Source organism: Ammospiza nelsoni, chromosome 15 (genome assembly GCF_027579445.1).
Source record: "Ammospiza nelsoni isolate bAmmNel1 chromosome 15, bAmmNel1.pri, whole genome shotgun sequence".
In the NCBI taxonomy this organism is placed as follows: domain Eukaryota; kingdom Metazoa; phylum Chordata; class Aves; order Passeriformes; family Passerellidae; genus Ammospiza; species Ammospiza nelsoni.
This window is the reverse complement of record NC_080647.1, coordinates 2662838-2807016: the sequence shown is the minus strand read 5'-3', so window position 1 is coordinate 2807016 and position 144179 is coordinate 2662838. Positions and strand designations below refer to the sequence as shown.

General features: G+C 40.6%; 1 protein-coding gene across 2 annotated transcripts; it reads left to right on the top strand.

The window, feature by feature from the left end:
* Window positions 1-60442: 60442 nt before the first annotated feature.
* On the top strand, window positions 60443-138841 carry PCDH11X (protocadherin 11 X-linked). Of its 2 annotated transcripts, XM_059483168.1 has the most exons (6): window positions 88503-88524; window positions 88762-88792; window positions 105328-105911; window positions 125122-125169; window positions 128275-130761; window positions 137075-138841. In XM_059483168.1, the coding sequence occupies exons 3-6, from the start codon at window positions 105372-105374 to the stop codon at window positions 137078-137080; spliced, it is 3081 nt and encodes a 1026-aa protein (XP_059339151.1). In that variant the 5' UTR covers window positions 88503-88524; window positions 88762-88792; window positions 105328-105371; the 3' UTR covers window positions 137081-138841. The 2 variants fall into 2 exon arrangements, with proteins under 2 accessions (XP_059339150.1, XP_059339151.1); XM_059483167.1 differs by lacking the exons at window positions 88503-88524; window positions 88762-88792 and adding an exon at window positions 60443-60767.
* Window positions 138842-144179: the final 5338 nt, after the last annotated feature.

Genomic DNA, 144179 nt, shown 5'->3' with positions numbered 1-144179 from the left:
GGGTTGAAATCTAGAAATTAGGAGGGGAAATTAGTGAATCAGGGCTCCTTCCTCCTCCTCCCTTAGAAATGTCTGAGGGGACATCCCAGTGAACATCCATCCTGTCAGAGCATCCCTTCACATCCACAGGGCCCAGCTCCTCCTACAGTGATCTGCCAGCACAAAATGTCCCCAACTATGGAATATGAAGAAAACCAGAGGTGGGGAAAACACAAACTTTCCTTAAACTTGATCAGGAATTTCAGCATGGAGACAAAAAGAACAGTGCTCACTCAGGATGACAATTTGCTGCTTTGCCCAAGCCCCCAAACAGGCTTTGATCCTGCTTTGTCCATCTGAGGACATGAAATCAGAGCTGAGGTTACACAGCACTGCTCACTCTGCTCTCAAGGCCACACACAGATGGAGGAAGAGCAGCCAAGATGAACTTGTTACAGATGGGAGGAAAAACAATGGGTTTGGAGACTGAGATTGTGTCCAAGCTTGGAGCAGCTCACAGCAGCTGCGCCAAGGACGTGCCCCCAGGAGATCCTGGTACCTGCAGCCCAGGCAGGTGCAGCTCCAGGAGCCACACTGGGAGCAGGGACAGGAACAGGAATCCTCAGCAGGGACAGCCAGCAGCCCCCAAAGGCACTGCCAGGGCAGGGATGTGTCACAGCACCCTCCAGCCGCTCCCCTGCTCTGTCACAGGTCACAGGCATCTTTGATGGAAAACCCTTTCCTTAGGATTTCTCCTCCTGAGAAGCTGGGAGGCCTCAGGAACAAAATGCAAACAATGGTTATCTGCTGCTGTGGGATGCAACAGGTGCATCTGGGATTGGTCTCATGTGCTTGTTTCTGATTAATGGCCAATCACAGTCAGCTGGCTCAGACTCTCTGTCCGAGCCACCAACCTTTGTTATCATTCCTTCTTTTTCTATTCTTAGCTACCCTACTGATTAAATCCTTTCTTCTATTCTTTTAGTATAGTTTTAATGTAAAATATATAATAAAATAATAAATCAGCCTTCTGTAACATGGATTCAGATCCTCATCTCTTCCCTCATGCTCAGACCCCTGTGAACACGGACACAGGCACACTGCTGCCACCACTGACTGACAGGGCAACAGGGAGTTTGGGCTGGAGATTTTGCTCCTGATGATCTCCAGGCAGAAATCTGTGCACTGGTACCTGCCCCTGGTGAGGAGGAATTATCCACACACAGATTCACTGAGCTATGGAAGCTGCTGAGGCTCAGGAGCAGCCAGGATTCATTTGTCTGCTGGGAAAAGCAGCAGCACCTTTGACACCTCTATAACAGTCTGTGTTCAGAAGATCACAGAGGAATTCACATTTATGTGCTGTGTAACAACAATCCTGCAAAATGCTGTGTTCTTCCATATGCTCTGGAAGAGATAACAATTACAAATGTTATTTTCCCTTGTGAGGCTAATATAGTTTTTAAAATAGTGTTTATGTGTAACTACAAGATATGTTTTCCTGCAAGTGCTCAGATAGCAACTGGAGACAAAAATTGTTTCTGCTTACTCCAAGAACACCATTAAAATAACAAAAAAGTCACCAGCAGACCATGATGCTGTGCAAAAGAACCACTCTCTATTTCTGCCTAGCCTTAAGAAAGTTGTAACAGCTTTGTTAGAGTTCAGCAGCACCACAGAGTTTGTAAAACTGGAGTCTCTCCTACAGCTATGAAGCCTAAAAGAGACACAAATTCCAGCAGTACATCCTCTCACCACAGAACACTCATCTCTAACAAAATACCTTTTCCTTCTAGTCTCACCTTTGATAGATATTGCTGGTACATCTAAAATCAGCTGACAATGCATGTAAAACCTGACATTTCCTTAATTAATTACTTGCTAAATGACTTCATAACTTCCATATGAAGTGTTGGAAGGGGAAAAAAAAGAAAAGTCTGAATTCTCTCATGGGATTAATGTCAGCAGGCAGGAGGATCTTGCAGGGACTGTAAAAACCTTCAGAGCCTGGTGAGAAAAGTGGTTTAAGTCTTAAACCACTGATTAGAATAGTGTGATAATTCTACAACTAGTACTGTAGGCATTCTAAACATTACTAACCAATATCACTCTCTCTCCTGAATTATTAAACCAGAATATTCTTGGTTTTATTCACTCAATTCTAGTTGTCCTACTGAAGCTAGCTGCTCTCCTGGTGCTTTCTGCCATAACTCAGACAGGACTTACAGACACAAAGTGCTGACAGTGAGAGTAAATCAGTTTGAGACTTGACACAGGTAAAGGCTGACTGCATCCTGTTTGTGCAGAAAATAATAACCCAATTTTCTCTTACAGACAGCACTAAAATCTGATTAAACTGCTGAAGTTGAAGCACAGCAACAAGTGACCAGCCCAGAGCAGAGCTGAGTGTGAGCTGTGCAAAGCTCAGTGACCTGGGGATGCTCCTGGGATCCTTCAGGGAGGCAGAGCACTGAGAACTGCCCTGACACTCTGTCATAGGAAAAAACAAAACCACAACTCCTCTGGCACAGGGAAGGGGTCCCTGCTGCTGGTGAACATTCTGGCTCCATCCTTGAAAGGAGGCAGAGGCCACCACTTGATTTGGGTTGATGCCTGCAGGCTCAAACTTGTTTTGCACCTGGCCAAGGTTTTAGTGCACCCAGCTTAGAGGTGCAAGGGTTAAACCAGGAGCTTTTCAAAGGGCAACTATGGAAAGGAAAAAAGGATTATCACAAAGTCACCATTAAAGTATGGCCACAGAATACACAGTATTTAAAAGCCTTCCTTAGTGCAGCTGCACAATTTCCTCATGAGAAAGTTCAGTGCCCCTCACATTTCAGTTTTGTTTCCATCTCTGTTCTCCCCTTGGAATGTACCAAATAGAACAATATGATTTAGGACTTTTTAGTTTGATTGTTGTTAGACAAAAAAGACCAATCAGATTCCACATCAGACACCCATTAAAGATTACAGCAGGCCAAGGGTAAAAAACACAACCTGTTCTTTCATGATATGGTGGCCTGAGAGCCCATAATAAATTTATGATTACTTCTGCAGACTGTATAGAGTTTTAAGTATTTATCAACATATTAACTCTACATTTGGCATTGATGCCACACCTTTCATCTTTGTGATGGAGAGCTTGGCAACCCTGACTAGGAGGAAGCACAACATCCAACTTTGCAGCACTAAATATCTTTCCTTTGGGGCTCTCTAGTCATTAAAAACAGAACCAGCCGGGCAGAGAGCAAAACTACCTGGGGAAAACTGTGTTGGAGTGGGCAAAGGGGCCAAAGGCCATAAGGGCTGTGTTTTATCTGACCTCAGGAGCTCCCAGCACTGTCCTGGAGCAGAGCACAGCTCCCAACTCCCTGCCCAAAGCACACAGCAATGCAGGCAAGCCAAGCCTGCCCTCCACCTGAAGCAGCTCCTGAAAGTAGGTTAAAAACCCCATGAAATGTTCATGGACTAAGGGAAAACTATTTCTCAGCGTGAAATGGATTAGTTAAGCACGGAGATGAAAATTTCTATCATGATTCTGACTGCTTTATTGTATTTGGCCACAACTTCACAGTGCCATTCATTCAGTGGTTTTTACTGACACATGAGAAAGGCATGAAAAGAGGCAGCATTTTTGTAACATTTACTCATGGAGGGCCCATAAGGTACCAGAACTGTGCAGATGAAAAAAGGGAAAAAATATTAACCTAAAAATTAAAAATATATCTATTTATTTTTCTGATGTAGCACATTACACAGGTACAGCACAATACCAGTCACAGCACTGTGTGAAAAGCCTGTAAAGGCTTGATATCAAACTTAGAGGGAGAAAGGGATGTTTTCAAGTGTCCACTTTTTACTCCTTCAAAACCCCACAGGAACTAGCACAGGGAACAGAACCAGGGCCCTTGCAAACTTACATCCTGATATATGTCTGTTTTAAAAATTTTTCTTTCTTGTTTGTCATTCTTGCCAGGCACTTCTGAAATCTATTATTTCACATTATGCTGGGTCTTCTTTCAACAAAATTACCAGCACCTCCTCGTGCAAATGTTATTTGCACCTTCACATGCAAATGTTTTCAATTTCCTTTTATTGCAGTAAAAGTGGCCAGCACCTACAAGCATTAGCATGCTACCTTTTTTTTTAAATAACTCTAGACACATACAGAACTGCTGCCACCTTAGTGAGCAGCTCCAACACCACAGTGCTGCTCTCTGAGATGAAGACACAGGATTGCTGCTGAGGAGCAAAACCTCAGCACTACAGCACATCAGATTCTGTGCAGATGGGTTGCATCATTCAGTACAAGGAGTTTTCTGAGATAATGAGACAAGAGAGTGCCTGAAATGTCTTGTTTGGCAGAGGGAGATGCAGAGAAAGCAGGGCTGTGGTTTCAGCTCCATGCTCGCTGGCAGCAGCCCTGAGCCAGAGCGATGCTGAAGTTCCTGCTGGGAGCTGGAGGTGCTGAGAGCTCAGCCCTGCCAATCCCTCCCCACACAGGCTGGAACCTGAGCAGATGAGCAGCCCACGCTGAGCTCACAGAATCTGCTCCTCACCTGCGCGTCAGGCAGGGGCATGGCACAGACACACTTTATGAAAAATCCTTTCCTTCGGATTTTTTCCTCCTGAGAAGCTGGGAGGCCTCAGGAACAAAATGCAAACAGTGGTTATCTGCTGCTGTGGGATGCAACAGGTGCATCTGGGATTGGTCTCATGTGCTTGTTTCTGATTAATGGCCAATCACAGTCAGTGGCTCAGACAGAGCCTGGGACAGCTGCCTTTGTTATCATTCTTTCTGATTCTATTCTTAGCTTAGCTAGCCTTCTGAGATGAAATCATTTTCTTCTATTGTTTTAGTAGTTTTAATGTAAAATATGTAATAAAATAATAAATCAGCCTTCTGAAACATGGAGTCAGATCCTCATCTCTTCCCTCATCCTAAGACCCCTGTGGGTGCTGTCACAGGGGGAACTGGGGTGAGTGGGATCCAGGAACCCCTGACAGCACCAGGAGCTCAGTGCTGGGAGATCCAGGTAACCCAATCAGCGACTCCAGCTGTCCTCAGGAACTGCAGAGCAGACCACAGAGCTGTGCCCACTGCACATGATGGGCTCAAACTTAATTTCTGACACTGCTAGGCAGTTAAGGAACTGCCTATTACTTACTGCAGCCTTGTCTGTTTGGTGTGTAACACAGAGGAGTGCACTCAGAAACAGCCAGAGAAGGAAAATGAAGCACCAGCAGAACGCCTGGTCAGTGATGGGGAGCTTCCTGCTCATACTGGTCAGGATGCAGCCTGCCCATGAAACCACTGAGTTCCCAGGGCTGAGAGAGCCCTGCAGCAACAGAGAAAAGTCCTTTTTTTCAAGTGAAATCAGGATTCTGCCTCTAAGGAAATAGGGACCCAGCAAAGGATAAAAGAGACCGTCATGTTCTGTGTATTTCCAGGAAAACTTTGGGGTCATCTGTGAATTAGGAAGGAAATAAATGAATAGAACAATGAAGTCTCAAAATGACATTTTTCTAGATAATTTTCATGCTTTTGATAGTGTTGTAGAACGTTACAGATTTTTACAGAAAGACTCCTACAATTGGTGCAAAAAATTTTCATAGTCTGACACAGGAGTAGGGATTTTTATTTGAACTAAACAAAATAACACACAACCCCACACAAAACTAGGTTAGAGGAAAACTTAAATTAAACCTTACGTTAGAAAAAAACCCATCCCTCCCACATTTTTGATGCTTCCTCTATCAACCACGATGGCCTACTGAGATAAAGGGAACTTCTTTCCACGCTGACTGGCACAGGGCTGTGTTTGGATTTGCGCTGGATGCGGTGCTGATAACACAGGGATGTTTTTGTTATCAGTGAGCAGCACTTGCACGGGGCCAAGGCCTTTTCTGCTCCTCAAGGTGCACGAGGGGCTGGGAGTGACCCAAGGGTGTCACAGACAGCACAGAGAGATGGGGCAGCAGGAAGGGGAGGACAGGGATGGAATTTCTGCTCCCAATTCCCAGCTGAGTGTGATGCTGCTCTGCTGGGGATGCTGAGCACTTGGTGCCAGTGGGATGGAGGCAATGATGCCTTTGTTTCTTTTGCTTTTCTTAGTAAACTGCCTTCATGTCAGCCCACGAGTTCCCAGTTTTACCCTTGAGATGCTCTCCCCATCCCACCAGAGATCAGCTGGGATAAAACCACAGCACATCAGCAGTGCCTCCCCTCCGGGCCATGTTTCCTCATCACCACCTCATCTCGGCTGATAACACAGGGGAGAATTGGACTCTGGTTTGGAGTAAACTCCTGAAGCCTTAGCCAGGGCGTGACTCAGTCCCTGTGCTTTGCTCTGCACTGCTCTAAACTACCAACAGCCGTTCCTCACCTCTCAGTGAAAAAATGCAGGCCATAATGATGGAAAAAAGCCACAAAAAACAATCAACAAAAACAAGCACCCCACAACCAAAACCTCTTGAAGTACTAAAAAACGAATATCAGTAACAACCAGAATTAAAGGATGTCCAAGAACAAAACCCAAGTGTCATGTGTGTTAATCACTCACAGGGAAACCAGATATACAATCCTTGCCTGCCTATGAAGGAGGGAGTAAGATGTTGCAGCTTTTTCTTTTTGCATACAGTACACAAGCTAGAAAATAAAACACTTTGTAAATAAGTGTGTTCTGGGTGATTTAAGGACTTCTTTTCTTCCACACACATTCAGCTGTCAAACGTGACAGACTTAATGAAAACTTTAAAAAAACAAATCAGTCAACATGGGGTGAACATTTAGAAAGCTACAAACAGTAGAACAGATCTATATGAAGTCCCTCAAAATACCTTGAAAACAGGACAAAAATATAAAGAATTTTCTGAAAGATTTTCAGAGCTAGGGAGGGGAAAACCAGAAGGAATTCAGTTGGAAAAATGGCAACTATAATTCCCAAATTTCACAAAGGTTTCTTGGGCTAAAAGATAAGACCAGCAAACAAGGCTGCTGGAGGTCTGCAAGGACCCCCATGGGTCACTTTCTAACTATTTCTCTCTCATGTCAGTTTTTCCTTAGAACATCCCTAAAACAAAATAGCTCCTGTTATTAGGCATCTTCTATACTTGGATCAATTATAAAAGAAAATGATGCTTATGACACCAAAGACGTTGATAACACCTGGCAAATTAATACCCATCAAATAAAGGTTACAGGTTCCAGCTCTAGTCTGGCAAGGTCCTGTTACACTTTAATCATGCTCTAATAAGCTTTCACACTTTGAGAGTCAGTTCAAATGCGAATTTGCACTGGTTTTCTGAGCATATTTAGAATTAGCGATAAAATGCATTCCTGTCAGACTGCTGTGCCTTGATTCCCAGCAATACAAAGATGTTGAAGTCTTCAGAAGACCAAGGCAATTTTGAAAATCAGAGCTACTGGAAACTGGACAGTAAAGGCTCTTGCAAATGGACTTCACCTCCTGCATTCAGGCCCAGCTGTAAACCATGCAGAGAGGAATAAGCAGAGTCACCTGAAATTGTCCTGCTTTCACTACTGGATTGACTGTAAAATGAATTTTCACACATTTTTCTGACTAGAAGTACCTGCACTGCTTGGCCAGCACTAGCAGTTACCATTGGTAGCCATGGGAACCCTGTCACAGATCTTTGTTATTCCAATGGCAGTTCACCTAATCTGCAAGCTTTCTTTTATATGGTGCTGCTACAATTAAGAGATTATTCCATGGGGTTTTGCCATTCCACAAAATCTTGACCATTTTTGGGAGGGCGGGAGAGAGATTTTTTGGAACGTGTTTTGGAGGTTAATATTGGGCTGGGTTTTTTTTTTTTTGTTTCTTTGTTTTTTGGTTTAGGGGTTTTCTTAGGTTATTTAAAGGGAACTGGAAAGATTAGTTCCTATTTCGAGATGTGATTCAGCAGCATTGTGCGAAGCTCCCTCACAAGCGAGCTCGGATTCTTCCATCCCTTTTTAGCAGAAGAAAGGGGCCGTGTGGGAAGGCATGTGGAAAGTGTGGGAGTTGAGATAAGGTTCATTATGTAACTCAGCAGGAGCAGGAGCTCCAGGGGCACGGAGGAGCCAGCAGAGTGAGCAGCGGGTACCACACAGCTCCTGCATCTTCAGAGCCTCCGAGTCCCGTGTCCTCCCTCACAAGGCTGCCACTGCCTCACATTCAAAGCCAAGAGGGATCCTTACAAATCACTGAAAAGGTCACGCTGGCCAAACATGAGAAGTACAAAACCATCCTGAATATATTGCATTAATCTTTGAAAACACTCGCTGCTTCTCCAGGCTGGCTGCTCAGCTTGAGCCTATTTTAGCTGGGTATGCATTTGCTGTGGTTCCAGGAAATCTAAAAGTCTGGATACCATTTCAATATGGATCCCAGTTTTATAATCAGAGCTGCCTTAATTATAGCAATGTACAGTAAAACTGGGATGTGTAAGGAATCCTCATCAAGGCAGACACTGTGCCAAGTGCAAATTGAAATGTTACCTAACTTCACATAGAGCAGAAGGAAATTTCTTCCTACAGGAGCATTTCTAGTGAGTCCAGCAAGATTCCTGAATTAACAGGAAAAGCATTAGCAATTGATCTGGCTGAATCCAGTATCCTATGGCTGCTCAGCCATGGAGTATTCTAGGCTTGTGCACATCAAAGTCTATTGTGATAAAAAGAATGAACCAAATGAAACATAATTGTCTCTTGAACCACGATGTGCAGTGGGAGCACAATGCATTTTTACAGCTGGAGTAATATATTTGGTCAAAATTAAATATTCTTGATTGCCTACAGAAGAAATTAACTCCCAGAAAAAGAGGCAGAATAGATCACAGGAAAAAAAATGAAAAAAGAAAACTCTCACTAATTACAGGTTGGAGGCCTGGAGGATTCCCACCCACTAAAGCATTTCTGTAATCACAGATATGTTTGCATGTCAATTCTGTGACTTGAATGGGGTGGGGGTTGGAAAAAAAAAAAAAGATTTTTCTCCATTTTGAAAATGAAAACCACATATGCAAAGAACCAGGCTAAAACGTAAGAGCACAGCCTCAGAGCCTGTTTTCTGGAGCATTATGAATGTTTAGTCCACACCTGAGAAATCCGCATGGAAATATCCCAGAGCTCTCTACCCACCTTCATAAGTAACAGCTCCCTGTAAACTTCAGTACCCTGCTGTGGGAACGCACCAAAATCTTTTGCATAGACAGAAAATTGCTGAAACCAAACTTTTGTGTTCGGGCTGCTGGAAGAGGACACAAGGAGGTGTTTTTAAGGTACTGCAAATATGTCACCACCAACATGGCACAAGGGGAGGTTTCAAGACTGGGAGCACAAACTCAGGTGAGACATTTCCCATTCAAGGGGAATATTTGCTATTTTAGATAAAACACTGGAATCCACCTGTCCATGCTTTCAGCTTAAAACATCAAGATGGACTCTTAGCGAATAACTACCATGACATACTACTTATTTTCTTTGTACTTTTTTTTCAGTTTTTACTTTTACCCATCTTGGATAAGTTTTGAGCTGCTATTCATTGACATTCCAGCCCTCAATCCACTCCCACATACCCCTTCGCCTCTGTTCTTCCTTCCACCTTTCTGTGGGATCTCCTCTCACCAACATTCACACTCATTTTCTCATTTATCATCCCCCCACATACACTGGGTTGCACACAACAGCATTTGGCTGAAGCAGATTAACGTGCTGCATCATTCATGGGCTTTTTGACAGCTTCCAGAGAGTCACAAAACACATTACAGGGATAATCATCATTTGGTATTTCAGCCACAGAGTTTCTCAGTCTCTGCTGTTCTTACAGCTCTTAACAGATGTACATTAGCGCCAGGACTGCTGATTTGCCCTCGGGCAAATCGCAAAGACTCAGCTTTGCAGACCATGATGGATTTTGGAGCGATGCTGCTCTGTGGCTGAAGACACTCAAGTGTTAGCTGAGCTCCTCCCAACAGGGTTCCTGCCCTCCCTAGATGTTTGTACAGAAATCATTCCATCAGCAGGGCAAACAGCACCTCCCTGGACAACACTTCCAGTAAAGGCCACTGCACAAAAATAACAACAATGATCCAACATGAAACTCCTAAGGAAGCTGCTCACAATTATTTCATTAACTGTAGAAATTACTGGTAAAATCTAACTCTAAAGAGAAGTTTTATTCAAGTTTAGAAAACACTGAAACACTGTTATACAATCTAGTTATAAAATAACTGTCCTTAAAAGAACAGGCAATAAAACTAAAACCCAACACACCCCAAAATGCGCACACAGTCAATGCTAACAGCATGAAAATAAAACAACTTCCAATAACCAGATACCTGGAATTTTCCTTTATCCCCCTCCTGGCACCATGCAAAGTCAGAATCTTAAGGCATTCCCTTTTCAATTGAGAAAAAATTGCATTCAACAACTGATTTTCTATTTGAGTTGCAGGCAGTGTACAGAAATCAAAACATTTAACAGAAAATTCAGTCTGCCTCACTTTGCTAAAACAAACCATAGTTATGAGAAGCAAAATAAAGTGGAACAATTCACTTCCAGCATTTAAAAGCAGAGAAAGTGTGGGAGAAGGGGTGGAACAACTCTGCTTCCTTGCAGGAGACCAAGCTCCAGAGTCAGAACATTCTTAGCAACTGTGAGCTAAATCTGGCCTTTCTTCCTTTGCCTGCTTAATTGCAAAAATTTCAATCAACATTTCTCAGCCAGGCAATCAGGTTCTGGAATGTGCTGAACTGACCTCAGTGCCAGCCTCTGGGGTGTGCTGATGGCAGGCTCCTGTGTGCAACAGCAAACTGCTGCTCCACTTTGCAATAAAACAGGTACAAATTGGTGCAATAAAACACCAGGTGTCATTTTCTCATGATTTGGACAGTCACCTATCAATCAGTGGACTGAGGTTGTCCATAAAGTGTTTGTTTATGCCAGACAGAAAAGAAATTAAAGTGAAAGAATAAAAGAAAGATAATCCAGCATGGAGGTCACCAAAGTGTCATAAACAGAAAAGATTAGCAGCTCAAAATTGTTCAGGCAGCAAGAAACATCAAGTGCAGTTCTTGTGTTTGAAAGGATTGCCCCAGCCCATGAGTAAAGAGAAATCCCCACAGCCCAACACCAGTTCTGGCTGTTTCCCTGGGGAAGAGCTGAGTTCCCACACTGCACTGAGAGGAAAACTGGACAGTGAGGAGCAGGGACAGAGTCCTACAGGCTGTGACCCACTGAATATCCCTGTTTCTGCAGCCCACTGGCTCACCAGAGACACCTCAGTGACTCAGGGACACAGTTATGGAGCAGGTTTTGTACCTTGAATACAGAAATCCACAAGGGTTACACAGTTCACCCACTTACAGGTGTGACAGCACATCCACAGCTCTGTGCTGCTGCAGCACTTCCCACCTTTTGGGAAAGGGCTGGGAATGGAAAGCAGCCTGGAAGTGTCACTAGTTCTGCTGGAGATGGGTTTGTGCCATCTGTAGCACCACCCTGGGAAGAGGAATTCCCATCTTTTTCCTCCAGCCTATGATCTGACCTGAAAACCTAATAAATGGCAAGGGAAAAACTTCTCCTGGAGGCTGCTACTGAAAGAACACATTTCAGTTTGAGAGTAGAACTTAACACACATCATTCTGGGAAACATATCCATATATAAACGAAAAAGTACGAAAGTGCACACATCTAAGATGGAGGCAAAAACTTTTATTGACAGAAACATAACATGCATAATTCCCCTCGACATCAGAGTGAAATGTCAGATGTTGGAGTGCTATTAACCACAGCAGCCAAACTCAGATCTCAAACACCAGAAAGAATTCTCTGTACATTTCTGTGTACAATTTTTGGGTTCAGATTGTTCAAATAAAACTCTCTCCAGAAAAAAAAAAAATTTCTGTTGCACCTCAGTATCACAAAGCTCTTCAGATAAGTAAATCTCCACTTTCCCCAAAGAGCAATACAGATAATTGCCTTCTGCTGTTATTAATACAGAAGCATTTGTTTGCAAGTATTTTGGTTTGTAGATACATTTTGTGGCTTGCCACTGAATTGCTACAATGGGAGTGAAATTCCAAAACCAGCTTGCCTAGTCAAATGTTGGGCAGGAATGGATTTCCAGCAAAATAATGACTGCTTCTACTTCTGCTTGCAACTATTTACACTTGATGCTATTTTTCTCAAAATACATTTTAGAGTGCTTGATCACTAACTCTATTGCATTCAGAGAGATTCTTCTGCTGAATTCAACACAAAAACATCTGCCCAGTGAAAGATTATCCTCCTGAACTGCTTGGATGATGCACAAATAAAATATCTTCACTGCAGCAGAATTAGACTTCAGCACAAAGAAGGTTCAGCCCATGAGGTAACTTTAGCATGCATAGTTTATTTATGAATGATCAAAACTATCTGGTGAAATCAGAAGTAGTTTTTAATTTCCCAGATTTTTTTAATTTCTAGACAATATCACCACTTTGCCCACCCCTAACAACTTTTGCAATATTTTTCCAGCTACATAACCTAGAAATTCTTTAGGACTAGGAATCAGCCACAAAAAGCTTATTTTGAAGGGTGCAACTCCTTAGCAGTAATTCAGTGTTGTATAAAAGTTTTCCTAAGAACAGCATCCTCCCGTGAAAGGCGGGACAGGTTTCCTGTTACTTTTTTCTTTTGGTGATAAAGCTGGAAAATATTAATTATTTTGGGCCATTTGCATATACCCAGAATTAGCAGAAACATGACTGCTTAGTGGCAGTAGAACAAAAAAGAAAGCCACAATCACAAAAACCGGAGAGTGAAGTACACAATGCATGAAGGGGGTAAGGACAGCAAAAAGTTGAGAGCAGGGAAATGTGGCTGGACTCAGGCTGCCTGAACAGAGAGGAACTGGAAGGGCAGCCACACAGAATAAAGTGGTTATCAGGCAGTAAATGGGAAAAAAACCCCAAAAATCATTGGATAAAGCACTCAGAGAAACATATCTGAGCTTCTGCCAGTAAATTAATTTTCTAGACGACAGTTGTTACAACTTTGCTATCAAAGCCCAAATGTTTATCTAACCAAAGGCATCGGGATCCTTTGATTCAAGCACAGAGAACCTTTCCACCCCCCAGGTCAGTCTGCAGGGCCACTGCTCAGGGAGATTTCACCTTCAGCTCTGAGCAGCTCCAGGTCCCCCTCAAACAGGGAGTTTAACATCTCTGCACAGATATTGCAATCCAGCCACGCTCTCTGAGATCTCAAACTGAGAAGCCTTTGTGCATTAAAATGTAAAGTTAGTGAGCGTGCAAGAGTGTGTGTCCAAACATTGGCAGGCAGCAATTAAAGTAAAACTTCAACACCTCTAAGTTTTTGCTCTCTGTATCATGGCTTTAATTACACTCCTGATTCTTCTCACCTTCTTTAAGATGAAGGGGAAACAAGTTCAAAGGAAGAAAAGCTACAAATAATTTTTTTGAGCCAGGATTCAGCAAAGGCTCAAAAACCTGTAACTCGCAATTTAGTTTATCAACATTACAGAGTTTCTTTTGTTTCACCTTCTAGAAGAGACCAAGCACCTGTATTCTTATCCTATATCAATATACCTGATCAGTTACCAAATTAACAGCTCTTCTGCAAGACAATAATTAGAAATACAGAATATAATGAACAGAGGAAAGAGAACAGGAGAAAAGTACATAATATAATGAGAGTGATATGCCTCAAACAGCAATTTTTCATCAATATCTATTTTTCATGCAGTAATTATAATGCTAATCCATTCTTCTGTGACAAAAAGGCACCTCCACATTATTAATGACAACTAATATCTGTAATATTAATTTTAAATAAATAATTCATGCAATAATTTATATACTAATAATGTAATTAGACCAAGGTTATGATCTCTGAATAGTAGATCAGTGCTCAGTTCATGTTGGCATCTACTCTCCTCTGACACAATGTTTCTCGAGGCTTAATTAAAGCCTACAATATGTTTCAGCCTTTTTTCATTACATAAATATTCTACTCCCTCTCTGGACTATTCCTCCTCCTCGTATTTAAGTTTTTGGCTGAGCCCAGCAGAGGTGCAGGCGCACATCAGGAGGTCAATACCCACGGTGCCCTCTGAACAGCAGGCTGCTGGTGTTCCATCCTGGGTAACAGCTCGGCCTTAGAGGAGCTTGTCCCTGACCACATCAAGCCCCCTGCAAAGTCACCCTGGGCTCGGAGGAGCTGTCTGACAGCAGAAAGCATCCACAGGTGCTGTGGGAACAAGTGACACTTCCAGCTGTCCCTGAAAGTGTCACTTGTTGGACACGTCCAACACAGTGGAAGTGTCCAACACAGACTTGACCTGCACCAGGGGCCACTCTGCCCTCAAAGCCCTGCTGGGATGGAGCAGAGCTCAGAGCAGAGCTCTGCTGTCCTTCTCTCTGCCTTCCCCCATTCTCTCTCTGCCTTCTCCCCTTTCTCTGAACTCAGGGTGGTTCCCCACAGTCACAGACCCCCACAAAAACCTCCCCAGCTCCCAGCTGGCCAAGTCATCTCCACTTGTTAAACAAGTTGGGGGAAAAAACCAATTTGTTTTCCTGCTTTGGAAATACTTCTCGGTTTAAAATGTGGGGGTGGAGAGTAAAAGACATGAGAAAAAACAAAAAGAAAACCCCTGAGCCTCTAATTACCTTTTCTTAGAAAGGCTCTTCAGACCTTCTCCTACTCAATGCCATTAACTAATTCCTTTTCCCATAGACAAGCCCCATAATCCGTTTAATTAGTTCTGATGAAGTTCGGGCAGGAGCAGCACTGCACAGCAATGTTTTCTCAGTGGCCCACAATGGCTGTGGTGCTGCTCCCTCCCCAGACTCGTGTCCATATCCCATAGCCCCACAATCCATCAGGACCCATCTGGGCAGCTCAGACTGCACAGGGCACAGACAGGGGGGCCAGCAGAGCAGTGTTTGCCCTCCTTATCTGTGCATCTTCCATTTGCTTCCTGGATAACTCCTGGCTGACAATTCTCCTCCTGCTTCCCAGCAACAGGAGCCAGATAATGCATCTGCTTCCCAGCCCCTGGACTGACTGTGCAAAAAAGTATTCTTGATTGTCTGAGAGCATCCCATCGTGCTGAAATAATGCAGCCACTTAGGCTGCTCTGGGAACATGCCTCTGCTGCAGCTCCCATTTCTTAGGAGAAATGCCTTAAGTGCCTTGGTGTGCGGTGTTCAAGACTGCTTGGCACCGATTTTCTTCTTTTTACAAACCTATTGTAGTAATTTATGGTGGGTATTTGGAAGATATTTCATATTTACAAACTATTCTAAAGAAGAAAACTGGAAAAATATTCAAGGTTGCCGCATCTCATCTGGTGCTAAAGGACAATTTTACAGCAGTGGCTGAACAAACTCTTGGAGAAAACTTGTTCAGGTTGGACCCCTGTGGGAAGGGGACTACGGAATGCAAACTCCACGCATTTCCCAAGACATACCACACGATTCCTCAGGACCAGCAGCACCCTGTGAGCACTCCTGCACACAGGAACAGCTGCTATGTCCCCTCTTCTCACCAGCACCACCTCAGTCCTGAAGCCATGCACCAGAACCACTGACAAGTAACACACTTGCAGCTACACCTAGAAAACCCAACACTCAACAACTGCAGAGTGTACACTATGTTTTATTGGCTATTTCCTAGATCTGAGGGTTATTGATGCGTTAAAGCCCAGCAGAGATCACTGCCTTTCTTTACTGAGGTGATTATGTCATTTGCTAATGACTTGCTAACACAGCCCTATCTCTGAGGCTCTCACAGAAGCAGCGAGCAGAAAACAGCCAGTGCAATCACAAATTACTTGTTTTTATAAAGCACAGCATAGTTAAAGACCCAAACAAGGAATTATGTTGACTAATGCATTAAAAATGGAACATGCTCTCACAGAAAGGTTGCAGAAGCCACCGCATAGTAGGTCTGGTAAGATTTCACTTGAGAAAACACGAGGAACGAGAAGAAAGAGAAAGAGGCAACTGAAGTTACATAATTACTTATTGAGAGTGACAAGTGCAACATTAAGGGTAAAATATTACATGTTTAAACAAAATGAGTAATTGCTGTACACATCCATTTAGCAAGCATTCAACAACAAGGTGAACGAGAGGTCTCTTCATTCCAGCTAAAAAGTCTATTAGCCTAATTTACAATTACCCACACGCTAGAAAAAAGCTGTCAGGGCACAGAAATGTCACTGGTGACAGTTTACATTACACCAGCGCTCAGATCACAATGGAACTGTTAGCAGCAAATTACCATCAACTCAAACACACAAGTGCAAGAGATGGAACAATGTAAATCAATCTTCCAGCAATTCCATTTTTTCCCAGATGTTTGTTGAAAGCTCAAATAAAGTCACATAATGGCAACCCATTCTGGTTTTAAAAAGGTATCTGAGAAAATTTAAACATTCTCTTGGTTTTTCAGTGTAAATGCACAGGGCACATTTATATAGGGCATTCTTGCACAGGGAATTGCATACAAAAGTCACTTTATAATTAGAGTTCCCTAGGAAATATTTTAAGAACTAATGTTACTGACTTAGCCTGTAAAACCTATTGCAATTCTGCCTTTATAGAAATGCCTTAATCAATCTAAATTAAATATCTATCTAAATGTACAGTAATCCTGTTTTCCTGTTCCCCACCTTTCATCATTTTCTTCTTCTGGTTAAAACCAAAAAATCACCTTTCCTTCTTGAAAGCAGTGATGATTTCCTACTGCCTGTGGCAAATTGTGCTTTTTCCTTTTATATGGTACTACTGTAAGATAACATTATCAGTATGCTTATACTATATATTAGTAGATTCTCAAGAGGGGAAAAAAAAAGAAAAAAGCTTGCATCCACTCAAACTCTTTAATGGAATATTTTGTCAAAACTATGACGGAATTACCCAGGATCTACTTGCAAAGCTCAAATCACACAATATTCAAAGCTGGCAGTCAATAAACAAACAATATATTCCATTTCCACCCTCAGACCACTGTGTAGTTCATGAGAGCTGCTCTGAACACTGATAACAGAGTGAGCACAAGGTGAAAAACTGAATAGTTCCAGTAAGTTTGCTAACATCCATAGTAAGTTCCATTTTAAGAGTTTCTGAACATTTAAGGTCAAAGTCAACAGCCCAAGTCAACCTCCCAGTGGAAAACTTCCACCCAGGACTATTTTTCCAAGTTAAAGCAACTTCTGAGTGCCAGCAATGGAATTGTACAGTCAGTAACCACTCCAGCCAGTAAAGAACTCAATTAAGACATTTTAAATGGGAGTGGTTAAAGAGATGCTGCTACTGCAGTGACAAGCAGTCAAAGGGAAGCTCTGCTATGTGAGAACTGGGTTTGTGGTGTGGGGGTGCTGCACTTGCTCTAAGTTACAAAAGAGAAGTAGAACTTGAAATATTTTGAGAAAAATTAACCTCATTACAAGAGCAAAGAGCTTGGTGCACAGGATATGGAACAAGGGTAGGGATGGAAGTGAAAAGCCTTATTAATTCCCAGCAAGAAAAAAAATCCTTCTTTTTGGCTGAGTAAATGAGAGAAACTCCTCTCCTTCACTCAGCCAAAGCAACTGTCCCTTCACCTTTCCAAAACTCAATAAATGCTTCAAGTACTTGCTCTCATCTCTGCTCAGCTCAGGGGCAGTCTGCCACTCTCATAACCCTTAACAGCTTCATTGATCCTGAAAAACTTATCATTTTGGGAAATCGTTAGCATAAAAAGACATTTCTAAAACACCTGCTACCAGCCTTGCAATTGCTGGCTCAGCATGGCAGGAACCAACCCCGCCTCAGCAACTCTTCACAGTGACCCAGCCCAAACCATGGAGAAGTTTCAGAGTTCTCAAACAAGGACGTTGCATTGGAAGTCACAAAGAAAAATCTTTTGTAAATAATTATGGATAGCCCTTGGCAGGAGGAAGAATTCCAGATGTTATACAGAGACGAACTCTGACAAATTTGGGCAGGTCATACCACAGCTGTAACAGCATCCAGCACCTTTGAACATTACCTGTAGCTGTATTATATTTAAAAACAAACAATCTGTATTTCTTAGCTGTGAAAACATGCTTGTGCTTAGACAACATCTCAATTTTTAATGATCATGGGTAAAATCAGCATCCCCCAAATCTCAGTTTAAGGCAGCCCAGCATGAAGGTATTTGCAGCCAGGGCATGCAGCCCACAGCACCAGAACAGAACCTCAGGAACAAGCACGGCAATAAAGGGAATTAAAGAACTTGGGTTTTAAAATAGAAAACTGCAATAAAAGCAAATGGATTGAAAGTCTAATGGTGGAATGAGAATTATGTATTACAGCCCTGGGCATGCAGATCAAGACAGTAACAGCTCACTAAGCTTCTTTATCTAGAAACAATCAGTGCAAAAGCATGTCTAAAGTGGGGTATTTGTGAGTCAGGCTGCTCACAAGCCCTCTGTAGCACCACCACCTTTCTCTCAGGCTGTTCTGACCACTGCTGACAATCTATATGCTGCTATTTTCCCTTCAGCTACTCCCATCTCATTTCTTTACACTTATGGTTCATAAGTCTAAATTAAATGTGCATTAAATAATTTGCAATCATCACCTGCTCCATGTTGTCTATAAAACACTGCTGCTCCACACCTGCCCAAACTGGAGCCAAAGCCTAAGCAAACTGCACAAAAGCCTAAGTTTGCACACACTAAATGCTCCAGGAGACCTCATAAAATTACAGCTCTGGTGACTTTCACCATTTCCCTCATCCTATGAATTGCACTGGCTGCTGGCTGAAAACAGAATTTCCAGCATGCACCTGCTGAGAAAGGTATTCAAAAATTTGACTCAAAGTTTCTACATAAGCTTCCATGAACTGAACCTTCATTTTTGACTGATTCAAAAAGACCTTTCAGGTGCTTACCTTTGCATAGTTGAAATATATGTGCTTTTCAAAATAAGCACATGGGGATACACTGAACTACCATAGTTCCAAAAGCTGCGCAGGCATTCAGGTCTCAAACACCCCACGTGTAACAGAACCAGGAACATTAGTGCAGAACGAGAAATAGAGGCTGAGAAAAGATGCACTGCTCCAGCAGTGATGGCTTTTGCCAAACCATTACAATTCACACACACAGGGGCAGGAGAAAGGCCAGACCTTGACTTGGTTATTTTAGTCCCCTTGTGCTCCACAATTAAGCTTTAATAGCCATGTGATATTTTTAGCAGTTTTCAATGGACTGCTGTTGCTATTTTTACAAGTAGCACCATTAGCCTGCTCAAAGTGCTGGTATGTAAAATGCATTTTTGCTTCTGCTACTTAGGGTAGACTCTTTAGATTACTTCAGGAAAATTAAGCATTAGAGACAAACATCTTCTGCTGTTTTGGGATTTCTTTCCTCACATTTGATAATTTATGGATGTAAAACTAAACACAAACAAAAGGAACATAACGCCACTGCTAAACTCCTGCTGGGAAAAGAGGGGCAATACAGAAGTGATTATTAAATCTGGGGGGGAAAACTCTCTTAGCCTCAAGAACTTATTCAACCTTGAGATACCCACAAGAAATAAATTTTTGTTGGAATTGTGGCTTAGTTAAATATTAACACAAAATACTGCCAGCTTGGAAGAAAAGATGACAGAAAAATCCCAAATATTGCATCTGTGATAATCTTGGTTTGCTGGGGTTTTTTAATATCGGTTTTAGCGTGTTTATGGTTACATTTTTCTTTGTGCTGAGCAGAGGAAATCTCTGGTCTGCCCTACAATCTGTCCAACTTCTACAAGTCTAGGGGGATGCATACTCCACTTCCTCCTGCACCTCTCTATTCTCCTGCTTTATTTCCAGAATTTGACACTCATATTTCCTAAACAACTTATTTTGCTTTTTATTTACCATTACAGCTCAAAATCTCTCATTTCTCTTACCCTGTCTATGGGCAAATTACTGCAACACCAGCACAGCGCAGATCTCCTCTGCCCAATTACCAATCCTGACAAGTTTTGTTTCAAGCTACCATGACAATTGTAATTTGTAGTTTCACACCAAGGCAGTGACCAGCCAGAGGCCTGGATTCCCATTAAAGTGATCTTTTACACAAAGGCTGCAGTCTGAGGTTGAGCAGGACAAAAACCTGACCCTGTCTATAGTCACACCTGCGCAATTACTCACCTCTCTCAACAGAGCCTTTTGCAAGCCACAGCACACTGCTAGACCAAAATATTCCTTATTCCCTTGGAAAATTCCTCTCTGTGTATTTCCTTCTCCTTAACAAGGTTATTAGAACCCAGAATTTCTCACTGCTGTCTCCAGAATCATCCATCACAGCACAGTGTTGGTTTGTTGCTTCACCTGGCTGCTCTACTTAAGGGTGTTCTTCACAGCCTACAATAATAATTTTCTCCTTTTATGCACACTGACAAAGTAACTTCCCTTGGCCTGTTCTGAACTCAGAATTGCACCAGGAATCACTGCTTTTATTTCTACTGATAGCACTTGAAGAGGTTTTTGACCCTCTAAACACACACAAAGCAAGTTCCTGGACTCCACACATTAAATGAAGCACAGCTTTGTCTTTCCCTTGATGCACTGTGAGTGTTTCCATGAACTGAACCTTCCTCTTTGACTGATTCAAAACAACACTTCAGGCGCTCACCTTTGTATAGTTTAAATATGTGCTTTTCAAAACAACCATCAGTGACATAACCCCAGGAGCAGAGATCTGCTCCTGCTGACACTATCCAGAATTTTGGGTTGATGCCATTATCAAAGACTCTCCTAGAAGCAAAATTTCACACCTAGTACAGAAATTCCTAATTACCCAAATACTTTTAGGGAAAATGTTTATGTACTTTGGGTTTGAGCTCCGTGAGAACAATGCTTACTGTTCTAAAATACAAACTGTACAGTGATCCAGCAAAAAGGCATCTCATTCTCCCCTTCTGAATAATACCTAATATTGAGACAAAGTGAAAGGAAAAGACTGCTGCTGAGTTTCCTAAGATCACTCTCTCAGTACAGGATGTCAGGAGTCCTCCAGAGGACAGGTGAGATTTCCAAATAAATTATACATCTCACACATTTTCTTTAGTATAAAAGCAAAACAATTGAAAAACTCCCATTAGACAAACTACCAGCAAAGTGGAACAAAACCTTCAGGGTTTGTTTTGTTCCAAAGCTGTTCTGTTATCAAGTTTCTGTACTCCACAAAAGCCTGCAGTGTTATGTAAGAGAAGCTGCTCTGCAAAGAGGCACCAGGTTGTCATCCGTGCAGTTGGCAGAGAGGTGTGACAGACTGGGTCCCCTCCTTGCAGCTCTATTAATCATGCATTCTGTATCACACAATTGCCTGTTTCAGGGCCCAAGTGTGTTCACAGCCCCGCTGACTTTCTAACACTTCACTTACTGGCAAGAATATTCAACCCAGTCTTGAATTACCAGCAAATGTTCCTGAAAAGAAATTGGGGAATTTGCACCTGCACCACGATTCTGAGAGTGGGAGTTACACTCAGCCCGGGAAGAGCATCAGAGCGCCAGCCTGTCACCAGAACCTCTGATCAAAAAAGCCATTGTTAGCTGCTGACAAGAATATCAAATCAGCACCCAGAAAGGCAGCAGCAAGGATTGCTTAACATGCAACAATTAATATGTTTCCAATGACAGTTTACAAATTAAAAAGCAAGCTAGCCAGAAGTTACCTAAAACAATTTGCAACTTGTTTCAATCATTTATTCAGCTCTGACAAAGTTTAAGACTTTGTTAATTAACAGTGATACATTCCATATATGCCATGGCTGTCATTTTCCAAGTGTTCTTTCTGCTAAGAAAACAATAAATAAACACACCAAGCCCAAGCAAAAGCTTGTAAGTGTAATAATTGTAGAAACAAAAGTCCTCTACAATCATTGTCCTAAAATACTGTGATAATGTGTCATATACAATCATCTCCTTCCAGTAGGACAGCATCTACTAGATAGAGTTTATCTGGGAGCAGATTCCTTGTGCAATGGAAGCAATAATCCATGACTGCAGTTCTTGCCTGGTCCATGTGTAAATTTAAGTTGGAGATGTCAATGTGAGCTTCAGATTCCTTTTTTCCCCCCCTAGAGCTTTCTCAGATGCAAAGCTGCCTATTACCAGTTCATTGGACAATCTTTCAGAATAACTCTAAAAGCAGATCCTCTGAAGCTTAACTAAAGCTGGAAATGAAAGGTGACGAAAAGAAAATTATCTCAATTTCCATTTCCAGGAAGAAAATAATACAAATTTTCTATTTCCCTCCCATCCCAAATGAAATATTTCAGCCAACATCTTCTGGACTGCCCAAGATCCTGGAGCAACCTGCCCCCGCAGCACAGAGAGCGCTCTCCCTCCTGTCCCTGGACACCCCTGGCAAAGGGAAGGCACAGACCCGCTCACCCTGCCCGGCTCAGGAGGGCAGGACGGGGTGGCTGCCCCAGCCCAGGAACCAGGGGCTCCCTGCACGTCCCTGCTGGGATTGATTTGTCACCCTGCAGATGGGGGATGTTGGAATCAGCTACGGCAGGCAGAGCAGAAAGGGCACACAGAGCTCAGGGCAAGGCAAACTTCTGGGGAAAAAAAAGATTAAAAACCAGGGGGAAGCAAGAGCCCACCCAGGGAGACCTCCCAAAGCACCCAGCTGATGCTGGAATGCAAATCCATTTTATGTCCCACTAAAACGGATGGAAATAACATCTCTGTTCCCTAACTTCTACAACAATAAAACTGGCTTTTATGAAGATAAGCTCAAAGAACTCTCATTTAAAAAAAAAAACTTGCCATAAATTATTTCCCCCTCATTAAAGTCCAGAAAACTGAAAAAAGTTATTTCAAATGGACGCAACACAAGAAAACTTCTTTCACAGAAACACAGACATGTTCAGGGAAGCTGGAAAGATGGCAGCAAGACCAAGCACTATTATTGCTTTTCTTTATGCTCTTTTTTCCTGTTTAAGAACACCTGCATTTTTAGGTGAAAAAAAAACCAAAAAAAACCCCAAGAATCACACACCATTTACTTTTATATCTCTGTAGAATGAAGTGCAAAAACAATGCAAGAAATTAAAGTAGAAGGTTAAAAGATGAGTGGAATTCAAATATAAGCGAAAAATTTAATAATTTTGCATTAATATTAGCAATGCTTATAATACTTTCTGCTAGAGTTTGACACTGGAACAACTTCACCCCATCTGTACATTTGTCTGCCATTAAGATCCATTCAAAGGATTTCTAGAAGTCAGTAAATAGTCACGAGATACTTTAATTTTATGTATACTTGATAACATTGTAAGCATGCTACTATTACAACATCCAACTGAATATACAGCAGGATGTAGGTGAACCTTGTTCATTTTCAGATGAAGTCTATAAGTCAACACCAGCTCATTCAATTTTCTGGATATTCTGTTTTGCCACACAAAAATAGTTGTTTATTTTCATTTATATGAAATACATCTCTGAAATAAGGAGAAAATACAAGACAAACTCCTAAACAAGGGAGTCTCAGGTGGTGTTTCTATCTGGGTACTTTTTTTTTTACATAACCTAAACATCACCAGTCCAGTTTATCCAATTAGTGTCAAAAATGAATTAACTAAAGTCTGTCACCTTTCAAAGCAGTTGCCCAGCTTAAAGCTTCTGAGGAGGGTTACCTTCAGTTCTTCTGAGAACAATTGTGCTTCTCGATACAAAATACATAAACACTCATTTCAGAGAGACTGGGAAATTGGTTTAGGATTTCTTGTTAGAATGTTTGCCCAGTCCCTTTCAATCTTTTCTGCTAATGAATAACCAAACAATTAGTGCTCAGGTACACCGACATGGGGAATAACAACCAGAGTGAGGGCAAAACACCCCACTCTGCCAGCCCTGCAAGGATATTTTATGTTTCCCTGACAGCAGCAAACAGGTTTTCTGTCATTAGGGCAAAGCAGCAGCAATCCAATTAAGGTTTCAGAACCACATTTGATGCAAATCTGTTTACCCAAAGCTATCTTTTGGCTGGACTAATTACTGTTCCTTTACATGTCCAGTTGTTAGAGATGGCTCTAAACTGATCCTGAGGCCGTTCCTGAAGTGACATCTCATTGTGGAGAAGGCAGAGGTGAAATGCATCAGACAATACCAGCTCCAAGACATACAGCAGTAATATTAAATATTAATTCCCCTTCTGCTCTCAAACTTCTTTAAGAGGGATTCACTTTCATAACTTTCAATGAGAAAAATCACTATTATTTATTTATTTTTTAATCACCAGGATAAAAGTACTTTTACTTTGTAAATAATGGCTGGGTTTCCAGAAACAGAGATCATGTTCACCCTGACCCTAACTCCACTAGGAATAGCCTAGCATTTCTTTCTGGATACTTGGAAAAAGAGAAGCAATAAACCCCTCTAAACGCCGATTCATTTGTAGAAATAGCCTCACACGGCTCCCATGGGAGCACAGGGAGACAGCACAGTTTAAGTAAATAATCTCTCTCAACCCAGCTGAACCATTTGCTGCCCATTGTCCTTTTACCACAAATGTCTGCAGATCCACTCCATTTGTGTCAAGCTGACACCAGCTCTGGCTCTCTGTACTATTTCCAGCCTTTTCCTCCCCCCTCCTTGCCTCAGTCTTATCTGCTATGTGTTATCTTCTAAGTGTTATTTTTCAGGTTTTCAGTGTTTAACTATAGCAAGTTTTTTCTACCATCTTCAATTTTTACAAAAACAATATCATGACAATAGTAAATCAGCAATAAATTTCAACAAGTAACTCAAGTCCTTTCCCCCCCCACATTTCTTTTGTTTTTCAGCTAGATAAGACACTCCAGCAGTTACAATAATAAAATAAGTATATAAATACATAGATAAAACAAAGTTGATTATGAAATAATGCTGTGTCTAAAATGACTTATCCTAATTCCTGTTTACAAAGGTGTTTTGTATAAAAGCAGTCTGAGTGATGCTAAAAGCCATTAAGATTATGGTTCCTCACATTATATCTGCTCTAAGAGCAGCTTATCAGCATAGCAATCACTGCTGCCCAAGCTGTCACCTACCAGTGCATTTCCCACTCACACACAAGCACCTCCCTGAAACAGCCCTGCTGACATTTGTAGTATTTAAAAGAGCACCAAAAGTCATGGGTTTGATTAATTGGGGCCAATCATCATGGGCTTGATTAATTGGTGCCAAATTTCTTCCAGATCTCTCACCATTTGGATTGGAAACCCTTGCCCATTGCCATAGAAATTCACCAGCTACTCAAAGTTACCTGTAGCAGCGTATTTTTACCTTCAAAATACCTGAGTGTCTGTTAATTAGTCATATAATTTAAGCTTTCAAGTAATCTTGCATTTAATTTCATCTGAGTCCCTGTCCTACTGTCAAATAATGGTTCTAACACACACTTTTATTACTCTGGGAACACCAGGATTCAGGTGGGGTGGAGAGCAGCAGTGAGTAGGCACAGACTCCCTAATGTCTCTGCTTGTCATTTTTCCTTGCTTCAGACACACTGCTACAACTGTGACACATTATCAAAAAATTAAATCAAAAATTAAAACTTCAGGGAGCCTGAATGTCTGGTTCTAGTGACACAACACCCAGTCAATATCTATCTCTCCAATTTGCCAGCAGAGTTTGCATTTTACCTCAGCACATTTAAAGGCCTCAGTTTTAAATTACAGCCGGGTAAAAAAGGCCAGAACGACAAGGCTGCTTTGTAAAGTAGAATTTGCACCCCTGGATCCACACACAGGTCAGCCAGACCATCAGTAAATCACACGAATGATGCACTAATATTTCTTTCTTCATTAAGATGCTTCTTGGTTTTGAGGAGAAGAATTTCAGGTGGCATTAAATAGCATCATGGTACCACAAAAAGGTCAACACAAATGCAGATATAAAATGGATACTTGATTGCCTGAGGTAAATTTAATCCCAGTAAAACCATTCAGAGCTACATTCACATTTCAGCTGTGCAGAGCTGCTCCTCTAAAGTGCTGAAAGCCAGGGCAAGACACCCAGCTCACTGCTCCTCCTGCTCCCAGGGGAGCTGCAGCTCCATGTGCACACACACTGCACAGTGGGGGAAATTCTCACGTAAAGTAAACTTGAAAAGGCTAAGCAATACAAAGATAAAATGACTAAGCCAAGTTTAAATGTTAGTAATTGGTAACTTTCCCAGAGAGACAGGCTGGTTTGCTAACCGTGTGTTCAGTTCTTTCCATGGCAAAGAAACTCAACAGGAGCCTTTTATACCGAAGCCAGGGGAAGTTTAAAATCAGTAAATCAATAAAAATGGCTCTAATAGGCCACCTTCCTCTATGATCTTTTTAACTTCTATTTTCAATCAATTCATGCTTTCTGTGATATGTGTAATTACCTAACACGCTATTTTACCATAAAAAACTATGATTTAGTTACACTGCAGAGTTCTGCTCTCTGACAACAAGCTTTGTGTGACCCCTAAGCCACTCCCAGGAGCTCAGCAACCCCAACACAGAGATTGAATGGCACACACACACAGACTGCCCTGTTCTGAGCAGGCTGAACCAGTCAAGAGTTCATTCAGTCTGGTCACACAGATTTTGTCAAACTTGCTTTCTGTGTAGGCTTGGAGGAGTTTGTTTTGCTGCATGTCACATATGACAGACTGAAGGACAACGAAAACAATCAGTATCCATCCGAGTGACACGCTAATATCTAGGGATGAGAACATGACACAAGAACAAGGTCTTCCTGTCCTCCTGACTGAGCTCTTTCCTGGCCACTGTGATAAACTGTTATGGAAGAAGGAAGATGAGAGACAGAGGCAGAAAAGCAAAGTGCTCCACTCAGTTTAGGCTGATTTATAGCTGTCAAATGACTCAAATCACAGTGAATCACCTCAAAGAGACCAAGAAAAAAACCTCAAACCAAAATCTCAAAACTCCACTAAACATTAGTGCTGTGCCACAGAACAAACTGTGGTTGTTTCCCCCCCACCCCATATAACTTCATTTTGCACTTTTGATCATTGCTAAAGGGCAGACAGCTTTATTATCATAAATTGAGAAGTCTTGTAAATTTCAAAGCAGTATTTCAACTAAAATTTCTCAATCAATATTTAAATGCTCAGACACTTTTACCTTCAAATATCCTGAGCATCTGAAGTACACAAATACATTTTTTTCTATAGTGATGTCACACCACTAAAAATTAAGTTTGAAATGCAGTACAGTGACCTCACACACCTTTAAATGTGCAATTTTATATCTAAAGTGTAGAAGTTCTAAGGCTGTGCTTAAGTGTCAAATGCAAAAAAAAACCACTTTTCCTTCAACTCATGCAAAAAATGGAGCATTTCCCACAATTACACGAAATTAGGAATCACATGGCATTTGTACAGCCAACACACCTTACACATTCAATTCAGCATTTGTTCAACATTGAAAACACAGCCAGGTAAATAAATACACTTTATTTCTGTGGCATTTTATCACAGATCCTTACTGAGCGTCGATCTGACTCTGCAGAAATGCCCCACCTGGCACAAAAGCAGGAGATGAAACCCAGACAAGCTTTTCATGATGCTGGATCACTCCTGTTCCCTGGATTACCCACTCAGTTGGGGAATAATGGAATTAGGCTAATGGAACACAGTGTTTTCTGTAATTGTATATTGTGCAAGCACTTTGCACATTTCAAACACAGACCAGCTCTTCTTGTATCTGCAAAAACATCATTAAGGAGCTGCCCTCTTTGCTGTTCATCACTCCAAAGAACGCAGCATAATGTCTGAGAGAGGCAGACAAGCCTTTCACTTACTCTCCTCAAATCAGATCTCACCCACTCTTGGTAAAAACCTTACAGCTTAAGTTACCTGGGCCACTTAAGTATTGAAAACCAGGCTGGCTGTCTCTCTCCTCTGAGATTTCCAGGGTAAAATCCCACTACTTTGGGGTTTCCAGCACTCACAGAAGAAAAATAACATTTGTATGTAATATCAAGCACTGCAAGACCTGCTATAATTACTATGCATTTTGTTGTAATTTAGAGAAGACATTTCTGGAAAGGTTGGACAAGAACAATGAGAAAAAAATCCAGCACCAAACGCCATTAGAAACCAGATCCATAACCAACAGGTAATTTATCTTGGTTTTCCCTAATAAGACCATTTCATCATTAAATTTGGCAATACCTTACACTGCATGAGCTGTCCCTGTAATCAGCTCAGTGACATTTGCAGCGAGGGGAATGGAGCCACATTCTGGGGGCAAGTGAGGGCTGACAAGGGGTTTCAGGAAATTCAGCACTGAGGTACACTCTTTTTTGTCTGCCCTACTCTCCCACCACCTCAAGATCATGGCTGCCTCTCATTAGAGTGTCTGGAAGTTATGAGCACCCACACTGATATTAGAAAATGCCCCTAACGAATTCTTCAAGTGATGAACTAGAACATGAAAGGAGACAAAAGGAAAAGGTAAAATCTAGCAGGGACCGGACAAAAGTTTGCCTAGAGTAGCAACCCCTGCTTAGCAAACTCTCTGCCAAGCAATTTCTGCCCACAAGAGCTACATTCCATTCCCTCCTGTGTCTCTTCCAGCCACAGCTCCTGCCTTGCTGCAGTTTATGGCACATTTTTACTGGGTGTACTTAGGCAGCAAGCAAGGCCAGCTAAACAGATTTCCTCCATGACCTTTCCTACCATCAGCTGAAAACAATTTAGTCCATTTTAAGTCATTTGAGAGCACTGTAAACATTATCCAAGGGGCTTAGGACTGACTGCCTAAAACATGACCTTTCAAGCTGACAGCTGACAAAAATCCTCCACTTTAAACCATTTTAAAAGATATGATAAAGGTTCTTATCCTGCTGAAACAGAAAGGAATTTTCCTTTTGCCACTAGAGAATATAGATGCCTTTCATTCCATTTAAGACATCTCGGGGTTTTGTTTGGCTTTTTTCTTTCATGGAAAAATGAAGGAAATAGCCTAGAGTACTCAGATACTTTCTCTCTTGAATAAAAGTTCAATCCACCCAATTAATATAAACCAAAAAGTGAAACAAAGAGGGTAAGTAAGCAATGAAAGAGAGACCATGCAGAAGCAGAAAACCTTACATAGGAAATAGTTCAGCTGGAAATTAAAAGAGAAATAAATAAATTATGCAGTCCAGTTTTATTAACTTTTGGTGTATATGCACACCCGTTTAAATTCATTTGTACACAAAGGAAGATGCACATAACTTTCCACACAGCCAAATTGATGTGGGAAAAACTCCATTTTAATACTTCAGAGCACAGGATCACTTTGCTCATCAACCTAGGCCAGTGCAAAGGCAGCCTGACTTAACCAGAAGTACCCAGAGAAAGCAACACATATGATGGATTCCATGTGGCAACATATATGATCCCATCTAAATAAAATTTCATGGATTTCAGGCTATGTAATACAATGAAAAGTATTCCACATTTATTTGGCCTTGTCATATAGCGAGACTAAAAGGGAAAAATTCTTATGAAGAAAGTATTCCATTATCAGTTTTTAGAAAGCGTATAAACGTCATGACTACCAGTTTAGAATCACCCTGCCTTCCTCTTAAAACTAAAATAAAACCAACTGCCAACAGGCTGGAAATTCACAATGACATAGCACTTACTTCCTGTATAATTGCAAAATAATTCTGAAAACAGCCAAAAATATTTTGAGATTCACTAGACATTCTGCTATACAGATTTACTTGGCACTCCGAGGTACCAAGTAGTTTTACATAAAAATTCCTGACAGTGAATTAAAAAAATATAATCCCTACTTAAATCATCTTGTTCCTTTTAAAGTGATTTAGTTTGGTACTGCACCAGTCTTTGTAGCAGCACCCTGTTGTGTGTGCTGTCTAAAACACTCTGCTGCAGCCTAATCAGCTGCACACCCTTTGTTTAAATCCTAATCTTCCCCAACTTTTCCCTACCTGCTGAACACCCACTGAGAGCTCCCACAGTTATCCTGGTGGCAGGGAAACAGAAAGGAAGAGACACAGTGCGTGTGACAGGAGGGATGCACACATGACTGAAACCTCAAAGGATGGCCACCCTGCCCATCTGCACCCACCCATCTTCTGTGAAAAGAACCTCAGAAATAGCACTGAATTCTTTTATTGGAGTTTGAGTGAATGAAAACTTATCTCCATTACTGAAATAACAAGCATCACTTAGCAGGAAAGGAATACCAACCTGCATCTCCCTGTCTTTCACTCATTACATACTGAATTTCCAGCGGGGCCCATTTTTTCAGGTTTTAATTCCATTCCCACTCTCATACTGGGCACTGTTTTTCCCTATGCAGACATCCATCCTCTCAAATAGAAGGATTCTGCCCTAAAAGCAGAATGCAAGCTCTTGTGGAGAAAAGCTTTATCAGCTGGCACATCCTCCACAGAACAGTGGGATTTATCCAACCACCTTGCTGTTACAAAACATTCAGTCGCTTCAGGGCTTTCAAAAGCTTGTTCTTGTCTCCTGTCATAGCATTTTAAGCTGCTTTGTTCCTCAGAAACAGCACAAGAAACATTCTTTTCCCCCATTGCTCTGGCACAGCAGCACTGCTGGACTGACACTCTGCTTCCCTGGCCCTGCAGGATGAGCAAGGTGCCCTGAGCTGCTCCAGGCAGCCACAGGAGTGCACAGGACACAAACAACCTGCAAATACACAAAAATGCTGCAAACACACAAAAATGCTGCAAACAGCTCAGGCACCGAACAGCTCTGTGGGTCATCTGGTACCAAATTACTCCCATTTCTCAGAAAGCTAAAGATTGGTTTGATTTCATGTTCAGGAACCAAACCAAGTAAAAAAAACTCCTTCAGTAAAAAATAGAGTCAGATTTCTCAGCTTTGTATTTATTTGCATTCAATTCTTTCTTAAATTCTTATTGGCTTGAAAAATAACAATTGTCACTCATCACACTAATTTATTCAAAAAGCAAATTCATTATCCTAAACACAGTCCAAAAGGGATGGAGAGAAGATTCTCAGCCCATGGTAGAATTTTTCACCAGGTCTTAGTGGTATTGCATGCAGAACTACCATTATGATAGATTTTCTTCCCTTCTCCTTTCTTGCCTTTTTGTCTAGGCATTTCATGTCTCTAAACACATTATGTGAACCACAGAGATTTTCTCTTCATTCAAAATTCACAGGTTTTGAGAAATCAAATGAAATCTAGAGAAGTTCCAGATTACAGATGGCAACTGTCAATTTTGCTTATGTTTGTAAGATTACCTTTAAGGGAAACATTCCTTAATCAGATTTCATGTGCTTTGCCCATCACATCTCTGCAGTATTGCTGATGTGGGAACTCCACTGGCAGGAAAACCTTCTCCTTCAAGTACAAACTGATTGGTTTTTTCAGGTTTTTGGAGTATTTTTTGTTTCTTTTTACACAAAGTTCCTTTGTGTAAGCTGTACAACACAAGCTTTTGAATGATGGCAGAACCTTCACAATATTTCTGAAAAAAACATTTCAAGAGGTTGCAGACACAATGCTACAAATAGTTTGCCAGGGAATCAGAGAACAGCCTGGGGTGGAAAGGAGCTTTAAGACCATCTGATTCCAGCCCCCTACCATGGGCAGGGAAACTTTCCACTCTCCAGGTTGCTTCAAGTCCCATCCAACCCGGCCTTGGGCACTGCCAGGGATCCAGGGCAGCCACAGCAGCTCTGGGAACTTGTGCCAGGGTCTCCTCACCCTCACAGGGGAGGATTTATTTACAATATCTAACTCAAATCTACTCTCTTTCAGCTTGAAACGCAAGAAGATGGGTTTCTCCAGCTGCAGAGATAAACCAGGTGAGTGCAGCCTCACCAAACAGGGGACACAGTCCCACAGGATGGAGCAGGACACAGCTGGGAGAGGAGGAGAGGGGAAACCTTCCCCAGAGCCCAGACAAGGCAGGGTCCGAGACAGGACTGGGCTCAGGCCGGTCCCAAATTATCCTGCTGGAGCAGAGATAGACCTGGAGACAAAGAACCCACAACATCTGAGTTCTTCCAGGAGAAGCCGTCCCTGAGCCAGGAGAGCAGGAGATGTGCTGGGTCCGGGTGTTTCTGTGGCACAGCCAAGAGCCCCACAGCAACAAGCCCCCGGTTATTCTGGTCAGGGCAATTAAAGCTCATTTGACACAAAGCAGCCATGCTGCAGCCCCCAGGGCACTACTGAAGGAAAAGTGAACATGGAGCAGGGGCTGTTCCCCATTCCCCTGGCCCTCACACCAACATCTGTTTCAGGTTAAGGCTGTATCAGTTTCCATTACCAGCTCTTTAACTCCGAGCTCTTTGGTCGGGTTCAAAAGGAGCATAAGGAAACTCTTAGCATACTTTTAAGAGCAGACACTTGATCAATCAGAAAACTAATATAAATTACATAACTGGACAGGAAAACAAATTCCAAGCATTACAATTTATCCTGCAAAGGATCTTTAACGCACTCGTCATCACCAGCCAGGGGAAAGAGGAAAGCATGACTCACTCACCACTGATAATACCTCAAATTAGGGTTGAGCCCAAGTCATCACTGAGGATGCAGAGCAGTCTGTAATTTTTAATAGAAATGCTATTTTCAAATTATAGAGTAACTGCAGCTGACCAGCCATCTTACTGCTTACACATACTTTCAGTATCAGCTTTTCTACAGTATTTTCTGTTAAATAACTTTGTGCAAGAAGGAATGAGAATTACACCAAGTAGCACAGGTGTGTATCCTGCTAAAATATCATAAGATATGCATATCAATTAACTCATTAGGCAAAAAAAGTGTGTTACTCTATGATGACCATTTCAAAGCACAGCTGTTGTGGTAAAACAAGAAAAAAACGGTTGCAAGAGTTTGTTGAGGATATCTGGGTACCCAAGGAGTTTATAAAGGAAAGCACAAAGCATCCATTATGGAATGTGCTCATTTTTCTGTCTTATCAGTACAGAAGTGGTGATTATCAAAGTCCAAGTATCAAAACAAGCAACAGAAGAGCATTTAAATTCTGTGGCTCGCAGACAGATTGCCTTCCTGCAGACACTTGTTCAGTTAACAGGTAATCCCTGTCTTCACACAAACCAACCTCTGAGCAGGAGAGCTGGCCCAGCTCCCCAAACCAAGCCTGCCCCAGGCCTCCCTGTGGTTTCCCTGCCTTTACAGGGTCTGTGAGGTGGTTAGAACACAATAAACGCTCCTCTCAAATCCTTCTGCTCCCTCAGTCATTCATAAAGGATATTAACAATGACATTTCAGAAACTTAAGGAAAAAGGAACAGTTTACAAGAAAGATGCTGTGGAAGTAATACAGTTTATCTACTCTTTTGCAGAGCTTTAGAGGCAGCCCATCATAAAGAGCAAATCTACAAAGTTACCTTAAAATATCTGAGTTACTGCAGTAGATTAATAAAAGCACATTTCAAATCAAAGGAGACTTGCAAGTGGGAATAGTTTCCAAGGAGTGCAGCAAGTACAGGAGCACCACAAGAATCAATATTAATATTATTCCTTTTACTATCTCTTAAGATTTACACAATGCCACACAGACTGTGGTGACAATATTCACACAAAGTACAAAGCAGGGGCATTCAGCACCAAGCAAGGTTTACAATTCTCATGCAGAGAGGGTTCACTCTGCTACAAAGGGGACAGTGATGGAAAACAAAAAGGAACACAACATTTTAATGAGTTATATCCTACAGAGATGTGCAGCAGAAAGAGCTGTTCCAAAAAAAACAACTGTATTATTCTTCTAATTTGATTATTTAGTTACCAAATTCTCACCAAAGGGAAAGAACATTTTGTGACACATTTGTGAAGCTCAATTTATATAACTGGTTTCTTTGAAATAAACAGATTTCAGAAGTTGGGAGAGCATAACACACAAATAACAATTAGTACATCAATTTTGTAGGAGAAAGAAATGACAAAGAATTAGTACTTATAGTGAGAATACAATTTATTGAGGAATCATGCTTGATATACCCTGCCTGAAATGCTATTCCTTAGACTTAAGGTGAGTTTGATGACCATTGACATCTAGACAGGATTGTGGTTCATATCCACACCTTCTGGAAACAATGAACTCATGGGCAATGAAGGGTCCATATAAAAACTTCTGAATTACATATCCAATGTACACTTTGATGTGCACACAGAGCATACAGAGGGATTAAATGGAACCCTCATGTAGCAGTTACCAGAACTCTCCCACCACTACATACACTTCATTTTCACCATCACCCTCAATAGCCATTGCTCATTTCTGTTCAGCATACAGAAATAATATCTAATAGCAACATCAAAAAGCAGCAACCAAAGCCACACATTTGTAAAATTCACCAGTAACATGAAAACCCTCAACTTTAAAACTTGTTTTGTAGTCAAGTAAACAAAACAACAAAAAAAAAACCAAAAAAAACATCTTTTTTTAGCTTCTCTTCCTTCTGACTGAGATTTCAATGGCGAAAAGCTTCAGCTTCACCATTAACATTGGCCAAAAGCCACAGCTCATAAGGCCAGAACAAAATGACCTCCTGGACAAAGAAAGGCACACAGCTAGGGCAGCAGCCAAGAATCACACATTTGTAAAATTCACCTGTAGCATGAAAAACCTCAACTTTAAGCATTGTTTTCTTTAGTAAACACTTTTTTAACATCTCTTCCTTCAAACTGAGACTCCAGCAGCCAAAATCTTCATCTTCACCATGAATATTGACAAAAAACCACAGCTCAACAGACCATAATCAAATGGCCTCCTGGACAAAGAAAAGCACACATCTCAGGCAGCAGCCAAGAATCACATATTTGTAAAACTTACAAGGTTTTAACTGCCACTTACACTTAATACCTGCTGCAGCAAGAAAACCCTAAACTTTAAACATTGTTTTCTTTAGTAAACCATTTTTGAACATCTCTTCCTTCAGACTGAGATTCCAGCAGCCAAAGTCTTCAGCTTCACCATGAATATTGGCCAAAAACCACAGCTCAACAGACCATAACAAAATGACCTCCTGGACAAAAAAAGGCACACATCTCAGGTAGCAGCCAAGAACCACATATTTGTAAAGTTCACCTGAAAATCCTCAACTTTAAGCATTATTTTCTTTAGTAAACACTTTTTCAACATCTCTTCCTTCAGACTGAGACTCCAGCAGCCAAAATCTTCAGCTTACCCATTAATATTGACAAAAAAATCACAGACTGAACCAAAAAGACCTCCCAGACAAAGAAAGGCACATGTCTCAGGCAGCAGCCAAGAATCCCACACTTGCAAAATTCACCTGTAGCAGGAAAACCCTCAACTTCATGCACTGTTTTCTTTAGTAAAGAAATTTTTAGCATCTCTTCTTCAGACTGAGATTCCAGCAACCAAAATCTTCAGCTTTACCATTAACATTGACAAAAAACCAGACCAGACCAAAAAAAATACCTCCGAGACAAAAAAAGGCACCCGGGCAGCGAGACTAGAGCTCTGCACACCCCTTACCTTTGCTGGAGCCTCCAGGGTCACCTCCTGAACATTGCAGCTGCTCCTCTGGGGAGCAGCCAAGCACCGAGCAGCTTCCGTGGTTCCCCAGCCATGCATGCACACCACAAACCACAGCAGGGTGGGCGTGGGAGGGCCCTTTTGTCCCCTCCCAGCAGCTCCCACAGGTGTTCCCAGTTCCCCACAGGTGTTCCCAGTTCCCCACAGGTGTTCCCAGTTCTGCACAGGTGTTCCCAGTTCCCCACAGGTGTTCCCAGTTCCCCACAGGTGTTCCCAGTTCTGCACAGGTGTTCCCAGTTCCTCACAGGTGTTCCCAGTTCCCCACAGGTGTTTCCAGTTCCCCACAGGTGTTCCCAGTTCCTCACAGGTGTTCCCAGTTCCCCACAGGTGTTTCCAGTTCCCCACAGGTGTTCGCAGTTCCTCACAGGTGTTCCCAGTTCCGCACAGATGGCCCTGGCAGGTGTGAGTCATTTTTCCCAATGATCCCACAGGTGTGTGCAGCATCTCGTCACTGCTCATCACCAGCCCTGAGCTCTGCTGCAGCCGTCCATCCACAGCATCCCAACCATCACCTGTTTGATTTAGCCTGCAAGTGCTGCCTTTGCTTTTGGACCTAAAAGTACAGGTTTTCCTCTTTTTTGACCTGGCTGTATTGGAATATGTGGTGTTTTTCTGAATTCATCGCATCTCCCTGGATCAGTGACCTGGCCTCTTCATTGGCTGTCTTGGTGTAATCCGCAGTAATTATCTTGGATGGTTTCATGTTTTCTTCAAGCTCATTGATAATGTGTCAAGCAGTGAAGGACAAAGAACCAATTAGATTAGGATCCTATCAGAAAGTTTTCAGTTGGATGACAATTTCCCTCTGACTTCCCAGTTATTAATCCCTTAAATGCATTGTTTTAATTCTTTCGTACATCACTGCCTAGAATATCATGATTCCTCATTAGAATATTTTTTCTCTAAATTAAAGACTCTTGAATTTTACTCATGAACTGCTAGAAAAACAATTTTAAGAATTATTTTTTAAGAATCTGATTTTTAAACTAATCCCATAACACCGGCAAGTAAAAAACTCTGTTACAATATCACTTATATTTTCTGTTTTATAGCTTGTTGCAATTGATCAGGAATTTTTTATTAATTATGAGAAGCTTGTGATTTGTAACACACAGCTGAATATTACTGTCTCCTACTTAGCATAATACTCATTTTTTTATTATAACTATATGGAAGGCTGGATCAATTATTGTTTTAACAGAAGACAGACTATGCAAGCTAATGAAAGAAATTTCCAACGCTCCATGTAAAGACTAAAATAAAAACATTATTTACGAAGTAATAACAATCTGTTTAAACGGGGACTGATTTTTTCCTGAGGTTATGTGATTCATAGAATGAGGGAGTTTTCCAAAGAATGAGGGAATACTCAATATTTTAAATAAAGTCAGGCAACAAGGTGGACCAAAATGTGGCCTAGGAGGTGCACTTGTCCAGATGCTTGAATGAAATGGTGAACCAGATGAACCAGACGGTTGAATAAAAATGCCCTCAAATTAATTGTTTAAGGGTTGTTTCCAAATTAGCAGTTTTATATTTCCCTTTCAAGTGTGTAACTCATTATATAAAAACCCAGGACTTTGCAGGACTCCTTGATGGACTGATGTAATTATTCAGTGCCTTCCACAAGGATGGAATCCTGTGTAAGTGTTTGAACAAGCAGGAACAAAAATAATAGTAATTATTATCAGAAGTTTAAAAGTTACATCCACACACACATAGTTCCTTGATCAAATTCCAGTTCCTGCAACACAATAGACTGGCACTAACAAGATAAGTGCAATAATAAATATATTAAATTTTGTTTTCTTTTAGAATTAATCACATTTTAAGTATTTTGTGTGACTTCTTGTTATGTGTAATTTAAAAAGAAAGCAGAAGAAAATGGTTTAAATTGATAACAAAAACATCCACACCAAATATTGTAGCTTTCAGTTTTTGACTGCTAATTTTTTCCTACCTTGTGTACAAATGTTGAGCGCAGCATCTGCAAGTGCCCCACAGGCTGTTTTCTCAACCACTTCCCCACAGAAACCACTTTGCAGATTTTCATTGACATGAGTAGGTTTTTCTTCAGACCCAAAAAGCCTGAAGGACCAGACCTGTCATCTGCTCACAAATACCATTTGGTTTTTCCTTTCCAGGGACAAAGTGTGACATGAAATTACTGGGAGACAAATCCATACCTCTGTGGCAGCCCTGCAGTCGCTCACTGCAGGCTCAGAGGATGGAGCAGAGGTTGGGCAGCTCCTGTCTTTTCCACATTTCTCGGGCACAGAGCAGAGATGTGAGGATTTTGTTTTCTGCACAAACGTGTCAGCCAACAGAGAAGGGAATGAATACAGATTTAATATGCTTCTGGTCTAAGCTCAGCGCAGACCCTTCTCCTCCTCTGCTCCTTAACACAACTGATCTTAGGTTCTCATCTCTAAAGACAGAGAGAAAGAAAATGAAAGTACAAAGTCATGGTACCTGCAATAATATTTAAATTGATTTCAGTGTCTTACAGCATCATGTTTTAATTTGTTTCTGCACTTACTTGGAATTAAGTGTTAACCAAATTATTTGTAAAGAAACAGTGAATTTTGACAGAACATTCCCTTCAAAATCCATTGTAATTCAATTTGTTCTTCATGAAGACCATAAATTAATATTTACTTCATTTTTTGGGGGGAACAAGGAGCAATGCTTTTAATAATCTACGTGCTTTCCTTCACATTTTGAAGTTCAGAAATACACATAGTAACAGCCACAGAGCAGCAGGAGCTTTATTCAGTGGTGGTGGTGAACCAACTTACATTTGTTTCTTACAGTTACCAGCAATGCAGATTGCAGGTGTTTGCTCTGACATTTGCTTGATATGAAAATACACTTCCAAGCAAATATGCGCTATCAGGCATCTTCAGCAGTCACTCTCACCATTTTCCTTCACATTTAAACACATGGGTGCAGGGAGAGAAAGCATAATTGAGCCATATTAGCAATCATTTTGAAAATGGCTTGGGATGATGAGGATGTTCTTTGGCATTTTGCAGAAGAGCTCGTTCAGCAGCAGAAGCGAGCGGCGCTGCTCACAGCTGGCTTCTCTGCTTCCTCCTCCTCGCACACCTTCAGCTCAGCCCCTCACAGGGATCTTCTCACCAGCCCAGCCAGAATTCTCTCTTTGTTTTCCTTTGTTTTCCTTTGTTTTCCTGTCTGCCACCTCTGCCACAGGCTCAGGTGAGATGCAGGTCCCAGGTGACACCAAGCACTGAAGTGTTCCTGTCCCAGCTCCGTGCACAGCGCTCTGCCTCTGACGCACTGGCACGCAGAAAGCCAAAGAGAAGTTAGCAGTTTATGGGAAAATTTTACTGTTATTTCAAAGCAGTAACGAGTTGTGAGTTTTCACCCAGTTTTCATTACATATCATCATTAAAATGCTGCAGTATTTAGTGTAGTGATGTGTTTTTTTAAGTATTAGCCCATGCAGCCTTACAATGTGAGCAAAGCTGATCACACAACTACCTGTGTGACCAGAATTTTAAGTACAATTCTTTGCAAAACATGTCCCTGGGCAGAGAAACCCTAGATTTTTCTTTACTGGAAGATACTATGATCAAATTATTACTTTTTGCTCCTTGCTATACTTGCTGTACCTTGCCATCTGTCTTGTCTCCCACACCTGTCCTGTATCCTCGTTCCCACTCCACTCATTTACTATCTGTCCTACTGGTCCCATTTGCCCTTACTCTACATTTTCATTCTCTTCATGCTGCTTGCATGCTTTTGCTTAAATTCCAGCACCACCTCCTCCTCTTACTAAGATGATCTCAAGTGTGTTTAAATCATTCTTGAGCACATCCCTCCCCTTTTCTCTGAAATTTGGCTTGTTTATTTAGAAAAGACTTTTTGCTGTCCTGTCATTTACAATATTTTATTCATTACAATGTTTAACATAGAGCACATATCAAGGAATGAAATAGAAATCCAGCTTTTGATGCAATGGCAGGTTTTGTTTTTAATTTGTACCTACAGACACACATGTGTAAACCTCTCCTTCACAAAACCAACTGGCAGAAGCAAACAGCTCTCCTTAGTGCCATTGCTTTTAAGATATCCATATTTTCCATAATGGAGTTGTAGCAGATTTTTTTCACAGAGAGTGAGAGAGACAGCAGCGTTTTTGCTACAAAGAGATCTTTATTAGATTGGGGGGAAGAGAAACTTTGGCTGGTACATGATTTGGAGATCTCAGTGTTCTTTCACAGGAATGGAAGATGATAACTGATGAAGGGACCTTTGAGGGACTCCAGAACTGTGTACATCTCTTATTTTACGTTAGTCTAATAAAAGTGCAGCTGCCGAGTTCAGCTGACAAGAACTACATTTTCCAATAAACCATTCCCTAACCTCTTTTGATATCAATTCCCTTGTGTCAATGATAGGTTTCTGAAAAAGCAAAAGCAGAGAACTGTCCTGGGCAGTTTTTCAGTGGCAAGTACCAGACACGATGGATCCCAAACGCTGCTGGGCACTTACAACTGCCTGTAACTGTGTAGTATCCTCACAGTAACAAACCTCCCAGTACTGTGCTGGCTAAGAACATGAGAAGTGAGATTTCTTTAATTTGTAATAGCATTTGCTTGGTTTGTGTGCTTTTATCATGGCTCATACATGGGGGTATCACCCAAGTTTATGCAGAGAAACTTTTTCAAGGGAATGGAGTGCCAGGACAAGGGGGAATGGCTTCAAACTGACAGACAGAGGGTTTAGATTGGATATGAGGAAAACAATTATTCACAGTCAGGTGATGGGGCCCTGGCACAGGGTACCCAGAGAAGCTGCAGCTGCCCCATCCCTGTAAGTGTCCAAGGTCACATTGGATGGAGCTCTGAGCACCCTGGGACACTGGAAGGTGTCCCTGCCATGGCAGAGGGCTGGAATCAGATGATCTTTGAGGTTCCCTCCAACCCAAACCATTCTGTGGTTCTGTGATTCTCTAAGGATCTTCTAGGGAGCCCTTGATCAGGTCACTTCAACCTTCCTCATCCACCTTTATATAAAATATCACATTAGGCCTCATCCAAGAGTATTGCAAGCCTTAGCATATCGCAAACTTTAAATAAAAAATATCTGCAATTGTCATTATTACTAATTACTTTACTTAATCTTGTAATATCACTCATGCAGTTCATTCATGGCACGTCCATTTAGTTGACTGAAATACAAGGCTGTTTAAAGAATGACTTTCTAAAAAAAGCCTGTAAATAAAAGTATATAGTGTTTTATATTTAGAACAATATAAAGCTGCTGTCATCTCACCAGTCATCTCAGTATAAATATGCTTTTCATGTCAGGTTTAATGTTTGGCATTGTGCTGCCTCCCTTGCTGACCAAGGAGTACTTTTACATGCATTACGTGCCGCATTCATTGCAAGCTAATGGCATTATACAAAAATAATTTTTTTAAAAAAATTAAATATTTACATTCCTTTGAAGGTTTAATACCAGATATCCCTAATGGCTGCATTTTCTCATTCCTGCATTTTATAGTAATTGCTTCCCTAACCATGTACTCTTTGGTGATTTTCCAATTAATTGCCAACCCGTCTGACCACCTTTACTCTGTGTTTTATTTCTGGCTTATAAAAGAAATTTAACAGCTGTTAAGAACATCATGGTAATGTTTTTGACTGCTTATGAATCTGAAAATGCTAGGCAGACATTAATTAAGTCACATAATGGTATTTAACAGACACCACTATGATTGATGGGATTACTTTGTGCTCTGTATATGTGTAGGCAATTCAAAGCACATTTTCATAGAGATTCCCAAGCCTGGGTTTCACTGCTAAAGTCCACTTAGGGATTAATAGGAAATTTAACTCATAACATCAACAATATGAGATAGTACCCAAAGCCTGTAGCAGAAAATAAATGGCAGCCTAACAAATGTTAAATGGTACAAAAAGCTGCAAACATTAAATGGTACAAAAAGCTGCAAACATTAAATGGTACAAAAAGCTTTCCACTGAGTCTTCATATGCTTTGTATGTACAGACTTCACTGTTGAGAGGGCTTAAAGCTATTTTTCTCTTCAAAAACCAGGATTTAAGATAAGGAAGGGCGTCATGCTGCAATACCTTCCTGAAGCAAAAAGAAAGGAAAAAAAAGAACACTGAAAAGAAGAGAAAATGTTACCAAAAAAAAAAAAAGAAAGGAAAAAAAACCTCATCTGTATTGGCTCTGTTTGGTAGGGTTTCATTTGAGGCCCTAATCGCAGGAACAAGATTTGTTCTAAATTGTTTGCATTTGCTTCTGAATATCTGGAAATTTGCTTGTTAAGTGTTCAGGTGGAGGAAAAAGCCTTCTCAGGTGCAGAAAGAAGTAATGCTGTGCAGTCAGTGGAAAGAAACATTCAAACAATTATACACCCTAGTGCTCCAAGTCATATTAAAACAATCTATAAGCTAATTCAATGCTAACACAATGTCTCATAAATGGTAAACGGGCTGGATGAACATCCTGGCTGAGCAGGCTGGATGAGCAACCTTCCAAGTCGAGAAACGCAGCATCATTGCAGTGTTCAACAAGGTTTTAACTGCCACTTGCACTTTATATCTGCTGCATTTAATCGGGGCTGCCAGCACAGATCTGTTTCCAGAGTGGGTGAAGGTAAGCCAATAACTAGCAAGCAGGATTCTGAAGTTTGGTGATCTTTTACTTTTCTTATTTCATTCCCATTTTTCTTCATACAAGTAGAAGATACTCAAAGAGATTAAAATGGAGGTTTAAGACAGTTCCAGGATCAGTCTAACTCCTGCTCCCCAACTCTACAAGCTCTTCCCACGATTTATGTCTGATTCTTCAAGGTGAATAAGGGTGAACAGGTAGTTTTGAATTTCCTAACTCTATTTTTGTTGTTTTTTACCTCTTTCCTGTGAGGCAAAATTGTTGTATCTAATAATCAGAAGCACATTATCCACTTTTGGAATAAACACGGGAATTTTACTGCAATTCTAAGAACTGATGGGAAACTCAAATTTGAAGATGATGCTTAATGCCACCTTGCAGGCTTAGTAATGAGCACTCACAGATCTTCTGATTGAAAATTCAGCTGGCTGCCTAGTCCCTGAGATAACTTTAAATTAATAAAACTTCCAAATACTTTTTTCTTCTTAATTTTTCATGATGTTTCTACTTGATGAAAAAGTAAAGCAAAGCAAACTGTGAAGATAAAGGTAAACATGAGAGTCCTGAATGCTGTAAATCCAAGGATCTCCAAAGGTTCTCCAGTTGGCAGATGAGATGACAGTTTCATACCCTGGAGTATCAGTAGGGTCAGCTGCAGGATTCATCAGCTGGGATATTTGAAGAGAAGTAGTTGCAATAATGCTCCTGGTGATTGTTAAATCACATTCATAGCCTTATTGTCTTTAAAAATAAAGGTTACTCTAGAACTGACAACCTACAGATATGATAAATATTTTAAAATATAAAAATAAATAAAATTAAAGATGGAAGAATGTTTGAACATTAGAAGAAACTTCCAACTTTTTCATATTGCTGTCTGCAAACCAAAGTAAGTTTATTTAGCTCATTTCCCAGCCCTCCCCACACCCCAAAAAAATTATTTTAGGTCTGGAATATGTCTTGAAAAGCCAAGACAAGAAAAGACTGCCCAAAAAGACAAGGTGGCACATACCATCTGTCATGCATCCCCAAATGTTAATTACTTCTGAGTAAGATTTGAGATCAAAATGGAAATGAAAATGATCTTCAAAGTGTAACTGAAGAGCCATGGCTGTAATTCAGCTCTCTGTACATCTTGATCCTCTTTTTCTCACACTTCAATTGAAGCATGATACTTGGACTTTTCATAGACTCTATATTGCAGCACACATTACTAATCTGGTACAAATTTCTGCAGCACTAAAGAGCAAAATCTATTCAGAATGGCTGTTGCAGGAAGTTTTGTATTTATAGAAAACTCAGATTGTAATTAGAGATCCTTAAATAGGCTTTTTCCCCCCACTTTTGGTACTATGCAAAAAGAAATAACAGTGAATTTCTTCATATTCCATTGATATTATTAAACCTACAGAATGGCGGGGGTAGAGGGAAGGAAGACAAAACTATTGATCTAATTTTGAACCTCTAGATGTGAAATGTTGGATACAAAGCAGCTCAGTAATTTTGATTCCAACCTACATCCAAAACCGAACAAAGTCTATTCTTTTACCCTTAAGATATAAAATAATTTTTTTGTAATAACTTCTGTTCACTGAAGATTTTGCCCTGAGAGGAACAAAAGCATCACAAAAATACCTAATCTTCAGGGGTTTCTATACCTTACAAGGGAAAATTCCTGCGCAGAGAATAATCACTTGAAAAGAACTTATTTACTTAGCCCTCAGGTAGAAAAGAGTTTATGCACACACAGAAAACCCAGATAGGGTCTTAAATAGAGTCTTGGATATCTCACACACAACCTCTATTCATCGCTTTAGAACTGAGTAACAGCTTCAAAATCGCTGTTTGCCAGCACCTCTGGGGGAGGAGCTGAAGTTAAGCACAGCTATAAAACGCTTCCCAAAAAGACTAATAACCTTTTGCAATGTAAGAATGGAAATCCTAATGTTCGGCTTTTCTTCCAAGAACAGTTTCTTTGTGTCCTTCGCCCAGAGAAGGCGAAAGTGGCTGTTCAAAGCCCCTTGTTTTGCCGAGGAATGTTTTTGTTGTTGTTACTGCCCCGCAGCGGCTCATTGGAATATGTATGCAGGGTGGTTGTTTTTTTCTGCCTGAGCAGGCTTTTGGAGACGGGGAGGGTTGCCAGGGAATCTTTTATTTTCACTCAGCCTGCCTTGCAAATGATCTACAGTTATAGGCAAATACAGCTATAATCCAAGAGCACGTTTTCTTTCACATCCTTATTACAGAGCTAATGTATTCCTTGCCTCGATGTATAGATTATATTTTCTGCTTACTGATGGTGCTTTAGATTGGATGAAATGGAAAGATTTAGTAGATAAATGGGGGACTGATTCGGAGAACAGGCGTTTCATTGAGTGCTCCCGGTGACAGTGAATCCTGCAGTATGCCATGAATGGTAAAAACCCCAATGAGTGTAAATACACATCCCTCTGTGTAAATACTCCTTTCTCACGCACTGATCCTCTGCACACACTTTCATTCAACATGACTCATTCTGAGAACAAAACCAAAACTAACCTACAATGCCAAAAAAAGTTGTTCTGTATATTTAAGACGTGAATTTAGCAGCCAGGAGCTCCTTTTTAGGTTAGTGGTCTGAGTGCTTCACCGCTGTTATGATCTGGCACGGTGAGCACATTGCACAGTGACCCAGATTCTCCCTGTGCTCTGTGGCTCCGGGCTGCTCTGCCAGCGCCATCCATCTCCCGGAGCAAAGGGGAGCCCCAGCCACGCATTCTCAGCCCAGGGCCACTCTTTGCTGGGACTGGAATCAGAACAGGGAAAGGGTTACACACCAGGGAATTCCAGTGCCAGCTCAGCCTCCTGGCCCCCTCAGCCATGGACATGGTAGCTCAGTTCTGACACTGCCCTTTGTGCACAGCAGCAGCAGCAGCAGCACTGTGATAGAGTAGGAATAAAACTACTTTTCTTAGGATAATTTTTCTAACAGTTCCTGCCTGTGTGAGTTTAGATGCATTTAGTTCTGTAGTCAAATACATTTTCAAATTACTATCAGATTAAAAGAGCAAAAAGCATTCTGGAACTCACGATTGGTTTCAGTCAGTGAAGCAGGGAGAATGTTACAGAATACAAAGTCACCCTTCAGTCTGACCTTGATTTGCAATCTACAATTTAGTGAATCTCACATCACATCAGATGTTCACTGGGTTAAAAAGATCAGTGAGCTTACCTGCCAGTACATATGTAGCTTATCTCTTTGTTTGGAGTTCAGCTTGTCAGCACACTAGTGATCTGTGCTCCATCTGCACATGGAAGCAGAAATATTCTGGTCTCATAATATACACGCTAGCACTGCCCTGTAGTTCTTATTTCAGCTGAGGAATGTTTATGGGGCTGAGCATACTGGTGCTGTCATCCTAATTTTTCTACGTTGTTATTGTACCAGCACCAAGTTCTTGCAGTGTGTGGTTTAAAATGCTGGCTGCTCAGCAAATGAGCTAGTGCATGCAGCATTGTAATAACACAGAAATCTGCATGTTGAATTTCAATTATGCTTTAAAGCTTTTGAAACTGAATGCTTACACTTTCTTTTCAACATGCAATGAAATGTTAGTTGGTTGTTTGTTTTTTTTTTTCCTATTCTCTACAAGCATCAGCACGGCAGGGCACTAGAGAGTTTCCTTCCATGTAAGTGATTGTTTACTTCAGCTCCTGTGCCCTGTGGAAAGCCTGCCTAGTGAGTGACCATGTTAGAAAAGAGGCTCACTCTGTTTTCAAATCACTTAATGCATTATATCCCTCTGATGAAACAGAGGAAATTAATTCTGTGAAATGCTTTTTACCTTCCTGTGTTTAAATAGCCACTGCAATAAGCATTTTGGGGTTGGTGCAAAGTAGAAGGGTGCCCAGTGATGAGACTTATTTGCAGGAATTTGTCACTGGTGCCTGCAATCAGCACATCTAAGGGACCAGCTGCTTAGGAAATAAGAATCATTATTTCTTGAAACTGAGGTTTGTAACTCTCTAGCAATCATCTTTTTCATTCTGGGAAGCGTTTGGACTCACCCCTCTCTGGCAGACTAGATTTCATGGTCACTCTCATAGTGCCAAAAGAACATCTTTAATGACTTTAAGAAAACATAAAGTGGAAATAGTGCAAGACTGGATTCAGCCATGATGGCAGAGAAGAACTGGGAAGGGTTTCTACTGTAGCAGAGCATTGTCATTGTCACAAAACATGGTCATTGTGTTAAAAAAAATTTAACCCTGGAAAGTTGCAAAGGAGTTCTCACAGCCTAAGAATAAAACCTAAAAGCAATAGAATCATGTTAGAGCGGCTGATTCCAATCATATCAGCCCAGTTTGAAAGGCAGAGCTAAACTGCCCAGCTGCAAATATTTTTGATGAAGCCACACTGCTTGATGGAAATCTGCACTCTGCTGCTCTGCTCTGTAGAGACAAGTTTGCCAGGTCCAAGTAAGTTTGGTTTAGGTAATGGCATCTCCCTCACCATGAGCAAAATTACAGGCTGGAACAGGAAAGTGTTTTTAAAGTTAGAGATAATTGAAAAGAACAATTCCAGGTTTGAAGAAGGTGTAAAATAAGAAATATAAGATGCTCGTTTCTCTTCTGTAAGAGTATAATACTTTATGGTTCTTCAAGGTAATGGACAAAGAAACAATGAGAACCAAAGTTCTCATTAACAATAATCAAAGAGAAGAATGAAGCTGTAAACTCTGAATAACTACTTCATAAACCTCATTTATAGAGGGGTGCAATTTAAAGCCACTATGGTTTACAGAACAACATAGGCTCAAAATGAAGCTCCAGAAAATAAAAATCTTGTTGCACATAGTGTTAAGAAAATAGAAAGGAAAATATACAACCCATGGTAGTTGTATATTGGTCATGGTACCCATAATTGTCTCCATGGTGATAGTGAAACAAGAGGTGGAGGAAAAAGCAAAGGTTTTAACTTTCTTCTTGTGCAACATGAATTAAAAATGTGAGTACTACGCTTTGAGAAAGGTTCTAAGTACATTTCAGGGCCCCTGGTGACAGAACCAACCACTCTAGCTCTGTTTTTCAGTTTAGTACAATGTCACTGGAGTCCCTTGAGGTGAACAGCTTCATGACCCACAGAAACTTCCAACACTAATTCTCGATTTACGCATGCACGCACTCTGCTTTTAGAAAGCAAGAAAAGCAAGAGTAAAAATTTGGATTTTTCGTAGCTAATGAATCCAACAGTAGTCTTGAAACACCACAACAGATAAGGTCTGTATTTGTTACGTTTTAATATTTAATCCATTGACAGAGCTATGATAATGACAAGGGGAAAGGAACTGCTCCCCATTTTCACAAGACAGTACCCCCAAAATTAACACTGAATTGTGATAAAGCCTCTTCTCACAGCCAAGAAGACAATCACAGTGCAGAGATCATAACCACAATGAATATTTGAATTATTATCCCATATTTTCAAGTAGAACTTGGCTTCCCAATCAACATGGGTGTTAAAACAAATGACAGAAGGAGCTGTATTGGTAGCAGCCAGATTTGAAGTGACAATGGAGAAGACTCCAAAGGAAAAATACCAGTCTACCCAGTAGCAAGAGGGGAAGAACAGGATCTGATCCTCTGTGAGTACCCTGTGACAACAGAGCTGCTTACATCAAAGGGCACCAGGACATCACTGCTCCTTTCTTGTGCAGGCTTCTCACTTCTCAAACTGCATTTCCAGAGAGACTCCTTTGCTGTAAATGCCAAAACAAGGGAAAATAAGCCACAACTAGGAACAGATATTAAAGATACAGCATTGTGTTTTGTGATTCTTCACTCATATGCTGATTTTTTGTTGATCTCAGTCAAGTATAACTTCCAGCAACAGACTGTGCAACACTCCAGTGAGAAACTTTACCCTTTACCTTTTTTTTCTGTCAGAGATAAAATTGACTCTAGTAGTACTTTTTTTGTGTCCTTGCTACTCTAGCAACATGAAGCTTCTTGAAATTTGCTCCCTGCTAAGGCAAATGTAGCTCTGTAGAACAAGAGCAAGCAGACAGAGCTGGTGATTCTGAAGTGGTCTTCTGAGGCACAGCTCTGGTTCTGCACATGTGTCAGTAATAGGGACAAGCGTCTTCCAATCCAGTATTTAAAACGATTAAGGCTAAAATAATTGTCTGTGAAGACCCAGTATTTGTATGGCTAGTTCTCAGATGTCCCACCAGCAAGAGATGTGTTAAAATGAATGGGGAGTGCCTGAACAAGACTAATTCAGGCTCATTATTTTTTTATTTTTTGTCGTTCATACATGTACGTGTCAGTGGTTAGTGATTCATTTGTGAGGAAATGACTGGTAAATATCAGTCCAAATGACTGGAGGAAATAGTAGATAGAGAGGAAGACAGCAATTTCTCATCTATTACAGGGTTTTAATGTTAGGGGGATTTTGAGTGTTGGAACAGAGAATATCATAAATGGGGTAATACTTGGTTTTGTCTTATTAGGAGGCAAATACTGAAAATGTTCTAGAAATCTATCAAATAACTGCAGAGGAAACTTAAAACTAGTCTGAAAAACACTCAGCTTTGCTTTCATTTCCTATTAGTCATTGTGAGGACTGTCTTCCGAGATACTGAAGGTATTATCATGGTTGACTACGTTACACTTAAAACCCTCAGGGCAGCACTACACTTACCTGTGCATAACCTGCAATCAAGTATGAAAAATAAATATTAAGGCACATTTTGGAATCCCTGAGGCCTTGTTTGAGTGGCTTATGCTGTCAACTTTGGTTTATATCATGTTTTAAATTTGGCAGACACATCAACAGCAACGGATACTTTATTTTCAGTTCAGACAAACCATTTTGTTTAACTATGGCTGGAAAAAGCTCTGAACTGCATGGCAGTACAGATTACAGGCTGAGCTTTTTTTCCTTCATAGAGCAATGTGAAACATTTTTATTTCAGGTCTAGCATAGACCACAGACTCTGCTCTTCATTTGCAACATGGTACAAGCAAGTTATTAGAAGCAGAAGTGTAGAAAGACCACAGTAAATTGCTTTTGCCTTTTTATATAGTGACCCATGGCTGTGGTCAGGAGAAAACAATATTCTCTAAAGAGATCTACAGTCTATTTCTCTGTTTTACATACTGAAACAGTGCAGAGCACTGTGGGAATTGTAAAACAAGGCAATGTGCAGTTCAAATAAAGTCGGACAGTGCCATAATGTATATGCTCAGGTGGTAATCATCAATCTGGCATTTACTGCTGCCATGCCTGCGTGGTTTTTCATTAGGACACAACTGCCCACAGGGTAGCTGGAAACCTGGGCAGCTCTGCTTTGTATTAAAGGATACCTCCCTGAGAACCTGGGCAGCTCTGCTTTGTATTAAAGGATACCTCCCTGAGAACCTGAGGGAGGTTTTATCAAGATCAGCTTCTGGCCTCGCTCTCCTCTTACGCCCAGTAAGTCTGACACATAACAGACATTCTCATTATCAGTGTAGGATAAGATTTAGGCTTGATCTCATTTAAATTTTATCAGCATGGCTGTTGATCAGCTGTTGTTATTCACACATCTCTCCCAGTCCTAGAGTTATCTCTTTAACTGCTGCTGTACTGATGCCAGGGAATGCCAGTAGAAACATTTTATACCTGTGTAATTGGAGCCACACTAAAGTGATGGAAATAACGATAAAGCCAAAAGCTGGTCCTGTCTGTGTGGGGAATTTTATGACAGAAATCTGTCTCTGTAGGCAGGGGTTCAGGCTACAAGGGGCTACCAGAGCCATGCATGGAGGCACAGCATCAGCAGCTCCTGCCCCGTGCCCAGCCCTTGGGGACACAGGACAGGAGAAGGTGATGGAGTCTCCAGGCCCTTGCCACGGGCAGAGGGCTCTGACTTGGCCACCTGCTCGGGTCAGATGATGGATTAACTTGTTAAGCTTCAATAACTTGTGAGTGACTCTGAGTCCCCTCTTTATGTTTCCTGCAGTTCTGGTCACCGTGTGGAAATGCTGTGAAGGAAGAGCAGCTTTTTTTCAAGTTGGCCTCGCCCTGACTTTTCATTTATTTGAGGCACACAGAGAAAACTTATCAAAACCATGGCAGCGACTTTTGTTTGGTAGCTCCCTTCTCTACAAAATTAATGTAAAGAACACAAACATAAAAATTTATTACTGACAAAGAATCCAAAACGTGTTCAAGATAGCAGAAGTTCAGTAACTGAAATAATGGTGCTCAGAACAAATACAGTAATAAAGATCTCAGCTACCTTGAGGAGACAGGCACCCCTAATCCCTAACCCTCAGTTCTTTATTTGATACTCTTGATAATGATAATGATGATAACAATGAAGATGAGGATAAATATCTCTGGATTATTTTAAAATTTTATTAATGCAGATTAACTTTAGAACTGAAGCAGAGGCAGTTTTTCAGGGTTGTGCCCAAGATTCCTTCTTGGTCTGGACACAAAACCTGGCTTCTACCTTATCATACAATAAAATTATTCTTCCTCTCAATGATATGATAAATATTATTGGGTGTATATTATTTGTTACCATTGGATCAAATTATGTTCCTTCAACAATATAAAACTAGTGTAATACATAAAAATAAACAAAATTATAAATATTCTGGTGTACTTAATCAATATAATCTGGTGTAGATTAATCAATATAACGCAATAAAACACAAAAGGTTATTTTGGTTCATGACTTTACATGCTATAGAAAAATGAAAATATCTTTAAAAATGTTAATGACCTATTTTGTGATCATGCCCTGAAAGGTGTGGTCTTGAAAACTCACTTTAAAATGTTTCCAGAGAACACAAGTAAGAATATTAGCAAAAAACTGAGCAGCATGTAATAGAAAATATTTGCAGAAGTATATTCTCCAGGATTGTATGCTTTAAATGCATAAAGATGTATTTGACTTGGACCATGTATGAGATGAATACATTTTTGCCAGTGCCTTGATTTCTAATTTCTTTGCTAAACAAGTTTGAACAATGGTGATGATTTATTCTGGCCCTCTGTAGTTCTGTTTTCATTTTTTAGTTCAGTTTCAGAGGAAGTTCATGAAGTTTAGGGTGCTTTCGTGCCCAAGCTTTGCAATTTATACTGATACAGTTAAAATGTGAAAACATAATGTTAATTGATTATTATTATTTTAAAAACAGTTATAAGACTTCAGGAGGGTGAAATCTTACTCCCATAAATTCTCCTTGCACCAGGTCAACTACAGCTTTTATTACCACAACCAAAGCCGTAAGTGCCATAGTAGTGCAACCAATTACATCTATTTTTAAAATGAATATTTAAGACACTTCAGAAAATGTCACCTGTATATTTTGGGTCTCGTGTTTTTGTCAAATAATGGGCATAAGTAATCATCTTTTGCAGCAAGCTCTGCCTCACCACTAAGTACAACAAGTACAAAGTTGGTTGCTTTTTTAAATTATATTTATTATGACCCTCTGGAATGGAGTATACACTAATTTCACTGGATAAATGAAAATTTGAGCCCTCTAGGCTATATCCATAGCTACTACTTATTAAAAATAATAACCATGTGTTGCAAAAACCAACAAAATATTTTGTTGTCAATTGTCTTACTATACACATCAAATGCATTATCTGCAAGCTGTCATGGTCCAGTTCTGTGTATTATTTCATTGTATTTCAGTATTATTAGGAACAAACATAAGAAAAATATTTAATCTGTTTTGGTTTTCCCTTCAAATTCTTCAGTCTGAGAAATTATGTGAGCTGACAACTTGGTTTCAGCATGGAAAAGGTTTAGGACAGCAAATATATTTTTTTTGCCCCAACAGGGATTTTCTTTCTTTAGCAACAAGAAAAATGCTATATAAGACTTGAATGAGTTATCTTTAACTGCACTGAAATCCAGATTTTAAACTCAAAAGCAAAGGAGACCTAGGTTAAGTTTAATTAGACACAGGTGCGTTAAGTCTTGACAAAACTGACCGATCAATGTATTTTAAACTGTTTACTTTTTTCTTTTGCTGTTTGCTCTAAAACTCCTGTGAGTATATAAGCAGCATGGCCTTTTTTTCCTTTTTGATACTAATTGAGAGATATCTTAATTTGAAGCCTTCTGAGGGATGTTTCCTGGATGCTTCGTTGAGGCCGTTACGCGAGCTCACGACTTGCGTCAGGCGGCTTGCAAGGTTAAAGCAACCTCCTAGATAATCAGTAACTAGGCAGCGAAATTAAGCTGTAGCGATGAAAAATACCGCGTGTTTTTGGTTTTTTCCCCCTGTTTGACGCTAAAAAGGACCTTTTTTCGGTAATTTTTGAGTTGCGAAGCTGTTGGAGGCCGTGAGGGAGTAGCGCTGCCTGGGGCGCCCTCTAGCGGCGCCGCCGTGGGAAATGCAGCCAGCGCCGGGAGCAGGCCCAGCTCCTCACGGCCGAAACGCGGCGCGGCCAAAATAAAGGATTTATAACGCGGCACCGCCAAAATAAAGGATTTATAACGCCTGTGGGATTGTTAACGCCTTAAACACTGAGCAGTGGGGTGAGATACTGTACAACAAACACCGTTCTGAGAAATAGGTAAAGCATCTTCTGATGCGAGGAGCCTTCCTCCCTTCAGTTTCATTGATAATCCTGACTAGCCATGGTCATGAGCGTTAGCAACAGGTGTAATTTTGATAAAAACAAACAAACAACAAATCTACATGCAATTCTAGGCTTTGACTGGTAAAACATCTTTTTCAGGAAGTAGGATTAAGAGTCCACACATAATAGCCAAAGCTGAACGGAGTGAACGCAATGCCCTACAATGCCAACCCAAAGCCCAGGCAGGACTGACACGTCTGTGTTGATTCCTCAGTGTTCTTGTCAACAAACCATTCCCTGACCCTGCTGTGGAAGGAAGGGCTGGAATGTTACATAATCCTGTGAAAACTTTGATGCTGCACGTTTTGTTCTCTAAATTGAAGGAAAGGAATCCACATCCCGGTGGCACGCATTTCTGCATAACTCTTTCTGTTCAAAACAATCCCAAGCATTTTTAAATGATCAGCTTCACTGACTGCTGAGATACAGCAATCCCTGGAATGGGAATTACTAAACCCTTGGCAACATGACATAGCTGGAAGCATCTCTGCTATTATTTTGCCCCTGCAGCAGAAGTTTGTTCAGCAAGTCCTGCCTTGTACTTGCATTGAATGAATAAAATTCTTGATGGGGTCCAGGTGAGTGTTCTGTCTCAGAAATCCTGTCTTGAAAAGCAATTCTTTCATTCTCTAGCCCATGAGGGAGTAAATTCTTCAAAGTTGGGGTCAGAGAATTGTGAGACCATGGACATGAGTTCCTCTGTTTCTCTGGTGAACAGTTTTGGTACTCGTATTAGAGGGCATGGGAAGCCAGGGAATAGAATTACCTGCAAATCACACATCAGACTGATCTCTCTTTGGTATTGTACCACCAATGCCACTGGTATTAAGGTGATGTCAAAAGGGATCCTAAAATAAATATATCCTGTTACTAAAGAGTAATGTTCTTCACTTTTGCAGAACACAACATACTCAATATGTTAAGAAATCCAAGCCTGATGATGATTTAAAAGCCCTTTATTTCAACAGGTCTTTGCAAGACAATACAAGGAGATCTAGGCGTGCAACATACTCATGAAATCGATTCCATTTCTGAATGTAAAAATTTTGAGCTATATCAAACAATATCTGCATATGTTTTTATTCAAACATAATTTGAGCAATATTTAAAATATTTCTATTACTGACATACTAATGTTCACATTAAATAAGAACCTGTCAGGCATGAGAATTAAAAGACTTGTCAAAATCCAGATTGAAGAGAGAAGCCTGGTAGAAAAGGAAGATGGGTCTTCCAACATCCAGATCAGTACCTGACTTACTGCACCCCTGTTGTTCTATAGGTATGGTCAGAATAAATACCTACCTGCTTTGTTATTGGCCTGCACAGTCACAAGGAGAAAACTTCTGTGCCTTGGCATGGTCACTTCTGTCATTTCTCCAGAGGAAACAGCTCTTTTTTACCTCAGTGGTCATAAATTCAAAATCTCAGCCATGACTCTAGCTGATTATTCTTTAATTGCACACGCAATTCAGCTGGAAGAGAATGAAAAAAACCATATTTATTTAAGACCAACCAGTATTTGGAGCCCTATAATGAATATTAAATTGTATTTAATAATATTTATATGTTAAAATAGGTTAAACAAGCCACTAAAATAAGGAGGGGGAGAAAAACAAAAGGATGTGACTTTTCTTGCTAGTAAGTAAAATATCCTGCAAAATATCCTGAAGGTTTATTTTTTCTTTTACAGGAAATCACTTGTAATTGCATTAAGTTGGAAGGAAATTTATTTTTATTGTGGCAAGTAACAGAATAGCCTTTTAGTATCTTTTGTTTGGAATATTTGAATAGATATGCAATCCTGTTAGTGTGCATCATTCTGAAATTTATAGCTTTCCAGTAGAAGCTAATTTAAAATAATGAAAAAAAATATTGTTTATTCTAGCATTTTTACATGTCTAGACTGCTTCTTAAACACAAGCTGTGCTGTAAAGTACAGCTAAAGACACAATATATTTCAGTTTTCTTAGTTTGTTTCTATTTTGCAAGACATAAATCCCCAGACACTCTTAAAGATGCAAAGAACAGCACAGTGCAACTTGTTACGTTTACAAAATGTATTTAAATGAACAGTTTCTGCAGATTCCTATTACTCAGTTTGCTGTTACCAAGGACAGGTATTTCATTAATTCCTAGCTGGAAGACTGGGTCTGGTTTTGATCTTATTTGAGTCATTTTAAGCTGCCACCTGTATTGTCATGGATATCATTGCTGCTGGCTGCAGCAGGGAGCTGGGAGCACGGGTTCCCCCTGCCCTGCCAGGCACAGCCCCTGCCCTTTGGGTGTGAGTACAGCAACTCCCAAAGCAGAGCATAAAAATTAATGTATTTTATACATAATTCATGGCATTTAAAAAACATTGTCACTTGACAGCTGAGTTGATAATAAAATTAGTTTGTTCTACCTCCCGCTGTTAAGTACGAGACTTGCAGAGCTCTGTGTTTTAATGGTTCTGGCAACACCTCTGTGAGATGATAACCACCACTGGTGCCTGGCTCTCCCTCAAAAATCTGTGTATTTAGAATTGGAGATCCTTCTAGAAATAATGCAGTCCAAACTTCCTCCCTATCAGCAATAGGTGTATAATGTCTCCAGTCCTGGAATGGAAGGAGTAGGGTGTCACATAGACATGTGACAATTGTTCATCTCGATTTGTGGCTCCAGGGTTTCTTTTTTTATACATTTGTGTCATTTCTAGTTATTGTTGTGTTTGACATAAATTGATTTGACCTGATGTTATGCCAGTTTCTTGGCCAAAAAATAATATTTCCACAAATAGTTTAGAAAAAAAGATCAGCCACTGCAATTATAGAGCACTGCAAAGGGTTGGAGTCTAAGAGACCCAAAGCCACTGTTTGTGTCATTAGCAAATCCAAATACAGGATCAACTGGCATTGATGGAGCACGGGGAAAAGGAGTTTTACCATTTCTCCCAGAAAAGGTAAAACTTGGCAATTTCCATTATTGAGAAGTGGGCTCAATAATGGAAAAATCTGGTCTAGTGCTCAAAAACCTGACTGGATTCATCTTACATTTCCACTAAATGGGGATGTGGAAAAAGGAGACAAAGAAATTGTTGTTCACACAAGTACATGGAGAATAAGAGTCATATTTGGGACTGAGGCAAAATCCTAGCAGAAGACGTGGTATGATGTGGTTGCAATTTGTTCTCTGAGTTTCTCTGTTGTTCTGACAGCAAAGAAGAAACAAAGCAGAACTCTGTGAGGCCTTCAGCAGAGAAAGACCTCCAACCTTATCTGTCAGCCTGGTGAAAGCAGCTCCTTTTTGTTCCCTGCACCAGTCTCCACACAGCCTGCATCCCCAGCACCGAAGGGAAGGCTTGTGCCTCTTATTTTCTTGCATAGAGACATAAAAGTGAATTACAATCTTTCTTTGCAGCTGTCATCATGTGGCCTCTCAATGACTTATCTGGCGACCAAAGTAAGGCTACTCAAGCAATATATTTTACGTGACCTTTGCAAAAATGCTGAGAACTCGTCCTACAGGCAGTGCATTTTTATTAACAGGTTTTTCCATGACTGTAAAGCCAGGAGTTGTATAATATCTGGGAGACTTACATTTTGAGAAGTTAATAAAAAAACCTGGCAACTGCGGGAAGAAGGAGCACAATAATTGCAATCAGGGGAAGGCAGGGGCAGTCCCTGCTCTGCAAGGCAGCTGGCCCCAAAGTCTCAGGGACCTGCTAGGACACAAATTGCTCTTAATCAGCCACGGTGCTCACAGCATCCTGAGGAACGAGCTCAAGGTGCTCTATGGAAACCATAGTTCTGAGAGTTTGTCTGTTAAGTGCAAGTTTCAGAAAGAAAGCAAGCTTGACCTTCACAGTATGCAAAACTTTGGCTCTGGTCCTAGCTCTTTTCACATGTGAATAGTTCCTGTGGGGCCTCTTCATGTGCTCAGAGTAACAAACAATTTCAGGATTTAGACCTTGATCTGAATCAAGGGTAGCAGCAATACCTTCTGATGAACAGAAGTATTTTGTTCACAGCATTTTCTTCATGGACAGAATTAGCTTGACTCAAACTCTTCAGTTTTGTGATGTAGCTGCTCTAGTTTGGAAAGGGTTCTTGCCTTTTTCCAGGGTTTCTCCCCAATATCTGTTAAAAAAGCCACCTACTCCTTACTCTTTTTCTTCTTTTTATTAATGAAATTTTTTTTTTTTTTACTCAATTTGACTTCTGGCTGTGCATTTCAAACACAGTTGAGGCAGAATGCTGGATCCATTGTAGCTTAGACACCCCTTGGAAATCTGGACAGGTCATCCCCCCCAAGACATGCCCCTCACTTTGCGTTCTGGACTGGCTGATGCTATCGCAGCTGATTGCTCTTGCACAGGACAAACCATCCTCAAGGTCACTTGTGTCCAAGCAATCCACAGAAATTCCTTCCCCAATTGCCTCTTCTTAGGAGTAAAATACAACTGGCCATTATGGACTTTGCTATTTTAGAAATCTTCGGTAACAGCAGCTCTGTGAAATGGGTGTTAACAGGATTGATAGCCGGTCCTCATCTGTATGCCACCATCGTGATGTAAACCAAACACCCAGAGCTGCACTCTGCTTTTCATTTTTTAGCCTTTTTTAGTTTCTGTATATCCCATTCTATTATAAAATGTTCAGGAGTGTTGATAAATAAGTCTCACTGACTGGTAGGTGTTACTCTCAGCAGTGTGGTGCACAGCAGCCAGGACACAAACTATTTTGTGGGTAATGTTCTGTTTGTACATAACAAGGCACCTCTGCTATCTGTATGCATGTAGGACAAAAATTATGAAGTCATAACTTCACTAAATTCACAGAATTTAGCCCCCAGTAGAGTAAAATACAATGGGCATTTGGTTAGAGTCAGGCAACTGAAATACAATATGGAAATATGACCTAGAAGAAAAGGCATTACATCTGCCCTGGAGTATTTCAGCATGGTTAATGGCCATGCAATTGCTCATTCCGAGTCCATACTCAAAGAATCTCATTGAATATATGAGTTAACAGGTAAGATGGAGACAATTCAGTGAATGGCTGGGGATTTTCAGAAGCTGGTTTTAGAACTTGCTCATCCTCTCACTTTTATACCTTTATTTCAGAGAAATTCTGGCATTTAAACTATATTTAGTGATAAAAGTGAGGCATCACCTTCATCTTGCTACAGTGAAGAAGGTAAATTAAGGCTTTCACAGGCATTTTCATACTATTTTTAAAGCAGAACACAAGGAAAATGTGTGCTGTTAGGGTAAGTGCAATGGCTTCTCTTCATCAGAAGAGTTTAAAACTGTCTTGTCACCCAAGTACAGAAAAAATGCTCAGTTATTTACAAATAATTATTGTGTTCACTGAGAAGTACCTACTGCAGGCATCTGGCAAAATACTGCAAATAATACAAGATACTCAAATTATTAAAATCAACACCACAAATTAACTATTAATTAAACTGTATTTTCACTCAAGCTGAACTCACCACCACAACCTCACCGTGCCATCACCGATCCCCGATCACAGACTGAACTGACTTGGCACGGCCACCAGCCCCCACCCCCGGCTGCATCGCCCCCGGGCGGAGCCCCCGACCCAGCGCTGCCCCTCTCGGGGAGCGGGGTCCGGCTCGGCCGGGACAGCCCGGCCCGACCGACACGGGATCCGCCCGGGGGCGAGCCGGGGCCAGCGCTGCTCCCCTCGGCGGCGGGTCCCGGCCGGAGGCTGCGGCACGACCCCCCGCCTCTGCCGTGATCTCCGCATCCCCGAGCTCCGGCCCTAAAGCGGAGCCGAAACGTGCGAGACGCGGGCCCCACCCCGAGCCCGGGCACCCAACATCCCCGAGCCTGGGCACCCCAGCATCCCCCGAACCCGGGCACCCAACACCCCCGAGCCCGGGCACCCAGCATCCCCCGAACCCGGGCACTCAATATCCCCGAGCTCGGGTACCAAACACCCCCAAGCCTGGGCACCCAATAACCCCGATCCCGAACACCCAGCATCCTCGAATCCGGGCACTCAATACCCCCGAGCCCGGGCACCCAACAACCTCGATCCCGAACACTCAGCATCCCCCGAACCCGGGTACTCAACACCCCCGAGCCCTGGCACCCATCACCCCCGAGCCTGGGCACCCAACACCCCCGAGCCCGGGCACCAAACACCCCCGAGCCCGGGCACCCAGCATCCCCCGAGCCCGGGCACCCAACACCCCCGAGCCCGGGCACCCAGCACCCCCGAGCCCGGGCACCCAGCACCCCCGAGCCCGGGCACCCAGCATCCCCCGAGCCCGGGCACCCAACACCCCCGAGCCCGGGCACCCAGCACCCCCGAGCCCGGGCACCCAGCATCCCCCGAGCCCGGGCACCCAACACCCCCGAGCCCGGGCACCAAACACCCCCGAGCCCGGGCACCCAACACCCCCGAGCCCGGGCACCCAGCATCCCCGAGCCCTGGCACCCATCACCCCCGAGCTCGGGTACCAAACACCCCCAAGCCTGGGCACCCAATAACCACGATCCCGAACACCCAGCATCCTCGAATCCGGGCACTCAATACCCCCCAGCCCGGGCACCCATCACCCCCGAGCCCGGGCACCCATCACCCCCGAGCCCGGGCACCCAGCCCCGCCGCCGGGAAAGTTGCGCTCAGCCCCGGGCGCTGTCTCCCCGCCGCCCCCGCTCGGAGCCTTGTGGCGGTGCCCGCTCGGCAGCGGGAGCGCGGCTCGGCCGGCGGCTGCTCCGCTGCCATCCCGGGCTGCGGCGGGGGCGGTCGGAGCGGGCACCGCCGCACTGACGGGCTCGGAGGGCGGCGGAGCCGGGGGCGGCAGCTCTTCCGCGGGCACGGGCGATCCCTCGCATCCCCTCTCGCTCCTCCGCCGCGGCGGAGGGAGGCAGGAACGCAGCGCCGATGCTGAGCTGCCCGGCCGCCCCGGGCTGCGAGCGCCGCGCCCCGCTCCGGTCCCGTTCCGAGCCCGAGCGCCGGCTCTCCCCGCTTCTCCCCTGTCTGGAGCCGCCCGCCGGGCAGTAGCGGAGGGCGGGGGGCGCCGGCGGGGACTGGGGCCGCCCCCCGGCGAGGCGGCGGAGCGGCCACGCCGCCGCTTTCGGGGGATTCTCCGAGAGGAGCGGGCAGGGCGGCTCCGGGAGGGGGAACCCCCCTCGGCCCGGCTATTCGCGTCCCCGGCGTCGCTCCTCCTCCTGGCGCTGATGTCAGCCGCGGGGAGGGCCGGCTGGCAGCGGCAGAGCGGGGCGCGGGCGGCCGCGGCAGAGCCGAGCCGGAGCCGCCGCCGCCGCCGCCGCCGGGACAGCGCGGGCTCCGGGGCGCCGCCGGCAGCGCAGCCCGCGCCCCCAGGGCCAGCCGGGCCAGCACCGGGCCAGCCCCGCCGGGGGCCGGGCGAGCGCCCAGCGGCGGCGGCTGCCCCGCGGGGGGACCCGGCGCTCCGGTGCCCGCAGCCGCCCGGCCGGGGAAGGGCTGCCGGGCTGCGCTGCGGAGCCGCGCCGAGGTCAGAGGCTCTGCGCGCAACTTGGGTTACGCGGCCGGACCTCTGCGGACTGGTGCGGGGCTTCCAGAGCGCGACTGCCTTTCCGTCGTCTCGCGGCTGCAAAAGCAGATAATTGACTAAATCCAACAGAAATAAAACAAACTCAGGCTACCTAAAAGTTAGGATACCTTTTTTCCCCCCCTCCCCGTTTCTTTTACAATTTTATTCCCTATGTGGAAGTCGTGTGTGATTCGCGCTCGGCACACTGCATGGGAAGAAGCGGCTGGTGCTTTGGATCGAGGATTTGCTGTTGCAAAGCGGTCTAAGTTCCATGCTGTGGGGCAGCCTTCACTACTCTGAACGCCTTGATGGTGTGCTGAGGAGCCCATGTAGATTGGCATCTTGTGCAGAGAAGGCGCTTAAGGTAAGAAGGGGGCTTGGGGAAAAGGGGGATTTTTGTATCGTTTTATGTGATATCTTTTGTCCAGCATCCCTCCCTCCCCCGATTTGGAAGCAGAGCCTCAGCGGTTCATCCAGAGCAGTATGGATAGGCTGGAACCGATCAAGTAAAATGAAAGTCTGCTCCCGTGAAAAGTGCACGGAGCTCACAAGTGATTGCAAAAGCTGTATTTATTTTTAGTCTGGTAGCACAGCGCGGCGCGGATGTGTGCTCACGGCGCGGACACTGAGCAACTCGCCTAGCTCAGGAATGAGGAGATCCGCGGGCTCGCTCTCCGATGGGCAGTTTGCATTGGCTGCTGCATTTTGTTGAATGTGTACCCCCCGCTACCTCCCTAGAGCATCCCATCAGCCTGTTTGATTTGTTGTTTTTTGCAGATATAGTGCTTACTATTAATGAGAGGGGGTGAGGGATGCGAAAATAAACCCCAAAAAACCCCATATGGAACATTTTATTGATGTGATCATAATCCTGTAATGGAGATTGCATTAAATGAGGATTGCATCAAAATGCCAGGCTGCTGTGGAGAGCAGAGAAAGCAGAAACTATGCTGGATTGTAAATGAAGTTCTTTGATTGAAGGATTGTCTTGAACCATGAAGGGATGTCTGTAAGCTTAAAGTTGCTGTGTATGTGGAGTGCTGGAATGGGATGCAAACCAGATGAAGCTGAAATGTGTTTTAATTGACTCAGGCTCTGGATACAGTTAGAATTGGTTAGAGGCATTGCAGTGATGCCCAGTGAATTCTTGGTTTCAGCTATGGAGACCACGGAAAGGCAAGGAGAGAGCAGAACACAGAAAGGCAAGGAGAGAACGTGATCGTGTGGGGAAGGGAAGGATGGTTTGTGACTTCTGCCATCGTGGTACAGATCTTGCAGCCTGCAGGCTACAGGCAGAAGCCTTGCAGGCGATGTGGAAGGCAAAGGATTTGTGTCTTTACTCTCCTTTTGCAGCCTGGCTGTAGTTGCCTGTAAAGTAGCTGCGAGGTGCATGGCAAGAGGCAAGCAGGGACCTATTTGCCATTCTCGGACACTGAAGGAAACTGAGGCTGGGAGAGATGCAGTCGGCTCAGCTGATCTTGCTTTCTGAGCTTGAGTTGATAATGCATTTTGAGTAATTGTTGCTGCTTATCTCAATCGGCAGAGGAGGGGAGAAGATGTTCAAGTTTATTGAACCAAAGCAGAGCTGAGGACAGTAGATACTATCAGCTCACCCTTGCATTCTTTTTGTGCTCAGTTGTATTCTGGCACAGAGAACTGAGCCACAAAGAGCACCTTCTTCAAGCCTTGCTGAAAGGAAGCCCGAAGACAACAAAAAAGATTAAGTGAAAGATAAATTGTAACTTTTTTCTTGTCTGCAGTGGAAGTAGCATTGATCTGGCAGATTGCACAGGTCAAAAGAGGTAAGATAAGGAACAAAGTTGTTTATTTATTTATTTATTTACTAACATTCACGCACACGCAAACAAAGTTGGCGTGCGGAGAAACATCCCAGAGCGTGGATGCTCCATGGCTGAGCACCACCTAAGAAACTGATATAAACAGCAGAGAAATCCGTGTGACAACCCTCAACATTCCTTTCTGTAACTGCAAAAGAGTTGGTTAAATGCTAATTTGCAAACCAGCCCTGCATAGCTGATGTTCTCAGAAGGAATTTGTCTTCCCATTTGTGTGCAGAATCTCAGGTAACATCTCCAGAACTCAGTCTCTCTCTTGCTGTGTTTTTGGCATAAAGTTGAGACGGAAACACTTATTTTAAATAAAATGAGGAAAAGCAGTATAAGCCTGTTGAACTCCTCTTAAGCATTTTATTTTGGCAAAAGGCAACTTTTCTTGAATTGTAAGAGATAGGTTTAGAATATTCATGGCTTAACTCCAGGGAGCTTAGTGTTAGCTCAGTAGGCAGAAGGTTCTTTCTCTGAAGAGGTATCTGGAAAAGACATGTTTAAATTTCAAGCCACATTCAGTAGAGACTGTTGGTTTCCACATTTTAAAATAATTTTTTATGCCTCTTAGGGGAATGATGCTTAATCTGGGCAATAAAGCAAGTATTCCTAGCTTGCTTTTTTAATGGAAAGAGTATGCTCCAACTGTACTTCTGTATGTCCAATACTCCAGATTTTACTCTATTTTTTATCAAACAACAGCAATGGAAGAAATTTTGTCCTTTGAAACCATGGTTATCCATGCAGATCTTGGTGTGTATTTTTGCTACAGAAGAACTCTACTTCATGGCTGCATTGTTCATTCTTGAAGCATTTCTTTAAACGTGAGCCTCTCTATAGTTAAAGGATAATTTATATTCAGTGTAGTACTGTCTGCACAGTGGAATTGGCTTTATACATCACAGCCTCTGCAAAAAAAAAGAGATCAAAGATCTGAACCTGTGGTCCTGTATTGCATTTGTATTCTAGGTGGACTTGAGTAATCTCATAGTGGAGCCCCACGGTTAGGAGTGTGTCAGCCTTTCCATTAAAACACCCATTTGCTTAGGAATTTAATAGCTGGTTTAAGGACCGGCTCCAAGCTTAAATTGAAACATTCATACAGGAAAAAGAAAAAACAGATATCCAAAACAATGAAGTCTAATAGCATTTGGTGCTGTTGAGTGTATGGAAAGCTTAGCAGGAAACAACACCTGTATGAAAAATTGAGATGTTAAAAGGGAAAGAAAACCCGGAAAACCTTTCAAAAGGCCCTTTTGGATCCAGTTGAGTGTTTCTACCTGAATTTGAAAGGACCCTGCGGTTGTTAAACATTCAATAGGACTTTTCTTAAGGGAGGACAGCACTGGCTCCAAGCAGGAATTAGTCAGATCTCTGTTCAGTTTCACGCCCTGTCAGAACGAATGCCTTTGGCACTGCTCCAGGTAGTTCTTTGGAGGGTTAAATTTCAAGAACAATAAACCCCAAACCTTGCATTGTAACCCATGAAGTTTTCCTTTCAATGAGCCAAAGAGAGCCTTTCAGTTTTGAATAGTGCTGATTGTCTGACCCAGGTGCTGGGAGCCTTTGGGGACGATGCTGCTGGCTCTCACTTGCCAGGTGCTCACCTGGAACAGCCAGCCCGGCAATCCTGCTTCCCCTCAGCTGACTGCCAGCGGGGACAACGCAGAACTCCTTTGTCTAAAGCATCCCGAAGCCTTTTCCTGGGAGTACAAATACATGTGGATCCCGGAGTACAGTTGCTCATGCTATGTAATGCCAGGGTTCGAGATGCAGCTTCCTGTATTCTAAATATTTTAGACTGGATGAAATAAATGAGCATTGTTTGCCATTTACATAAAAATTCTTAAGGGAGATTAATATTCTTCTGTCCCAATTACCTCTTACTGCAAAGAGTTTGCTGAGGGAATTTGTGGCATTTGTCTTTCTTTTGTGAAGTACCAGTGACCATGTCTGTCTTGGGTCTTTGAAAACTCATCCTCCGTGCAGATACACAGGGAGTAACATGATGTCAGGAGAAGTTAATGTGAAATTAAAATACAGATGAAGAACACTGTGGGATTTAGTCTGTGGACACAATCAAATCATGGTAGTTTTAACAGTAAGTAAGAAACTGTGACACAATTAAGTATTCTTTTCCTTTGAAGTCTGTTGTCGTTGTGCTTGGTCAAATCCTGTTGGAAATTACTTCTGACACTTTTTGGAAATATATGATTTCCCATAGATTATGCAAGATTTAGCCTTCTTGATCCAACATGGCCTGAGCCAAATCTTCCTGCAATCTGTGAAAAAATTCCTAGTGGAGCAGGGCCTCCCATAACTGCTTTTTGCCTTACATTAAGTACATTTTTTAACTTCTGCCAGTCCTTCAGGAGTTCTGCATGTCCATGTGGTATTGAAGGCATTGCTGTCGAGCAGTTTTGCTTGCAGGGGTGGCAGAACTCTTCCAGTTTAACAGCAAATGCTTTACTACCTTTACAAGGAAGCTCTTTTTAAATGGTTGCTGTTCTCCTTAATTTAACTTGCATAAGGAACCTAAGTAACCAGACCATCAAAGAGCCAAATGCGTTGTTAGAGAGACAGATTAATGTTGAAGTCACTGGAGACTTCCAAATTCAACAGTGAAATTACAAGCAGAGGTGCCCACTGTCTTTAAAGCCATTGCTGGGGGGTTTGATGTGGCAGTTCCCATGCTCAGAAACTTGTGCTTTGTCTTCCTGCCAAGGGAACATCTTGCCTTGTGTTCTACTTTGATGTGATATGGTTGTTTGGGGGAAGATTTTCTTCCTCCAAGCCGGTCTAGAAATGAGATGTCACTGGTGATGTAGTCTGTTTGCATATCAGTGTTTATCTGTTACATCCTTAAGGACATAGTTTTATTATTGTTGTAGGAATTTAATTAGTAATTATGTACGCTCGACGCTGTCTACTGAAGTAGCAGGAAATACATGCTAAAGGGGAAAAAAATCAAGTGTAAGTTTATAATGCTTATGCACAGCATATTTCATTTAACCAACTGTGCCATCTTGTTAAATAAATAAATGTATATGTATGGAAATGTATGATGTGCTGGATACGTGCTCTCACACGTGGGCACGCTGCAGCCACATGCACTCATGTTTCCAGCTGTAGTCCCTGGCACAAGGCACAGGCATGCCCACCCCAAGGAAATTGTGAAATGCTTGGGGGATGACTGAACTGCATCAAATGGAGCATGGGGAACAGTTATAAAAAAGCCACTCTCTCCCTCCAGCCTGTAACTCAGATTTCATTAGTTCACTTTTTTAAAAATAATCCTCTTGAGAAAGGAGGTTTCATGACTGAGTTTTCATCTCTGCTGATGGAAGGAATCATTTAAACCCATGTTTAGTCATATCTCCAGGTTCTGTGATTGCTTTTGTAGTTATAAAAGTTTGTGTCTCCCTGTCTCCTGACAGATGTGGAGTTGTGTGTCCTGACAGGCACACAGTTACCTGGATCTTTGCTTTTCCTTGGGTGTGATGGTATTTTTCTCCCTGAAATGGAGCCTAGCTTCAATTGGAGGCATCATGTCAAGGTGCAATTTGGATTCACAAACTGGAAAGAGATTTTCCTAAGACTTGTGGGATGTTTCTGGTGAAAGACCTAGACTTGTTAAATAGCCAAAGAGAATGCCCTAGCATTCCCTAAAGAAAAGTGCAGAGGAACTCTAGTGGTTGGAAATTCCATTAAATGGTGACTTTTAAAGAGCTGTAACATGCACACATAACTCTGAACTCAAATGATTTAGGGCCTCAGTGTAGTAGTTTGTTTAGATTATAGTTGCTGTCAGTAATTTATAAATATATGGAGGATACAAGGATGAAACTAAAGCTATCATTAAAGGGAGTAATGGCTTCACTATGTCAGCCATTTAATTGACCCTTGGAAAATGTACGTGGCAATGTGTTGTAAATCAAAATCAGGAGTGCAATGCAACACAGGAACAATTTTGGGGATGAAAATTGGGGAAAGAATACGTAAAATTCATTTTCTGTTCATCTCCCTACCTTGTCCTCACTTGAGGCTTCCCAGAATGAATGGATTCTAGTGAAGGGTTTTGAAACAGTTTCTGGTAATTGGGACTGTCCTCCAGGAGATCAGCTTGTCAGCTGAGTGTACATCCAGAGATCTTTGTTTAAAATTCATGTTCAGGAGACCTGTAATTTAATGTCTTATTGAAGAAAATGTGATATATAAAGTAAATCAAGAGTTTTGCTCTCCTAGCTTGTTACAGAGGCCTCGTCCTCTGACCAAGGGGCAGCTCAATTGGCAGTTATTACTTCTTTATCTGCTATGATTCCACCAGAAACTTCAGGAAAAAACCCATATGCTTGTACATGTGCAATTGTTTATGGAATTAGTGAAATCTGAGGAGGGAAAGTTGCAGAAGGGACCTTGGATTCTGAGAAATAAATGTATTCTAATTGTTTGTAATCAATCTGGAATGATGATGACTAGAAAAGTAGAACTATCATGAGATTTTTGGTATTCACATATTCCCCCACCATATATAAGCCCTTTAAATATATCTAGGAGAACACCATAAACCACAATTTCTTAGCAAGAAACTCCTTTAAAATCCCTCTTTAAACAATTGCAGGATTATCAGCCATCAGTTACAGTTACTTGTTTTTTGACAACGTGCGCATTCAAATATCAAGGTGTATCTTGTTTAGATTTATCCACATAGAGAAAGAAAACCATTTTCATGAACTGGGAGTACCCTAAAGCAGAATGCAAAGTATGTTTGAGATCAGTTCACAGAACATTAACTTGAGGTGTTTCAAGCTAGAAAGGGTGAGAAAAAAGACACTTGGCATATCATTAAAAAGAAAAAAAAAGAAAAAAGTTGACCACTTAAAAAAGCCAGAAATCAAAGACTTGAATGCTTTCAAAGAAATGGCTCACTTGTGTCTCTGGTCAGAAGCTGTTGTGTTCTGGCTGAGGAATGAGGTGGGATGTGTTGAGTGCTGGCAGCCCTGTGAGCAGTGAGCCCTCCTGGCTGTGTCTGTGCCGAGCCATCGGCGGCTCTGAGCAACCTGAGCTTGTGTGCAGAAGGGAATTATCCCTGGTGCCTCAATTCCAGGGGCTCTCCGAACAGTTTTCAGTGTTTTAATGGAAGAACTTAAAAATTCCTGCTTTCTTCCATCCCTGAGAACAAGGTAAATTGAATTTACTCCTGCCCGCTCTTTCTCACCTTCTAAATTTGACTCAACTGTCTTTGAAATAAATTCGTTATTTGAAGCTGAAAAGTTGGTGCTTTGATGGTTGAGTTTGGGGCCAATTACTCCTTTTTTAACATTCTGTGTTTTGTGGCTCATTAAATGGTTAAACATCAACCAGTCAGTCCAGGAAAAGCAGTGGAACCCTCAGCACTGGAAAAAGACATGGTTACATATAGGACAATCACACTAAACAAGAAATACTACACTAAACAAGAAATATTCTCTCTACTTTCCATTAACCTAAAATTAGACAACAAACAGAAGTTAAAACACCGAAGGAAGTTTATAAACAGGAAAAGAACTGGATGAAATTTACCTGAATTTATGATGAAAATAATTTACTTTTATTAATAAAATCATAGATTCCTGGTGGAATTGTGAGTTAAATCTGAAATCCATTGTAATATCCATTAAACTGAAGAAAAAGGTAAATGTGCTGGTAATTTTTTTTATGCTAGGACAGTATTTTTGTGATGGCATTGCCTTCCACAGCTTACATTCAGTAGGAGGTTCCTTACAATATGAATGGAATTTGGCTCCAATTCCCTGTTTGAGTAGTACTCGTTGGAATCATTGGGTAGGGAGATTTTAAAATACAAAAATAAATCTTAATTAAGCAAGTATTATTGCTCTTTGGGGCTGCTTAACATCCTATACTGGGTCAGTTGCCCCATAGCTGCTTCCTTTGGCTCTTTTTTATCCTGCAGGTTTCAGGTTTTGGTCATTGTTCAACATCAGTGGGAAGACATAAACCCCAGAATATTTGCCTGTTAAATTTGATGAAAACTTTATCTGGCTTTATAAAAATGCCATTTGCTATGAGTCCCCTTAATGTCAGTGTGCTTTTGTTGTAGTGCACTTAACAAGAGAAGAGGATTTAAAAAGTAATGTCTGAATCCAAAATTGTGCAACGTGCCTCTGCAAAAAAATGTGGAGAGTCTCAGTTCTTTACATGTAATTCATTTTGGCAGGTACAGTACTTTTAGGCTCTATTGTATTATAAATACTAAAAAAAAAGCATTGAAAGGAATCATTGGAAAAAGGTTTAAGAGGCTGGCAGGTGTGGCTACTGCAGGATTAACTAAATTCTGTAAGCGCAGCCACTTCAGAGTATTGGATCTGTGTCTTGATTCAGTCATTACTGGAGCAGAAATCACTTTGCTGATCTGCTGAACTGCGAGACACTGGTTGATGGAGATACTAATCAGCCCACAGAAATTGCTTTCTGAAAAATTTGGGATGCTCCAGTGATTAAAGGGATAACTTGGTCAGGACACCCCTTTAAGTGCTGTGTAGGTGGTTACATGTACATATGAAACTTATGTAAAACCGTGGCACTACAAATAGGTCTTTTGGAAACCTCTGAGGGGAAGTGAAGTGGAAATGATGAAATTTCAAGATGCTCTTGGAAACAGCTTCAGCGCGTTACTATGGTAGTAAAATACCTGTTGATGAGCCTCACAAAAGTTAGTTGTGCTCAGATATTTCTTAGTCTGAGGGCTGAGGGAATTAACATTTTTAACAGACTGTTTTGTGATCCATAAGACCAGTTTTAGGATGATATTCATCATTTTGTGAGCCACATTTATGGCAGATTTTCCTCCTTTCCTTTTATTTTTTAATGTTCTTTCACTGATGTCATTTTTACAACCTCAGCCATAACAGTTTTGGAGGGAGAAACGTCAAATCCATTGTGGGTTGCCAACAGCCATTTTCCCATTTTCCTTCTCAGCTTTTGAAGGTTCTACTCAGTTTTTGAAGGACCCTGGAAATGGGAGGCCTATTTGGAGTCCCATATTTCCATCAAAATGAAGAGTTTCCTGCTGTTCTTGATACCAGTGTGATTTTAGGCTGAGTTCTACATGCCAATTTGCACTAGCTCCTTTGCCACTTGACGTTTTCTGAATGTAAAACCTCTGCTCACTGAGTTTCCTGGTGATTGGAAGTGCTGCAAGCACATTAGGTAATCTTGGTAGTAAACCAAAAGAAATACTTGAAGCGGATTCTCCTTTTCGCTCACTACAAAAATGTTCACTGCAAATACAGAAGTATCCTTGGCAATGTTCAAAGCTTGACCCAAGGCCCTGAGCAGCCTAATGTAACTTAGAAGCTGGAAGCAGGTTTGGCTAGACAGACTCTCTAGAGTCTCCCAGTCTGAACTTCCCTGTGCTTCTATAAAAAGACATTGACTCCTCTATGTAGGTCACTGCTTTTTGCCTTGTCTCAACTGTGATTTTTCGATCAAATTCAGGAGCTTGCTCTGTCCTTGCTGTTCTGGTTGTTCAGGTGGTGGAGAGGAGCAGGACAAGGAGAGAAACCAACCAGTGAGCAGAGTGCTGTTATTTCTGGGTTGGATCTCAGCGCTGGTTGCTATTCCTGGCTCACAATGTGCTATTTGGTGTAATTTTGGAGGCCTCCTTCAGCTGAGGTTATAGAGACAAGGCTGCCTTCAACAAGTCATCTCTTCACTTTGAGCAGGGCCCTTCTGAATACAGGTTGAAGCACTGCTTTTGATCTATAAAATCCTTTTAGTTTCCTTTCTCTTTCCGAGGAAACCCTGCTGTTCATTTTTGTTCTTCTTTAAAGGCCAACTGGAAAGCAGAAGCCTCAGCTTTATTAACAGAGCTGAGGGCAAGAGAACCTGAGACTGATTCTTTTCCCTTAGTCCTACAAAACTTACATTAGTTGACATTCAGAGCTGTAAGACAAACTTGTTAATTCAGTTTTTCCTGAGGGTTTTCTGGGGTGGACGCATTAGCTTGAGTGTAATTTTGTTTGTATTTGTGAGGAGTGTTCTGCTGATGCTTCATGTTGATGGTTTATTGCTCTTGACTACAAGAGTGACTGGAGGTGGATTGGCAGATTCCCTACAGAAAAATGCGAGAAATGCAGTTTCTAGAGAGGGACTTAACAATGTGTGGCTGGGAGGATATGAGAACAAATCAGTTTGAGAATAGACAATGCTTTTATGGGCAGAAATTTAAGTACTTTGATTAAATATAATAAAAGATCCCTACAAATGAAACCAAGGATCATAAAAATCCTCTAAAAAGAATATTTATGGTTACAGAAGTTCTAATTTATTTGTTGTTTTATCATTGAATTATTTGTCAAAACAGGCAGTCAAACAAAAATTGTTCGCTGGGAAGCAACAATGAAGGTGCGTGAATGTGAACAAGCATTTCATGATTTTTGTTGTTAAAGCTTCATTTCTGGTAGTTTCACTTGCTTCCCATGCTGTCTGTCTAACATGATGTCATTGCTTTTTTTTTGTACATCTAAAAGGATCATAATACTGCCTATTCTAAATTTAGCTGAAATTTAGATTGAAAATTACTTCCGTGGGTTTGTGTTGGTTTATTTGGGCCAATTTTCACTGAAAGCTCAGCAGAATACTGCAAGTACTCATTCAGTATTTTCCATCCTTGACTCTTGCTGTACCATTTTGTTTCTGCTGTCTGCAAAAGAACATTTCCCCTTAAAAATACTCAGGTGTTACTAAATATTTCAATGAATGTCTGCTGCATGCAGTAGGTTGGACATTTAGCGTAGTTGTTCCACAATTATGGACTGTTTCCTTCAGATTCCATTGATGAAAACTGCTTATCCTAATTATTTGTTTATCTTAATGAACGTGTGGTAAAGGCTGTATTGCATTTGAACCATTAGACACTCTCAGCCTGATGTTTTCAGAACCCTGCAGATGTGGATTTTAAATAAATGAAAAGAGCAGATGGCGTACAGGGAAATCTTGGGTAGGCCAAGAAGCTAAATCAAAGTTTCCCTGAGTTCCAGGAGGTACCTTATGTAGGGACTGCTTTTCCATTACTAGAAAATTTAATAATAAAGTGTTGATCTACTAAATGTTGTAGAATCTCCTAATTATGCAGAATATTCTTTAGGAAAATCCTGAGCCATAGCGAGCTATCTGTACCATGTACTCTGCTTTTTAGAGTGCATTTTAACGTGGGGCTTAGGCTTGCTTTGAGACAATCAACCCTGATGGTGCTGAATATAAAAAATGTCAATATAATTAGTCATCTCCAGCAGAAAATAATTTTTTGCCATTTTTTCCCTGTGTGGAGGAGGGGATGAACTGGTTTTCAGTTACTCTTTATCATTTCGGTTTCTATTTTTGCCGCCGACTGGGAACATTTACCAATTACTTTTATTCCATCTTGAATTTAGAGATGGCTATCTCACGAGATAAAGATTTAGAACTGAAATGCCCTGGTGAACCAGAATGAGCTGATGGGAATTCAGCAAAAGCTTCTCCTTGCCTGATGGTCAGGAATAGGACACAGCACTGTCCATGGTCAGCTTTGGACATAAAGTGAGCTACTTACACCACTCCAGTCCTAACCCATGCTCTTTTAGTTAACATACTGCAATTGTTCAGGGTAGAAACTTTATATTAAATCTTCTGGGTGAGGTACATATATATGAACTGTTTCTGTTTTGCTTTGCATTGGTGCAACTGCAGTAAAAGTTATGCAAATAAAGGATGGTGCCCAGAAATTCAAAACACATATAGTTGTTCTGATCCTCCCCTGATTTGAATTACCCTAAACAAATTTCAAATATCCATAATTTCAAGCATATCTAGGCAAGAGAGTGTAATTTAATATATAGTTACCATCAAAGATACCATGTATGGGCTCTATGACCACAGGGAAATCACAGATTTTCAATTTCCCTTGGAATGTGTTCATTATTAGAAAGTGTTATCAGAGTATTGTTTGTTGTAGGAGAAGAAAATCCTGTTCAAGTTTTTAATGAATCTCTTGAGAGAGTCATCAGATTTACAGGTTAAAAAAACTGTAAACATTCTACTGGGAGCAGTCGTTAAAGGGAAGATGAATGTGAGTGATCTGCACACTTCTTCTGAAGCAGAAGCCCTGAAGATGATTTACAAACCAAAAAGCTGTTTCTCTTTAAATGATCTGTGTTGCTGCATTGTGCACTGAAATACAAAGTAGGACTAAAGTAAGTCTGTTTGCAAAATCAGAACCAGATTCACTGTTTGGAGAATTTTTTAGGTATGACTACAATGATCTGAGTTTAAAGGGAAGAAGCCTGAGATAAATGTTTCCTTCATTTCTAGATTTCAAAAACCAGTGCAGTGCCAGAAAAACCCCTTCCTGAACAGATAATCAATTTGGAGGGTCTTGTGTTCTGATTTCCTCAATTAAATGAAAATGAATTAATAAAAGGTTTGTAGATTGAATAAATGAATTAAAAAAAAAAAAGGAAAAAGAAGTTACATTTTTTGGTAAATTTACAAGTGACAGCAGAGGCCTGGTTAAAGGTTTGTCTTTCCACAAGGCACTTCATACCCTTGACTACTCACTCAAGCTTGACTGACCCAGCAGCAATGCTGATAAAAACTCATCATTTGTGATGAAATTGCTTCATCATTTTTTTATCTGAAGCATTACAGATGCAATAAAGGGAATGGTTTTGAATATACTACTAAAAGATAAAAGGCAGATAAGTATTTCTAAACTAACTTGTCAAAAACTTCGATCCTTGAAAGGTTTTAATTGGTCACCTAAGATTCAGCTGAAGATGTTTTGCAGCCAAATATCTCCTGTTTCTTCAGAAAACTCCAGAAAAGGAATGGGAAGGACAGTTTTCTTGTATTTGGGGTGAATTCTGGCATTTTTTGGTTGGTGTAGCTCCTCAGTGAAGCGCAAATGCTGTGAAAACTTGGAGAATAAGGAAACGTGAGCTGTGTCCCCCCCACATCTGTTGAACACAACAACAGGGGTTTCACAGCCACTCAGCTTTCCAAGAGGTCACCCCCTCTGCAAATAATATGCAGAACAAACTGCTGTACTCACAGAGCCTCATCATGACGAGCAGGGTGTATTTCAGCTGACACTGCCATTCACAACATCATCTCACCAGTTTAGTACACAACTGCCAATCTGAATTTATTGTCAGACTGGAAATAAGCAGGGCTCCAAAGTAAAATCGCCATCACACCAAAAGGATTGATGTTTCTGCTGAATTTTCTTAATGTTTTGTAAAGATTATCTGCTGCTGAGTAGTTTTTTGAAGATGTGTGTATGTGCATTTTAGTTTATTCTTTTTTTTTTCCTGTTAAAAGCCGATGTGGGCCCATGTGTAGGCACGGACATGCTGTGGCCATAAAAGGCATGATTTATGTCCTTGGTCTAAGCTGGACATTAAACTTTCAGGCTTTGGGCAAGCTCCTTCATGAGGCAGACCCAATAAAAATCCATCTCTGACCTGGCACATGTGCAGAATCCTCTTGAGCAGGCTTCAGCCATGGCGTTTGTAACAGCGTGGCTGACCAGAAAGGTAAATCAAGACAAGAATAAAGACTTCAGGTCTGCTCTTGCATAAGGCTGAAATATCACAAAATGTAAAGGAATGCACTCATCCAGGCAGAATGATTTTTGTGATGCAGCCTGCTGGTGGGAGGTTAATGAAAACGCCTTGTGACGTGCTTTGTACTGACGTTGTGTTTGGGTGTATCTTAAATACCGGTGGTGCAATGGTAGATCTTATGTTCTTTACATTCCTTTTTGCAAGAATTTACTCGTGGACTGTCATTTCTCGACATGACTGGAAAGCATTTTGCCAATTTTCATTTTCCACTGCCACCCTTCTGTGCCTGTTTGTCTCCCACTGACTCCTACTTTTCCACAGACACGGGCCCTGGAAGGAACATTTCTTGCTAGGAAAGCTCATCGTGCCAAAAGATGATTTGCACTCCTAGAACTCTGCTTCACAAAGGCTTGCAAGATTTTAGGAAAGATGCCAGCTAGTGCACAGACAGTTTGGCTCTCCAAGCCCAGCATTAAGGTTAACAAGTTGTAAATAGCTTCATGTTGCCATTATCTCCCAACCCCTCTGCTTTCAGGACACCATGAGGACCATAATAAGAATGTTGTTCATTGCTTGTTGTATTTTTCCTCTTTCTCTTGCCCAACACTTACCAAAGAATAAGGTTTAAAAGTTGGACAGCTTGATGTGATTCTTTCATCTCACTGACCAGTGATTTACTGGTGGAACTCTAACTAATGGATCACTGAGATGAGGGGAAAAAACTGAACCCAAACCTGCCACTGTTTTTTTAACGAATTATTTAAAGGAAGGCATCTTGGAATAGAAAGAAAAATTGATTTTTTTTCCCTACAAAAATAAATACGGTGTTAAGAGAGCTGAATATATTTACAGTATCTCGTGTAAACTTTCATACATGTATAAGGCTTTCTTGCAGCTATATAAATCTGCACATCTTGATTGATGTCTTTTGAGCTGCACTGACTTATAAAAAACATGGATTGTATCTAGCATATGCCACTCAAAGTTACAGTATCTCCTTTTTCAGACATATATAAAAATTCAACTTTGTGCATTTAATGAAAAAAATATTTTCAGTGCTTAGGAGATGCTTGCTTTGCTTTGAGAATATCTAATGTATTAACTGTTCCATGAATGCTCAGTGAAGTGGCCAACTTGGGAAAAAAAAAAGATTAATTAATCTTTATTAGTATATTTTTTTCTCATGCAACAATCATTTCCTGACCCAGGAAGAGTTGTTCTGTCAAAATGTGGAATTCTGTGTGACTATTTCTTTCCAGCACTGATCCCAGAGACACGCTAGCCTTGGATGTGCTGTGAAAGAAGTGAAGCCTGATGTCATTCTCCTGTTAGTGTCCTCTGTCTGAAAACACAGAAAAACATTGCTTGATTTGGTTTGAAGAAGAGTGAAATTGGTCCATGCAGACACAAAATAAAGGCAGCAGTGACAGGAGTGCTACACCAGCAGTACTGGTGGCAGCACCACTGGACAGGGGACCCAGCCAGGAGCAACAGAATTCCCATGGTGGTTTCCTCCCAGGGGTTTTGGATGTATCAGGATAACAGAGAGAGAACAAGCTGGGCAAACCTCAGTGCCTTAACTTTTTGTGTCAGCAGCTGATCATTCCTTCATTCATTTGTTCATTCATTTTTGCCCATTCATTTTGGAGGGATGGAGGAGAATACGTTGCATTACCTGGGAGCTGCGTTGAGTGCCTGAGCTGTGTCTGCCCTAAGCCTGGTAAATTTACAGGGGGAAAGAACCAGAGCAGAGTCTTGGAGGAAATCTCCTGGATGAGACGACTTGGCTGCAGAGGTGCATGGCTGGAACTGCACAGCACTGAGATGAAAGTGCTGCAATACCAAGGCAGAGTGCCAGGGTGAGGGGAGTGTGTGCACACAAAGTGTGGCACTGGAGCTTCACAATAAAGACAGGCTTTGAGGCAAGACTGAAGTACTGAGGAAGAAATCAGAAAGCCTCAGCCCTTTTGCCAAGCTATCAGGGAACACAAACCAAGATGAAACATTAAATTCTCATGGAGAAGCACCCAAGTGCTGAAGGAAAATGCTAAAATGTGCAGATGAAGTTGATGGTTCCTAATTCAGAGTGGTTAAGAGGCAAAAACAGAAGTGCAGAGTTAAATAATGCTGAACAGAGGATGCATGGAAACTGTCAAATTAGTTTTTTTTTTTCTTTGCAACTAAGTTTTTGGGGAAGCTGATGTTGTGATTCAGTCTGGCTTTGATTGACATCCTGCTTATGGCAACATCAAAGGATTTATTGGAGTTTTGGTACAAATGAGACACTTTACCCAAAGCATAGGACAGAATTACAGAATTCTAGTATGTTGCAACAGGGATGATATTCCATACTAGTACAGAGAATTACTGTGTTTTTACTATAAAGTTATGTGAGAGATGCAGAAATATTTTGCTCTGTATAAGATCCAAAGGGGTAAATTATTTTGGTAAAATCTCCCCTTAGGAGGATTAAATTCTACAAAATCCTACCCAATGACATTGACATACCTCAAGTTCAATGGCTGACATGTTTGCAGGTTTATCATATATGAATCCTCCTGTCAAAGGTCTTCATGAAAGGTTATTCTAACTCACCCCATTTCATTTAATTCCTGTAAACTCAGTGCATACTAATTCAAGAAAAGGAACTAGTTTTTAATATGTCAGGAATGTAATGTGTCAGTTTCTTCAATATTCATCTCATGAATATTCATGTATTTTTGTCAGTATGTCTTCATTTCAGAAGTAGTTAAGGGACTGTAAGATAGATGGTGTCCTGTGAGTGCTGTGGAAATTTGCTGAAGGGAAATGAGATGCAGGGTTTAGCAGAATGGGAGACACAGCCCTTCTAGCTTATTTTCAGGCAAAATGTGATGAAACTGTAGAAAAGGCGAGACAGGTTCAAAATTCAGAGGCTCAACTCAGCCCTGGGTAAACTTGTCCCACTGCAATAATGGCTGAGGAACCAGAGTGGTGGCAATTTGTGTGTGAAATTGTATCTCTGTAAAATAATGCACGTTTGCCATGGCTCAGTGCACCTTGTGAGAGAACACTGCTTGTACCACACACGTGGTGCTGCCCGTGGAGTTGGTTAGAGGCCATTTCACTCTGCTTTTACTTCATTAGAAATTGCTCTGTCTGCACTTGTATAAACCATTGCTGCGTGCAGGCACTGCCTCAGACTGCCAGCAATGCTTTTTTCTTTGTTGCAGAGCTTTTCTGTAGAGATAAGGCTTTTAGTTTGATGTTAAGAGCCAGTTTATTCTTTTATTTTGCTTTAGTTTAAAGGTTTCACGGTTCTGATTAGTGTGCCAATTATGAGGATGACAGAAATACCGCCTCACCTGACACCACCAGGGCTGTTTCACTTTTCTTCACCTGTTTATTCAGATAGCAAATGACATGCACTTCCAGAGGACACGGTATCTCATGTTCCGTGCACATTCTGACAGATTGATTGGACAAAACATGGAGCCAATAGGAAATATGGAAAATGCATGTTGACTGCCATGTCCCATAATGTTCTTTTCATGGAATAAGAGGAGAATTGCCTGGTGCAAGGTTTTCACATGTTCAGAGGCTGAATCACACAGATGTGTATGGAAGGATCCCTCAGAATGGAAAAGAATGATCTTGGAGCAGCCAAATTTTTCCCTTTATCCTTCAAGTGTTTGCAGTGTTGGTGTGTAGCACTGAACATGTTGTAGCTCCACAGACACTGGAAATCTGGGGGAGAATTACTGGAGATTCAGAACAAATTTTGTACAAGATCCAAGTCTCCCCTGGGCAAATACAGCGTGTTGGGAACTTGGGAAGAATGTATGTTATGTAACCAGGCTCAGTTTCACAGCTGATTTAGAAAAAAGGGCATTTTGCTTCCCAGAATGAGATCTGGGGAAAGAAATTTTATCTTGATCAAATGCAGCAGCTGCTGCAGTTTATATTCAAGTGTGATGCAAATCAAGCCCCCTTTTCTGCTCTGTTCCATTCTGCCCAAAGAGGGAACCATTGTTGGTTTCTTTTTGTCAGAGAACTGGTCTGTGATTTGACCTCAGCAATTACAAATGATTATAAAAAAAAAAAAAAAAGATATACAAGTTCTGGAATATTTTAATGAAACATATAAACAGTTTAAAAATACTTAAGTGATGATTCTGTGTTGTAAGAGCCAGCTGCAGAGTACTTATAACTGGAGTATGTTAAACCATTTAAATATTCCAAACATTATGTACAACAGATCTTGTACTAATTCATTATGAAAACAGCAATTTCATTTAATCATTTATTAGCTATTTATAAGGTGTCTGCATATCAAGTATGCATACAGATTGTTGTTCTACCTGGCGACCAGAATAATGCTTGCCTGTGCAATCACTGCTGATTCTTTTTGGGGAGCATTGTTCTCAATTCCTCCACACCAGCACCTGTGGTTCTGAGATGGGTGTGTTTAACTGAGTAAATGAGTCTTTGTCCCCCCAAGAGGGGGAAAGACCCAAATAGTTCAGATTAATACCCAGACTTGAATGTAAGTCATTTATTGTTCATTTCTGGAATGTGAACAGTAGCCTTTGCCACTGTCACCATAAAGACAGCGAAGCAAGCTGCCCAAAAACTCTGCACAATCTCCGTGCCCAGAGGTTTGCAAGATCCAACTGGCCAGAACCTGCAGCAGTCTGCTGTGAATTGGGTTCTGACACATTTCAGGGCAGGAGGTTGGACTGTGGCCCTGCCCAGGGCTGTTCCAACGGGAAGGATTCTCTGGTTCCTGGGAAGTCCCGGCGTGGGGCTAAGCACAGTGCTGTCAGCTACCTGCTGTGTTTCCAAGGCTCTTAAACACACTCGGATTGCAGCACACAATGTGGGACCCCAATGAAAAAAGAAACACATCCATGCTGCAAGGTGTGCAATACTCTGTCGTGCTACGTGGTGTGTCCTGGTCCTTGGTGTTTTCCTCACACTGCTGCAGTGCTTTGGGGTTTTTCATGCCTGGCACAAGAATTTCAGTTTTCCCCTTGTGATAAATAGTTTATTTGATGGGTCTTACTGGACTGTAGGTGTAGGTACCACAGGATCCAACTGTTATTATTACTTATCTTACATCCATGTCTGAATTGTCTTCATTGTCTGATCATTAAAGCTTTGAGAACCTCAATCAAGAAGTTGCCACCAAAGTTAAAATATATCCAGGACTCCCAAATCCTGGAGCCACGACTCTTATCTATGTCCCATCAATATTTACTATTTAGGAAAGAGCAGTGTATTTGACATCATGTAATGCAATAAATGCAATACAAACAATAAATGCACAATGTGCCAAAGGGAGCATGCAGCCACCTTGCTGAAACGCACCTGAGGAGGTTCAGAGAATTCTTTTCCATGCCTGGCTATGACTCTGCCTGCTGCACAGACCAGGATGGGTCCTAAGTTAGGTGTGGATTGAACATGACTGGTGAAATCCTTAGACACTGGTAAAGCTCTCACTGATGGGATTGTTTATCACATCTGGTCTTACCCCTGGAATGGGTATGTGAAGACTGGTGGAGAATTTGTAGGTCACCCCACTATATAGTCCTTTTCATAAATGTGCTTACAAAACATTTAATCTCATAAAGAGTGTGGTAAAGGGATAAGATTTTATTGCAAAAAAAAAAAAAAAAAGAAAAACAACACTTTCTCACACACCTCAGAACTTTCATTTTTTACTTTTCCATTTCCAAGGAGATAAATGTAAAAATTTCTCCTGCCAGCAAAGAATTGATAAACTACTGAAGACTTCAGATTTCCAGCTGATTCCCATAGTGATATGTTGCTTTGTCCTATTGGTGTTAAAATGCTGGATGCAAGTTTTCAGCACTGATGTGTTTGAGGACAGCTATACTCTGTTAGGTGATTCTCACAAACAATGAAAATGTGGATTATTCACAGAGACTTGGCATTGTTTGTGATGTTCTATGCCAGTGCACCTGCATTAGCTCCACTCTTTTTAATACCTGTGTTGTTATCACTTTTAGATCTGAGTTCACATTTTGTTGTAAATGCCTGTATTCATGGTTCCAATTGCCTTTTCTGATCTATAGATACATACTTACACATAAAAAGTCAGCAGTTGATAAAATGAAATGGCAGATAAGGAAAGCTGTGAAAAGCCTCAATCTCAAGTCGCACATCAGTACCTGTGGGCCTTCAAAAGGGTGGCACAAATGGCATTCAATCAAAATTAATATCATTACAGCAACAGCAATTGAGCTAATAAAGTATTTCAGGGATTATTGACAGCCTGAAAGGAACTGCTGCTTGCAGTAGTCAACAAAACTCATCTGGCTATTAATCACCAGGAATACCTGCAATGAAATCCTCATTGCTGTTATGGCTTGAAATTGTTGGATACAGTGGTGTAGATTCTTTTCGCATAACAAACATTCATTTGCTGTTTATTAATTTTTTCAGTGTTTGCTCCTGAAATATATTTCCTAAAATAGCATAGAGGAAGGAAATTATCTAAAATTGTCTACAAGGGCTTGTATGAAGTGCTGCTTTTGCTGCTGCCTAGAAGAAATATGCTAGTCACTAAGTGACTCCCAAACCTGGTTTAAAATCAACAAGAATCCAGCAATGATGATCCCAAACAAAGCACAGCAAATAAAAAATCAAGGTTCATAAAAATATTTGTGTAACAACTTGCCTGGCACCCCGAAGAGAGCTTTCCTGGAGAAGTAATGCTATTTCATGTATATTTTGGTGTTCAAAGTTTGATAAATTCTTTCATTTATGCTCTTTTTCCTCCAGTGCACTTGCAGTGACTTAAATGAAAACTGTCTTTAGTGTTACTTGGTGTAACATTAACTTCCAGAGGCCCATTGCCTGAATTCAGAATGAGCTGCTCCTTGAACGTGTCACTGCCATGGATTGGCAATACTTGGTTGTGGGAATTGTGGAGGGAAGAGCACAGAATGCTGAGTGCTGGGATCCTGCAAGTGCAGTTTGGAGATCAATTCCATGGATTGGCAATGGTTGTGGGAATTTGGAGGGAAAAGCACAGAATACTGAGTGCTGGGATCCTGCAAGTGCAGTTTGGAGATCAATTCCATGGATTGGCAATACTTGGTTGTGGGAATTGTGGAGGGAAGAGCACAGAATGCTGAGTGCTGGGATCCTGCAAGTGCAGTTTGGAGACCATTCCCAAGCAGTGGGAGAGGCTCCCATGGGCAATCCAGCAAGCAGGAAAGCCAAACTGAGTTATGATCTTGTATTCCTTACAAAGCAAAGCAGAGGGAAGGAAAAAAAATCACATTTGTTGCTTGAACAGACCGTGGGAAGCTCTCCCTTCCACAGTGTGGCCTGATGCTGTGTTATCACCTGGATATCCTTTTATGTGCCTTACCAAAGTAATCTCTCTAAATTCCTTTTCAATTTATGCTCAACCAGGCTGATTTGCATGCACGTAGAAAAGGAAATGAGAAAGTTTTAAACCAAAAATCTGTATTCTTAGAATTTGATATTCATGTACATTTTTATGCATGGAATTCCCATTAAGATTACTAGCAAGATTTACTTACAAATCTTCCAGTCTGGAAGAATGATTAAATTCCCAAAGTTTTATGAGAAATAATGTATCTTGCTTTTCAGTTGTCAGTTAATGCTAATGAGGGTATGAACAATTACGCTCTCCTGTGTTTAAATTGACCAAAAGCTTTGTGTGAAGCTGATTTGAAAGCCACAGTTGGATAAGAATCCATGAGTTATTCATGTCTCAGAGGAAGTACTTTTTGGGTTGACTCTTGCTTCAGCTGCCGAATAATTTTTATGTTTTGTTTTTCTGCAGGAAAATCATTTTTAATAGCAATGTAAATATATGTGTGTGTAAAATAAGTATTGCATGAATATCAGTTAAAATTAGCATCACATTTCCCAAATAAATTGTAAAAGTTTAGATAGCCAGCCTTTGTTTTTTAAGGCTTCTTTTCAATTTAAGGAGTTAAAACTATAAGTTTTCTGAATTTGGTCTGTTGTGTGTGATGCAGCAAAAATTCCCATTCCTATTTAAATTAAAATACATTTCAACTTCAACCCATCCAACCGCAAAATGTCCCAGAACCTCGCCTCATTTTCTGTTTCTAGGGAAGCAGCACAGAATAAATTATTCCAAGTTTCAATGCTGCTCTCCAACTTGTGGGAAGCATTTGGTACATCGTTTTGCCAGACATATTCTACCAGAAAACTTGAATTGATAGAGGCATCTTAGCCTGGTAGTGATGAGAAGCCCCAAGAAAGATCTGCTGGTTTTGTCTGAGCTGTTACACAGTGATGCACTGTGCACTGTGCAGCTGTTGGAATCTATATGGTGAATTCAAACAAGTGCAGAAGGAATAAAATGGGAAAAGCTCTGAGAAGCAGTATCAGGATTGCAGTGCTGGAGCATGAATGGCTGCGGTTTTTTATCTGGGACAATTAGAAGAATTTTCATTGTTCTTCATGGTCTTCTCTTTGTATTATTTCTAACTAAGTGGGAAAAAATCTAAAGATTATATTGCATTTTAGGGCAAAATATCCTTTCTACCTATAGATATTTCCAAGTCCAAGGAAAATATTGGCAAAGAAGGGGTTTGATTTTATTGGTTGCTTTCATACTGGCAACACAAAAGTCATAAATTGCCTGAAATCCATCCAATAAATCCCAGAAATTAATTTAAAGGTGTGAACTCAGGTAGCACCAGTGTTTCAGCATAGAACTTGTGTTGATGAGGGCTGAGATAACTGCAGTGTGTTCATTTTTATGCAGAGTGATCCTGTGTTCTGACACATACAAATGCCTTGTGGAAGGACATTTTCTTTATGAACTTGTGCAAGTTTGCAGCTGAAGTTTGTCAGTGCTGAGCAGCAGCCAAGCACGAGGCACAGAGATCCTGTGTGCAGGCTGAGTGTTTGTGGCTGAGATCATGAAGGAATTCACCATCACTTTCAGTTGCCAGCTGATTTATAAACTTTTTCCCTATTGTTTTTATAAACTAGCTAATTTTCATTGAGTATCATGATTATAATATGTTATATTTTTTTCTTAAATTTTATAGGCATAGAGATTCAAATCTTTTGCTCCTTTTGCATTCTTTGTGCTATATTCAGCATTGACGTAGGTTGGAAATGGTTTGGCCAAGTATTTTATACAGAGCAGTTATTGACTGTTTTCCATTCTAACCACAGGCTCTGCATGGAGGAGAATTTTCTGATTTAGAAAAAGCCATATAGTTCTTTCCAGAATTCAGATTCCCAGAGTAGCTTCTTTTATATTGTTATACATATATATATGTATATATATAATACTGTTGTTCAGTGCCAAGTGGATATTGTGGATGGCAGCAACACCTAGAGATTTTCTTGTCTGTTACTCCTGTGCACGTTCATATTCCTGATTTCCATAATTCTGATTTGCCCTGGCCACTGGACACATTGGAGCGTGGAGTCAAGAATTCCAGAATTATTGGCAGAGCAGGAGAATTTCAGCATTCCAAACATCTTTATTTTTACTTTTTCTTTTAATGCTTAATGCCTCCTGCTTGCATTTTCTTGACTTCCTAATTACTTTTAGTGGGGGTTTTTTGCTTTTCTTTTACCTATAAATGAGAAATTAAGCCATGAATTTTACAGCAAAAGAAAAAGCAGCCCAGATTAAAAAGGAAAGAAGAAAAGAGAAAATATAATTGGTATAAAAGTTGTATAAATGAAGTTTCTTATATTTTTTCTTTAAATAGTGAATCATTCAGTATTTTGGTGTTAATAATTTAACAGAACCCGAAGTAAGATATCAGCAGGACGTGTGTGGGATGGGTGGTAGTTCAAGTTTGATCTAAAAGCCTTGCCTTTGTATTGAAGTTGGGCTGAAGCTTTGATCTATTTATAATGAGGATTCTAAGGGTTTACTAATTATTTTAAACCTGAAGAGAATCTCAGAGTCCATTTTTCTGTTGGAAAGGAACCAAAAATAAACCTTGCTGGAAGGTAAAGGCAGAAAGTCATAAAGTTGGGGCATGTTTTTTAAATTTACAGCACGACCGCCTACTGGCTATAATTTCTGAAAAGTTTGGAGGGAAATGTATTTTCTGCCTCCTTTTTACATTCTGTAGCATTAGGAATTTTCTGACTAGAGAGAAGGCATCCTTTATATATCTCATCCTTTTTAAAAGTTTGCAGCTGTAAAGTTGAAATGTGGGATTTTTTTTTTTGTTTCTACAGAATTATATTTAAATTTAAATTGTATACGCATTTATGCTACTTATGACATTTTTTCTATTAACAAACTAAATTAGCATACATATTTATGAGAGATTGTGGGGTGCTAATGCATTTATCAAGGGAAACTTTATAAACCATTCATGATGGTACACAAGTACAACTTTAAAAATAAATCTGAATTTCTATCTGCTTAGAACGTTGCTCAAGATTTGGGAGCTTTTTTTGAAAACCATACTTGTGTCTGATCCATGCTTAATTCCATCTTTAAAGGCAAGATCCTTATTCCACTTGGTTCCAATCGCTTTGTACAATATTTTTGTCAAAATACAGAGACCCATACACTATGGAATTTAGTGCTATTTACATCATGTGAGAAATTTCCCCCTCCCTGATTTTCTAGGATTTTTTCCAGTTTTAAAAGGATGCTGACAAGTTTAATGACTCCATAATGTGTGCAAAATACTTTCTTATTTCTTTTTCTTCCATTGAAACAGTATTTGGGATTAAAGGTGAACCTCTTTTCATGGTTCAAATCATTTTCATTAGCAGGAAGGAAAAACATGCCCAGTAAGCCTGGTACTGCAAAATTACTTAAAGTAGTTCTGAGCAGCAATTTTTGCCTTTTCAATTATGCAAATGCTCATCAAGTTTTTGTCTTTGGTAATCTTTGGCTCCCACTAAAAACTGACAGAGACTTTTTGACCAGACACAAGTGTGATTGCTGTGAAGGGTTTCTCCTGCCTTTGCCCTGGCACAAGATTAAAGAAATGCAAGTACTGCATTCCACAAATCAAGCTCATACTTATACCTGTGTCTTATCCTTGTGATTAAATTTTCATGGAATCACAGAATAATTCTCACAGGGAGGAACCCTGGGAGTTTCCAGTCCAGATCTGTGTGTGCCCAGAGCAATGTCAGGAGTGAGTTCAGATCTGGTGGCTTTGGGCTCTGCCAGCCAGGTCCCAGCCTGCACACAGCCTGCCCCAAAGCTTCATTATCCCAGTTTGTGGCATTTGGCCTTAATATGCAGTCAGAACCTTCCTCATTTCACTTTTTGAGGCTGTCCCTTGTTCTGCCACTGTGCACCTCTGTAAAAGCCCAGCTTTTCCCTCCTGGGACGTTTTCCATGTTTGCAGCTCCTTCCCTCCTTGAACTTCACCTTTAGACCCCAAGACCTATCTCAAAAAGACGGAGGCAAAATTTAGTTTATTTGTCTTTCTTCGCTTTCATGTCCCGTGTGTGGATGAGCTCAGCCAGGAGCTCCCTGTGAAGCCGAGGCCTCCTGGCACTTGTGCTGATTTTCCTGGGCACGGAGTGTTGTGCTGGCAGGAAATTGCCCTGGCAGGGCTTCCAGCGCTCTGAGATTCTTTTCTTTTCAGAGTTCCTCACACAGGATCTCCCCACCTGAAAAATCCCTTCCTAAGCTGAAGTCGTAAATTGGAAATCCCGTGGAATTTGGAAATTCCAGGGTCTCCACTTGGCTACTTGCTGAGACCATTTTTTTTTTTTTCATAAGTGAGAATATAATTATAAAAACTAGTATGCTGAAAATATTTTTAATAGCTGAATAATCACATTTCTCATTATGATTTTCACCTACACCTAGACTTCTAGAGTGCCATAACTCAACAAATAATATATGGGAATCTCTTCATTAGCATACTTTTATAACTAGAGACATTTTGCCAAATTCAGAGAGGTGTAGGTACTTTTTGTTAATTAATTACTGAGTGATCATTTAAGAATCTGTCACCGGGACCTAGAAGGAATGGGTAATGAGTCTGCTTGTTACAAAGTCAAATTAATCTAGATAGGAAGTGTACAAAAAAGAATATTAAAATTACACCTAACTGATCACTTCATTGGCTGTACCAAGTAAAAAGCTGATAAAGAAGAATTTTTAGAATTTACTCACAGAATTTACTCGCAGAATTTCACTTCCAAGGCTCTGTTCTTTAAGGTAAATAACACACATGCTGTCCCTGACTAAAGACTGCAGCAAGAATTATTTTTATTGCCATCAAATAAAGCATTCAGGGGGCAAAATTATAATGCCACAATATTAGAGACAATTTGTGCCTTTTAAACAACAGATTTTTTGCTACACAAATGTTATTGACTGACACAAGATCTGAAATTCTGTAACAGTGAAACTTTCACAATGTCAAAATCAACACTGGCTTCAATCAAACTGGGGCAAAGGAAGTCTTGTCCAAGTCAATGGATGATCCATACAGAACAAAATAATATAATACATGGAGATGTTTATAGTTCTGTTCTTTTATAGTAATTATATCTCTCTGCTATTTACTTTGTTGGGACTATACTGTAATGGAATTTGGCTTGGTTTGAAATATTTAGGTATTTAAAATATTTTTGAGTTTAGAATATTTTTGTATTTAAAACAGAAAGATGATTGGAAGAATGGAGGTCATATAGAAAAATGTTTTTCTTTCACTCAGTTTTTGCATCCTTTCTGTTTTGCTAAGGTTGGTGGAAGAGGAGATTTTTAAAGCTGATGGAATCCTGTCTGACATGTAACCGGAGACCATGTGTGACAAACCACAGTGCTGAGCAGCCGTAGCCTATTGTGTAAAATGAATAATTAATTCGAATTTATTGTGTTCAATTCTAGTAATTACTGAGTAATCCACATATGGTGTAATAATCAGCTAAGTAATACATAGTAAACTCAATTTTTTCTTCTCTGCTCCTTCTTTTGCCAACTTAGGTGATGTAGAGAGGGACACATCACTTGGTGCTTGTACACATTTGCCTTGGGGCTGTAATTGGAGTCTGAAGAACAGCTAAATACTGAATATACAGAAAGTACCAATAGCTAGGGCATGTGCAAAGGCCTTATTGAAAACACATTGAGTTGTTCTAAATGTTTTAGTTTGATCTTTTAAGCCAAGTTTATATCTATATTATAGAGCATGTGGTGGCACAACAGCAATTTTGCATAATACCTTATGAAATATTTAGGTGTTTATTCTTTTTCTCAGTACAAAAACACATTTGCTCATATGAAAAGAAGAATAATTTACCATTTTGTCACCATGGCTTAAATATATTGTTGATATGCATGAGATTTCATGTGTTCACTTGGTGAACATGGGAATATTCATTCTCTGAATATAAAAGGGAAAACTTGTAAAACTTTTAAAAGCAGGAAATTCAGAAGAACTTTGGTTTATTTCTCATTATTTAACATAAATAAAAATACTTCTGTGTAACAACAAAATAAAAAGGAGAAAAGGAAAGAAAAGAGGGATGCTTGCAGGCCACCAAGGACTGGAAGTGTAAGCAAAGTACACAAATAACTTTCAAAAGCCCAGGCTGCTTTCTCTCAGTATTTACAATGTTTCAGCTCCCTGAAGACTGCCATAATTAGTTTTCTCCCTTACAAGTAATTATGAGCACCTGTAATTTAAAAAAAAAAATGAATTTGTCTCTGAGATACAATCCCTTGGGTGTTTTTCTTTTAGATCCTTCCTCATTTGCTCTCAGAAGTTCTTTTCCACTAACTTCTACTCTTGGGATACTTTAAATGGGATGGATTGTTCCTCTTCAATTACTTTTAAAACCAGGCGAGGGCTGAAAAAAAAAACCAGCTTCTCAAAATAGCAGTGCATGACTCTGGAGGGAATTGTGCAGTGCCACACACCAAGAGATCCCTTGGAGATGGAAAACCCCAGCATTATGCTCCTCTCCCCTTCCTTCTGCTCCGAGGTTTCACAGGTCAATCTCTGCAGAAATTAATCTTCCATACCTGAATGTTGGCATTAGCTGTAAGCCAGAAGATTTCCTCAGAAAGAATTATTTAAGAGTAATTTTGCTTAATGCGAAGAACTGACAGGATAAGCCATGAAGTCCACAAAGAATTGCCCATTAATTTGACAAACCTAAACCGCTGACTATCTGGGAAAAGAATTTGATTCAGTTTTTATTCTAATACTGTATTGATCTCAGAATGTTCTTGTCATTCCTTTTGGGGCAGTGGACCACTGATTAAATTTTGTGTGTTTTCCTTTTCATAAGATATTTTGCAATTTCTCTGTGCACTGCATCACCAATACAAGCTGAGGGAACTGCTTCTTCATACAAGCAAATTCTCAGGGATGGGTGGAAATCACTGACCATGATTTGGTTTCAAAACTCACTTAGGTTTCAATGCAGTTCATATCCCTCCATACATGTAGGGGGATAGAATATAAGAAAATAAAGATAGTGCAGAAAGTAATCTTTGCCCTAAGGAGCTGCAGCTGGGCTAATTATCAAAGATTGGGAACAGCCTGACTTTAACAGGCCACAGCTGTAAGCAATGAGTCGAAGATGCTATAAAAGAGTGGGGTGATGTTGAGCAGAGAACTGGAGTCCCTTGTCTGCTTTGTGAAGAAGAAAGAGTCAGTGCTGTGAGGAGCTGACCACGAGAAACACCAAGCAGGTATGGATAAGGTTTTCTCCTTTTGTGGTGAGCAGAAAACAGCATGGGACCCCTGCAATAAGATGCCAACAGATACAAGAATAGAGATGTGGCACCTAAGATTTCAAATATGTGGGTAAATTCTAAAGCACAGAGCTATAAATATCTCCCAGGTTCTGGATAAAATGTCTGTTATTGGAATTTTATCAGTCTGATAAGGAGTTCAGCCCTTTCTGCTTTTGCATCCTTCTTTTGTAGGAAGAAATTCTACAGCTGTACAAGTTTAAAGGTGAGACTATTGAGGCTGACTGGGAGAGCAGGAGCTCCTGTTGTCCAGCTCAGGAAAAGCCTAACTGGCTCTAGTTTTCATCCCTCTTTTAATTCCTCTTAAAGACAATGGAGACATTGTATGTTCTTGGAAAAAAAAAAAAACTTCCATGGTCTTTCAGCTGTATCAGCTTCAGAATTTCTCTTCTTTTCTACCACATTAATATCAAACTAAGAAAAGGTTAATTAATGCAGAACCCAGAAGTACAGTGTTCTCCAGAACTCCCTCCTTTTATCCTGTCATACAAATTCTTTACAAGAATGGTATAAAGCTATTTATGTGAGCCCTGCACTTGGCTCAGAAATTACCTGTAGAAGAAGGTCTTTTCAAGGAGCAGTGCCCATTCCCTTTAAGGCTCCTGAATATTTTTTTGGGAATCTGCTCCACTTGGTTACATTCGACATTTTGAAAGGACTGCATTCAAACAAAGGGGAGCTAATCCAGGTTTCTCAACAAGACTGAAAATGAAAGCAATCACTGGCTTTTCAAAACTTGCAATGGTCTTGGCTGGCTGTGCTCACCTTGTAATTGTATTTTCCTCAAGAGCCTTTCTCCCAAATAAGAGGTTGGGATGCTATTGTAATGTCAAATCTGACTCACTGTTACAGTTGCTATTAAAAGTTAGCAGCTGTAATTAGGGAAGAATTTTGAAGCTGCAGTGTTGTATTGTCACTTGTAACAGCTTTTAATTATCTTATATTTTTCTTTAAAGTGATCAGCTTTGCTGAAGTTGAATGTGCTTTTATCATTTTTGCTCTGGAAATGAGCTGACACATTTAATATAATTTAGATAGAAATACTGTTGCTGCAGAAAACAATTGGAATCTATGAACTTTTTAGAGGATTTTGAGCGCAGGAGACAGCCATAGTGCTTAGAGGGATTTTGCCATCATCCAATTAAAATAGTCCTCCATTCTTTCTAATACCATTCTATCTGGTCTTAAAATGCGTAAGACTAATTACATTAGCCCACAGAGGCTTGCATGGCTAATACCATTGGCCATTTCCTCAAATAGAAGAATTATAAATGATTAAACACTTTGCAAATAAAGGCAGTTTTGCTGCAGGACTCGATGGGATCCACAGATACTCTGTCATGTCCCCTGGCTGCTGCAGCCCGTGCTGCTCAGCCTTGCAGCAGATGCCAGAGCTGGAGTTCCAGCAGCCAATTCCATTGTTCCCCAGCTTACTGGAGTCCAGGAGGAAACCAAACCCTTTTGTTTCTATTTCTACTCTGGACTTATGCTGGGGATAGAGAGAATAAAGACAGAGCCTTTTAGCTTAGTCTGGTAATAGGACATGCCTTGTTATGCACGTCTTTTCTCCCTTTAAATCCTTTCAGTTGTGTTGGGGAAAAAAAATTTGAGTTTTCCAGGGAAGGATCTTGAATCTTAAGGACATGGAAGAATGCAGCTGGTGCAGGAGCTGCAGAGAGTCTGGGTGAGCAGCAGCCTCCAAGGGCAGATAGAGCGCAGGAAATGCTGCTCTGTATTGTCATTTTTGGCAGGCAGCATCCTTGTCAATATGCATGAGCACTCAGCAGAGTGAGAGAACCTGTCACCCAGGGGATGTTACACACTGATGGCAACAACCAGGCACAGGTCCTCTAACATGTACTTAGATTAAGTTCATTTACAGTTGTCACTCCTAGAGAAGGAAAACTGCTAGGCAGGCAGGGACAGGCAGCATTGGTGGTGCAGCCACTCTTCCAGCCAACATTTCCACTTCTTGCATCCTGCTTCATAATTGATTCTTCAAGACTGGGAAAAGTGAAAATTCTGTCTGCTTCAGCTGCTCCAATGAACCTGAAAATTAATCCTTATAATCCCTATAATATGCTGTCCCCATGAGAGACCAATTTACCCATGACCCTAGTGGGAATGCTCGCTTGCTCCAGCATCTTGGCATTGGGTTGGATTGTTTTGATAAATACTGATTGCATTTATAACATTCATATCCAACTAAAATCCACCATGGGAGAGATCCCTGGTCATGTCATGGTCTTTTGATTTATCCCAGACATTCCTGGCTCTGCCACACAGTCACCAGATTCTTTGGGGCAAGGATTAAATATTTGTTCAACTTGTCCTGGTTTGTTTTGTATTCCTGTTATTATTGTTTGAGGACGTGTGATGCCTTTCAGATCCCATAAGGAGAAATCATCAAAGAGGTGTGGGTGGATTTGTCCTTCCAATACCTGACTAATAGATATCAAAAGATGGGTAATGAAACTATAATTTCAGAAAAGATAAGACCTTGTCCCTGTGAAACTCAAAAAAGCTCACAAAATGCAACAGGGGAATTTTATTGTTGTCAATCTACGTATTCCAATTGGAACTTGACATATGGGAGCATTAATTTATCACAGAGGAGAAGATTATTTTCTTGGAAACACATTCAGAATTAAATTCCTCTTCTAGGCAGAGGCAACACCTTGGCCTGGGTTTTTGTTTGGGTGTTTGTTTTGTAAATGTAAATGCCCATCAAAGTAAATCCCATCAGTAGGGAGTGTAGTGCAATGTAAATGGTGTTGGAGAGTTTTGGGCAGTTTTTTGGTCACAGTTGCCTATAGAGTTCAGTACCTTGGGGAAAGAAAATCTCTGTTTCCTTGAGCAGTTTTGCAAATAGTGGGCATGTTCTATTAAATGTTGCTTTAATGCTCAGAAGAAGTTTATTCCACTGAATGGTTTTATTTATTCCTTTTCCATCTAAGCACTGCGTGTATACACACATATCTGTAGACACATAAATCCTAAATAAGTTCATAAATTGAACCAGGAGATTCAGGGCATTATGCTTTCCAGAGTAAATAAGTTTTTCAGAAAAATATTTAGCTTTGGCTTTCAGAGCACTGGGTGAGATATGCCGCATTGGATACACATTTCCCAGTGCTGGGGGAGCCAAAATTCCACTGAATTTTAGGGAGACCAAACCACTGATCCTGATTAAACTATTTGTGATCTGACTGACTTTCATGGGCACATGTCAAATGAGGATATTTGAAAATTAGTCTGTTGAATGTGAGTAAGAAAATATATCCAATATCTTCTGGTACCTTTGAGCACAGCCTTTCCGTGGGCTTAAAATCTCACTATTCTGAGGAAGGCACTGAGGGTAATTTAAGTTTCAGTAAAGAAAGAAGCAGTCTTTTTTACTTTGAGGGACTATTGCCTGCTTCTTGAGATTATTGAATTTTCATTCCAGTGTAGAGAGGAGCAGTATATCGCCAAGATGAAACAGAAAGCTTAATAGGCACTATATCTCTTGATGTTTATAGAAACTTAGCCAACAATCTTAAAAGACACAGAATTGGATTCTAAAATACTGGCACAAATGAATTAGGAGGAAATGACTCTTTCAGCAGTGCTGCCACATGTGCCATTCATGCTATTAAAATATGACATTAGTCTTAATTTTGCTCTATTAAATTAGAAATTACATTTGTTGGAGAATAATGGGAAGTCATAGAATCACAGGGTAAGCGGAGTGGGAATGGATCCACAAGGATTATTGAGTCCAGCTCCTGGCCCTGCACAATCAGCAATCCCAGCCCGTGCATCCCTGGGAGTGGAGCATCCAAAGGCTCCTGGAGCTCTGGCAGCCTTGGGGCTGTGCCCTTTCCTTGGAGAGACTGGGCAGAAGCTTCTCATAAAATAGACTGGCATTTATTTTTTCAGCAAGAAGCTGCGATAATTGAAATCTCATAAGTAGCTAGATTATCTACAAAATGAATTCTCAGAGAAAATGACATGACAAAGATGTGTATCTATTCCACATTGAAAATTGTGGAAGGAAGGTGTCCCAATTCTGCTTGGGGGCAAGGGGGGATATTCTATTATTTTTGTAGAGGTTTAGCTTGGCAGCACGGTTTTGCTGTCCAGGTGAGTGAGTGGTGTTACTCCTTGTGAGCATTCAGGTCGTTCTGAGTACTTGTTATTGTCAGGCACTAGGTGGCCTGCTTGCTAAAACATCCTCATGAAGCCTTCTGCAGGCAATTTGCAGCAACGCCGCCTGAAAAATGAGTAAATAAAAATGCTTCTTTAATTTCTGATAGAGGCTGAGGCATTTCAACTCGCCAATGCCAAGTTCCAAATGGGCGGAGGTTTATAGGTGCTGTAACCTGCCCAAAACTCAGCACACAATGGCTTTGTTTTCGTCTTGCAGACAGTATTTAGACAAAAGATCAAAGTTTCCCACTAAAGATGGGATGCTGGCCTGTATATTCTCTAAATCATAAGCTCTGAGTTCCTTTGGGGGAAGGTAAAAGCTGACAAGTGCAATATAGCACAGCATTTGTTTTAGCAGCCTGATGGTTTGGTGTGCTATGCCCAGAAACACAAAAAGGATTTGTGTTTGTAGTTTCTGAAGAGCAAATAGAACCCTGATCATCCAGGAGTTGGCTGTTCTCAATCTGATCTACAGAAAAGCAGAATTAGAGCAGCAAGCAAAGCAAGACCTCTCTGGGTTTTTTTTGTTGTTGATGTTTTGGTGTGGTTTGGCGTGCTGGAAGGCTGGACAAGACCTGTGGCCTCTCAGTGCTGCCATTTGAGCCCTGTGCTGGTACAAATCCACCTTAAACTGTGTTTTTCAGCAATTTTGAGGTTTTCATTTGTTGTTCTGTTCACTTGTTAGTGTCAGTGGATGTGTGGTGATCACTCAGTTTGAACTTTGGATATTGAACTTAAAAAAATCTGTTTTATTCATTGAAAGTGCAATGAAATAATAATTTCAACAACAAGCCTTCATTAACATTGTTTTGCTGATGAATTGAATGGCTCAAGTGATTAACCACAGAATGATTTCAATACAGTTATTGAGCTTTTTTATTTCAGGTCAAATGCAAGACTAATGAGACGGCTGGGATTGCAAAGATCATTTTATTTACCATTGGTAGAATTGTAGAATTTCAGTGGTCAGGAAAGGTGCAAATTTCTGCTGTTCTGCAGAAACCATGTGGGAGGGATGTGGCTGAGCCCAGGGATGAGCATGATCTGCATTCCACACAACTCTGATGTGGTCATTCTGCTTGGAAATTTATCTTGCACACATTTTTCAGCTGAATTCCCCTAATGTCTCTGTTCTACACCAGATAAATGAACAAACAAGAGGCAGCTCCATTGCAGTGATTTCTAATTGTACAGGAAAGGGCTTTGTGTGGCTTGTGTAATTACAGGGTTTTTTTTCTCCTGAATTCATGCTAATTAAAACAATTGATTCAGGTAATTGGTCATTTTTCTAGGACAGGAAAGATGTTTCAACCTGATATTTGTGTCCTTTATTCTGAGTAGAGCACATATATGGCAGAATTTGGTGTGTTCCAAGAAAATGTCTGATTTTTGTTTTTGCTTCCAAGAAAACATTGCGTCCCAATAGAAGAGGAGCTATAGGAACTCGTTGTTTTGTGATTTGATCAGAAAAGTGTATTCCTCCTTACTCCAGCCAAGTCTGAGCATGAATCTCTTGAATTGATTTCAAAGACAGCAGACTTGGCAGGATCGCCCAGGTTACAGAGAGCCATTCTCCTTTGAAAGCAGTGCAGCATCCATCCACGCTGCACTGAGAAATAAAGTGCCTCCTCAAACCCTGCCAGAAAGAGACAAAAAATCTGTGATGTGTGGCACATACACACTCACACACAAATTCCTGTCACTACAGCTTGTAGCAGAAGCAGGGAACAAATTACTGATGGATGGAGGAATATCACTGTGAGATGTCAGACTGCCTATAGGAATTCATCATGCCTGGGTATCAGAAAATAGGTGTGATGTACTGCATCACATGAAACACAGCAGAATTTTATTAGGAAACTAGATCTGCAAGCTTTAGGGTACTCTTTGTGTACTGGTATATTTGAAAAAATTCAATATATCTTATAATATTTTACAGTGCGTATGGGACCAGCACCATGGAGTGTCAGTAGGAATTGATACTCTGCTTTTCAGCACTACAAAATTTTAGCACTTCTTTCTATACCTGAATAGAACCTTGTCTCAGGGAATTTTGCTGTGGTGCATTCAATAGTTATCTTATATTCCACACAATTGGGATCCTAACAGATCTTGGTAACAAAACACCAAATTTCCTTTTCTACACAGGATGTGACTTTAAGTTCTGAGCTTTTATTTTACTGGCAATCAGTAGGACCTGTGACTGACGCATCATCAGACATTAAAGATTTGAAATGTTATTATTTTCTCTATTCATTTAATCACAAATCAATATTTCTGCTCCTCACACCAGTAATTGGTGGAGCAGTTAATCTTGTCACTGTTGTTCTTCCATCTTGTGAGACAACACATAATTATGTCCTTGTGTCACTTGTGTTGATCTTGTTGAAGAGATTCAAAACAACCCCTGCATAGAAAGGAAAACACCAATTTTCTTGGCAGGTCTTGGATTTGGAGGCATAATTATCTGATGTAAAGGAGCAGTCTATCAGTTGTATTTACATGACATTTCTATTACAACCCTTATACAAATGTTTAGTTTCCAGAAAGAAACAATATCTCTTTGGTCATTTTTAGTTTCTTGAAACAGAAAAAGTAACCAAAATGTGAAGCATGATAAAACTTACAAGCAATATAAGATTTTGTAAAACATCGCATTATTAAAAAATTCTCTATGTTGTAATTTTTTCTGCTAATAGGCCGGTTTGTGTTTTGTGGTATTTTTAGTACCCTTTTCTGACTTACAGCTAAATCATAAGGTGCTATCAAGTGGAGAAGTCACTCAATTTGTAGCAAAATTAGATTTTTCACTTGGGTTTGTGGAGTAGGAGCATGGCTTTTACACAAAAGAGAGGCAGATGGATATATATCTATTTGAAACTTTAATCTTCATTCACTCTACTTTAAGTATCTCCTCATGCAATTTATCTTTCAAGAACTAAAATGTGATTTTCTTAAAAAGCGTTCTGTGTAGTGTACCAGTGATGATAGGATGCATCAAGGGCCCATGATATTGGGTGGGAAAATGTGCTTCAGGAGGGCTTTTAAAAGTTTTTCCATGAGCACAGTGACCTCCAGGACTCTGATATTCAGATGCACACTGCTCTCATTATTGGTTATACCTTTGGAAGCTGTTTATCCTGTGTCAGAAGAAGGGTAATGGGTGGGAAATAGCATCCCAAATGTTCCAAACTCCTCTGGTCTCCATTACAAGCACATCACTTGTGTCTGGAGGTCATTGACAGTGAGTTGGCCTCACCAAATCAACGGAGATGCAGATTTCCAGCCAGAAATGTTTTGTCCACCTTGCAGAAGCTTAATTGTTGGCAGGATTCAGTGAGGAGGCAGGAAAGAAATGCAAAAAAAAAAAAAAAAAGTTCCTGTAATTTGAGTACAGTTTATGAAGGAGCTGCAGTGTCTTTGTGAACTTTGTCTCTGGGCAAAATGTTAAAAATCAGATTTTCTGGGCTTGTTAAGCTTTACCATGACAGGCTTCAAGAGCATGGCCTGACCTTTGTAATACAATCTAAAATTAAGCATTTAATGCTGACACATAACAGTCTATGCAAATATTTAATAAAGGTCTGTTGTTGAGGTGTGCTGGCAACTTAACTTTTTGCTTAAGTTAAGGAATTTTATTTCCAGAATTATAGTTCCAGCTGACTTTGTAAAACATGGAGAAGACGCCAGTGGTTTCAGTGGGCTTTGAATCAATTTAATTGTTGACCAGAACCTCCACTTGTTAAACCATATTTACTATACAGGTAAAACAGAATTTAAAGAATCAGGCCCTGCACATCAAATTGCTGTATCACATTTTAAAGTACCCTTATAATTCTGTTTTATCCCATTTTGTGACTCTTCTTGCTGAGTACTTTTTGTACAAGTAGTTTGACTGGTTTTAGGCTGCTGCTTTCTCCTAAATCAGAACAGCTCTGCTCCATCATCTCCATGGGATGGTTTCATTTTCAATCCCCTTTCCAGAATCACTTCAGTGTAGAACTCTCTGTGGCACAGGATTTCCTTTGTTTGCCATTTCTGCGGAGTTTGGGGGTCTGTCAGGATGGGAAGTGTTTCAGCAGAACATCAGAATGGTTCCAGTGTCAGTTTGGGTTTTGAGATAACAGAGGGAAAGACCTCGCATTTTTGTGACTAAATGATGAAATTAAAGAAGTATTTTTGCTATTTGAAGAAATACTTGTTGTTATTTTGTTATTAGGCCTCCAGCTGAGGAGCTGCCCCTGGAAGGCAGCAATTCCCATTGCAAGGCTTCCATGGCTAAAGATGATGATTTGTCTTTGTGTTCATGGAACTAAAAATTAAAGTTTTTTTCCTAGGAGTTGCCTGATGGTCATGGAAAGAGTGAGAATCCCCTTACTATGACAGGGGAGAGGCTGTTGGCATCATCTGCTTTTGGTTTGAACCCTGATCTAAAACCCAAAAACTGATCTAAAACCCAAACTCTGATATTGTTCTGTCCTTGGAAAAGCTTTCCTCTCCCATCACCTTCTCTTAGGAGTTATTTTTTTTTTCCCCACTGCCATGTTTTATTCATGTGCTGTGTTTAGATAGGCCAAGTTTGCTAAAAATTGTGGTGATTGCTTCCCTGCTTGGGGCCATCCATAAATGATGAGAAAATTCCTTCCAAGATCTGCAGTTAGTTCTCAAGCTCGTGGCACTCTTGGAGGCTCCAGAGCTGAGTTAATGATTTATAAAGATGTTTTCTCAAGTATGGGATCCATATGTGACCACTTTGGGCAGAGGTGGTGATGGGGCTGTTAATTGGTGAGATGGATGTAAGGTATAGAAGATGAAATTTGTGATGTGTTTGATATTTTAAACTCTTGACTAGAACCTCATAGTTTGATCCTAATTTGCATTCAAGATATCTTTAAGAAGAACAAAAACTCCCCTCTGAAAATGAGCAGCTATGCTGTTAATAGATAAAAAAACCTGATTTTTTTCTTTTTTTATATATTCTGCTAAGGCAAAGAGAAACTGATGAAAATAGCAAAGTTTATCCTTTTGGAGTCCAATATGTGTATTTTGGCACCCAGAAGAACTTTTTTCTCCTTTAGGAACTGGGTGAAAAAATCCAGATATCCTGACTTTACAAGAATTACAGAATAGAAATAGAATATTTGTTTTTCCTTTTAAGTAATGCCTTTTTAAAAAAGAAAAAAAATAGTAATATGTTTAGGATTTTTCGTTTCTTTTTAGAGATTTTGAGACCAGTGCTCTCTGCTCTCACAAATGGTTAAATGAGGAGTAAATTATTGTGATTTCCTCAGCTCTGTGTGGAACTGGAGGGGTTGGGAGGAGGTGACTGATTCCTGCTCCTCTGGAACGTGTGTGGCAGGATTGTATTTGGGACTAGCAGGACAATGGAACACAGCATTCACAATAGAGCAGCATCCCTGCCCTGATTCACAGCCACTGGGACTGCTCTGCAGACACTGAAATGTGGATTTTACCAGGGAGAAATGAAAATTGCTCGCTGGCAGTGAAGCAAAATGCATTATGTATGAAACAGGTGATCTTGACAATTGCCATTCCTGAGGATGTGACACAAATGGCTGAAATCAGATTGACTTCTGTTTTCTAACAAATAAAAATGTGTTTTACTTTGGAGTGCATCCAACAGCCACACACACGTGGTTTCACACAGTTTCTTATTGTGGTCCCATCTTCTCTTGCCGCTGCTCATAGGTGATTTTCCTTTGGTTTGTTTTAGCAGAGATTTAATTTTCACATTTGAGGCATGAACAGATTTTCAAGTATTAAAACCAGAGCAATTTCCACTTGATTGGTAAAATGTATTTGTTAGTGCAAACACACAAATAGTATGCAAAGAAAATGACATTATGAATCATACCATTAACAACTTGATTTTTTGTAGTGTTTTGAGAAGTCAGCCATTGAGTTATAGTGAGTATATATTTGAATTTTCAGAGCAGTGTTGTGTTCACTTTGGAGTTCAATGGGCTGCAGCTTTGCGGGGGCCTTGGTGTTGAGTTTGGTTTGATTATTTAGGTTTTTTTTACTTTTTTTTTCTATTTGTTCAGGCATCCCATTATTTTTTTTTCTAAGAAAAAGAAAATAGCCATCAGGGAAATGGTCAGCTTTTCCCCCAAGATTTCTGTTCTCAACCTTTAGCTTTTATGCAGTTCCAATGCAAAAATGTTCCACTGCTAAAAGCAGGGCCATTTCCTGGTGTCACTGGGATATAAATAAATTTGACACTGCATATTCTCACAGGTCTCTGAAATGAGTTACAGGATATTTTTAAAGTATCTCCTGGGTGGCTGCTAGATGCATTTTCCCAAATGTGGACTGTACTCACTCTTCTGGTAAAAAAGGGACTTCAGCTTTAAAGGGATTAATTTGCAACAATTAAAATAAATTACCCCTTATGCCATATATCAATGTGATTGAGTTTAATTTGTTCAGCATGCTCACTGCCTGTTGTGTATTTATAATTCTGCTCACTGTTTGCAGCATTTTGATTCAAGTTTTAATCAACACTCTTCCTATTAGTTGCAGATTACTATCAGGAATAAAGAATTCTGTCTAGGAATTTATCAGTTGCTTGTTTTCCACACCTTGGCTGCTTCTTCATGTGGCTTGAAGAACCTCTGTTTTGATCATTAACTTTTTATTTCCTCAAGTGAAGAGCATTTCTTACCTCTTGTAATGGAAAAAATAATAAAAATAACAAAAAAATTTTCTATTTTTAAATAGAATCAGGAGAGCACTCAACTGTAAGCAAGCTGTGCCTCTCACTTAATTCTTTTGTTGACTTAAATGGGTGTGGGGTGAAGTTTTCTCCTGGTGATAAGAATTTCCAGTTTCATTTTGTTCATCACCGAAGAAAAAATCAAATTAAAGAAACCTCCTTGAAGTCAATACCATCACACTCATAAAAAATACATCAAAGAATGAATCAGCCCCTCAGTGGATTTAGAGTAAAATCATATGAGGGAATGAATTTGAAAGCCCTGATAATACAACAAATTGTCTGTTTCTCTTTGAGGTAGGTCTTTTTCTTTGATAATGAAATATCCTGTGTAGGGAGTGGGTCCTGTGGGTAAATATTGATGGCTGCCAATAATTCATGTTTGAAACACTGTGGAGAGGGACAGTGGGTTCAGCCTGGTTGGTGGCATTTGTGCCTTAAAAAAATTAAGGGGGATTTCTGTCAGGCACCAGCTTTGTGGTGTTATTGTCATCAAAACATGTAAAATACCTGTAAATTCTGCACCTGTTTAAAAAACAGTCCCACAAAACCCAGCCAGTTCCTTAAACATTCCCTGGGCTACGGTGGCAAAGGGGAGACCTCGTTGTGTGCACCTAAAAATTGATGTTATGGGATTATGGCAGCCAAAACTGCCCCAAACACTAAATAAAAAAAAAAAGCATCAACAAGTTTCCACTTTGGGGTGAAGCTGAAATCCCCATCAGCGTGGTGCAAGGATCCAGAGCTGGGCAGGGCTGCCCAGTTGGCAGGGGCTCATGGCAGGGAGCCCCAGTGGAGTGGAAGAGTTGAAACAGCTGCGATTCAGGGAGGTAACCCAGTAATGGTGGGGCTGGGTGGCAGCTGGAGCTGTGGCGTGGGCATCTCTTGCTCTGAGAAACACCATTTCAATACAGGGATTTAAATGCTCCTGTTTAAGGAGCCCATGGTGGATTAGCAGCAAATGAAAAGGATGTGATATTGAAAAAGTGTGGTGTGCTGGCTAAGTTTGTCCCAAGTAATTAAAATAGGTTCAGGAGTATAAAGATGAGAATGGGAGTGGTATTTTTAGGATTTCTTCTCTACTATGATTTTAATAATTGGCTGTTGATGTAGGTTTGGACTTCAATATTCCTAATTTTTAAAAATAGGACACCTTTTTCTTTGAGCTTGATGTGGCAGTTACAAAACATCACCACAGAGTGTTTGTTCTAGTCTAATTCAAATCTGGATCCAAGCAACAAGAAATGGTGTTGTGTTTCCAATGTGAACACCTGAACTCTTCTACTCCCTTTACAACTTTTCTGAGATCCTCTTAAGGAAGAAATAACAAGTTCTGTAACAAGGTAAAGGCTCAGGTGGGACCAGATGGAGCCTTGTGTATAAAGAACAGATTTAGATTCTACCTTCACATCCTGCTCCATTATGTGGTTACAGCTTTTATATTCTCTCCACTTTTCAAGGTGTGATTTGACAGCTGCTAAATGAAGAGGATAATGAACAGTGCTAATATTTAAGTGACACCATTAATATTTGGTGTATTGGACAAAAAGCAGGTATATTTGAGTGCACGGACAGCCAGATGAAGAAAAGCAAGTTTAAACTTCTTTTTCCCCTCCTCCCCTCCATCTTGTCCATCTGGGCCATTTGCCTCCCTAGCTGGGAAGTCAGCAGCACAGACAGCAATGCCTTCTCTTGAAAGCTGGGAAAATGGCTTGGCAAGCTCCATGTTACCTTCTGTTAAACAATTTGATTTCTTCTTAATTTATATATATATATATTTTTTTTTTCGTAACCTCCATAAAAGCGTGAGTGAGTGCTGGAACCCGTGAAAGGCCCTTTAGGCTGGGGCTGCTCTGCTCAGCCTTCTGCTCTTGGTGTTTGCTCCAGGCTGGAGCTCTGTGGTTCCAGAAATGCCTGGCGAGTGGCTCCTGCTCTGTTCTGAGCGTTGCTGTTGCCATAGAATCCCCATCAGAGCTGTGGCACCAGTGACAGGCAGCGCACAGCTCTGGCTTTATAAATAGGATTCTGGAAGAACAGCACTCTCCTCTCAACTGAAGATCTTCTGTTCTATATCCAAGCAGCAAACTTGGGTCACGTTGGGGGTTTTTCTCCTTGTAGGCCTACAGCTCTGGAATAGAGCTTCAAAACTGTTGCTAGAATTATTTTGAAAATAAAAAACAAAATTAAAAAACTAGTGTATTGTACAGAAGTTCAAGCATTGTAAAACCATTGCTAGTTTTGTTTTTTTTTTCCTGCCAAACTAACACTGTCTATTACATGTCCGTACCCTGTAGTCACTCAGAAAAATCTGTGACAGCAGAAGTCACCACAAAATTCTGTTCAAAACTGTTACTAGAATTATTTTTAAAGAAAAAAACAATAGTGCCTTGTAAGAAGTTGAAGCACTGTAAACCATTCTTGGTTATTTTTTCCTGCTAAACTAACACTGTCTATTACATACCTGTACCCTTTAGTCACTCAGGAAAATCTGTGACAGAAGAAGTCACAACAAAATTCATGTTGCCATTTATCTAACATGGCTTCTAAGTGCTCTGTGCTGTTTTTTCGTGCTTTGAAGTATTTTCTTTACTATGACTCAAGAAGAATTTCAATAGAGTGGCCCAAACTTGGTTTAAAGTGAATAAAAGTTTGCATAAGAATGTAATGCCAAGTCCCACCCTGCAGTTTTCCTCACAAAACTCTTTGAGTCCTGCTGTTGTCATTTTATAATCCCTGGAAACTCCACTGCAGATAAAACTGGGGTTAAAGGCTTATAATTTAGTTTGAATATAAAGTATCTCCTGGCATGATCTCAATTTTGGGAATTGATTCAGGAATATTGTTGATGAACTCTTTAGGTTGTTGCATTTACATTCTCATCTTGCTTTGAAAAAAAATCCTTAATGTGTTTATTTGGAAGATTTATATACCTGTTTATACAACATTTTAATATCATTATTATTTATAAGTAATACTTGCATTAGTATTGCCATAGAAGAATTTGGGATAGGGGCTAGAATTTGGTTTATATTTATGGTTGGTGTTGGGTTTTTATTTCCTCCCCTCAGAAATGTAAGTTTAAAATATTATTCTATGAACATCAGCATTTGAAGGGTTTTATAACCCTGTTGTGTTATGTTTCATTTTAATTTGTAATAGAGAGGAAGAAGTGGCAAAATAGTTTCTTCTAGTATGCACAAAACATGCAGCTATTCTGATTTTTTTTTTTTAGAGCAGCATTTAAATATCAACTTTTTACAGTAACCCATACATTTTTGTGCTTTCCATAGAAAACAATGTAAATATCTTTATTTTAGTGATAATGGATGCAAAGATGTGCTTTCCTGAAACAAGGCTCTCTCTGCAGGTCAAATGTACGTGGGCAATTTCTTCTGTGGGATGACAATTGCTGGAGCTGCATTAAAAGATATGCAGTTAATAAATCAAATAATGTGTTATAAATATATTTTTATTGTTTATTATATAGCCATAATATATATTCCTAATATATATTATGCAATGTATTATAAAATATATATAATACATTATAAATTTATAGTATATAATAAGTTAAATAAAATAATAATCAGTTAATAAATCAAATTATAGCAGCCAACCTAATCCACTTGTAGACTTTCACCAAGTCATTCACTGGGCTCTCACTGCTGCCATGGTGTTTCCATAATGATGATCAGGAGCTGCTGGAGACTTCCTTATTTGTATATTTAGAATGTGAAGTTTTAATGGTTTATAAAAAGCTGTTGGTCCATTGCTTCTCTCTGGGCACCTGCCTGGTGCTGCTTTGGGTGTTATGAACCCCCGAATTCCAGTGATAAATCAGGGGATTCCTGAAATGCCATCCCCTGGTCAGCCACCCCCTCCAGCTTCATTCATTTATTCGTGGAGCAAAGCCATTTTCCCTCAGTGGGGACTTGCAGCATTTTTATTTCATGTCTAATCACAAAAATGATATTTTCTGCCTTTGTATAATCCTGAAGCCAGAAAATGCTGTCCAGTTAATGGTGCTGATGTGGGGATGCACCTTGCAGGTGGAGTTGGGATGTTCTGTATCTGTCACTGCCTTCCAACCCTGTACTAAACGGAATAGCAATATTTATTGTTCCTAACCTGTTTCACTGCAAAATCAGAGCTTATTCTAAATTCCCCTGCAAGTGGCTCTGCTAACAGGTGGAGGCAATTACTGGCACCAGGAATTTCTTCAGCCACTGCAACTTGATCTGCAGAAGTAAATCAATCTGTGCTATGGCAGGGAGAATGAAATGAGAGGAGACAGGGAACAGAATTACACTTTACCTGCACAGTAAAAAGAATGTAGATGTGTTGGCACAGGTGTATTTGGAGCAGATGCTAACCTAAGATTTCGTTTACGAGAAAAATCACTTTACATGGAGCTCTTGAGCATTTACCTCAGAGAAATGCTATCCTAGCAGATCCTAAATTCTGGAATGGCAGAATTATGTAAAGATTAGGCAAATATTTTATACATGGAGTTCAAGAGAGTGATTTATCTCTTAAAAATTCTTGGCTGAAGGCTGAGTGCTGCTACACAGATATCTGTGTGCACCTGTAAGTCTTCTTCTTCCATTTCCATCTTTCTCGAGGTTGTTAACCTCAAGGCAAGAATATATTGTTATTCAGAAACCAGCTTGGGAAGTACAGATTTGCCCAACAATTTTGTACCTCCCTTTAAAGGTATTGGTATTTCAGAGTACTATGAACAGGCATCACCAAATTTAAAATTATACAAAATTTTTTTTGCAATTCCCTAGACGGATTTCCACACATTGTTGGCTGAAGTTCACCAGACTCCATTTAGATAATAACATTTTCTTGCCAGTTTAAGTTCCTGAATTAAAAATATCCAGATTTCTTTGTTGTTGTTGTTAACAAACATTACATAATTTTGTCAGTGCAAAACTTGGGGGGAGAATTAAGACAAGTGTTCTTCTATTCCCATATCTAAGCAAGAGGTATAAAAAGATCTGGTTCTCAGCAGATGGTTGCTTGCAAACTTCTTGCCTACTTTTTTCTTAGGAAATGCTAAAAAAAATGAGGACAATGTGGCAGAGAGATCAAAGGAAGACATTTTCCTAAGGAGCAAAAGAAAATCTCATGCTGGAAATAGGGGATTCCTGTACTTATTTCTTCATGTCATATTATCTAGCCCTAAAATTCTTACCTCAGTATTTAGTTAAGGGTTTCAAGTGAAAAGTTTTGCGAGAAATTTTGTACATATTTAGGAAGGATGGAGTCAAATGTGACTTTACTAATGAGGCTTTTGAAAGGTTCACATTGTTGGAGCAGGAAAGGAGCACCTTTAGCTCTTATATCTTTAGGAACACAATATTCTGTTGTCCTGTTTTTTCAAGTTTTTCTAAGCCTTCTGATGTTTACATTCTTGTTACAAACTTTCTCACACACTTTATGTAAATAACTTATTGTTTTGCGTTCTTTTATGGAAAAAGAGAACATTCATCAACTTTTGGTTTGTCCAGTCTCGTTGGAGAGGTGGCACTGTCATCCTCCAATCCACTGTCACTTTTAGAAATCTATAAATGTTAGAGTCACAACTCTTTTTTACCTTAGAAAGTCCAGTGTCTGCATTGTTTTATTTTGTGTCCTAGAGCAACAATGTTCTGTGACTTTTAAAGGATTTACCTTAGAAATCTATAAATTTTAGAGTCAGAACTCTTTTCTTTACCTTAGAAAGTCCAGTGTCCGCATCATTTTATTTCGTGTCCTAGGGCAACAGTATTCTGTGACTTAAAGGTTTTTCCTTTCCCTTTTCCCAGCTCTTCCTGGCGTTCTCCACGGGCCCTCATTAGCCATTCTGGAGATGGACTTGCTGTCTGGAACCTACCTCCTGGCAGTCCTGTTGGCCTGCATCGTGTTCCAATCTGGCGCGCAGGAGAAGAATTACACCGTGCGGGAAGAGCTGCCCGAGAATGTCCTCATTGGCAACCTGCTCAAGGATCTCAACCTAACGCTGGACCCTGACGTGCCCCTGTCCTCCCCCCTGCAGTTCAAGCTGGTGTACAAGACCGGGGACGTGCCCCTGGTGAGGGTGGAGGAGAACACGGGCGAGATCTTCACGGCCGCCAACCGCATCGACCGCGAGAAGCTGTGCGCCGGCATCCTCAGCGAGAACCGCTGCTTCTACGAGGTGGAGGTGGCCGTGCTGCCGGATGAGGTGTTCAGGCTGGTCAAGATCAGGTTCCTGATCGAGGATATAAATGACAACGCCCCCCTTTTCCCCTCGACAGTCATTAACATCTCCATCCCGGAGAACACGGCCATCAATTCCCGCTACTCCGTCCCGTCTGCCATCGACCCGGACATCGGCGTGAACGGGATCCAGCACTATGAGCTGCTCAAGGTGGGTTTGCTTCATCCTTCTCTGTTGCTGTGTGTGTTTCTGTCCTCCCACCAGTGTTGCCAACCCGTCAGAACCCCAGAGCTGTGGGCTGCACGCAGTGACGGGAGCCCAAAGCTGCGAGCTGCAGTTGTGCTACGGTGCAGGTCCGTGTCAGAGTGTGAATCCTGAGTTTGTTCTGGTGCATCTCAGCCTCACTCTGTGGGAAGCTGTTTATGTGCATGTGTAACAGTGTGAGGAAGCATCCACGAGCTCTGCAGCAGCACTCACAGTGTTTGTACACTTTGGCTGACAGTTTTCCCGGACTATTGAAAACATGTCCTCATTGCCGCTGCCGTGGCAGTGCCAAGTGCAGAAGGGTTTTGTGCTGGCTTTATGCCTCCCATTTTTATGGAGACATTCTTTATTTGTGCCTCTCTTGCACAACTGGTGGACTTGAGCAGCGGAACTTGGCCCAGAGCTGATGTGATGCTCACCTGTGCATGGATGAGCTGTTCCAGAGGGAAGGAGTCTGTCTGTCAGGGCAGGAGCAGCTCCAAATGTGCAGAGTGCAAGAAGGGCAGTGCCAGTGGCCTTGTAAGAGCAGATATTCCACGTTCTTGCTTCTTCTATTCTTTCTAGCAACTAACAGGGGACTGGGGGACAGAAGAACAACATAAACATGTGATGTTTATATAAACACAAGTATGTGATTGCTAAATAAATCATCACTTTGGTTTGAGTTTACTGAAACAAACTTAAGAACAGGAAAGAAACTGACCCCGAAATGTTGGGGGAAGCTGAAATTGCCCTCACTTCCTTTGCTTTGGAACAGGGAATTATTTTGTGGTTTGGCTGCTCAGCAGCCAATCTGACCCTCGTCAGTGCCAGAAGAACATAGATTACATTATCCAATATATTGCTTGACTGACTGCATAGCTGATATTCACTGATAGCAGTACTTACTAGCAATTTAATAAAAATAAAGCTCTGCCTTTTTTTAGCTCTTTTAAATTGCTTGGAACCTGAAGTAATTGTGGCAGTGTGGGTGCTAAGGAGTGACAAAGACATAAAAATCCCTTTCAGGAAAGTGCATCCCACCGGGCATTTCTGGCCAGCTATCCAAAAAATAAATAAATTAAAAAAAAGATCCCACACCTGTCTGTCTGCTCTCAGCACAGCCAAGGTACTTAAAATATAGAAATCCATTCATAGAAGCAGAAAATCTGATGCTTTAGTGTAGGTGCAGCAACAGAGTGAAAGGTTGTATTGCTCTGTATTTTGGACAGAAAGGAATCAAAAATGGACAAAATGTGGAATGAAGAGAAAGATTTCTGGTTGTCGTTGGCTTTTGAAACAAATTTAGCCAAGATTTTCTCGTTGCCTGTATGAAGCCAGGCCTATCTTGCCCAAAAAGAGGTAAATAGAGACTTTGTCCACAAGAAATTATGAAAAAGAGGGAACTTCTGATAGGAACTGAGCTGACCTGTTTATGGGTATTTAACACATTTTCATCCTTGGGAAGGTAACATTAATGTGTTACAATATTTCATCACTTGGTTGCACTTACCTTACTGCCCCTCTCGTGCGGTGTGGAAAGGGTTGAATATAATTTTTGCATTTGGTTTATTTTGCAAACTAGATAAGAAATGATAAAGTCTTTAAATGACGTCTTTGCTTTTTTTTTCTTGCTTTTTTTTTAATGTTCTTCCTCTCATTAAAACTCCTTAAAACAGTAGAAAACAAAACTTTGTAAAGAAATATATCCTTGTGTTTTGGATTCAGTGGAAGCTTTGTAAAGCAGGATTTGATTTATTTAAAACAAGCCAGAGCTTTAATTACCACACTGATTAACACTCATTTTTTTTGCCTGCCTGCATTTTATCAAGGTGTACCTGAATAGAAAATAACTTCTGTATGTGTAACAGATTCATGGCACCTCATCCTCAGAACTGTCTGTGGCTCTGATTTTCTCAGCCCTGTTTGAAACACATGAACTCTTAAAAGGCAGCAGTTTTACTGTTAATAGAAAAGAGGAGACAGTCACGCAGAGCTTCTTGCTGTTCCCAAAGCTGCTGTGCATGGCATTATAAAAGATTGTGTTTCTCTGCTGAGATGCCCCAAGGTGACCATAGAGGGAGTGACATTAAGGTTTCACATGATAAACAGTGTTTGCTGTGAACCAGGGGAGGAGGGAGAACTTAGAGATTGTTTAACAATAGAAGAAAATTCATCTAGAATGAGAAATAGCTGGATCGGGGAAGAGGGTGGTGTAAAACTGATGGTGGGAGCTGGGAGGTGCAGCTAAGACAAGAAATAAATGGCCCAGTGGAAACCCAACCATTTTTGTCTCAGCTGAGATAACTACTTTAAGTATAAATGGGAAATGATAGGAAAAAAAGAGCTGGGTGTTCATAAATAGAAGTAGTTTGTGAAAACAGTGGGATGCAGGAGCAAATTTTGCATTGGAACCTTAATAAAGAGTGATTTCTGATTGGGGATGAAGCCACAAACCCTGATGTTGTGCTTGATGCCAGGGGCAGCCCAGCCCCAGGGCTTTGTTCCCCATTCAGGGCAGTGCCATTGTTTACAGAGTGACAGAAATGTGCATTGTGCCCCACGGTGCCATGAATCCCTGCCTGCTGCTGTGGTTGCGCTGCTCTGCACACCCACATCTCAAGGCAAGCTGGTGTTTAGTGTTACCTGATTAATACACTTCATATTTATGGGTGTCACAGGCCTCTGCTTTGACTGCAGAGATTGTAGTGTGAAGCATTTCTTTGTGCTCTTAAATGCTGAAAAGGCAAGCTGGTTCAGAACAGGTTTTGAATAGAAAAGGGCTCACACAAGGGCATGTTTTAAATAATATTTTTATTAATTGATTGCTTAGTATTTCTTGTCAGCTAGGTATACACTAGAAGTTGCAGCAAGAACTGAGCATTTTCTTCTGTGAGCTGATCCTGAGTGCTAATATTTTCTTCCTTTAATCCTCTGCAGTTTGGGGGAAATTAGATTGGTGTTGCTGCTCCATTTCTCTTACCTTTGCTGTATTTACCTATCAGAAGCAGCTGGTGCATCCCTTCTAGGATAATGTGATCACCTCGTTGTAGCTGTCAGTTCATAGCTCTGTAGTCTGACAGAATACATTCCTGCTCAGGCTCACACCACGCCAGCCTTGCCTCTGATGGGAGAGTTTCATCTGGCTGCTCTAGATCATCCTTGTGATGCCTCTCAATAGGAGATATCCCCTTTTTCTGATACAGTTTGTCAATTCCATGACCCATGGAAGATGGAAATCACAGTCCTTCATCACACTTCAAGCATCATATTTCATGTTTGCAGCTGGTTATTTCTGAGCCTCGCAGCAGTCCTGGATCAAGTAACTCATATCACTGTCAAGATCAAGAGTGGAAGATGTGTTTTATGTAGAAATAAATCTGGGACAATACTTAGAATTATAGACTGAGACTGGATTTGTAGTTAAATGTGTATCAGAAAGCCATAGTAATGAAATCTTTGTTGATAATCCTGTGGTAAGCAGGGATACAAATGTGAAAATCAAAAGTGTAACATGGATGAGGCCAACAACCTTTGCTGTTTTTAATGCTGTTTGTTGGTCTGAAATGGTCGGTTTGTTTTTAGTGCTGCACCTGTGGGCTTCAGTGCAGAGAGAAACAAGACAGAATGCCTAATGTCCCTGCAAAGTCACTGCACAGTGACACAGACTTTGATTTATTTTTTTTTTAGCCCCTGATCAACCTCAGTGTCCCAAACAGGAACTGCTTGGTCCTTTCACCCCTGTCCTTTCTGTGCTCTCATTCCACACAGAGGCAGCCAAAGCAGCCACCCTCCTGTTGGAAAAGAAATGAAATTTAGCAAAATATTTAATTATAGTGAGTTGTGTGTGAACTGGTTTGTTAAAAAGTAGTTTTGTAGCCGTTGAAAAGTGTGTTGAGTTTTGTGTGTTACCTAGCAGGTAGTCTTAGAGATTTAATAAATAATTAAACTAGTGCAAGAATGCTAACCTGTCTAGAGGCAGCATACAATGCTCTTAGAATAAGATAAGCAGAGGATTAATGACCTTGTTTGTGAACCAAGGAATGTATCACAAGGGGTCTGTACCAGGCAAGGGGAACGGAGGACTGTTTTTTTTAGAGACTAGGCAAGGGGAACAGGGAACTGTTTCTTGGAAACTTTGTTGTGAATCGCATGTATAAGAGGGAAGCACCCAGACGCGAATTTGGGGGCTCGGACTTTGGGACGTGAGTCCCCCAGTTCCCCGGGCCCTTAATAAAGCACCCACAAAACTTATCCGAGTTTTGTGTCATTTATCAATCGGGCAACACTCCCTTTGAGGGTGTCTCAAACCATGTCCCATTCTCGTCCCATTGGGATTAATCCATTAAAACTGACGTGGGTGATTCTCTGTGGGGTTCAGCAGCAGGGCAGGACAGGGCAGGGCTTTATTGACCCCTTCAGTGGGACACAGCAAGCCTGAGGTGCTTATGGCCAACATCTGCAGACTGTGAGACATCTGCCAACGCAGAGCTTTCCGTCTGCTTGTGAACAGGTATTTATTAATATTGCCGGGTCTTACTGAATATTGTAGCTAAACACTAACACAAATAAGGAATTGCAACTTAATTTTTCTTACAAATCAAAAATTATTTGTGAACTTGTTGCAACCCTCTAAGAACAAAATATTCTTGCACCTTCTGAATTTTTTTTTATTGCCAACCTTTTCTAACAATTGTGTAAGGGAAATAAGGCTGATGGGGTGATGGCCATTCAAGAGTTTGTTTTACTGATATATACTCAAGAAAATACATGATTCAGATTTTTTGATTTCCTGATAGACAAGAACAAGATCTTTTTTTCTCTTCTCATTCAAGAAACATTAGTTGTTCAGTGATATGCCAAGACTAATTGCCACCAAAATAAAATTACACTCATATTGATGGTGCAGGTAACAATAGCACTTAGGTGCCTAAAACTGAGAAATTATATAAAGCCAGATCCTGGATCTGACAGTGCTTACACACAAGGTAAAAATAAGATGTGTCTTGAAAAACCATTTGAGGGTTGTTTTTTATTTTTAATTATTGTGGGTTTCTTTTCCTTCTCGCTCTCATGTAGCTTAGACTGAAATTTTGAATTTCTGCTTGGAGAGGGGATTTTTTTTTTTTTTTTTTACTTTAATATCCCTTGGAAAAAGTCAAACCCCACCTGGGTGTGATGCTGTGCAGCTGCTTTGGCAGAGGGGCTGGACCGGGCCATCTCCAGGGTCCCTTCCCAGCCTGTGCCTCCCTGGGCTCCTCGGCACCATTTGCAGCCCAGGCTGGTCCCAGGAGGAACAAACTGCAGATGTTTGATGGTCAGCACTGTTTCGGCTTTCTCATTTTGTGTGCCAGCATACAAAGAGAAGTTTATGCATTTAGGGAACTCAAAAATAGGTTTAGGGAGTTTTTTTGCTTTGGAGTTGAGCTCTGAGGTCACTCTCTAGTGCTGGTAATTTAATAAATAGGGAGAGCTGGACATGTTGTCTTTCTGAGGTAATTTTTAGTTTCCCTTTAAAAGAGAGGCTTTTTTTTAGGACAGACAGGCTGCCTTTTGACAGTGACAAGTACTTTTGAGTGGTGCCAAGTTCTTTTGTCCTAAATCCACTGTGGGGGAATAGGTCAGACCCAAAACATCTTTCCCTTTTTGATTGCTGATAGAAGTTCAGTGGTTTGGTTAAAGTTAACACATCCTCAGTTTTTTCACGTGGATGCTTTTCCCCTGAGATGTTCTTAATTATCATCTGAAGCTTTTACATCACCTTTGCAAAATAAGCCTGTTTTTGTTATTTTATGCTGTAGCTGAAAATCCACCTTCTTCCAAATCCCCCTCCCCATTTGCTCATTTTTCTTTCAATCCAAAATACCAAAGTATATGATTTAGAGCAGATTTTGCGCTGGAATAATAACACTGCTCAGTGGTAACTTGTCTAGAGAGATGTGGACAGACAAGTGGTCATCTGTGCACGCTATTTTGAAAAAGTCACCGCCTCTGAGCGTTAAGAGGGAAAACTGATTTGCATGGCTGCAGCTGTGCCTTGGTGTCAGCGAGGAGATCAAACCCTGCCCCTGACTGGTGCTGGTGAGTCAGGAGTCAAGGTAATTGCCTCTTGTTGCTTGATGCAAGGCTCCTTTAGGGTGGTTTGTGGCACTATTGCTGTAAAACTGTCAGCTCCCGTTACCCTGACGCCCCCCTGGGATTCAGGCAGGGCTGGAGGGCAAGGTCTGGCTGCAGGCACAGCAAGTTCAGTGAGTGAGGCTGAGGGACGAGTTGGTGTCTCTTCCTGCGTGCCAGGCTCTGATTTTCACACGAGCTGTCAGGGAACAATAATATAGAAGTTAGCATGTTTGAGAGAGGAGAGGATGATAGGCTGGGGCTGCGAGGCACCCATCTGTCAGACACAGAGCTCCTCTTCATCTTCATCTGCCTCGGCTCAGCAGCATCTTTAGCTGATGTCCACACACATCAGCTTTAGCTCAGTTATGGGGATGCTTCCTGAGCACACAGGGTTGTTTACAGAAGTCTGTCAGTGTGGCAGCACAGAGAAAGGAACAATTTCCCAACAGCCATCAAGGAAAAAATTGCTTTAATTTATAAGGAATTGTGAATTCTAGGATCTCTCACGCTCTCTATTGATAACCCCAGTAAAAACACTAAAATAGCCCTTGTAAGTGCAATTATACTCTGGTTTGCATAGATGACTGATAGTGGGACTGCAAACAGCGTAATGGGTGAAAATAACAGAAAAAACCCTTGTATATTATAAGTTACCATGTTTCAGAGAGGATAAATAAAAAAACAACTTATATATTGTAAGTTAGCATGTTTCAGAGAGGGAGAGGATGATAGGCTGGGGCTGCGAGGCACCCATCTGCCAAACACAGAGCTCCTCTTCATCTTCATCTGCTCAGCAGCATCTTTAGCTGATGTCCACACACATCAGCTTTAGCTCAGTTATGGGGATGCTTCCTGCACACAGGGCTCAGGGTTTGTGTACACGGTCTGTGAGTTTGCCAGCACAGAGAAAGGAACAATTTCTCAACAGCCGTCAAGGAAAAAAATGTTTTAATTTATACGAAATTGCCAATTACATGATCTATCCTGCTCTTGATTGATAACCCCAGTAAAAACACTAAAATGCCCCTTCTAAAAGAAATTATTCTCTAGTTTGCATAAATGTATGGTATTGGGACTGCAAACATGCAGTGCCAACTGAAGTTACCAAAGGAAATAAAGGTGCACTCAGGACAGATGATGCTGCACCCTTATTTTTTCTTACTGTCTGCAAATTACCACGTTTTAAATGTATTCTTTTGTACATCACTAAAGAAAGAGGTTGGAGCCTTTTTCAAATGCCATAACAACATTGCCAAGGTGTTGGGGAGTTATTTTTATGTATTCAGTGTTATCTGTGAATAGAGATGCCTTTCCGTGGCCCTTATTTTATCTTTAAACAATGACCTGAAACAGGTTTCTGAATTTCAGGCCATTTATTTATAAATTATGTTAATGCATCTGCATGATACACTGGCCATCTTGTATCCAAAGGCATTTAAACTTTTTTTGGTAATTTTTGTAGTTAAAAATCAGCAATAGCTGTCACCAGCCGGGCAAGAAACATTTCAAAGACCATTATTTTTTCAATCAAATAAAAACAATTATCACAAGCCCTTCAAGAGTGTCAGATAATGGTTACTGCATGTAAAAGTTCTTTGGAACCACTGTAATTCTTGTTTCAGAATAACTTTGCAAGGATTACAAAGTAATATAAGGGGTGCATCGATGCATGGCTTATTTATATTTTGGATGGCTGTCAGGAGAAACCTGGAATTAGTTTTCCAGCAGATCCTAATATTATTCAGATCATTAAAAATTCAATTTTTTTTAAGGGATAGTCATCTTTTTTCACCTGTACTTGTGAAGTGATCCAAAAATTCTGCTCTTTTCAAAACATTGAGTAAATAAAAGAAAAATAAAAGGTGAATATTAATTGCAAAAGATTTTTCTTTTGTCCAACTCACTTTTTGAAGACTCATTTTTTGCCCCATCCATGGGGAAGATGAAGATTTTGAAATTTCCAATTTTTAGGATATGTTTTGAAAATAGGAGAAGTAGTTTCAGTTTTTCCTGATTTAAGTTGTCATAAAATACGCAATTAATATATTGAAGTAGCTTTTATAATATGTTCTTGATTTTATATTTACTTTAAGCATTCTAATATTGGATTTTATTAATAAAGATTTAAATATCCTAGCTATTTTTTCCCCAAATACACTATCTGGAACACTTTCCTTGCATTTAAGAAGAGCTATCAAAAATATATTTAAATCAAGTGTCAGCTATGGTTCATGGCACTTGACTGCATTAGTACAGTTATTTTTATTCCTGAAAAAAAGGTATATTGCAAAATGATTTATATTCTCAAGCCCAGAAACATAATTGGTCTGAACACTTAAGTCCTGTGGAGCTTTTGAAGCTGGGACATGTAGCAAAGAGTGTTTCAGACAATTCTGAAGAAACAAAAAGAAACATTGCCAAAAGAAAGGAGTTCTGAGCCATCAGCTCTCAGTATTGAAATACATTTTTCTCTCATTGTGCTGTAATTGCTGGCTCTATTAATGTGATGCGTTCTTGCTTTGGTTATTGCTGATGTTCCAAAGTCGAATAATTGTAGTTTTTTTCCTCTGCTTTTTCAAGCAAATTGACGTTTTCTGGGGTTTTTTTATCTTCTTTTCCTTTTGAGTCAGGATATTCCTCTGTGCTTTTCAGACTGGGATATTATATGGCTTTTTCACTGGCAGAATACATTTTCCTTTTCATCCTTACCCCAGCCATATAATTTCCATCTTCATTTCCATTAGGTGTTTTTGAAGATAATTTATTGCAGCAGACTTAAAGGTATAAACAAAGGAGTAACTTCTATTTTGTTCCTCATCCTCTTTTGCATCTAATATCAGAAATAATACTCTGGCACTTACACATGACTTTTTTGTGAATTGCTATTTGTTGGGAAAGCCAAGAACTATTGTGGATGCCATAATTTGAAAGTCAGTCTTAAAAATAGAGCCTAAAATACTGATAGAACTTTCCTATAACCTTTTATTTTTTTACAATAAACACTTTTATTGTTTTATGCAATCAAGTATTTATCCATGCTGAATATCCAAGGTACTCGCTCTGCTTGTACAATATCAGAACTCATTTGAGTTCCTGGAAGTCTCCAGATTATCTGCTTCTTTGTAAGATTCTACATTAATGCTTATTTTTAAATTCTGAGGTAGCCCAGCCCCTCCCTCATAAAAAACCTTTCATTTTGAATAATTCAAACCTTCAGCTGCCAGCATCACCCAGAGCTTGGCAGTGAAGTTCAGTGTCTGAGTGGACCTTTGGCAAAGCTGAAGAGAAAATCCTGTCAGTGTTTGTGTGTTTCAATATCTGCTTTAATATCTGCTTCTGAGGTTTTGATTGTCTGGGTTTTGAAGTGCATTATGTGAGGATGTGATGACCTTTGCTGGCCACCTTCATTTGTCATCTGAACTGGGCTTTGGTCTGCTCAGTCTTTGCTGGTCTGTGTTTCCAAAGTCTGGATCTTCCTCCCAGGGGGAAGAGGAGGGACAGGCACTGATTTCTGGGCTGGCCCAAGCATGGCCTGGCAGGATCAAACTGAATTTCCTCTGGTCTTGGGTCCGTCTCTAACATTTGATATCAGATGCTTGGGAATCACCAGAATATTTTCCCAAGCTGTTCCTGAACTTCTGCCAGTTTGAGCTCACAGATTGCTTGCCCAGCAGTGGTGATTCTGATATTCTTATCTGTTGGTTTGGGGTTTTTTTTCCCGTATGTCCAGCTTTTCCAATGGGATTTTGTGTCTATTTTGTAAAAATTCCAGATTTTAAAATTTGAGTGTTGTGGCAATGTTCACAGGGGTCCCAGGAAGAGGAGAGAGATCCATGTTTCAGAAGGCTGATTTATTATTTTATGATATATATTATATTAAAACTATACTAAAGGAATAGAAGAAAGGATTTCATCAGAAGGCTGGCTAAGAATAGAAAAAGAAGGAATGATAACAAAGGTTTGTGACTGACCAAGAGTCTGAGCCAGCTGACTGTGATTGGCCATTAATTAGAAACAACCCCATGAGCCCAATCCCAGATGCACCTGTTGCATCCCACAGCAGCAGATAACCATTGTTTGCATTTTGTTCCTGAGGCCTCCCAGCTTCTCAGGAGGGAAAAATCCCAAGGAAAGGATTTTCCATAAAACATGTCTGGGACAGTGTGTTTAGAATATTGTCAAAGTTTTAGATGCTACATTTTGTGAGGATTTCTTGTTTTAATTTCTGTTTACAGCATTGTTATACTATGAAAACAGCATTTTGGATTCAGTGATGAAATACTTCCTCTTTATTATTTAACTTTAAAAAGTATACAGTTTTATAAGCTCAGGGAGAAGCTGAGAAACTGCAAAGACATTTTTCACTAATATCCATGTCCATTATGTTACCTTAGGCAGGAATAAAATTATTTGGTTTTTATTTTAAATGTGTATATTTCTGAGCTAAGGTGGGAAGCAAAGCCCAGAGGCACAACCAGAACTTGTTCTGCTGCTGCCCAGTGGCAGAAAACTTTGCAACACTAGAAATAGGGTTTTGTCCTGAGTTTTCCTATGTTCAGAAACTGGAAGAACAGTCAAAGCTTCTTCAGAAGTGAATTTACCTTTGTGAATTAAAATCTGTGTGGTTTTTATTGATTAACTTTAATAACAACTTCAAAATTATTTGATGATGGAGTTTCCAGCTGGCTGAAAATCTGTGTCCCAGGCTTGAAGCCTTTCACAGGCAATGCTGTGTCTGTGGCTCTTCAAATCCTAACTTAGCATCCAGGGCACTGGAAGAAGGGGTAAAAATATCAGACTACTCATCACTCTTGTGATACTCAGACAATACTACAAGAGTTCTGCGAACTGGAGTGAAGTCTTCCAGAATCTATTTTGAATATTGTTTTAAAGTTCAATGGCACATTTGTCACAGCACAGCATATGCTTCAGGCTACTGAGTTTCACAGGCAAAGTAGCAAAGAAAATTCCTTTTTTGTTACTCATTATCTCTAACAAAGGCTTGAGTAACATTTATGTAAAGTGGATTTTTCCCTTCCCCCTTTTCTCCCTCCCACCTTTTTCCCCACTTTTTGTCAGTTTTTTCCTTTTCTTCTTTTTTCTTTTTTTTCCTTTTTTATTTTCTTTTTCCCCTTTTTTCCCCTCCCCTTTTTTCCCCTCCCCTTTTTTCCCCTCCCCTTTTTTTTCCCCTCCCCTTTTTTTTCCCCTCCCCTTTTTTTTCCCCTCCCCTTTTTTTTCCCCTCCCCTTTTTTTTCCCCTCCCCTTTTTTTTCCCCTCCCCTTTTTTTTCCCCTCCCCTTTTTTCCCCTCCCCTTTTTTCCCCTCCCCTTTTTTTCCCCTCCCCTTTTTTTTCCCCTCCCCTTTTTTTTCCCCTCCCCTTTTTTTTCCCCTCCCCTTTTTTTTCCCCTCCCCTTTTTTTTCCCCTCCCCTTTTTTTCCCCTCCCCTTTTTTTTCCCCTCCCCTTTTTTTTCCCCTCCCCTTTTTTCCCCTCCCCTTTTTTTTCCCCTCCCCTTTTTTTCCCCTCCCCTTTTTTCCCCTCCCCTTTTTTTCCCCTCCCCTTCCCCCCCCCCCCCCTTTTTTTTTCCCATTTATGTATTGTGTGTGCAACAAGTTTATCCATCAGGACAGGTTGTAGTGTCTTACATGATGCTGCTCAGGAGCCTCTGCCATGATTCAAATGGGAATTCTGCCATGGCTGTCCAGCAGGAGGGCAGAGCTGGTGCTGTGTGCTGTGCCCTGCCTGGCTCTGCCATCACTGCAGCTCAAGGTGCTTTATTTGAGTGTCCCTGGGAGTGATGGCTTGGCTCTTCCTGCTGGGCAGCTGTTGGAACTAATCAGATTGTGCCTAAGAGCATCAGAAGGAAAATCTTTAATAATGCTGAGCCCTCTTGGAAGCTCCATGGCTTCAGCTGTCACAGCCACTTTCACTAATTCAGTTCTGCTTTGCTGTTTTGTTAAGAGCCATAATGCTGGATTTCAAAACAGGTTTCACTTAATTTTACATTTCACAATGGGTGCTTGCACATATAACCACAGTAGGCCTCTTCTTATGTTACCAGTAAAGTTAATTGAGTGTGGAAGCAGAGCTTTGACTCTGTAGGTAGAACACATAAAAAATTTAGTTTTATAGTGTCACCTTAGGATTTGAAGATAGTGTTCTGTTTTGAATCCACACAACAACTGAAACCTGTTTTATTGTAGACAGCAGTCCTGCAGATTTCCGTGAGCAAATTGACTCAGTCCTGTCTTAGAGAGCACTTGGTTTGTGTTCTTTCAGTATCTGTGAACCTGATGAATAATGACAGATGTAGTATTTGGTAGAACATCCTAGGCAGGTTTTAAAAATAGTAACATGCCCAACTAAATCTTTGAATTCAGAATCAACTGTTTGTTTAGCTGACTGCTACATCAACATAATACATTGAATTATTGTTCCTAGCTTAATAACTCAATATGCAATAATCCTAATAATATGCTAAACCCTCTAAGATAAAGAAACAGAAAAGAATTAAGTGTATAAATCAAGGTATAGATGAAGTCTATCTAAGAAGAAAATTGTTTAAAGACTGTTTAAGTTAAATTGTTTGAGCTGTGCTTTATATTCTGTGCTAATGGTCATTTCCCCAGGTGATGGACATAAGGTAATATTTCATTTCAGGATGGAATATTTTAATGGGTTGGGTTTGGTGGAATCACTTGTTTACATCACTTTTTTTGAAGGCTTGACTTCACATTGAATTATTGAGAGCATCTCCTCATCCTCAGCGGGTTTGCTCCGTCCCTGTCCCATCCTGTGTGTGGCTGAGGTGCTGTCCTTGCTCTCTGGGCACTGGGCTGGCTGTTTGATGGGTGTTTATGGTCACAGTGGGAGCTGGGAGGGCTCTGGGCAATTCTCAGCTCTGGTTTCCCACCCTGACACCCTCCTGCCTGGAGCGGGGGCAGCTGCCCCAGAGCTGCTCATGGTTTTGGCCTCAGGTCCAATTTCTGTGTGTGCCCGTTACAGAGCTTTATTGTAGCACAAGCAGTTTGTGAGCTGCTGTTTGGGAACATCTGTTTTAGGGCAGGGATTGAATTTACCTCAGGAAAGTGCTGTGTGTGCGCCCAGACCTGGGAAAGGTTGGGTTTTCCCTTTGGCTTGGGCTGTAGGAGCCATTACTGGGGAGAAATGGCTTCACCAACCTTGGTTTAATTTGCTCTTTCTGGAGTAGCACGCTTTGTGAGAGGGCTAAATCACATTGCTAAATGGCTCCTGAGCTGTGGTATTTATTCTGGAATTAACCTTGCTGAGATCACACCCCATCACTCCCCTTACTCCCAACATTCACCATTTCACCATTCTCTGCTTTTTTACTCCCAACATTCACCATTTCACCATTCTCTGCTTTTTTACTCCCAACATTCACCATTTCACCATTCTCTGCTTTTTTACTCCCAACATTCACCATTTCACCATTCTCTGCTTTTTTCCCCATCAGCTGTGGGAGGGTTTGTCTCAGTTTATAATTTATTGGAGGACTCACATTACCAGGTGAGACTAATCTAGATCTCTGCAGCAGGAGATGGATATTGTATTTACCATCTGAAGCTGCTGTTCTTCCTGCTTAAATATTGTCTTGTTGTGTTCTCTGGTCTCGTGGTTTTCTTTGATTTTTTTCTTCCCTTTTGGAGGAAAAAAATCTCTGTCCCTTAGCTATAATTTTTAGTGTATATTCATGACTAAACTGCTATTAGGGAATATAAACAGTGAACAAAAACTCAGCAGAAAGGCTGGAATGGAATGGTGAGTGTTTGGTGTTTCCCTTGTAAACATGCCATTCTAATATTCTTAAATTTATTTTCTTTCTTACAAATCAGTTACTTCAATTCCATCTCTGATTTTAAGACCGAGAAATAGCTCAAGCACATTCAATTAGAGTGAAATTGGAATTTTATTTTTGTTTTTAGAAAGGAATATATTCTTGAGTAAAACTAGATATTGAAGTATAAATCAAATACACTTCTAAGATTTTTTTGATCCCAAACTCACAGGGAAGCATTTTCTCAGAATATAACTCATTAACTGGAAAGTCAGGACAATTTATTTGCTAGAACTTTCAATACACACAGGTAGCAAGAGATTTCTTCTCAAAATTGATTTTCAGACTCAAGTTGCTGCCTTACAGTAAGGAAATGTTTCTCCTTTTTTATCTTGCTCTTGTTCTAGTGAGTCAGATAAATAGGAGTCAGTAACACTGGGGGAGGCAGAAGTCAAGTTCCTGAGAAATCAACACCACAAAATACATTTTTGGTTTATCCCCTACACTCCTTGATCACTATGGTGAAAGGCTTCTATTTACTGAGTTTTAGAATTCTCTGGAACTATTTTTAGCAGTGTCACTGTCGTCTCAGTCACCATCTCCCATTTATTACTCTGAAATTGCAGTATTATTTATCATCATCCCATGTGCAGTGAAGTGGCATCTTGCATACATCACACACTTTTACAGTTTAATATGGGAGCCTCACTGTTATTTTCTGAGAGCAATAAAAAAAGGATAAGTTTTCATTCCTTGAAAAAGTATAGCTTTATTTCCTTCAGAAGCAAAACTGATCCCGTGGCAGTTAAATGTCACACTCAAGCACTCTTTCTTATTTTGATTTTTACAAAACCCTTCAGAGTGGAGGCCTTGAGAGGGGCTCATGATCAGGTCATTTCTGCAGCACTTGTGACAGGTCCAGAATTCCTAAAGCCTGCCTGTGGAAGCTGGGGAAATCTGTTCCAATTGGAGGATGTAAACTCTTTTCTCCTGGTGTTTATTTCTCACCCTGTTATATTTTTCTGCCCACATGGGTTGTGAATTTTCTCTGTTAAGGCTGTGGATTTTTGAATCCACATTCATAAAGCAGTGACACATGGAACATTAAAGTGCTGGCCCTGCACGTGAAGGAATTTCCTTGTGTTTCTGAAGTGTGGGGGGTTCCAGGTGTGTGTGTGAGATGCTCCTGATGTTCTCATGGAAGTTTTGTCATCATTTTTTCCTACAAGTGTAAGCATTGAGGGAAGGTACAGTGATTTTACTCCCAGCTGAACTTGAGCTTTAGGAGGGTGTTAGGTCAAGGAAGACAATCTTGCTAAACAACTTGTTGGAAAAGCTGCAGCATCAGAGGTTAGAATATGGATTTTTTTCTTAGTGAAGATGCCATTCTTTTAAAGATATCATGCACACTGAATTTGTGTGTGGATGTGTGTATAGGAGGGAATGAGATAATAACTGTACATTAATTTAATGAATGCTGATTTGCAGATGTTTGTAGCAAAGCACAAGTCTGTGACCGTGTTCGCAGGGGTCTGAGGCTGAGGGAGGAGATGAGGATCTGACTCCATGTTTCAGAAGGCTTCATTTATTATTTTATGATATATATTATATTAAACTATACTAAAAGAATAGAAGAAAGGATTTCATCAGACTAGCTAAGAATAGAAAATAAGGAATGATAACAAAGGCTTGGGTCTCAGACTCTGTCGGAGCCAGCTGACTGTGATTGGCCATTAATTAGAAACAACCACATGAGACCAATCCCAGATGCACCTGTTGCATCCCACAGCAACAGATAACCATTGTTTGCATTTTGTTCCTGAGGCCTCCCAGCTTCTCAGGAGGAAAAACCCTAAGGAAAGGATTTTCCATAAAAGGTGTCTGTGACACAAGTCTATTTTATTGCAGTCTATTTTATATTTTGTTATCCCATTTGCCGCGAACTGAGTCCGCACACACCCATAACCCCCATGTCCACTGAGATCCCTGCCCGCTGGGGATGCTGCACAGCCCCTGCTGCAGGGGAGAGGAGTTTTCAGAGCTGGCTGGCGTGTTTCTGTGCAGTGTTCCTGCTGCACGAGTGGCTGCCAGGTTGAATCCCCTCCTGCCTGGCAGCGCTGATGCGCAGGCAGGGAGAGGAGGGCGCAGCAGGCTCACCCCTCACCAGCACCTGGCAGGGCTCACCCCGAGCTCCAAGTGTGCCACTGGGAGCTCAGGCAGAGCCTCTGGCTGCCGAGGCACAAGGAGGTTGTGATTTAGGAGCTGTTCTGAGCAGCTGAACAGGGCTGTCAGCGCCCCCTCCAAAGGCACAGCGCTGGAGCCTCGCGCTCATTGATTTCCCTTCCTGGCACATCCTCGGTTCTGCGCCTCTTCTCAGCCAGGAAATAGAGCAAATGTGTAACTGTCACCTTGTATAATGCAAATATCAAAATGCGCTTGTTGGCTGTATTGTTGCCTGATATAAATCCTATTTTTTTTCCCTTCATTATATATCTGTAGTGAGTGAATCCAAAGGCAGAAACATCAGGTGTCTGGAGCTTTATCATGGGAATTCAGAGCAAAGCTCAAACATGTTTAATACCTTAATCTGAATATCCTCAGGGTGTTGAAAATGTAGCTTTTTGTTCAGTGGGATGTCTGTGAATATTTCTGAACAACTGTAATGGAGGAGATTAGGAGGGGAGGTTTCCTCCCTTGTTGTTACCTGCAGCTGTTGACCTCCCTTGTTGTGGTCAAAGTGTCTCTAAATGAAGTAAATTTGCCTCAAGTTTACAATTCTTAAGTTTAGCTCCTAAAGTGGAATTCTAACAGTTAGCTTCTAAAGTTTAAAATTCTGAAGTTTAATTTGAAACATGATTAGTAACTCAGAAGTGGTCTGCCTTTCTCAGACCAGCTACAAACTTTGGACAATTGATAAAAGTGTCTCTGTACTTCAGTTTCCCATCTTTAGTTAGTCTGCAACTGTTTATACAGCAAGAGTATTGTGAACATAAATTCCTTACAGTTTTGTGGTGCAGCTGCATATTTTTCTGAAATATAAAATTGTATGTTTGCTGTGCATTGTGAAAGACCACTCAAGTGATGGCCCAGTTCCTTGAAAGGAGTTTCTTGGGAATTTTGTGTCCTGTTAGAGCAGCAATGTGGGTTCACCATTATTGCCACCCCTGTTTTTAGAGGTGGATGAAGTGAATTTTTATTACAATAAAATATTCAGGTTTATGGGTTTTTTTAGGTTTGATTTTCTTTGGATTTTTTGGGTTTTTTTTGGTATAGGAGGAGAAGAAGTAGCAAGTTATGGTGCAGACATTACATTGCTCATAATATGATCTCCTCAACTCTTCCATAGGAATGGAGCTAATTGGGATTCTGAATGCAGAAAATTCACTTTAGGTTTATGCATAATTGGGTGCTTACAAATCCTATTTTTACTGTGGTTCTGAACCTGAAAGTTCAGTTTATTCCAAGCTAAACTTTTTTCTTTCTTCAAAGGAAACCAATAGAAACAGTGCATGACACTGACAGAAAACCATAAATTGAACAAAAGCCTTAAAAATCTTGGCCTACAAATTAAAAGGCTGAATTGCTTTGACAAAGAGAGTGTTTCAAATCTGTAAGCAACTCTGCTGAGGTCTGCATTATAAGGAATTCTTACCTTTGTAATGTTATTTTTCTCCTTTGAAGTTTTGCCACTCAGTTCATAAGGTAACTGCCGCTACTAATGACACTTATTTCCAGTAACTTTGGGTTGTAAGCTGTGGGATGTCATGAGAGGAGTGACTGTGGAGTCTTTAACAGGACGCCTGTCCAAAAAATGGCAATTTTCTAGAATGCATGGACAGCAAATTGCGCACTGGGTGAATAATAGCAGACTTGGGACCTTTATTAGAGCTGCGCCACTTAGGGAGGTTTGGATCTGAGTGCATCCCCATGCACCCATTGCAGACACACAGATCCATTCCTGCCTGCCATGTGGAATATTTTGTGTTTGAGACATTAACTTGGCTTTGGCAATTCACAATTTCGCAGCCAAAGTATCGCCTTTGAAAGAAAACTGCAAGTTTAGTTTCCAGTTTTTGTAGGAAATGTTGTCCACCATGTCACTGTGGTCTGTTTCCTGCATTCAGAGCTGGAGCTGTGCTGCTGTTCTCTGTTCTCTGCTGACAGACAGCACAGACACAGAGCAGCTCCATATGTCGTGGAAAAACAGGCAAGGAAAAATGTCTGGGACCTGTCTTGAAGTTCTGCAAAGATTTTCTGTGATGTTCCATGTGTAATAACCAGCATTTAGCATTATTCTATGGACTTTCTGAAAAGATTTTAGGCTCCTGTGGACTCAAAACTACATTTCAGCCAAAGGTTTTTATTTAAGTAATTACTTAATTAATTACTGATTCACTTTCTAATGAGAAACTGATATTTTAATATTTTTCTTCTTATTCCTTTTCTCTTTTAAAATGATTGCTAGCATGTGTACTTCTAGCTTCTTGCAGCAGTCATTGAGATGAGTTCCTGTAGAATATGAGTGAAAGGTTGAGCTGTGCATGGCCCTTGACTTCTGTTTGACATTGAGCTGAACCAAGGACATCTCGTGATGTGTTTGTCATTTACAGTGCCTCAAGGATTGATAATAAGTGCAGGGTGAAGATGCAGCCACAAAACAATGAGCTGCCTTTGCTCCTGTGGCTTTCGCTGGAGGTTCAGAATCCCCTTTTGAATGAAGAGTGAGAACAGTGTTGATCTACCCTTTGTCAGCTCACAATGCAGACTTGTTACACACAATTACATAATTTGTGTGTTTTAAGGAATAATCACTGGTGGCCTCCCTCAATCTGAGCACTTTGTATCACGAGCAGTTGGGTTTGTAGCATTATTTAGCGCAACGTTCTTTCCCTTCCCCACTTTGAGAAATTGCTGCTTTTTGCCAGTTTACTGCTCTGCAAGCACAGGTCCACAGGATGTTTTGAACACAGTGGACCATGTCTGTGTTATCAGCATTAACCAGAAGCTGATCTGTTTGCCCGTTCTTCCCCACAATGTCCAGGCAGTCCAGGCACAGATCTAACAGAACCCTGTGGTGACATGCTGTGCAATGCAATATCTGTGTGTAGATTCTGTGCACTTTGTCACATCCAGTCCTGTCTGCAGCACTTGGAGCTGTTCTGCCTTACCACACTGTGTGTCTGTGTGTCATTGATGATGTGTTTATGAAACCACCTAAATGTTGCAGTTTTTAAAATTCTCTCTAATTTTTTATTCACATGACAGCCCAAAACAGCTCCGAAAAGGACATTTGGATCCATTACAAATGACCAGGTAAATATCCACAGTAGGGAGTGTTCAACAAGAAAATTTTATTATTTGAGAGAGTGTGTGTGCAAATCCATGGAAATGGCTGTGATGAAAGTTTGATAAGGTAACAGAGCTCCTTATTGCCCTGATAAGGGATCTTGTGGGCAGGGTCAGAACCTCTTTAAGCTAATCCAGGCTCTGAGATGGGCATAACTTTGGTTTAGCTCCAATAGTTAGTGCTTAAGTTGTACTTTTAAATCTAAAAATTCAATCTTTTTTTTCTCACTCCCATTCTTCTCTAAGGATGGTGATATATCAATGGAGGAGATTATTTCTGCAAGTTGTTTTAATGGGCAAAGGTGTTCTATAACTGTTAATTATCTACTGTGCTTTTCCAATGGACTCTTGCCCTTCCCAGTGTGAACAAATCCTTCAGATCTCTGGGATAATGTGGTGACTGAGGTGCAGTTCAGTCCCAATAGAAATCTGACCCTAATGGAAATTTTAACTTCACTGAACTTTTAATGATGGTAGAGCTATTTACTTCAACATCAAGAAATTAATCCTGAAGGTTTTTGTTCATGTTTCTCACTTTAGTTCTCAATTTCTTTGTTCATAATGGAGAGAAGTAGATATTTATAGTTTTAAAAATATATTTCTTGGATGTTTCATCAAATTTTTTTGAATGTTTAGAATGTGAGAACTATCTGTTCTTAGAAAATGCGTTTGTTAATTTGCAGCATTTCACACCTAACTTATCTCTTAAACAACATGAAATATTCTTATTTCAACAAATTGAAATAGTTACTCTTGTTAGAATTAAGAGAAAGTCTACTTCTCTGTAATGGTTTTTCTGTAGTTTAAAAAGATGTCTGAACCTGTAATGAATAGGAAGAAATAGACACAGATAATATTTCTTTCCACAGAAAATTATTCATGTGTTAACAATGAACTTGGAAGCGATCTTCACATTCCTTTCTGTTCTCTAGTCATTCACAGCTAATAATGGGGAGCTAAAGCACCACATTTTATATCAAACTCATCTGCTGTGATGAAAAGCCCCTCTCCCATGCTGGATGAGGGAAGCAGAGATGGGCACCACACGTGCAGCCACGAGAATTCAAAGTCTGTCCCAAGTTCTTGTAGCCGTGGGATCTAATGGCAGAGTAATCAGTGCCCATCTGCCAGCCTGTGTACAAATAAAGAGGCAAAGAGAGCTGACTGGTTCCTTTTACTCTGGCTTCTGTTATTTTCTTTCCTCTGGAATCTATGGTAAAGCATAGAATATATGATTTATAATATCTTTGTAATTATCAAACTTATTGCAAATAACTGCTAGCCAGATTGAATATGAGGAGGAAACTCACGCTCTGCTTCCTATCAGCATAGAATTACCATTCTAAAATTTACCCCAATTGGTTCAAAATGTATATCTTGATTTAGAAACAATTTGCAGGGCTTATATTTTCATGCCTTCTGCTAAAGAAGCCAAATCTGTATTTGTTTTAGTGCTTCAAAATGTGTTCCAGTTTACTTTATACTGTCCCCAGTTGCCAACTTAATGTTGCCACAAATGCTGTGCAAGTGGCACAGTGGTTTTTGCACGTGTGGATGAATAGTTCTGCCCCATGAAATAAAAGATGGCTTATCTAGGGTCAAAATCTGGCTTTGAGGAACGAATCAGTGAGAGTTCAGCCTCACTCAGAAGTTTGTAGAAGCTATAAATGCGTTCACTTAGTGGTGGGGAACAGGGAACGCAAATCTTTGGCAACTCATGAGAAATGAGCAATCTTGAATACTGGGAATATTTTCTTTTGCTTTGTTCTGGAGTGTATCAGACCAGTTCAGAGCACAGCTGGTGCAGTGGAAATGAGAGGATCTTTAAGGTCCCTTCCAGCCCAAACCATCTATGATCCTATAGCAGTTACCTGAGTAAAGGTGAAAGAGGAGAAGAATAAACAGAGGAAGAACAGTTGTTCATTTTTCCAAATATTACACATTAAAAGGAACTCCTAGTTAGCCCACAATTTTATTTATGCCTTCTTTTTTCTGGTCATCCCATGCATTCAGCGTTAGCTGTCTGCATTCTAGCCCTGCCCTTACGGAAGTTGTGGCTGGAAAATTTTCTTTACATCATTCCTCTATGTGGTGAGATATGAGAAAAGAGGATAATTGCACTGTTCTGCATTCCTGCTTGTCTGAAGAGACAGCACAAGAGAGAGAATTTAGTTCTAGATTCCAATATTTATTTTAGCAGATTTGTCAGCACTACTGTTTTTTTTAAAAGCTGTGTTTGTGCAATATATGTAGCATTTTGATGCAGTTCCAGAGATGTTCAACAAACCCCATGAAAAATATTGATAATTTTCAAATTGATCTCGCAGTTCTGTGATATTTTTGAAATGAAAATAAGTCTTCTTTTTTTCACTGGGATTGCAATTTCACTACAAATATAAAACATATAATGATGAATGCAGGAATAGCTTTAATGAGTTTTTAAATATATTTCTGATTAACTGTTAGGATTTACTTTTGTCTGTATCATCTGACATCTAAATTATGTAGTAAGCACTTGATCAGTGATGGTATTGGTTTGGTGGGGTTTTTATGTTTGGTTGGTTGGTTTTTTTTGTTTTGTTTTGGTTTTTTATGCTAATGGTTTCAGATCATGTCCAGAGTTGCTCCACAAGCAGAGAAATAATCCCTTTATCTTTGTTGGTTTCCTTGAAATTGAATATTGGAATAGGTCCTCCAGTGACTGAACTTTGGCTTCATTCCTCATTTCCACACTCACTCATACAACAGAGAAACTGAATTACATCAGTACAGGAATTTAATAACTTTTCTATAGGAATAGAGAATCTGGATGAAAAAAATCACCACCACTCTTACATTTCCCCTTTTTCTAAAATATCTGTTTATTGCCATGTTTGCTCTGAAGCTTTCTCAAGGCTCTGGAGCTTAAAGCAAAACTAGATATGGAATAATAAACATAAATATAGAAATATAGATTTCTGTATGGAGTATATGCATGAATTTATATTCCATGAAAATTTCAGAAAGATAATGGGATTTTTTTTTTTTTAAATACACTGTCAAGCTCAAGTGTGTTCTTTCTGTGTCTCGTAGGGTCAAAATGTATTTGGTCTTGACATAACTGAGACACCCGAGGGAGACAAGTGGCCTCAACTGATTGTGCAGCAGATCCTGGACAGGGAGCAGAAGGACACCTATGTGATGAAAATCAAAGTGGAAGACGGCGGGAGCCCCCCGAGGTCCAGCACCGCCATCCTGCAGGTGACGGTGACCGACGTCAACGACAACCGCCCGGTGTTCAAGGAGAACGACGTGGAGGTCAGCGTGCCCGAGAACGCCCCCGTGGGCACCTCCGTGTCCCAGCTCCACGCCACCGACGCCGACCTGGGCTCCAACGCGCAGATCCACTTCTACTTCAGCAACCAGATCTCCAGCCTGGCCAAAAGGCTCTTTGCCATCGACAACACCACTGGGCTCATCACCATCCGGGAGCCACTGGACAGGGAGGAGTCCCCCGTGCACAAACTGACTGTTCTGGCGAGCGATGGCAGCTCCACTCCCTCGAGAGCCACGGTGACTGTTAATGTCACAGATATCAATGACAATGTCCCGTCAATAGACACCAGGTACATCATCAACCCCGTGAACGGGACAGTGCTTTTGTCTGAGAAGGCTCCCCTTAATACAAAAATTGCTTTGATAACAGTCATGGACAAGGACGCTGACCAGAATGGGAAGGTTACCTGTTTTACAGATCACGATGTTCCTTTCAGGCTAAAACCAGTGTTTGATAATCAGTTTCTCCTGGAGACAGCCACCTTTCTAGACTATGAAGCTACACGGGAATATGCCATCAAAATAGTGGCTTCAGATTCAGGGAAGCCTCCCTTAAACCAGTCTGCAATGCTCCTGATCAAAATTAAGGATGAAAATGACAACGCCCCAGTGTTCACCCAGCCCATCATAGGCCTTTCCATCCCTGAAAACAACGCTCCGGGCACTCAGCTGACCAAGATCAGCGCTACAGACGCCGACAGCGGGCGGAATGCCGAGATCAGCTACATCCTGGGTCCTGATGCTCCCCCAATTTTCAACCTGGACCGCCGCACAGGCATCCTGACAGCAGTGAGAAAGCTTGACAGAGAAAAGCAGGACAGGTACTCCTTCACTGTGCTGGCTAAGGATAATGGGATGCCACCTTTGCAGACCAATGCCACTGTGACGGTGTCAGTGCTGGACCAGAATGATAACAGCCCTGCTTTCACACATAATGAATATAATTTCTACGTGCCAGAAAACCTGCCCATGTACGGTACGGTGGGGCTTATCACAGTTACGGATGCTGACGCGGGAGACAACGCTGCAGTCACTCTCTCTATCTTAAATGGTAGAGATAATTTCATTATAGATCCCCTCACTGGTGTAATAAGGCCTAATATTACCTTTGATAGGGAGCAGCAGGGGTCATACACTTTCCAGGTGAAAGCAGTGGATGGAGGAAGACTGCAGCGTTCCTCAACTGCCAAAGTGACCATCAATGTTGTTGATGTAAATGATAACAGGCCTGTTTTTGTTATTCCCTCCTCTAATTATTCCTATGAGCTGGTCCCAACGTCAGCCAGCCCGGGGTCTGTAGTCACCAAAGTCTTTGCAGTTGATAATGACACGGGAATGAACGCAGAGCTCCGCTATAGCATCATAGGTGGGAACTCCAGGGGCTTGTTTACCATTGACCAATTAACAGGCAACATCACTTTGAAAGAGAAGGTAATCACATCAGATCATGGCCTGCACAGACTGGTGATCAAGGTGAACGACCTGGGGCAGCCGGAGTCTCTTTACACCATAGCTCTTGTGCACTTGTTTGTGAACGAGACGGTCACCAACAGCTCCTACGTGCAAGAGCTGGTGCGTAGGAACATGGAAACTCCAGTTGGCCAGAACATTGGGGATGGTGAGATAACCCCACAGACCAATGATTATGTCAAGATCATCATTGCCATTATTGCAGGCACCATGACAGTTATTCTGGTAATTTTTGTTACCGCCTTAGTCCGGTGCCGCCAGACGCCCAGGCACAAGGTTGTCCAAAAAAATAAGCAGAGTGGTGAATGGGTTTCCCCCAACCAAGAGAATAGGCAGATCAAGAAAAAGAAGAAGAAGAAGAAGCGCTCTCCAAAGAGTCTCCTCCTCAACTTTGTGACTATTGAAGAATCTAAGCCTGATGATCCTGGCCACGAGCACATAAATGGCACTTTAGACATTCCCGTAGAGCTAGAAGAACAGACTATGGGAAAATATAACTGGGCCACCACACCAACCACATTTAAACCTGACAGCCCAGACTTAGCAAAGCACTACAAGTCTGCTTCTCCGCAGCCTACCTTTCAAATTAAACCTGAGACTCCTGTACCCCCCAAGAAGCACCATGTCATTCAGGAATTGCCTCTAGATAACACCTTTGTGGTGGGCTGTGACTCGCTTTCCAAGTGCTCATCCAGCAGCTCGGACCCTTACAGTGTTTCTGAATGCAGCTGTCAAGGAGGCTTCAAGACCCCAGGCCCCATACACACCAGACAGGTAATGGAGTTTTTAAGGTGATTTTTCCCTCTTTCCCTCCTTACTTTGCCAATCCTGTAACTCCAGTTTGAGGCGCTGCAAGTTCTCCTGCAAGGAGTAAAGCTTTGAGAGTCGAGGCGTTGTAAAACAAACAATTCCAGCTTCCTGAGCGGTAAGGGAGAAAATGGGAAGGGCAAAGAGCGTTGTCTGTGAGGAGATGGAGCAGGCAGAGCTCCCTGTGGTGGTGTCCTGACTGCAGATGGCAGCATGGCACTTCCCACCTCACCTCGAGCGGCTCGCAGGGCTCAGGGTGGGACTGTCCCCCCCAGCCTGGTGTGCTCGAGCATCCAAACAAGCTGGGGGGAAAGCAATGAAGCTTTAGAGGAGCTCTCATAAGTGGTTCTTAATATTAATGGAGTCTGGGATTGCTGCCTTCATTTGGGTGTAGCTTTGCTTCAAGGTCTCTCAGGAGCACGAGAGGATTTTCCTCCGAGAGTTTGAGGCGTTTTCAGACTGGAAGGAGCCTTAAGTCTGGTGGAATGACACAGCTGACAGGCAGAGTTAAGGAAAAATTAGAAACATCAGCATAGTTGAGCTCACTTATTTGCTGCTCTGCCTGATAAACCAGGTATTAGCTCCTCAGAAATGCAGTACAACAAAGGGAATGTCTAAAGAATCCTCAGCTTAAAATTAAAAATAAATTGAGACCTCAAGTACCCTTTATTCTTCAAGACCCTACAGAAAAGCTTTAAATCACTGGAAATAGAATCTAATATTTATCCATATTTTGAACAGTTTAATAAAACTTTTCTGTTTTTCCTGTTTGCTACTCTTTCTTCCCAAGTATCACAGAGGGTTCAGTGGGTATAGTTTTCTAGTTAAGCTTTGGTTGGTTAAGGAATTAATCATAAAGTAACACTTCAGGAGTGTTTTTTTTATTACTGATAATATATTTTAACTTGATAATATGCTTAACTCAATATATTGCTTGGGAGCAAATCCTCAGCATGACTTAAGTCTGGTGAATTTCTTCCTCCAGCTGAATTTTTTCAGGGTGCTTTGTTTTATTACGACTGTAATGATAACAGCGTTCATTAAAAAAGCTTCTCATTCAGAACAGTCATCATATCTTTGAAAATTTCAGGATATGTTGTTTCTTATATTCTATTTTTGTTCCCTTTACCAACACAAATTTGTATGGTGATCTATATCACTGTGGATAACATTTTTTAAGCAATGTATTTAGGTGTGTTAAGCTAAATTGCATATGAGAAAATCCTCTTGCCAGTTTGTTCATCTGTTTGAACCCCCATCGCTCTGAGCAGAGGGCAGTGCTGTTTCCAGCATTTCTGTAGGTCTGATCTAAGTGATTTTTGTCAATGGAGTTCTGGTGCAGTTCCTGTGAGTCGAAAAGGCTCTGCCATTGTCTGCTGAAACCCACTTTGTCCTGCAGTAATGCTGCCAACAAAGAAAGCAAGCTCGTGGCTCCCAGGGTCCCTTCTGTGGCAGTGAAAGCCCAGAAAGTGGCATGGGAAGCAATTCTCTTCTGCAAAGTTGGTTGGGGGAAGGAGCATTTCCTTTTATCTGTGCCTTAAAGGTCTGTGGCAGGGTTTCCTATCTGGAAAAGCAGAATAGAACTGTGGGGTTTTATTAATGCTCACTAGCTGGTACCAGCTTATCTTCATAGAGCTGCACCTAACATTGTTAGGATGATATGGTGAATGGACAAAAAAAGAGATTATTGTTACAGTTTGCACTGATTTTGTTAAAATTGCAGCTATCCTTCTCTAAGGGATATTTTTCAGCATGAAAGCGAACACCTTGTTTGGAGGAAGGGTAATTTATCACCTCAATGGCCCTTTACACTAATTTGGAAAGAGCAGTCACCTTTAAACACATGAATTCACGTTAAAAAAAAATATATAATTTCATTAATGCATTATATACATAAGTTAGACCATTAGAGAAAATCCTTTGTGTTGTGTTTGACTGTGACTAAATGAAAACTATGTTTTTTGGTAAGCAAATACAAGTAAAGAATTTCTTAAAGCTCAACATATCTTTTAAAAGTCACTCTCACTCCTAGCCTGTATTTGTAGTCTGGGTAGTTTTATCTCTTGTGGGGCTCAGGATGGGCTACTTGAGAGTTGTCTCTGTTAGCCAGCAAAAAAAAAAAAAAAACAAAAACAAAACCCAAACAAATACAAACAGAAGTAATCCTGAGGCACAGAGCTGTCTCCAGCTGCTGTCCCAGCACCCTTCAGCCTCAGACACCAGCAGGATCCCTGTGGTTCTGGAGCATCTTGTGTCAGGCACGCTCTGAATTTGCAGAGAACTCTAGGACAAGTCAGTTCAGTTAAAAAGGGAGATGTGCCAGTTTGAGAAGTGAAAATAAAATGCCTGATGTGAGGGGGAAATATCATCATTTACCACTTTTACCATAGTGCAGCTATTTTACAAGCCCAAGGTTCTGAAGGAGCCTAAAGAATGTTCTGTTCACTGTGAAGTGTCTCTTCAGTTTGTAATGGGGACTGATATTATTATAGGATGCACATCTCAGCTATTGTTAGGTTTGTTCATGCAAAGTTTTCTCCTCAGATATTTGAAATAATATTGTGGTACAGCTAAAAATATATGTTTTCTCTGGAAGCTCTAAATTTTGTGTCTGTCTGAATGGTATTGATTCGAGTCTTTAAAGAAAGGAAATTATGCCTTTGCTTTACTGCTAAATTTGTCTAAGTGATCTATAAAATGACAGAAAGTCATTATGGCAGTTGTACTTAAAAAGCATGCAAGCAGAGAGGGAAAGGTTTTTCTATTAAAAACCCCCAAAATATCTGTTTAGTGGTCATGTGGGCAAATAAATACAGCAGTGCCACAGCTGAAATTTTTATGGGGAAGCAATTGGAGACTCCTGAAGCAGCTGAGGACACTTTGAACCATAAACTGCAGGAAACTGAAGAGGGAAAGTTTGTTCTTCATGTAATGTCCCCTAAATGAGAGGTCAAATTTTGTTCTATTTGTATGTGAGGGCAAGGGGCAGGGGTGCTGGTATTACTCTGAAGTTACCAGGAGGAGTTAGACACTACTAGTGACAATAGACCCTCAGAGTAACGTTTTTGGTGGATGTAGTAGAGATAATTCTTTTAAAGGAGTTTTACCAAGTGATAAATTGTGAAGGGACTTTATTATAAGGGCTTTCAAATAGGATATCTAGAGTGTTCAAAAATCAAGCTGACTTTCCATGCCATCAGATTTCCGTTGTTTTGGCACTTGTGGGCTTCAGAAAGTTTTCTTTGGTGCAGAAACACAAAGCATCTTTAAAGTTTATTTGTCTGCAAGCTTTGTAAAAGCTCAGTTATTTTTGATGTTCACCTCAGTGGGAGCAAAGTGTGTGAAGTGTTCCACAGTGACACAAATCTTCTAATTCTCTTTGCATTTGCATGGGGATGATGAGAAGAAGGGAGAGAGGAGTTTGCTTCAGTCTCATTTTCATGTAACACGATTTCAAAATCTGAAATCTTTGCTCATGCACTTTAAAACAACATTCAGACATTTCAAATGCCTGCCTAGGTATCAGCCTGTCTAGTCAAAACATGAATAATTATAGAGCACAGTGTTATCTGTGGCAGCTTGATTCAAAGAAGCTAAAGCTGCAAAGATTCATCAGAACCTGCAGTGCGTTCTATTCTTCTTGTCCCTTTCTTTTACTGAATGGTATTTCAGATGTGGAAACCAGTAGAATGCATCCAACAGGACAGGGGAAATCTTGGCAAATTTTCACCTGGTTACTGAGGTCCTTTTGGGTTGTCATCTTCAACTCCAGAACAAGATTTTTCTGCCTTGAGGAGCTTGAGTGCCCATGGAGGCAGCGCCTCTGCCACTGGAGGAGCTGGAAGGTGCAATGTGCTCTGATTCGGGATTTTCTGCTTTTTTTGGGGGTTCTCCCTGCACCCCACAGGTCTCTGGTGTGTCAGTGGGTTCAGCTGCACCTTGTTGGGGAAGCTGCTGAGGGAGGGAGCAGGCCTGGAGACGGATTTCTGTCACTTTGCTGATGCAGATCTTCATTAGTGGAGTTCAGCTGGCGGGATTCTCTCATCTATGAACTTACCCACACTCACGAATAGAAATTTCAGATGAAATTCTCTGCTGGTTTGTTAGGAGCTGATGGAGGCAGACATTACACTCCTCACAGAAACATGAATGGAAAGTAGCCCTCATTTCAAATATATTGAATTTTGGGCCCCCACTGCCTCAATTCTGTGATTCTATCACTGCCTGCTTAGACCTGCTTACAGTTATGGGGTATTTGGGTTTCTGATTTAAAATGTGCTGAAATGTCATTACACTGTGAGAACAGTCTGCTCAGGATGTGAGTGGAAGGAATATTGCAGTGTTCCTGAAAAGAACAGCTCTGAAACTCACCTGTTCTATCAATATTTAGCTGCAGGATTTTTTGTTTTGTGTAATAACAGTGAGTTCAATTTAGAATCCTGTAATCATCAGTAGGCAAGGCTGATGCTCTGAGGTGTAAAACAGACATAGCACTGGTGTTCTGTATTGGCAGATACAGAGTAAATTACACTCAAAGAACATTTTCTCCTAATTTTTAGCTAAATAAATGTTGGTATAAGCCCTTCCTAAAATGGATTACTGTGATTCTAAGTATTCTTGTTATTTTACCTTACTTTTCTGACTGGTAATTTTGCTCGTGGTTCTGATCTGCTGCCATGCACACTCATTTCACCAAAAAAAAGGAAAAAAAAATAATTTGGAGAAGAGATTTCTAATTGAAATATGAGTCAAAGTGTGCAAGTCAGAAGTTAACAAGCAATTATTTAAATGTGGATCACTACTGAAGTAAAGCTGGTCAAGAAAATACTTTTCCTCTGTTCAACATTGGTAGAAAATCTTCAGTGATTTCTTTTAATACATTTCACTAGAAAATCATGGAGGGAGATATCTGGAAAGTGCCCCCTTTGCCTCATAGTAGAAGGCAAAAACAGAGCATGAAAAGGAGTGAAAAAGAAATTTGTTTTGTGTGAGGAAATTACGAAAGATTTTGAATATGACAAAAAAATTGAGAGCAAAAAAAGGCACTTTTTTCTTTTTTTTTCCCCAGTAAGACCTCATTGATTGAGTTTATCCTAAAGTTGGTAAATGAGGTTCCAGCATTAATAACTGAGTGACTTTTGTGCAGAATGACACACAACTCCCTCTGCAATAGCCACTTGGCTTGGGGTAGAAACAAAGTAATTTTTCAAACATTAGGCACATTTCACATCATTTTTTTCAGTGGGATAACTGAAAAGTTTACTTTTTTCTCCATGTGACCCAACTGTGCCGTTTCAAATGCCTTACTTAACTATAAACCATTGCTAACAGTGAAGTCTGACTTAACTCTGGTTTAATTTTCACACTTGTTTATTTTCCTGCTTTCTCCCAGAAGGTATTGCACTCAATAATCTGCAGCTGATAGCAATTTCCTGACCAGTGAGTGGCTGGTGTCTTGGGGACTGTGGTATTGACAGCGCTTTCTTTTCTGTCAAATAATTGATCAGAATGGCTTAATTTCTGTGAATCTTTAGGACTAAACCTACTGATGATAAATTTAGATTGAAGATGCAAAATAATTCTTTAAATAAATAGTATTTTATGCTTTTAGGAGCAATGCTTTTGCATGAGGTCCACAAAACCCTTGTAGAACCAGTTCTAGGTAAGGCAGCCTAATTTCTGTCAGTCTTTAGGACTAATTCTGTTAATGATAAATTTAGATTCAAGATGCAAAATAATTCTTCAAATAAAAAAATATTTTTATGCTTTTAGGAGCAATGCTTTGGCACGAATTCCACAAAACCCCTGTAGAACCAGTTCTAGGTAGTGCAACCTAACTTCTGTGAATCTTTAGGACTAATCCTGCTGATGATAACTAGATTAAAGATGCAAAATAATTCTTCAAATAAATATTTTATGCTTTTAGGAGCAACGCTTTTGCATGAATTCCACAGAATCCCTGTAGAACCAGTTCTAGGTGGTGCAGCAGCCTTCTGACACCTCTAGTCTTGCAACAGCACTTTGGGCTAGAGTGGATAAAGCAGAAAAAGGAGTAAGAAACTTAGAATAATATCCACAGCAGGTATTTGTGTGTCTCCTTGTGCTGCAGCATTTGTGCTCTGTGTGTGGAGCACAGGCGCCCCAGGAGGGGTTGGGTGCTTGGAGCGCCTCGGGCCGCGCCGCACTCGAGGTTCGGTAGAAATTCGGAAGCGAACGTGACAATTTATGGTGCAAATGCTGCAGGAAAGGGCTTTTCTCATGCTGTTTCTCTGTTTGCCAGCTCTGAAGGCCATCCCAGCTGATGTTATGTACTGAAGTCGTACGTGTACTCAATGATGTTAAGCCAGCAAACATGGGAACAAGGAAATAGCACGAGAAAGCCCTTTGTCCTGGCTCTGGTTGCCGAAGAAATTTATCGACTCATCTCCAGAGGGGTTTGGAAGTGACCATGAACTGTTCAAGCTGCCCTACTGAAAGGTATCAAGGGCAAGGATTTTTTTAAAAGGAAAAGACAAAGAAATTTTAGTACGTTGTGCTATAGTGTTCTATAACGTAGTTTTGCTAAGAAAACAAAAGTAATGTGACCCATCCTTCTTCACGGTTGGTGATTATGGTAAATTTATTTTGCTTGTAATCATCTTCTTGTCCCAGATTTAGTTTTTTTTCCTTATTTATTTTAGTTGAAACAATTAGGAATTTTGTTTCTATGGATATATTAAAAGGGAGCAATAAATTTTATTCATATGTTAAAAAGAGAATGTAAAGTTCTTTATACTCCCTGCATTTAAAATGAAAACAACTGAGTTGTTGTCACTTATAGCACCATTACACATATTAAGAGTTAAATGTTATTTATATGTATCCATAATATTTTTAATGATGATATTGCTGCTATGGATCATAAATAGAAATGATCAAGTCACTGCTTTCTCATTTTTTAGGCACAATAGTAGTAGTGAAAAACTAGCACTTGCTGCTTTCTTATCCACAACATTTTGTAATAAATGGTCACCTTTTAAATAACTGGAAAGCACTCACATAACTTTTAAAAGGAAAATTTAATTTTCATTTTGCTTGCTGAAGTCTAGATAATGTCTATTTAACAGGTGCCAAACATTTAACCTTTTAAAGTGTTTTTATTTAAAAAGAAAGTCATAAATCCAGTGGCTTGGTTTTCAGTGTAATAAAATAGGAAATAGTGGACATAATTTTTCACTGTTAGCCAGCACATGGGGGTAAATTGCCTACTGTTGTTTCTTTTTCTTCCCCAATTATTCTTCTATAAAGTTTGGGTTTTTTTTGGTTGGCTTGTTTGCTGTTTCTTTTTTTTAACTAAAGTGTTTTTTTATATTATCATTTGTTATTTAGCACGGCTCATTTACAAAATAAAACTTGAGTATCATAGCTTTGTTTGAAGGTTGGTTGCAAGTTCTTGTATATTGCCTCACATTTTAGGGAGTAATGCTTAATATGTATCATCTATAATATTAGAATTTCATATGCAATGCAAAATCTCTTAGGAAGCAAAGGAGTATAAAGAACCCTGTTTTCTGCACTTATATGAAGACATGTAATATTAGTTTGCTAGAATAAAATGAAATACAGACACTGCTTTTAACTGGGATGTATACAGTATATAGAACGTTCTTTTAAAGAAAACAGTTATTAATGATTCATGGATTAGACTACAACATGGAATTCTTACACATTGCTGTATGTTTGATGTAAAGATATTTATAGGCTTGTACTTAATAATCACGTTGCCTCAGTTCTTGGACTGCAGAATGTCTACCATGACTGTTGCCTATAGTTTGCTCCACATTTGCTATCTGGCTCTTTAAAAAAGAAACCAATGTGTATTTGGCTATTTGAACTGTAAAATAAATTCTATTACTAATGGAGTACGTATTGTAATTCAGCATATTGTATTGCATAATTATATCTATGACTGTTACAGAGAGCTTTTCATTGCCCATGATGGGATCATTTTCTTGGGAAGAACTTCATGTACCTGTCAGACAGTTTTGCTCTTCCTGTTTTTAGCAGCCTTGCAGCATTTTATGCTTCAAACTAAAGTTCCCCCAGCCCTCCCAGTGGTCAGACATGCAGTGACATTTATTGACTCAGTGCCACAGCTCAGCCATTTAAAATTCATGCTGGGATTTCTCCCAGAGGTGCTGTTTGGGGTCCCTGCCTCTGCTCCTGCTGCTGTTGTTTGTGCAGGTGTTTGCTAGGTGGGTGATGGCAAAATTCAGTGATGGTTGAGTTACAGCCCTTGGGCCCCATTCAGAGTGCTTTGTCAGGCAGACAGGATGGTTGCACAGGCTTGGAGTTTCTGGTTTGACTTTGAGTCTCTTTGGATTTCTCTCCTTTATGAGAATTAGGTTGGATTTCCCTTTTGACAAAACCCCCGTACATAAACTTAATGGTTGATTAAGAGAAGCACCAAATAATTTCAATGCTTACATTCAAACATTTTTGGGATTTTTTTGTGGGTTTTTTTTTTTTTTTTTTTTTTTTAATAATGAAATTTAGTCATCTCAAGTGAACATGTAGCTGCCCTCAGTTTTTTCCTCCAGTGGTGACAAGGCATAGATAGGCTGTAGCAGGTTATTTTGATTTTAGGACTTCATATCCTCTAGAAGTGCCTACTTTCTTACATTGAGTATGAAGAGAACCTTTGATAAGTACCTTTCTTGTACCAGATGTGCCAGTTATGTGTTTTCAGAGAAGAATATACTTCATTTTGAGTTCCTTTGCTTTTAACTTAGCTGAAGCTCTTTTTCCTGGTTTTGCACTGGTCCTACCAATCTAGTCTACTAATTATCAATTCTAAAAGCATCTGGGATGATTTTAAAATGTCCAAAAGTTGCATAAATGAAACAAAAGGTACATCACATGGTTTAATTACTGGTCTCAATCAGTAATCTCCCTCCTCTGGTTCTCTCATGAGTCAGCCCAGCCAAATATAAGAACCTTCCAAATATGAGAACATACAGAATGCACTAAGAGAAAGCCAGAAACCTCTGAAGTGGCTCAGTTTCATGTGTTTTGTCTGTTTCAGTTTTTGTTTTCTTACATCTAAATGTCACTTTTTAAAAAGTTGTTTTTTTCATAGACTGGTACGAAACTCGTTCAGAGCTCATTTCCTCCTGATGGTTGAATGGGTACATGAAAGCCTAATGGTTATTGACCAAATATGTGTGTGTGCTGGAAATCAATTGCTCCACTTTTCTCTCATGAAGGCCAGTCAAAAAATTCTATTATTTTTGTTTTAAATAACATTAGTATCCTGAGTCAAAGCTAGATATATTTGCTTCCAAACCAACTATGTTTCTCAAATGTTTTCACCTACAGAATTTTTTTTTTCTGACTGCTTAGAAGTCAGAGTGAATTATAAGCAAAAATCACCGAGTTGACCAAATGTTACTTTTGAACTTGACAACTCATTATGTTTTCTTTGGAATTTCAATATATTTATCGTATTTCAGACTGCAATTACCACAGTCACCTCAGTTTAAACTCCTCAAGGAATTCCCCTTTGGTGCTCCATCTCCAGAGCAGCCAGGCTGTGTCTGCAGGGAAACCCAGAGCTTTGGGTCGGTTCCAGTGCAATGCGGGGCTGAACAAAGAGAAAACTTCTTTATTTATTGCCACTTTTAGGTGTGAGTGATGCCATGGCTGCTTGCAGCCCCCAGCACAGCGGCTGGGGCTGGTTGTGAGCTGGTGGCAGCCAGTGCTGTGTTGCCAATTATCGGAATTTTTGTGGATTTCTTTACCAAAGCTCCCTCCCACCCGACCTCAAACACCCTGAGAGCAAGCGAGGCACTGCAGGAACTTTGGGGGATTCAAATCCCGCTGAGTTCAGTTCTGAAGGGCAGTAGGGGCTGTCAGGAACAAAACTGGCTAGTGATGTAAATAGAATTATATTTTTAACATAAACTGTAATGCTGCAGGTTTTTTTTTTTGTTACACTTTTCCGGTGATTTCCCATTTTACCATAAAACACATATTTACGGTGTATCCTGGTCTTACCTATTATTTGTAAAATCTTTTTAACAAATGATTTGAATATATATTTTTGCTTTCATATTGAATTACTGAGCACTGTTCCTTTTATGTCTTATTTATCTATTTCTAAAATAAATTTGTTTTGACGATTATATATTTGTTATAGAGATGATATTTGTGTACCTTCTGGAGAAGCACTGCTTTTAAATACACCTCTGGTCTGTTTTTTAATGCATGCCCACCACCAAGCCTCTACAGAGACTGTATTCTCTGTATAATCTGTATTTTTCACAGTTTAGGAGCTATGATTATTAAATAACTTAACCATATGTAAGCTTTACAAGAAGAAATATGAAGGAATATTCCTCTTTGAAAACCTCAAACTCTCTAACAGCACATTTCTTTTGTCTGCAATGTTTTGTCTGCAATTCAAAGAAATCTAAGCAGAAAAAAATCACATTTTTTCCAATGATGTTTCCATGCACATGGGTGTGTTTATGTTTGTCTCTGTATTTTGTTTGCCTGTGTATATTGGGAGCACGAGGGTGTCTATCCACATTTATCACACATTCAATTAACAAAGGTTCCAGGCAGTAAATATTGAAACTGCAGAGATGTGCCCATCCCAATATCTCTTGCTGTGAAAGATAGGCAGGCTCTAAGGATTTCAATCTGCCGCATTATTTGATTTTTGGGAAGATTTGTCTTTCCTTCTGAGAATGCACTGGGTTCTCAATATGTGAGAAAATGACTCTTGGTGATTTGGAGGTTAGGATACAAATATGAAAAGTGCAGTTCTGAGTTTTAGTGCTCTGATTCTTTCACTCGGTTATTTTACTCATTCCTGTCCTGTCTCTCAGTATTATAAAATACAGTTTTTTTTTCTACTGAATAGACTCCTATTCTTAAATTTTACCACTGAAAATGCGGCAAAATGACACATTTGTATTTTCTCCAAATTGTGAGCTGCTGCTTATTTCACAAGTAAACACATGTAAGTCAAATTCAGTTATTTACATGCATAGAGATGGATATTAAGTGTGATATCAGGAATTTTTCAGGGGCATTATTGACTTTTTGCAATCTTTTAAATAGGTTTTGTTCAGCTGTGTTCTCATTTCCAAGGAAGGTGCTCGTTCAAGCTGAAATAGCTTATTTCCAATAAAAGCTGAATGATGGTATCAGAGGTATGAGGTTTGATTTTTGGATCGCTGAATTCCAGCTAAGGATCAGGAGCTGAATTTTGCTCTGTTGTCCTCAGCATTGTTTTCATCCTTTCCTGGGAGAAATTCCATGGCTGTTGGATGGATCAGGTGCCCTCTGCTCCTGTTCTCTGTTTTCTCCTGAGCTGTGATGTCAAAGTCTCCAATTACAGGTTTTCCCACACAAAAATACATTTCCTAGGTCTGGATCTAAACCACCCATGTGCTGCTGATTTTTCCCTCCCTCTCTTGTATCAGAAAGAAACCAACACTGGACAAATTCTGTTTTTTCCAGACACTTGGGCACGTGTGTTTCAGAAAAGCAAATGAACTTCAAACAGGTGACTGGAATTTGGAAAATCCTTCCCTTTGAACGTTTAGGGCATTTGAATAATTGGAAATTACTCAAAATTTTGTGATTTTTCTGACAACCAGGCTTGGCCACTGTCTGTACAGCCAAGGTTGTTCAGGACTTTAGGGAAGTTATGATGGAAAAGGATGAGGGGAAAGGAAGATCTTTTCAGTCTATAATTATTATTGTGGTGAGAAACTGAATCAAAATCCTGAGTGCCACATCAGAGATCTTAGCAGATGCAGCTTTAAGTCACGTTTAAGTCACATATTTTATTAATTGCATCAGTGTTGACTCACTATGGATGAAAGCAGCAGAATTCTGCTGCTAACTGAACAAATCTGAACTTTTGGCTGTGTGTTCACATCTGGGCTGAAAAGTGATTCAGGTCAGGGATTTATTGGGATTGAAAGGTAAGGTGTCTTTATGGTATTATTGATTGGTTTTTATAGATTGCTAAAGATTGTTTCCCTCTCTTTGAGAAAGTAAGTGTTTGGAGCTGGAAGTGAAGAAAAAAAGTAACTTAGACTTGGAAAAAATATATGGTACAGTTTTCTTTGCTATTTAACTAGAAGAAACTATTTCAATTCCTAAAGATGGTACAAAAATATTGATTTTATTTTTTTTAAACTTACCTGATGTAAAATTACAGTTTTTGTGTAAGAATAAACTGTCTTCTAGCTTTTTTTGCATTTTATTTCTTGAAACACACTAAAATGAATTTAAAAGCAAGTGTTTTTTTCTTGCTAGTACCCAGTTTATAACTAAAGCAGATAGGTACAGACATTTTAAATTATACACTATAAAAGCCTAAGTATTTTCTAGCTTAGCTTCTGTCTTCTCTTTTCCAAAGTCTCTTTTTGGAGGTGTTGAACATGAAACTCTCTGTAGCCAACACACCAAGGGATCAAATAGAAGGTGGAAAAGGACTTTTCTGTTTAAATAAGTCTATTTGTAAACAAAACTTCAAGAGGGGAGGAAAACATTGGATTATGTTCTCAAGCCTAGCAGAAGGGAAGCAACAACTTCTCCAGCCTGCTGGGATTTTGATTGCTATTGATTTCAAAGTTAGGAGCCCAAACAGCTGCAATTTGTACAAGGAGTGTTCCTCCCAACTCGTGTGAACTCAGAGCTCAGCGAGAGCTGCTGCCTCTTGGAAAGGTGTGGGGATATTGTGGTTATTATTATTGTTATTATTATTGTTGTTATTGCTGGCAGCAGTGATCAGCAGTGCTGTGTTCCCTGCTCACAGCCCGTGCTGAGTCACCTTGATCTGCAATACTTTCTACACCTGGGTGGGAACAAGGGAGGATTTACCCAATATCCTGCAAGAAAATCTTGTTTTTCTTCCTTCAGATAGCAGTAAGTGACTCTATCCAAATACAGACCTCTAATACTTTTCAGAAGTGTCTCATTAGACACACTGGATGCTTACCTTTTTATTCTTATTTCACACATTTTAGAAGCTTATAAACCTATATAGAAATATACACAAACAAGATGATAAGATCATTTCCTAAAACTTTTCTTGTTTTCTTTATAATCCACTCTTCAAAGACATTTCCTGGTGTTTAGGAGCATGAGGCTGAATGGATTTTTCAACAGCCTGAAGTACATTTTTAATCTAGCAAAAGGATATTGTGACTAATTAAAAAAAAAACAGGGATAAACAGATTGGTGTTTGCTTACACAGGGGGGAATCATCAAACCTACTGATTTTGCAAACAAGAGGCTGGAGGATTTGATGAATGCATTTTAAAAAATTCATATGTCCAAAGTTGTAAATCAGTCTCTGCTGAATGATCTTCCCTGATCCATTC

Excerpts from the sequence above, each read along its gene's own strand:
- PCDH11X (XM_059483167.1), top strand. The coding sequence starts at position 105,372 with ATGGACTTGCTGTCTGGAACCTACCTCCTGGCAGTCCTGTTGGCCTGC. Across the intron at positions 105,912-125,121 it reads AGCACTATGAGCTGCTCAAG|CCCAAAACAGCTCCGAAAAG; the intron begins GTGGGTTTGCTT and ends TTCACATGACAG. Across the intron at positions 125,170-128,274 it reads GATCCATTACAAATGACCAG|GGTCAAAATGTATTTGGTCT; the intron begins GTAAATATCCAC and ends TGTGTCTCGTAG.